At 56.5% G+C, this 138,301-nt stretch overlaps 5 protein-coding genes across 11 annotated transcripts in view; 1 reads left to right on the top strand and 4 right to left on the bottom strand.

Moving 5' to 3' along the window:
- Positions 1–4,983, bottom strand: part of AIP (AHR interacting HSP90 co-chaperone) — a 7,418-nt gene extending 2,435 nt beyond the window's left edge. Inside the window, exons 1-6 of one of the 2 annotated variants that reach the window (XM_074998159.1) lie at positions 4,664–4,983; positions 3,152–3,331; positions 2,252–2,440; positions 1,610–1,786; positions 845–978; positions 1–672 (exon numbers count right to left, since the gene is read on the bottom strand). The exon at positions 1–672 is cut by the window's left edge and continues 2,435 nt beyond it. In XM_074998159.1, the coding sequence (XP_074854260.1) occupies positions 504–672; positions 845–978; positions 1,610–1,786; positions 2,252–2,440; positions 3,152–3,331; positions 4,664–4,816 (1,002 nt within the window). In that variant the 5' untranslated portion in view covers positions 4,817–4,983 and the 3' untranslated portion in view covers positions 1–503. Of the gene's footprint in view, positions 673–836; positions 979–1,609; positions 1,787–2,251; positions 2,441–3,151; positions 3,332–4,663 lie in introns of both variants that reach the window. The other variant, XM_074998158.1, reaches the window with a different exon arrangement.
- A 10,780-nt stretch (positions 4,984–15,763) lies between these two features.
- Positions 15,764–33,358, top strand: GLYATL3 (glycine-N-acyltransferase like 3). The gene is made up of 7 exons (XM_074998160.1): positions 15,764–15,839; positions 16,111–16,121; positions 17,443–17,550; positions 29,649–29,756; positions 30,186–30,312; positions 30,587–30,707; positions 32,695–33,358. The coding sequence occupies exons 1-7, from the start codon at positions 15,764–15,766 to the stop codon at positions 33,185–33,187; spliced, it is 1,044 nt and encodes a 347-aa protein (XP_074854261.1). The 3' UTR covers positions 33,188–33,358.
- A 28,187-nt stretch (positions 33,359–61,545) lies between these two features.
- On the bottom strand, positions 61,546–71,973 carry MTCH2 (mitochondrial carrier 2). 2 transcript variants are annotated; one of them, XM_074998155.1, is made up of 13 exons: positions 71,774–71,973; positions 69,386–69,470; positions 68,431–68,537; positions 68,016–68,042; positions 67,576–67,632; positions 65,699–65,756; positions 65,394–65,445; positions 65,162–65,221; positions 64,605–64,698; positions 64,270–64,317; positions 63,519–63,586; positions 61,968–62,043; positions 61,546–61,729 (listed from the first exon to the last, which is right to left on the bottom strand). In XM_074998155.1, the coding sequence occupies exons 1-13, from the start codon at positions 71,858–71,860 to the stop codon at positions 61,643–61,645; spliced, it is 906 nt and encodes a 301-aa protein (XP_074854256.1). In that variant the 5' UTR covers positions 71,861–71,973; the 3' UTR covers positions 61,546–61,642. The 2 variants fall into 2 exon arrangements, with proteins under 2 accessions (XP_074854256.1, XP_074854257.1); XM_074998156.1 differs by having other exon boundaries at positions 71,796–71,815.
- Positions 71,974–72,599: 626 nt separating this feature from the next.
- AGBL2 (AGBL carboxypeptidase 2) lies at positions 72,600–110,409 on the bottom strand. Its single transcript, XM_074998592.1, has 17 exons — positions 110,401–110,409; positions 107,553–107,612; positions 107,254–107,317; positions 105,189–105,335; positions 103,155–103,343; positions 101,563–101,670; positions 99,660–99,810; positions 96,976–97,755; positions 89,399–89,558; positions 86,087–86,213; positions 84,236–84,336; positions 82,673–82,803; positions 82,016–82,082; positions 81,044–81,151; positions 80,648–80,786; positions 78,269–78,320; positions 72,600–74,415 (listed from the first exon to the last, which is right to left on the bottom strand). Exons 1-17 carry the CDS (start codon positions 110,407–110,409, stop codon positions 74,190–74,192), a joined length of 2,619 nt encoding a protein of 872 aa, XP_074854693.1. The 3' UTR covers positions 72,600–74,189.
- Positions 110,410–111,735: 1,326 nt separating this feature from the next.
- Positions 111,736–136,088, bottom strand: FNBP4 (formin binding protein 4). Of its 5 annotated transcripts, none has more exons than XM_074998150.1 (16): positions 135,941–136,088; positions 131,395–131,487; positions 128,430–128,566; positions 127,593–127,782; positions 127,075–127,222; positions 125,863–125,983; positions 124,575–124,907; positions 123,355–123,565; positions 120,782–120,900; positions 120,196–120,300; positions 119,105–119,238; positions 118,007–118,185; positions 117,304–117,617; positions 115,797–116,309; positions 114,946–115,103; positions 111,736–112,746 (listed from the first exon to the last, which is right to left on the bottom strand). In XM_074998150.1, the coding sequence occupies exons 1-16, from the start codon at positions 136,059–136,061 to the stop codon at positions 112,656–112,658; spliced, it is 2,967 nt and encodes a 988-aa protein (XP_074854251.1). In that variant the 5' UTR covers positions 136,062–136,088; the 3' UTR covers positions 111,736–112,655. The 5 variants fall into 5 exon arrangements, with proteins under 5 accessions (XP_074854251.1, XP_074854253.1, XP_074854252.1 ...); XM_074998152.1 differs by having other exon boundaries at positions 120,196–120,294; XM_074998151.1 differs by having other exon boundaries at positions 120,782–120,897.
- Between the last annotated feature and the right edge of the window lie 2,213 nt (positions 136,089–138,301).

Here is a 138,301-nt window from a genome sequence, read left to right as displayed (position 1 = left end):
GCAGCCACCCCGGCACCAAACTTGGCCCACGCCGGCCCTGGCAGCCGTCGGCCAAGGCAGTGCCAGGCTGAGAGCTGCAGTGGGAGCTGGGGGAAGAGGGACCTGCAGCTGAACAAACAACAAGGCACCAAACCCAGCTCAGGCACCCGCGGAAGGGGCGCGAGGTGCCCAGGACACCGGCCCCTGCTCTGAGGGGAAGCCGAGGAGGGGACATGGGAGCGGCTCTGGCCCCCTTGGCCTGGCTTGGGGGCGGGCAGAGCCCAGGGATAAATCTCAAGTCTCCTGGCGACTGCAGTGGGGGGAGCTGTGGCCAAGCACAGAAGGACAGACGGATGGGGGCTGCCAGCTTGCTCCAGCCTCAGCCCCGGGAGTGCGCGGTGGTGCTGGGGCTCAGCACAACCCCTCTTCCTGTGCAGCCTCCTGCTGCTCCCACTGCCCCCCTCCGGCCGCAGGGCTGCTCCAGCCGCTACTGGGAGAAGATGCCCTTGAAGCGGATCTTGTCCTCACTGTCCTTCTGGCGCAGGCGCGCCTCCAGGCTGCGCAGCTCCTTGGCCACCACGGGGCCCAGCGAGGGGTCGAGCGCCAGCACCTTGGCGAAGTCGGCCTGGGCCTCGGCGGTGTTCCACACGGCAGCGTGCGCCTTCCCCCGCTTGAAATAGGCCTTGATGTTGTCTGCGGAGAGAGAGCCTGGGGTGGTGCCCTGCAGCCCTGACTCCTCCCTCTGCCCTCCCAGCCCTGAGCCCCCGGCGAGGGACCCGCAGCCTGTGCTCCCCCGCCAGCTCTGCCTGCTCCCCGCCGGCCCGGCTCTCCCAGCTGCGCCCCTGGCAGCGCCGTACCTTCGTACTTGTTGAGGATGGAGGAGCAGTGGTCCAGCACCTCGTAGTAGTCCTCACACAGCAGCTTGCACTGACAGTAGTTCAGCAGCAAGGGTGTGATCTTCAGGTCCAGCTGGATCCAGTCTGGGGAGCCCGGCTGCTCCTGCGAGGGGGAGGGAAGCAGGCCTAGGCACTGAGGCAGGAGGGGAAAGGCAGGGAGGGCCTGGGGCTGGAGCCTGGCAAAGCAGTGGGCTCGGTGCTGCCGCTGAGGCAGAGGTGCCTGTGGTTGGGGACTATGGATGTAATGTCACGAACCAAGCGTGCGCCTCAGTTTCCCCAGGGGGCAAAGGGGTTAATCCCCCTTGGGCCAGAGGCAGCTGGGAGTCCCCTGGCCCGTGCAGCTCCCTGAACTGGTACTCAGGCCCCGGCAAGAGCCCGGCATGGCCAAGTGCGGACCCAAGGGCCGTCCCGAGCAGGGACGGAGCCAGCAGAAGGCTGGGCGAGGCTCCAGGTTGATCCCAGGCCAGGGAGGACCAGAGAGAGGGGCTGCAGTTTGGTCCCTCTGGACGTGCTGTGGGCCTGGCGGGCACAAGATCCCTCCGGGGGGCAGGAGAGTCTGAGCTCAGTGGGGCCAAGGGCCCCAAACTGGGGAGCCGCAGCGCTCGCTTTGGTGCCAGCGAACGCGGGCTCTGCGTTAACAGCCCGTGGAAGAGGGTGCAAACGCTGCACCACGTCGGTCCCCTGCTCAGGATCAGCCTCTGGGGCAGCAGCGCCCAGGCAGGGCAGTCGCTCACCTTCATCTGCAGGTTCTTGAGGCAGGCGATGGCGTCGTAGTACTTGGCGGCCGCCTCGGTGACTTTCCCCTCGCGATAGAGCTTGTTGCCCTCCTCGTGGATCAGCGGCACGGCCTGCAGCTTCTCCTCGTCCGTCATGGCCCAGGGGTCCTGCTGATAGGAGCCTGGTGCTTCCACCTGCAACAGCGCATTGTTGGGGGAGAGCCCCACCAGAGAGAGCCTGGTCCTGCCCCTGCCCCTGCCCCTGCCCCAGCCCCAGCCCCAGCCCCAGGGGGACTCGCCCATCCAGAGAGAGCCCCGCCCAGCCTCAGGGGGTTTCACCCATCCAGAGAGAGCCCCGCCCAGCCCCAGGGGGACACGCCCATCCAGAGAGAGCCCCACCCAGCCTCAGGGGGTTTCACCCATCCAGAGAGCGCCCCACCCAGCCCCAGGGGGACACGCCCATCCAGAGAGAGCCCCGCCCAGCCTAGGGGGACACGCCCATCCAGAGAGAGCCTGGGTCACTAATCTGTCACCCCACCTCCATCTCTCAGGTGCATCCCAAGTCCCGGGCCTGTCAATAGGATGGCCCTAGCCCACTCCAACCTCTGGCCCCGCTGCCCCTCCCCCCATTCCAGCTCAGGATTCCCAGGCCCCCCTCACCTTCAGCATGTCGATGGCGAAGATCAGGGGCTGGGGATTCTGCTGCAGGTCGTCCAGGTCGGGGTAGCCCAGGGAGTGGTGCTCATGCATCTGGGCGATGCCACAGCAATGCCGCTGTCCCTCCAGGGGGTCCTTCCCCGCCGCGATGTTCCGCAGGCTCTTGGCCACCAGCGGGTACAGCACCACGTGCTGGCAGGGGGACAGGGCATCGGCATCACGCAGCGGGGCAAGGGGGGGGAACCGTTCTCCTCCCTGGGGCCAGGAGTTCGTCACTGGGCCAGCTGGGTTGGAATCAGACCCATTAGCAGCGAGGGGCGGGGACCACCACCCACACACGGAGACCCAGCAGCCCAGTGACTCAACCACCGCCCAGGCAGGAGCTGGGCCCAGGCAGGAGTTCAGAGCTACAGGCCTGTCTGCACTTCAAGGCTCAGCCAGCTACGAGGATGAGAAAGTCAGCGTGCGAACGGCAGTGCCGCGCTGGCAGAACCCTGGGAAGGCGCCACGGGGCCCAGGAGAGAGCTCCCGGCAGCAGAGCGCGCAGCGTTGAGGGGGGAGGGGAGTTACAGCAGCACAGCTGTGCCAGTGGGGCTAGACCGGCACTCTCCAGCACAAGGCCTGGCGGGTCTAGCCAGGCTCAGTGCGTGTGTGGGTCCCCACAGGGCTCAACGCCACCCACAGCTCTCAGCTGGCCTGTCCGCATGAGCCGACAGCCAGAGACCACGTGGCTGCCCTACTGAAAAGCTCTGCCCAGAGCCCAGAGCTGCGGCCAGGAGACGCTGTCTCCAGGCTGGGCTTGCAGCACATGGGGCCAAAATCCCTGGCAGGGGACCCTGGTGTCACGCAGGAACTTGATTGGTACCAAGGGAGTTGTGGGGCCAGCAGGGGGGTAGGGGCTACCTTGGTGTCACACAGGAACTCAGCCTGCTCCCCCTCCCGCATGGTGCTCACGATGGTCTCCCACACAGGCAGCTTGAATTTCTTGCCAACAATGAGCTCCATAGGCTTTCCGCAGGCCCGGCTGTCATCCAGCACGCGGTGCTCCCCGTCAGCCAGCATGGTGCGGTAGTGGAAAGTGGCCTGGGTAGTAGATCAAACATAGATGAGGATGCATCACACCCCACCCCCACACCAGCAAGCCCAATGGGGGTGCCACAGGCCAGGGACTGCTAGGCCAGACCCATTGGCCGTGACGGGGCAGGAGGCTCGTGTTGGAAGTAGGCCATGCTGGCATTCAGATTCTCAGATCCAGCCACCTTTGACAGCCCCCAGGCCCAGCCCATGAGACAGCAGCTGGGCCTCGGCAAAAAACAGCAGAGTCATGCAGAGCATCCATGTTCCCCCTAAGTTTTAACAGCCATGTGCAGAATAAATTTTGTTGTGTGCACTGAGGCACGTGTGGATGTGCACCAGCAAAAGAAATACTGCGCTGGGGTGGCAGTTGAGTCTCTCCTGGGTAGCCACCCCAGCGCTCAGCTACCCAGGAGAGATTCAGGTGCCGCCCAGCTGATTAGCAGAGCGCCCACAATAACCCTCAAAGGGCAGCCTGTGTTTCTACCAGTAGTGCACATCTGCACAGGCCTCAGGGCACATAAAATGTATTCCACCCATGGATGGAAAAAGTACAAGAGAACATGGCAGAGCTGCCGTGTGCCCAGTTTGTGGGCATGTATTAGGGACAGGCCCCAGCTATGTACCACACCAGCCCCCTTCAGACATAGGCCCATGGCATGGTCCTGCCTTCCCAGGCAAGCATCACCAGGACAGTGGCCTGGAGAACTCCCCTGCTGGTCTATCCTGTCCCTATGAGCCTGGGCACAAGCCAACCCTGGGGCAGGAGGACACCCAGAACCGCTGTGGTGGGCCCAGCTGGGCCAGAGGTGACTAGCTGGGCTGACAGATGGAATCATACTGCCCCCAAGGATCTGGCCGCTGTTCACCCCCACGGTGCCAGGCCCTTGGGAATGTAAACACAGAGCGACCCTACCAAAATACCCCACCCTGTGGCAGCTCGGGCCACGCCCCCTGCCGGACACAGAGCCTCACAGCCCCGACGGCCCCGCCCCCTGGTTGGCCAATCACAGCACTGCTCCGAAAGCCGCTGGCCAATCACAACACCGCTCTGAGGACGTGAGACAAGCTAAAAAAACGCTTCTGAGTGCCCCGCCCATTTACCTTGTCTGGCCAATCACCGCGCACAAGCAGTTGCATGTCACTGGCAGGCGCACCAATAGAATGCTGGTGCCGAAAGGGAGGCAGACGCATGCGTAGTCACGACTCTCACGTGAGGAGTTGCTCGCCGTTAACGAAGGTGGCGTCAGTTCCCTCTGAATGGTGTGTCCCCGGCGCGCATGCGCGCCAGAGCCCGAGTCCGGGCCCGCTGTGTCCCGTGGGGCAGGGGCGGCCGCTTACCTTGGTGCCGTCGCGGTAGTCGGACATTGGGCCCCGACCCTCCTGCACCAGCCGCTTGGCGATGCCGTCGGCCCGCAGCCGCGCGATCTGATCCGCCATGATGGCTCCCTCAGCGGTTTCTGCGCCGTGCCGGCTCGGCCAGTTCCGGGGCATCCCGAATGTGCTCGGCTACTTCCGGGAGCACTCGGCTACTTCCGGAGCCAATCGGCTATTGCCGGAGCCGTTCGGCTGCAGCGGGCGGGTGCTCGGTTATTTCCGGAGCAGCTGCCCTGCCGGCTGGAGTTGGAACAGCGGGCGAGGCACCCGGTGTTGTTCACTCTGAATCCTACTGATGGCGGCGCCCCATCCCAGCCTGGCCCACGTGTCTCTGCTTACCAAGCCTGCTGTCCTGCTGGGGGTAGGAGTCACAGCCGAGGTGGGTAGCAGGGGTGGAGCCTGCCAGCTAAAGGAGTGGGTGGATTGGAGCCCTGACCTGGGAGCAGTTGTGCGTAGTGGGGGAGGAGAATGTAAGAACAGCCATACTGGGTCAGACCATAGGTCCATCGAGCCCAGGGCACTCGGCCCTCATTAAATGAGTACTTTATTTACAGGTACTCACTTAAAAGAGGGACACATATACTTCCTTTAACTCACTCAATGAGGAAACTCCCCCCACTAATATGAGCCTAACCCCCTCCCTGCAGCTTCAACCCCTGTAGTCTGACCCACACCCTAGCCAGCCCCAGAGCCCCAACCCTCTGCAGCCTGAACCCCATACCAGCCCCACGGCCAGACCCCCCTGCCAGCCCTGCTGGTCCCACGGCCCCATACCATGGCAGCCTGATGCCCCGGCAGCCCAACACCCCCCGCTGGCCTCATGTCCCCAAACCACAGCAGCCAGACCCTCTTGCTGCCCCACAGCCAGACCCCCCTCCCCGCTGCCTGTACCCATGCGGCCCTGCAGCCTGACACCTTCCTTCCTTGTGGCCCCAAACTGTGGCAGCCTGAACCCCCACCCCACGGACCCAACCCGTCACCAGAATTTAATCCTCTCTCCTGCTCATGGCCCCAGACTGCTCCCAGCCTTTGACCCTCCCCAACCCAAGGTTCACTTTACCTTTCAAAAGCAGCACCACCTGCTGCCGCTCCTTCCCCAAGTTGGGAGCCCTAGGAACCAATTGGAGATTTCTATGTGTATTTTAATAGGAATTTAAGTGTCCCTCTTACTAGTTCTCGCCTATGAGCAGAAAGTTGGGAACCAATTGCGCTTGTATAGTGAGGGATGAGTGTATCATGTCTTCCGACAGTGGCCAATGCCCGGTGGAGAGGAGTTTGTATTCAGGGCATCGTGAAGTCACTACAGAGCCAGCTTGAGACACTGACACCCCACTATGTGTCTGTGGGTTCCCCAGCACTGATAGGACTCTACTGCTTTGTCCGCGCTGCAGTTGGACGCCTGTGACCACCATGTTGAGATTGTTCCCGGCAAACAGCAAAGAATGGAGCAGATAATCAAAAACTGGTGGTTCTCTCCGTTATTTTAGATTCCCCTAGAAGCCAAAAGATGCAGTTCCCTTAAAGCAGGGGTGGGAAACCCCCAGCCAAGGGTCTGGAGCTGGACTGCAGCTCGCTTGGCTCCAGACCGCAAGGCTCAGGACTCCCCTCCCCAGCATCCAACCCAGGGATGGTTTGGAGCCCTGAGCATTGCAGGTCAGATCCAGCCCCTGGGCTCTACCTGGCAAGGGCAGGAAGCGGCTCGGCTGCTGCCACTGCTCCTTCTCCTCCCTTTTCCCCTGCTGGGGAAACAGCAAAGGCCCAGTTTCAGATTCGTTCAGCTTCGAAGTCGGGCGCTATTCCCATCCCCTCATGGGGTTAGCGGCTTCGACGTCTCGCCGCCTAACGTCGATGTTAACGTCGAAATAGCGCCCAGCACGTGTAGCCGCGACGGGCGCTATTTCGAAGTTAGTGCCGCTACTTTGAAGTGGCGTGCACGTGTAGACGCGGCTAAAGTGAGTAGATACTGATACAGATACACTCCCTCTCGGGGTGGCCTCGTTTGTATATCAGATATTTTGAAGCATAAGCTTTCGTGGGCAAAGGCCGCTTTGTCAGATGCATGAGTGGGGGCGGGGGTGGTTTCAGAGGGGTATTTAAAGAGGTGGGGGTCCCAATAAAAGGGAGGGCCAGAGCTGACAAGGTCTATTCAGTCAGGGTGGAAATGGCCCATTGTCAGTAGAATGTATCAAAAGAGTGAAAAACAAGTCAGAGGGGATGTGGCCCATTGTCAGAATCTAGTGTGGAGGTGTTAACACCCAAAGCAGAGAAGCTGCTTTTGTAATGGGGCCAGCCACTCCCAGTCTCTGTTTAATCCTTGCTTGATGGAGTCAAATTTGCAAATAAATTACAGCTTAGAGATTTCTCTTTCCATTTGATTTTTGGAATTTCTTTGTTTTAGGACTGCTACTTTTACATCTGTGACTGAGTGTCCAGGGGGATGGAAGTGCTCTCCTACAGGTTTTTGTACATTACCAATTCTGATGTCTGATTTATGTCCATTTATTCTTTTGTGTAGAGACGGTCCAGTTTGGCCAATGTAAATTACAGTGGGGCATTGCTGGCACATGATGGCGTATATTATATTAGACGTGCAGGTAAAGGAGCCCCTGATGGTATGGTTGATAAGCCCTGTGCTGACATTGCCGATGTAGATATGTGAGCAGAGGTGGCAGCGAGGTTTGTTGCAGGGATTGCTTCCAGGTTAAGAGTTGCTGTGTTGTGATCTATAGTTGCTGGTGAAAATTTGCTTAAGGTTGGCAGGCTGATTGTAGGTGAGAACAGGCCTGCCTCCCAAGATCTGTGAGAGTGAAGGATCATTGCCCAGGATGGGTTGCAGATCACTGATGATGTGTTGGAGAGGCCTTAGTTAGGGGCAGTATGTGATGGCCAGTGGTGTTCTCTTGTGTTCCTTGCAAGGTCTGTCTTGTAGCAGGTGGCCCCACTCTTTAAATACCCCTCTGAACCCAACCCCCGCAACTCATGCATCTGATGAAGCGGGTCTTTGCCCACTAAAGCTTATGCTCCAAAATATCTGTTAGCCTATAGGGAGCCGCAGGACTTCTTTTTGTTCTCGAAGCTACAGACTAACACGGCTCCCTCTCTGATACTCTTAAATGGCCCACAGAAACAATCCTGTTTTCCTAATTTCCTGGGGACCTTCAGAGCTTGAAGTGTTCCCATTTGGGTTAATGAGTGCAGGAGCCACCTTTCAAAAGGCTCTGAATCAGGTGGCTGGGTAAGGGGACTTTGCTCTAGCCTCTGTCATGTGCTACAATCATTGGCACTTCCTTGCTGGATTGAGAAGGATGCTGAAGAGTCTGAGAGCTTAAAGGGGGCAAAGTGCAAGATGGGCAGCCCACGTCCCTTACTTCAGCTGCTTTGAGGGGCGGGGCAGATCTGGAAAGTGGAACCCTTTGTTCCTTGGTCCATTCCTCAAGCCAAAAGGCAAGTTCGGATGTTTGCAGAGTTGGGTAATCTTTACCATAGGTTTCCCCTCCTGGCTGGCTGGCTGGTTGTAGGTAGATTCACATGAGACTATTCACACACGCGCACGCGCATGCGCGCACCAGCACATTGCCCTGGGGCAGCAGCCCTGGTCGCTCAGACTGGCAGTGCCTGCATAGATATTAACAGCAACGAAGGGTCCTGTGGCACCTTATAGACTAACAGAAAAGTTTTGAGCATGAGCTTTCGTGAGCACAGACTCACGTCATCAGATGCATCTGATGAAGTGAGTCTGTGCTCACGAAAGCTCATGCTCAAAACTTTTCTGTTAGTCTATAAGGTGCCACAGGATCCTTCGTTGCTGTTACAGATCCAGACTAACACGGCTACCCCTCCGATACTTGCATAGATATTGTTTGTGAATGAAAAGGTGTTGCTGTGGCTATGAAAAGGTGTTGCTGTGGCTATCAAAAGGCTGCTTTTTGAATGAAAAGGTGTTGATGCCGCTATAAAAAGAGTTCTTCACTGACAGTCGTGCTTGTTGGTTCTTTTAAAAAAAAAAAAAAAAAAGGTCACTGCATGATGATTGGGTACCTGCATGTTCAGAATACTGGCTTGCACAACTGTTAGTGAGAGGGGAGATGAAAGCTGTGAGTCACTAAGGACTTTCGGAAATGGTAGTTGAGTAAAAAGTAAGATGTTTTCTTTAAAAACTACTTGAGTAAAAGTGCAAGCATTGCAAAAATAGGTGACTTGGATAACATGCAAGTGCCGGGAAAATGGACTTGAGTAGCATAACAAAGCATTTCTACTTAGTTACTTTCCACTTCTGCATGATTTTGTTACATGTCCTTGTGTGATTTGCTGAGCCAGTGCATAGCGTAACTGCCCATTTGCTGGCGAGGATAGGCCTCTTCTATGGCCCATTGCGAGCTGTGGTCTTTGGTGGGTGATTCAGTTTCACCACATGCTGGCTAAACATTTTGGCTACCTCTACACTAGCACACTACGTCGAAATAGCCTATTTCGAAGTAAGGACATTGAAATAGGCTACTTTGACGCATATCGTTTACATGTCCTCCAGGGCTGGTGCCATCGACGTTCAACATCGAAGTAGCGATGGGGAACATCGAAAGGAGCCACCCCGGAAGGAAGTGTGGAGTGTCCACACATACACACAAGCACTCCCTGTCGAAATAAGGGATCAGCAAAGCCCCAAAGCGCTCCCTTAAAGGGCCCCTCCCAGACACACTTGCCCTGCATAGCACAAGATCCACAGAGCCGACAACCGGTTGCAGACCCTGTACATGCAGCATGGAGCCCCAGCTGCGGCAGCCAGAAGCCCTGGGCTAAGGGCTGCTGCATGTGGTGACCATAGAGCCCCGTGGGGGCTGGACAGAAGGTCTCTCAACCCCTCAGCTGATGGCCGCCATGGAGGACCCCCCTATTTTGAAATAGCGGGACGCGGATCGTCTACACATGCCCTACTTCAACGTTGAACGTCGAAGTAGGGCGCTATTCCTGTCTTCAGATGGGAATAGCAATTTCGACGTCTCACCGCCTAACGTCGATTTCAACGTCGAAATAGCACACGGCGCGTGTAGACACGACGTGTGCTATTTCGACATTGTGCCAGCTATTTCGAAGTAGCTGGCTAGTGTAGACGCACCCTTTGTGAGTGTTAACCCAGGAGAAAACCGTTTGAAATACAGTCACAGGATCAATATGCATAACTTCAGATGCAAAAGTAATACCTGCGTGCAGGTAGGATAATTATATTTCACAAACTGTAACTTTTCTGCAGACACCTTCCACAATACATGCATTTGTACAAGGATTGTTGTGATTGTATAACGCTGGTAGCAGCCACCATTTGCATGGGTGTATGTTAAGTAAGTAATGTCACAGCATTCCACTGCATTTCTAAGTGAAAAACTGACACCGAGTGAATGGAACAATTTGTTATAGAACGTTCACCCTGGGCAGCCTGAGTGGGTGGAGGGTCATCTGATAGTTAAGACCGAGCCTGTTCAACCAGAGGTGCTGGAGACTGACTGACTGCCCCCTTTTACCATACTTCCACAGAGCAAAAGGCATCAACTCTCAGTTGGCACGCTAGAATATGGTCCTCCGAGGTAAATAATCTCGGAGGGTAGCTATCAAAACAAAAAGCAGTCAAGTAGCACTTTAAAGACTAGCAAAATAGTTTATTAGGTGATGAGCTTTCGTGGGACAGACCTACTTCTTCAGACCATAGCCAGACCAGAACAGACTCAATATTTAAGGCGCAGAGAACCAAAAACAGTAATCAAGGAGGGCAAATTAGAAAAAAATGATCAAGATGAGCAAATTAGAGAGTGGCGAGGTGTGGGGGGAAGGTCAAGAATTAGATTAAGCCAGGTATGCAGACGAGCCCCTATAGTGACTCAGAAAGTTCCCATCTGGGTTCAAACCATGTGTTAATGGGCCGAATTTGAATATAAAAGCCAGCTCGGCCATTTCTCTTTGAAGAACAGTGCGAAAGTTTTTTTTCAGTAACACACATACCTTTAGGTCATTAATAGAATGCCCCAATCCATTAAAATGTTGACTAACTGGATTGTGGATCTGGAGTGTTTTGATGTCTGTTTTGTGCCCATTGACCCTTTGTCTAAGGGAGTTAGAAGTCTGTCCAATATACAAAGCATCTGGGCATTGTTGGCACACGATGGCATATATGATGTTAGTAGAGGAGCATGAGAATGTGCCCGTGATTCTGTGAATAACCTGGTTAGGTCCAGTGATGGTATTTCCAGAGAAGATATGTGGACAAAGCTGGCAGCGGGCTTTGTTGCAAGGAAAGGTTCCAGGACTGGTATTCCTGGGGTATAGACGGTGGCTGTTAGTGAGGATCCTCATCAGGTTGGTAGGTTGTCTGTAGGAGAGAACAGGCCTGTCACCTTGGGCCTTCTGGGGTGTGGCATCCTGATTAAGGATAGGTTGTAGGTCTCTAATAATTCGTTGCAGTGGTTTGAGTTGGGTGCTGTAGGTGATGACCGGTGGTGTTCTGTTCCTGGCTTTTTTGGGCCTATCTTGGAGTAGCTGGTCTCTGGGTATTCATCTGGCCCTGTTGATTTGTTTTTTTACTTCTCCTGGTGGGTAATTCAGGTTTATAAATATTTGGTAAAGATCTTGTAGTTTTTGGTCTCTGTCAGTTGGATCAGAGCAAATGCGATTGTACCTAAGGGCTTGACTGTAAACAATGGATCTCGTTGTGTGTGCAGGATGGAAGCTGCATCAGAGGGTAGCTGTGTTAGCCTGTAGCTTCACAAAAGAAACCCCAAGGAGTCCTGTGTCACGTTGAGCTGGAGGCGTGTATGTCAGAGTAGTGGTCAGTGGGTTTCTGTTATAGCATGGTATTAATTTGACCACTATTGATTTGTACTGTGATGTTCAGGAAATGGATCTCTTGTGTGGAGTGATCAAGGTTGAGATTGATGATGGGATGCAAATTGTTGCAATTCCTGTGGAATCCTTCAAGGGTTTCCTCACCTTTCCTTCACGTGCCGAAGACATCATCTAGGTCGTGTCAGTCAAGGAGGGGTGCTAAGGGACAGGAGCTGAGGAAACATTGTTCTAGGTCAGCCATAAAAATGTTGCATCTTGTGGGGCCGTGTGGGTGCCCCTAGCAGCGCCACTGACTTGGAGGTATAAATTTTCCCCACATTGGGAATGGCTGTGGATGAGGACAAAGTCACATAGCTCAGCTACCAGATGTGCTGTAGCTCATCTACACTGATATTCCACATGAAGATGGACTACAAACCACCAGGATTACCATCCCTGATGATGCCACGGCACAGCTGGTGGCTGAGCTGTGAGACTTTGTCCTTCTCCCTCCCCCTGACCCCACTATATAAGCCTTAGATTCTTATTTTTGCTCCAGACCCGATGAAGTGGGTCTTACCCATCAAAGCTCATTATCCGATAAATAAAATTGTTAGTCTTTAAGGTACTACAGGCCTGCTTGTTGAGGGCTTGTTTTTGTTTTTTTTGTAATGCCCTTCAAGGGTATGAGATTGAAACCAAACCTGCCAGGACATCAGATGGACTATCCAGGCAAGAGAACCCAGGGCAGGTGCATTCAGAATACTCAGGGGCTAGGCTTAGTGCATCAGAGTCAGGAGGAGATGGGACACAGATGTGCCCAAACATGAGCAGGCAGCTGTGTTGTGTGTCAATCCATTTTCTCACTCTTACAGTGACGGGGGTTGTATGGGATTGTGACATTCCCCAGGGTGCGACCTGGACCAATGGACAGATATGTTCCATCAGCACCTGCGGTGCCTTTTACGCTGCATCCCTGCAAGAACGATCGTGCCTGGTCTGCTCTCACATGCCAAATCACTCCCAGCAGAAGAGATGAGTGCTTCTAGCCAGCCACTCCTGAATTGTATTGCAGAGTGATGCCACCAAACTTGTCTCCAGAAGTGTGCCTCGTGTTGCCCAGCTCTCTCCTTCTGGTCGTCACAAGCTCATAGTAAGTCGGGCATTTCATTAATAGAAAATGATATGCACAAATCTTACCTTCACCAATAGAACCTGCAAAGAAAATGCAAAAGAGGAAGACCTTGGACAAGGTGGAGAAGACCTACTGAGACTGAAAGGTGACAGCTGGCTGTTCCTGGTGTCTGCTAGAAGTTTTGTCCTGAGGCAGAGTGAAATGGAGGAGACTTTTATAGATGACCTATGCTCATTGTGGGGCAGCACCCTGCTGTATACGGGGAAACCGCAGGCATGAAACTGTGCTGTCAGCATCCCCACTATGGGACATACGTCGTGCTGTCCCTGATACTCTGGGAAGATGTATGCTTGTATCAGGGCAGCCAGAGGGTCAGCGAGGCATCAGGAGATGGGGTGCACCTCAGGGTCCAGCAAGCAGGCACTGGGGAAATCACAGACCAGGTGATCGTACTTCAGCTGTCCACAGTGGACAGGGCAGCTGAGATGTAGGCCCATGGAGAGTGGTTGCATTGAGGACACTAGCTCAGGGATCCACCCATGGGGCAATGGAATTTGTGTGGAGATGGGGACACAGACCCTTCATCCCAGGGGAGGAGACCGAGGGGGAATGTTCTGGCATCTCTTTGATGCCGGTGTGCCTCAGTTTCCCCCTGTAATGGGTGTTAAAGGGTGAAAAAGCAGCTTCTCAGCCAATGCAGGTGGGGGTTGTGTCAAAGGGCTGAGGGAACAGGGACAAGTACTGGTTGCAGGATCAAAACAAACCAAATTATTGGAGGTGCCGTAGGGGTGGGATGTTTACCCCAAGCAACCTAGAGCTGAGAGGGAGAAGCTCTCCGCTGCTCCACCCTTTGCTACCCCAGGCAGTCAGGCTCCAGGCCCCACCTCAGGAGCAAAGAGCCCAAGGGTGCCAGGAGAGCATCTGTCTCTTGGTGGAATTCCCTTCTTTACCTTCACTTCTCTGCTGCCCCACGAATATCACAAAGTGGGCTCCAGGGGACCAGTAAACTCTGTGCTTTGTGGAAGAGGTTGAGGCATCTCACTTTCAAGTCGGGCTGGGGTATCAGTGCCCCTAAAGAGGGGCCAGTCTCTGTCTCAGTGGGGCACAATGGGCAGTGCCGATGGGGTGCAACAGGAGTGCTGGGCCTACGTTGGTGGCCCTGGGAAGAGGGAGACCCCTGATGGAGGGCTAACCCATCGTAACCATACTCTGGGAAATATGCAGGATGTAGCAGACAGCTTTGCTGCCTTTGGATTCCCTAACTGTGATGCAGCCGTAGCAGCAATGCCCATCCCCATCCTGGCACCCGACCACCAAGCCTCAGAGTCCATAACCAGAAGGGTTACTTCTCCGTGGTGTTGCAGGTGTTGTGGATCACACAGATCGTTTCTCTAACATCTGCGGGGGGTGGTCAGAAAAGGTGCATGGTGCACTTATCTTTAGAAATTCTGGTCTGTTCAGAAAGCTCCAGAATGGGACTTCCTTCTTCGACGAGAAGATCACCACTGGAGTTGTGGAGATGCCCACAGTGATCCTCAGCAGCCCTGCTTACACTCTGCTGCCTTGACTCACGAAGCCATACACAGGCCCCCTGGACCTCAGCAAGGAGCACTTCAGCTACAGGATGAGCAAGTGCAGAATGGTGGTAGAATGTACCTTTGGCCATTTAAAAGCCAGGTTCGAGTGTGTTTTCACCTCTGTGACCTGGTGGATTCTTGCTGTGTACTTCATAACCTTTGTGAGGTAAAGGGTGAAAAGTTCATGCCAGGTTGAATGGCAGATGCAGATGCTCTGGCTAGTATTTATGAACAGCTGCTTTGACAAACAGTGGTATGAAAGATCAGACAGCCACATGAATCTTCTGCTTTTACATAGTTTGTCCACCCCACCAATGATGTCTTCTTACCCTTTATGAAACTACCACCATGAAGCTCCCTGGGACACAAACTGTCTCACCTGCGAACTGTGCCAGCAGCTGAAGGGTTGTCTCTGCCTCTGGGCAGGGGTAAGAAACTGGAGCAGCCCCTGAAGAACAGATAGACAGGAACCAAGAAGCTCCATGCACGCCCAAGCCCCCTGGTACTGCTCCTTCCCATGGCATAGAGTCACTCCCAGGTGAGTGGGAGTGCTAGGGCCACTCTAGCCCTGTGCAGACACCCCATGGCCCTACAGCAGACTCGTTATTGTAGGGTCATTCCAAATCCTGAGGGCATCACTAAGACTTGAGTGATACAGTATCTGGTAAGCTGAACGGCTACGCACATACTGGTGAGTTATTTCAGGGTCTCTGGTGTGCTGGAGATGCTGGTGTCCAGAAGCCAGGTCCAGACAGCCCAGCAATCACATGGTGCCAGAGAGGCGGGGGAACTGGAGATCCCTCAGTGGAATGGAGGGATGGGGACCCAAAGACCCTGCCAGCTGCATGGAGGAGTAGTGACCCGGAGAACCTGCCAGCCACGAAGGGGGTGGAAACCTGGAGAACCTGCCAGCAATGGAGAAAGAGGAGCCAGAGATCCCGCCAGCCACTTGGCGCGGTGGGGCCATCCTGGGAAATGTAAATATACTTTAAACCCTGGGAAGAGTGTGATAATGTGAAGGGGGGACAGGCAGCCTCAGCTCTCACTCCTTTCCCTGAAGGACGGACAGGTAGGAACCAGCCCCACCAGTACAGCTCCTTCCCGTGACACAGAACCACCCCCAGGGGAGTGGGAGTGCTGGGAGCACTCAAGCCCTGTGCGGACAGCCCTGGTCCCCATGGCCCTGCAGTAGCCCCCCGATTCAAGGGTGCCTGGTAAGTGATACAGTATCTGGAAAGCTCGAGGGCTACGCACACACTGGTGAGTTACTGCAGGGTCTCTGGTGAGCTCAGGGACCGCACATGCTGGTGAGTTACTGCAGGGTCTCTGGTGAGCAGGAAGGGTGTGTAAAGCCTGGTGAACTAGTGCACGGTCTCTGTTGACCTGTGGGACTGTGCACAGGCTGGTGAGTTACTGCAGAGGCCACACAATGTATTTGCTATTTTTGGCGGCTTGTCTCTGGCCATGGGGGCCAGTCCCAGGAAACTGATGCGTCTCCCTTCCCCAGGAGCCCCTCACACTGCCCCATCCCCCTGGCCAGCGATGCTGATCCTCAGATGTTCCTCCAAACTGCGGCTGCTGGAGACGATGCTACAGCGGGACCTGCCTGACACTGCCGGTGACCAGGACTTACCCTCCTTCCCAGGGTCCAAAGCTCAGACCCCCTGGGCTGGGAAGAGAACAGGAGAAGGCCCCTCGTGGTCCCTGAGTGATGGGGCACATGTTGGGCTGTGGTGCAGACCCTTTCTTGGGGGAGGGCAGGTGTCTTTGCCTGGCTGGGGCAGCAGTATGGCGTCAGGCGTCTTCTCCAGGGTGGGGGAAGCCGGGAAGGCACACTTGGACGCACAGGGACTGGGCTGTGCTCCAGGCTGTGTGCAGTCCCCTGGGAGTGACCCTCCCAGTGCTTGAGGCACAGGCTGCACACTTCTCCGCAAGGGGGGGCCTGTACCCTGCACCACAGGGCCTTTGATACCAGGCTCTCAGTGTCTCTGTAAGTTCCCGCAGTGAAGGCAGGCAGGACAGACTTTGGGGGGCAGCTTGGGCAAGGCCCTTCCTGCAATGCCTCAGTGTGTGTTGGCAGAGACACCAGCAGCCTTTGCAAGAATGGCAGCTGTTTGCTCATGAACACTTAAAAGTCCCCATCAGCACAGAGTGGCAGGGCTTGGGCACAGCTCAGTCTGGGCAAGCCAGTGCAATGGGCTGATGAAGATGTCATGGGCCCCACGGACAGCACCTGAGACCCTGCGCCACCAGAGGCTGCATTTCCGAGGGGCCAGGGAGTCCAATCAGCAACATTATCTGAGTTTTCATCCATCAAACTCAGTGGTAGTTTTTCTCTGGCTAAGAAGGTTGCTGCTTTAGTTCCCATTCTGTGAGCATTCCCTGGTGATTAGTTGCTGTTTTCTTTACTTTAGCAAGGAAGTTCAGAATTCCAGGGCGAGGTCTCCTTGCAGATGTTATGGTTTGGTGGTTACCACATGCAGCACAGCTCCGAACATCTTGTGCTCCACTATACTGAGCACCTTTGTACACCAAATGCGTTTGGCTCTCTGCTTGTTTTCACTAACTGTTCAAATCTAATCTTTGAACTGACCCTCCGCTAGCCATTTGCACAAAAACACCCATGTTCTTCTTTTTGATTTCTCAGTAACAGGCTCTTCATCAGGCGACAATTGCCCTGAGTCATCAGACTCGTTATTCTCTTAGGCACATTCCATTCTCCTCATAGATTTTGACATTGTAAACAATATTAAATTACTTAAATACCTGGTCTGCCGACGGTAACTCAGTGGACTAATATAGAGGATAACATCACGGAGATCATGTGATTCACATTAGGTCACCTCGACCATTGAGGTACGTAAAGATGTGTAATGTCCAGTTTCCACTTCTCTGCTGTTAAATGACTGCAGCAGCACAGAAGAAATGTCATTGCGATAGAATGATTACTGGCTTTTGATATGTTCTTACACCTTTATGAAATTTACAGGCACCTAATTTTTTCATGGCGTTTACGAGCATGTCCAATATCAGGTAACTTTTTGCGGACTGTCCGTAAGGACGTTGATGGCTGGCAATGCTGCTGTCCCTGGGGGAGCAGGGGGCTGACCCTGTGGGGACTGGCACTCCAGGACTCCTCCAAGGGACGATATAAAAGCTGGGCCCACACATCAACCGCGGGAGCTGGGACACCCCCAAGTCTGACTCCCATGTCTGGGCAGGTCTGTGGCACTGTGATGCTTGTGAATCATGGGAACCCAGCCAGCAAGGAGGTGCTGGTGGATTCGTGGCCTGAGTTCAGAATGATCCTCACCCGGACACAGAGAGAGGTGAGGCCTGTGCTGGGCTCTTCCCCCTCCCTTCTGTCTTCTCCCCTCCCCCAGCGGCAGCCCCCTCTGTCCTGCTCCCCACCCCAGCTGTGGCCACCTCCGTCTCACTCCCCCCCCCCCCCCCGAGGCCATGTGCACCCCACTCCCCTCCCACGCCTGATGCCCCTTTGCCCCCTCCACTCCCACACCTGAGGCCACCACTGTCCCAGGCCCCTTCCCTCCCTCACACCATCTCTGCCCTATTCCCGTGCCCCTTCTGATCTCATCTCCACCCACCTCCCCTTATCTTCTCTTCTGCTTCCCAGCCCCTCCTGTTCCAGTCTGTCCTGAGCCCCAGGGTCTGTTCAGGGGGCCCCTTCATCCTTCCTCAGTCTCCACCTATGGGCTCACTCTGACCCACCTCCTCGATGCTGCACCTGAGGGACATGGGGGGGTCAGAGGCTGCTCACCCTGGGCAGTGTCTCCTCAGCAGGCAGCTCGTGACCCAAGCGATGTTGGCATCAACTTGTACACGGCCTTCTAGCAGGGACAAGAGCGCCTGCCAGGAGGTGCTGGAGAACAGCGATGCCATAGACTGGGACCAGGCTTTCCAGATACAGGGTGAGCCCCTATAGCCCTGCTCCACCCTCCATCCACTGCTTGTGGGGCAGGACTGCTGGGCCTCTTACTGCAGCACAGTAGCCCTGAGGAGCTCACGTGGACCTTCTCCAGCCAGCGCCAGGATTCACAATGAGCCAAGCTTGGGACCCCAGATGGGTTCTGCTGCATCCCAGTGGCCATTGGCCTCTCTGGTACTCTTCCAGAACAGTACGAGTCCCCCATGTCCCTAGGTACCATTAGGGGCCCTGCACACTGTGCACGGCTGTCTCTGCAGGGCTGCAGCCTGCGGTGCAAGAGGCCATCAGCAACATCGCCCAGGCCAGGGGGCTAGAGCTGGAGCTGTGTCCGTACCTCCCGGTGATACACCCAGACCCAGCTGCCACGTTCCAGCACCGGTAGGTGCCCCCCATTGCAGTAGGCAGAAGCAGCCTGAGCTGGATGAAGAGGGTGGGAATGCGAGCCGGGAAGGAGCCCTGGGCTCCAGCCAGAGGCCTACATCTGTTGGCAATTAGTTCCCAAGGGTAATGGTGCTGATGGAGTTGGGGGCCTCAACACAATGCCGTGTGCAGCCTCAGGCCGTGGCTGCATCCTGACAAAGATTTGCCATCATGCTCGGGGGCAGGGTTGAGTCTGCTCTCCTGCTTCCCTGGGGGCATAAGGGCACCTCAGCCTTGTAAGGGAACCTCCTTGGTCTCCGCTCCAACCAGGATAGGGAGAGCAGGAGCAGGGCCACCCGAAACCCTTCAGCATTCAGAGAACTGGGTGTTCTGGCCCTGGCTGTCCCCAGAGCCAGCCCCATGTGAGACAGGAACTCCAAGCACAGCTCCTCCTTCCCTGCCACGTTCCCAGGCAGGGTGTTCGCTGCCTGCTGAACCCTGGTGCTTCGATGGCGATGGCGGGTTATGGGGAGCAGAGTCACAGTCACTCTAACTCAGGGACCCATCCATGCAACAAGCCTCGTTGCCAGCTCTGCCCACATATCTACACCAGCAACCCCATTACAGGACCTAACCAGATCAGCCACACCACCGTGGGGTCATTCAGCTGCACATCTCCAATATAATTTATGCCAGCAATGCCCCCCTGCTATACACATCGAACAAACTGGACAGCGTCTACGTAAAAGAATAAACGCACACAAGTCAGATATCAGAAATGGCAATATACAAAAACCCGCAGGACAGCACTTCAATCTCCCAGGCCACACAGTAGCAGACTTAAAAGTAGCTATCCTACAGCAAAGAAATTTCAGGACCAGACTCCAAAGAGAAATTTCTGAGCTACAATTCATTTGCAAATTTGATGCCCTCAGCTCAGGCTTAAACAAAGACTGTGAATGGCTGGCTAAATACAAAAGCAGCTGCCCCTCCCTTGGTGTTCACACCTCCAGATCAACTGCTGGTAGTAAGCCTCACCCTTCCTGACTGAGCTAACCTTGTTATCCCCACCCTTGCTCTGGCTTATTTATACCTGGCCCTGCAGATTTCCAAGACCAGCATCTGATGAAGTGAGTCTGTGCTCACGAAAGCTCATGCTCAAAACTTTTCTGTTAGTCTATAAGGTGCCACAGGACCCTTTGTTATTGTTTGACAAGGTTTATCAACCCCGGGGTGAAGCACTGAAGCCCTGCGCAGGAGATGCTGGTGTCCAGGATCCAGGTTCAGGCAGCCCAGCGATCACATGGTGCCGGGGGTGAGGGAACTGCAGAACCCGCAGTGGACTGGAGGTGTGGGGACCCAAAGACCGTGCCAGCTGCGTGGAGGAGTAGTGACCCGGAGAACCTGCCAGCCACGTAGGGGGTGGAAACCGGGACAGGTGGCCAGCCATGGAGAAAGGGGAGCCAGAGATCTCACCAGCCACGTGGCGCGGTGGGGACCTCCTGGGAAGTGTAAGTAAACTTTAAACCCTGGGAAGAGTGTGATAATGTGAAGGGGAGACAAGCAGCCTCTGCTGTCACTCCTTTGCCTGAAGGACGGACAGGTAGGAACCAGCCCCACCAGTACAGCTCCTTCCCGTGGCACGGAACCACTCCCAGGGGAGTGGGAGTGCTGGGACCACTCTAGCCTTGTGCGGTCAGCCCTGGTCCCCATGGCCCTGCAGCAGTCCCCCCATTGTAGGGTCCCTGGTAAGTGATACAATATCTGGTAAGCTCGAGGGCTACGCACACGCTGGTGAGTTACTGCAGGGTCTCTGGTGAGCTTCGGGAGGCGCACACGCTGGTGAGTTACTGCAGGTCTCTGGGGAGCAGGAAGGGTGTGCAAAGCCTGGTGAATTAGTGAAGGGTCTGTGGTGAGCCGGGTGGCTGTGCACAGGCTGGTGAGTTACTGCAGGGTCTCTGGTGAGCAGGAAGGGCATGCAAAGCCTGGTGAGTTAGTGCAGGGTCTGTGGTGAGCCAGGTGGCTATGCACAGGCTGGTGAGTTACTGCAGGGTCCCTGGGGAGCTCGGGGAGGCACACACGCTGGTGTGTTACTGCAGGGTCTCTGGTGAGCTTGAGGAGGTGCATATGCTGGTGAGTTACTGCAGGTCTCTGGGGAACAGAAAGGGTGTGCAAAGCCTGGTGAGTTAGTGCAGGGTCTTCGGTGAGCCGGGTGGCTGTGCACAGGCTGGTGAGTTACTGCAGGGTCCCTGGGGAGCTCGGGGAGGCACACACGCTGGTGTGTTACTGCAGGGTCTCTGGTGAGCTTGAGGAGGTGCATATGCTGGTGAGTTACTGCAGGTCTCTGGGGAACAGAAAGGGTGTGCAAAGCCTGGTGAGTTAGTGCAGGGTCTTCGGTGAGCCGGGTGGCTGTGCACAGGCTGGTGAGTTACTGCAGGGGCTGCACAATGCATTTCCTATTTTTGCGGGGTAGGGGCTGGCAGCTCATCTCTGGCCATGGGGGCCAGTCCCAGGAACCTGATGTGTTTTCCTTCCACAGGAGCCCCTCACACTGCCCCTCTTGAAGCTGTGGAGGCTCCTCCTGCCCAACGATGCTGATCCTCACATGTTCCTCCAAACTGCGGCTGCTGGAGACGATGCTACAGCGGGGCCTGCGTGACACACTGCCGGTGACCAGGACTTACCCTCCTTCCCAGGGCCCAAAGCTCTGACCCCTGGGGTTGGGAAGAGAACAGGAGAAGGGCCCTTAGGGTCCCTGAGTGATGGGACACGTTGGGCTGTGGTGCAGACCCTTTCTTGAGGGAGGGCGCAGGGAGGGCAGGTCCCTCTACCTGGCTGGGAGAGCAGTAGGGGTCGGGCGTCCTCTCCTGGGTGGCGGCAGCCAGGAAGGTGCACTTGGACGCAGAGGGACTGGGTCGTGCGCCAGACTATGTTTAGTCCCCTGGGAGTGACCCTCCCAGTGCTTGGGCCCCAGGCTGCACACTCCTGAAAAAGGGGAGGCCCATAGCCTGCACCACAGGGCCTTTGATACCAGCCCCTCGATGTCTCTCTGGGTTCCCGCAGTGAACGCAGCCAAGAGAGATGCCTGGCTGTGTAATTCATATTACGTCACCTCAACCACTGAGGTAAATAAACAACTGAAACGTCCAATTTCTGCTTCTCTGCAGTAAAATGACTGCAGCAGCACAGCAGAAATTTAATTGCCATCGATTAATTGCTGTTTTTTGAAATTTAATGCACGTTTTTGAAATTTACGGACACCTAATTATTCTACTGACTTTACAGACCTGTCCAATAGTGGGTAATTTTTTATGGACTGTCCGTAAGCATGCCGATGGGGACAGCTTGGGCAGGCCCTTCCTGCAATGCCTCAGTGTGTGTTGTCAGAGACACCAGCAGCCTTTCCAAGAATGGCAGCTGTTTGCTCAAGGATACCCAAAACTCTGCAGAGGGAGGCAGGGCTCAGGCGCAGCTCAGTCTTGCTAAGCCAGTGGCACAGGCCAACCAAGATGTCACAGGCCCCCAGCCGTCTCCTGTTTCCCCTTGAGCTTATGCCCAGGTGACAGCAGCTGAGACCCTGCACCACCAGAGGTTGCATTTCCGAGGGGCTAAGGCCTGGCCCTCCTCAGAAATTTAATTTACTGTCAAAATGGGGAAAATGTACTGACGGAGAAATTTTTTATGGGATAACTTTTATACTATATTAAGCTAATGTTAATGGGCAAAAGTGAAAATGAATCATTGTCATTTGTATATCACAAGAACAATGTGCTATTTAACTCACTTTCATTCAGTCAATCATGGTCCTGGAATTTTTCCTTTTCATAATCGTACATCCGAACTGTGACGCTCTTACCCTTCGCTGAAGTAATTGTCCCAGATCCATTTCTGACAGTTTGTAATCCTTCAAACAGAGGACAGGAGAGTTTATTTCTGAAATTTGTTTTGATGAGATGAACAGCTGACAAAATGCAGTCCAAGGCTGCAGTTCCATGTGGAAGTGCTGAGACTGTTTTTCCAAATCATGGAAATCGACGTTGCTTGTCATGCCTAGTAATTTTACTAAGTCAATGCCACAAACGCGACAGCGCTGAATTTCGAGTACCCAACATAACACTGGCTTCGTCATTCCCCAGTGCGATTACATTAGCAATTGGTATTTCATCATCAACAAGATACGCCTTGATGGCATCAAACATAGCTTCTGTATTTGTCTGCTTCAAAGTGAGCCATTGTCTCACTGGTAGATATATCAGCTGACTCATCAACCAACCACGTAAAATGGCAAGATTTCACCTTAGTACGCAATTCCTCCTTGGTCTCTTAGGCTGCAATATTTTTAATCATCATGGATGCTTTAGTTCTTCTGCAAGGGAAATCTTTTGTTATTTTGGAATCAGGAGACCAACCAGCAACATTATCCGAGATTTAGTCCATCAAACTCACTGGTAGTTTTTCTCTGGCTAAGGAGGTTGCTATCTTTAGTTCCCATTCTGTGACCATTCCCTGGGGATTAGTTGCTGTTGCATTTACTTTAGCAATGAAACTCATAATTCCAGGGCGAGATCTCCTTGCAGACCTTATGCTTTCATGGTTACCACATGCAGCACGGCTATGAACATTTCGTGCTCCACCAGAAGCTAGACTGAACAACTTTGGACACCAAATGCATTTGGCCCTGTGTTTGTTTTCAATGTCGATGCAAATCCAATCTTTGAACTCACTGTCTGCTAGCGATTTGGGTGGAAATAAGCATGCTCTTCATCTGGTGATAATTCCCCTGATTGATCAGACTCATTGTTCTCTTTGGTACAATCCTTTCTTCTCCTAGATTTTGACATTGCTGACGATGTGCCGACCTACTCCGGGTCCCATGGGTGCGCGTGGGGTGTGATACAGCGGAGGGAGTCAGGTGGCCCGTACCAACCACCCCACCTTTATAGCAGCCTGATATAGTGTAGCAGCAATATGTGATTCAGTGTATTCACTTTAAAACCTAGGTTTCCACAGTATTATGAGTACCAGGAACAATAACACTCCGATTGTGAACACCACAATGCCCTGTGGCTGTTCTAAGTCCCAATAATTCTCTATACAGATCCAGCTAGACCAGCTAGTGGTATTTACCGATAGTGATTTATTCATTTATTCGTAACTACAATTACTTAACACTTGTTATATATATGTTTATTTATTTGGCATAAGCTAAATACTAGGTTACATATAACTGTATATAGTTACATGTGACTTACCAATAACATCCAATGCTCCCACATCTCACCAATAACTACGTTACAGCGGCCTTCAAGTCAGAGATACGGCTTGGTTGGGACCTTTCGTGGTGGTGACGTCCGGGTGATCAGGCCGGGGTCTGCTGTCTGGACTGGAAGTTGCTAGCCTCCGCCTTGTGTCCAGGAGCCCACACCCTTATTCCTGCTAAATCACCTTTTATACTGTTTCTTACTTGGGGGTTCAATACCTGGGCAATTAAAGCGTTTGTTACCTAATTTAGACTTTCTATCTTCCCGGCCTGTCAGAGCATGTTACAAGATTTCCTCTGTTCTTGGTCATTTTCCGAACCTCCCCCCAGACCCCTCTGGTGTTGCACAATCAAGATGTTCTCTTTGGGGGGCTTCCAGCTACTAGCCCCAGCTGTTCTCTTTGGGGGCTTACTATGTGCTTGTCAGGATGTTCTCTTTGGGGACTCTCCAACTACTTGTCAACTTTCTGATTTCTTTCTCCTGGCCTGACTTCAGACCTTCCCGCCGCTGTATGATAGCGTTCCAAGATGGAGTGTATGGTCATTCTGCCTTGCGAGTGAGGCCTGGCCAGCAGGTGCTCGTGCTCCCACATGCCCCTTTGGCCGTGGCCGAGCGAGCAGGACCTATACCTCCACACCACTACCGCTATCAGCAGCTAACAATGGCTGAGTATCTGCGTGGAGGGCGAGAGAGTTGACCTGAGTCCCTATTGAGGTTATCCTGCGTATAAGTTGACACCCCAAAGAAACAACAAGTAATAATGCTATGAGTATTATGCAAATAGACCAAAATAATTGTTTTAACCCTCGCAATCCAAATATGGATGGGATACCACCAAACCATTTGTCCCACCAAGATGCCGCCTCTCTGGCCTGTTGACCGATTTGTTCTATATCCTGGATTATATCACTTACATTTTGCTTGATTGACTTAATTTCAAAACAACATTGTCCATTAAATTGTGGATACTTGTTACCTAGCCATTCACAAAACCCATTTTCTTTAGCAAGTAAATAATCTAATGCCAAGCGATTTTGCATAACATAGGTACGAATTTCTTCCATTTTATCATTTGTTAACCCTAATGCTTCTGCAGTTCTATTCCCTAAATGTTCTGTACTTACGCCTAAAGCTAATATTTGCTCTTGCATAACTAGGTTACCTAATGGATTAAAGCTAACATAGCTTGGGCTGTTTTTGATACCCAAGTTTTAAAAGCAACCCAACCATCCGATGTCCAACCTCGCTTTTTCCGGCCTATAAATCGTGATTCGGAATTCTTTCTGGTATAAATGGTGCCACCAGAAATTGCTAGTTTTCCTATAGTACAGCGACCAATAGGGTACTTCGGCAACGTTGAATGAGCCTGACTCCCACAAATCCAAAACCAGGCTGGGGGTAAGCTGTTTTGTTTTATCCACTTATGTGTCAATAAGTGGTCGGGAACTTTGGCCTGTGGCCGTGTATTATTAAACCTGTGCCACCATGGGCATCCGCCCAGCACACCCTGATTTTGCATATTTTTGGCCTTACTTTTGGGTGAGTGACCCAAACACGTCATGGGGTTTATGATGGTAGCATTACAGTGCTTAGTGGAGTATTTGGTAATATTACACCCCCGTTCAACCATATCCAATTGCTGAAAAACCCCGTTGGCTGCAAAAAAATGCTGGATGCAACTTATCATTATTACACACATCTGCAAGCGATAACCAATGGGTATTATTCTTGCTAACAAAATTATCGGTTACATTTATATTTGAATGATTATATAACTCAAACAGCGAAAGCGTCAAATTACAGTTTTGTTGAAACCCAACAAAAATTGGCTTGTAATCTTCTCGCTGTTCTCCAATACATTGATATATTGTCTCATGTAAATGCGGAAAGTCCCAACAAAAAGTTCCTTCTGGGGCACGGGTATCTGTTATAGCCAATGTTATGAGTGTACTTGCTCTGGAATTTCTTTCTTGATAATCGGGGAAATATCCGAGGTTAGTAGAACTGAAATTAGAACTGTTCATAAACACAGGGTCCAATCGAAATGGAGCCTCATTAGCAGAGGGTACTTTTTTAGTACAAACTACACATTCAGTGGCATTGGCTAAAACCGCAAATGCAGCTGCCCATAATTCAACAGTATTGGTGGAGTTTCGTGCTGCCGATTTCCATACGGGATTGCCACTCCCAACATGAATTAGGCTGACCTGTAATAAAACACATTAGGCTCAGAAAATTATCCTGGCCATATGGTTAGATTATATGTTACAAATTATCTTCTGCTAAGCCAATTGTGATGCACCAGCACTTCCCCTTTGTGCTGTAAGCGAGTTACCCAATAAGTATTAGGGTATTGGGCCTGTGTTGTTAGTTGTGCCCAGGTGCGCAGGGTCCCGGAAAAATCCGGGGCAGGGCAGTCCGGTGTAATCCATTTTAACGCAGTTATTAAAGGAGCTTCTATAATTCCTACGTGCCCCTTTGACCAGAATTGCAAGTGTGCAAGTCCCAACAACAGCTTCCCTAACGGCCCATAGTTTCGTTCTGATCCATTTATGCTCCATTGCTCCAAATGTATTATCTTGCCCCTTTGAGTTATCCTGGTTAAAAAATGGTCTGCGGTCCATGCCAGCCATATAGTTATGGGAATCTCCTGTTCCACCCTGGATAGAATTAACGGCTGGTTACTAACTTCAATAAGTTTCGTCAACGCCTCTGAATCCTCTGTGGTCCAATAAAATGGGTGTTTCTTAGTGACTTTTTTCTGCAATAGCCTAATTGCCCAATTAATTTCTAGGGGGAGAAACTGTCGAATGTAGTTTAATTCTCCTAAGATTTGTTGTACTTGTTGTTTATTCTCAGGATGCTTATTTTCCCACTCCTTTAATCGTCTGTCTTTTCCTTCCCTTGGTCTAATGCCATCAGAGTCTATTTGCAGGCTCAGGAAAGAGAACTCTGTTTGCATGACCTTGGACGACTTATCTTCACTGACCTGCCATCCATTCAGTTTTAACTGTTGATATACCTTATTTAGAAGCCTTTGTGTGGTTTCCCTCTCCTCTCTGGCAACTAAAATGTCATCTACATAATTTAACACAACTGTTCCCGGTTCCTCCTTTATCTTACTTAAAGTCTCCGTCAACTTTAAACTGCACACTGCTGGAGAGTTAACATAGCCTTGAGGGCAAACTTTCCATTTATGTATTTTCCCTAACACTGAAAAGTTTAAGATGCCCTGATCGTCCCTTAGGGGGACTTGAAAAAACATGTCCTTAAGATCAATACTCGCCCCATATCTCAGTTTCTTAGACTGTAACATCTTCCAGAGTTCCAGTAAGGTGTATGGTGTTGTAAATTACACCCTTTCTACTTGTGTTTTAGCCTGTCTGTAATCCACCACCAGCCAGCACCCGTCTCCGGTCGGCTTCCTTATTCCCCACCCGGGAGACAGAAACCTTGACTCTGGTACTAACTCTATTTTTTGTTCTGACAGCAATTTCTTTAATAAAGTTCTTATATGCCCTTTCCCTTCCTCTGGGGTAGGAATTGGTTTGAACTTCCATGGACTCCCGTTAACTACTTTTGGACTATGCACTGAAGCACTTTCTAATTTTACCGGTAAGGCCTCCTATATTAATGTCTTCAGGCCCAGTCGTCGAATCTCATTTACCCCTAGTAAATTTTCATGCCCTATAATAGCTTTAATCTTATAAAATTTATTACCCCTTTTAACCTTAACCATAGCCATTTTTGCAGCTTTTACTTCGTGCAATCCCTGGACCCATAATTTTTTCCCTAATTTAGTGTGTGGGACAGATGGCTTAATTACTGAAACCTGTGCACCCGTGTCTAACAAAAATCTGATTACTTCCCCTTCTATATGTGTTTTAGTGTAGGGCCTTGTGTCTCGATTAAGCTCAGTTACGGCCCTGTCTGAAGCAACCCCTAATCGTTTTTTTCCTTGTCTTTTCTTTTGTAGCTCTCTCTACACATCCTAAAAACACTTTATAAGCATGCATCTGATTCTGCTTGGGATCCAGCGGTTTCTGTATCCCTTCCAACTGCAACTGCTTCTTTTCCTCCCTGGGATAAAACCTCGACCCTGGGTGTTTTCTTAAGACACAAGCCAGTCCCTCAACTGACACTCTCATAGTATACTTCCTGTCATCCCCCTTATCAAACAGACATACATCAAGTCCCTCTTCTCCGCCCTGCTCGGTTTCCAATTTATGGAACTGAGCATGATAAAATAACTCCTCAGGCTTTGACTCCCTCCCTGTTGACTCCCACGGGCATCCACATCCCAAGGGATAAGACCCTTGACCTCCTGTCCTTGACGCCATGACGATGTGCCAACCTCTTCCGGGTCCTGTGGGTGCGCGTGGGGTGTGATACAGCGGGGGGGAGTCGGGTGGCCCGTACCAACCACCCCACCTTTATAGCAGCCTGATATAGTGTAGCAGCAATATGTGATTCAGTGTATTCACTTTAAAACCTAGGTTTCCACAGTATTATGAGTACCAGGAACAATAACACTCCGATTGTGAACACCACAATGCCCTGTGGCTGTTCTAAGTCCCAATAATTCTCTATACAGATCCAGCTAGACCAGCTAGTGGTATTTACTGATAGTGATTTATTCATTTATTCGTAACTACAATTACTTAACACTTGTTATATATATATATATATATATAGTTATTTATTTGGCATAAGCTAAATACTAGGTTACATATAACTGTATATAATTACATGTGACTTACTAATAACATCCAATGCTCCCACATCTCACCAATAACTATGTTACAGCGGCCCTTCAAGTCAGAGATACGGCTTGGTTGGGACCTTTCGTGGTGGTGACGTCCGGGTGATCAGGCCGGGGTCTGCTGTCTGGACTGGAAGTTGCTAGCCTCCGCCTTGTGTCCAGGAGCCCACCCCCTTCTTCCTGCTAAATCACCTTTTATACTGTTTCTTACTTGGGGGTTCAATACCTGGCCAATTAAAGCGTTTGTTACCTAATTTGGGCTTTCTATCCTCCCGGCCTGTCAGAGCATGTTACAAGATTTCCTCTGTCCTTGGTCATTTTCCAAACCTCCCCCCAGACCCCTCTGGTGTTGCACAATCAAGATGTTCTCTTTGGGGGGCTTCCAGCTACTTGCCCCAGCTGTTCTCTTTGGGGACTTACTATGTGCTTGTCAGGATGTTCTCTTTGGGGACTCTCCAACTACTTGTCAACTTTCTGATTTCTTTCTCCTGGCCTGACTTCAGACCTTCCCGCCGTTGTATGATAGCGTTCCAAGATGGAGTGTATGGTCATTCTGCCTTGCGAGTGAGGCCCGGCCACCAGGTGCTCGTGCTCCCACAATTGCAAACTGTAACATTAAAATATATCCAATTCTGTAAATTGACCAATCTGCTGAGACTAAGTCAACACGATAATGTAGCCGAGAACATCACTTGGATCACGTAATTCACATTACGTCACCTCAACCACTGAGGTAAATACACAACTGAAATGTCCAATTTCCACTTCTGGGCAGTAAAATGAGTGCAGCAGCACAGGAGAAATGTAATTGCGGTAGATTAATTGCTGTTTTTTGAAATTTTTTTGCGCATTTACTAAATTTGCAGACACCTAATTTTTTTAGGGACTTTATGGAGACGTCCAATTTCGGTTAACTTTTTCTGGCCTGTCCATAAGCACACTGATGGCCGGAGGCCCTGCTGCCTCTGGAGGAGCAAGTGGGTCCTCTGTGGGGACTGGCGGTCCAGGAGCTACTCCAAACGATGATGTAAAATTTGGGGCCATGAACCAAGTGGGGAATCTGGGACATCCTGAACTCTGACTCCCATGTCTGGGCAGGTCTACGGCACTGTAATGCATGTGAACCGTGGGAACCCAGCCAGCAAGGAGGTGCTGGTGGATTCGTGGCCTGAGTTCAGAATGATCCTCACCCGGACACAGAGAGAGGTGAGGGCTGTGCTGGGCTCTTCCCCCTCTCCCCTGCCTCCTCCCCTCCCCCAGCTGTGGCCCCCTCCTCATCGCTCCCTTCCCTCACCTAATGCCATGTCCACCCCGCTTCCCTCCCACGCCTGATGTCCCTTTTCCTGCTCCCCTCCCACACCTGGGGCCGCCACTGTCCCAGGCCCCTTCCCTCCCTCAGACCATCTCTGCCCTATTCGCCTGCCCCTTCTGATCTCATCTCCACCCACCTCCCCTCATCTCCCTTTCCTGCTGCCCAGCCCCTCCTGTTCCAGTCTGCCCTGAGCCCCAGGGTCTGTTCAGGGGCCCCTTCAACCTTCCTCAGTCTCTGCCTATGGGCTCACTTCCCCAGTGCTGCCCCTGAGGGACATGGGGGGTCAGAGGCTGCTCTCACCCCGGGCAGTGTCTCCTCAGCAGGCAGCTCATGATCCAAGCGATGTTGGCACCAACTTGTACACAGCCTTCTACCGGGACGAGAGCGCCTGCCGGGAGCTGCTGGAGAACAGCGATGCCATAGACTGGGACCAGGCTTTCCAGATACAGGGTGAGCCCCTGTAGCCCTGCTGCACCCTCCACCCACTGCTTGTGGGGCAGGACTGCTGGGCCTCCTACTGCAGCGCAGTAGCCCTGAGGAGCTCACGTGGACCTTCTCCAGCCAGCCCCAGGATTCACAATGAGCCAAGTTTGGGACCCCAGATGGGTTCTGCTGCATCCCAATGGCCATTGGCCTCTCTGGTACTCTTCCAGAACAGTACGAGTCCCCCATGTCCCTAGGTACCATTAGGGGCCCTGCTCACTGTGCGCGGCTGTCTCTGCAGGGCTGCAGCCTGCGGTGCAAGAGGCCATCAGCAACATCGCCCAGGCCAGGGGGCTAGAGCTGGAGCTGTGTCCGTACCTCCCGGTGATACACCCAGACCCAACTGCCATGTTCCAGCACCGGTAGGTGCCCCCCATTGCAATAGACAGAAGCAGCCAGAGCTCGGTGAAGCGTGTGGGGATACAGGTAGGGAGGGAGCCCTGGATGTCTTGGCAGTTAGTTCCCAAGGGTAATGGTGCTGATAGGACTGGGGGCACCATGAGAACCATGCAGCCTCAGGCCACGGCTGCATCCTGACAAAGATTTGCCATCGTGCTCAGGGGCAGGGCTGAGTCTGCTCTCGTGCTTCCCTGTGGGGACAAGGGCAGCTCAGCCTGGAGGGAAACCTTCTTGATCTCTGCCCCATGGAGGACAGGGAGAGCAGGGGCAGGGCCAGCCTGTAACCCTTCAGCATTCAGGGAACCAGGTGTTGTGCTTCTGCCTGTCTCCAGAGTCAGCCCCACGAGGGACGGGAGCTCCAAGCAGAGACCCCCCCTTCCCTGTGAGGTGGCCAGGCAGGGTGTTCGCTGCCTGCTGAGCCCTGGTGCTCTGATGTGGGGTGTTGCAGGGATCTGAGATTTGCCAGGCTGCATGGTCAGAGATAACTCTGCTGGGACTGGACTGAGACTTGTCAGAAAGTCAGGGGCAGGGATGTGCGGCCATCCTCTGCCCCCAGGTCTGTCTCCAGCCATGTGCTGGGCCTGGAGTGTGTGTCTATGCTTCCCCTCCCCCTCTGTGCAATGTCTGGGCTCTGCGGCCGTCCATCCCTTGATGCCTCCTGCCTCCTTCTGGCCCCATGTGCCAGGGCTCAGGTTGCTTCCCTCCCCCCCGGCTCCTCCTCCCCTATGGCAGGTGTAGCTGCAGTCACAGACTTCCACCCTCCCTGTGCCAGATTGATCCCACTCCAGCCCACTCCTTGGTGGCAATGGGTGTGGTGGGGGCCATCACCTCCCTTCCAGCACAAAGACCAAATGAGCCTCTATAATACCAGGGCATCCGTGCACAGCTCTGCCTTCAGTGCTGGGTAGTACAACCCCCTTTTTTCTCTGTCTGGCCCACCTCAAAACACCCACAGGGAAGAGGCTGGTGCCACCCATCACTGCGGCCTCCCTAGGCCGTGTCGTGCCGGCTCATTTCCCCTCCTCAGGCTCACTCACCCAGGACCAGGTCAACACTCCCTTTCCCCTAAACCCGGTCACTCTCCCTCCACCCATGGCTGGTGACGCCCTTTCCCCCCCGTGCTGGCTGTAACCAGCGTGAAAATAACGTACATATCCTACAGACACTGTTGTGTCACTGTCCCTCCTTTGTTGAGGAGCTGAGGGGGGGAGGGGTTGCCGTAAGACAGTAGCTTTAAAAAGTGGGGGGTGAAGTGTAGGGGGTGCAGGGTAAGGAGTCGGGGGGGTGGGCTAGCTCAGAGCACAGAGTTGGAAGGGAAGGGGGTTGTGTTCAGAAGCTTTGTTTGCTTATCTTTGCCTCTTGTACTGACTGGATGAGTTTGTGTGTGTGTGTGTGTGTGTGTGTGTGTGTGTAAGTGCAAGTGCTTGGGAAAGGAACTTGTGTTATTTGCTTTAACGGTAAGGATTCCCAAATAGTTTTACTGTAACCCAACACGCCCATGGGAAGAGACTGCGTGATAGCTACAAAGCTACTGAAGTGCCTTGAGATGTTGAAAATGAGGCTCAGGGTAGAGGGAACACTGAATATCCTTAGACACCCACCCGGATGCCCCGAGTCCTCGGTAGCCAGGCACGAAGCTGCTGACATGCCATGACACCAAGCTGACTCCCCTTTACCTCTGTAGCCAGATGAGAACCTGGCCATGTTCCCAGCCTGGCTCCCTCTCCCTGGAAAAAGGCTCACCTGCCGCCTGCCAGAGCCAGAGTAGGAACTGCAGCCGTCCCACCCTGAGAAAAAAGCTGAATCCCAGCCAAACAGCTGATTGAGGGCTTTGTTCCAAAGAGCTGATTGGCTACAGCACTTACAACCCCACCTCCCTTCAGTGACCCCTCCTTATTCCAGGTCAATCCCCCATGCGCTCCACATCTCTCACCTGTCCCTGTGTTGCAGACGCAGCAAAAGGCTCAGGATTGTCCCAGTCTCTCCTGCCCATACCAAGCTGGTAAGCGACGCCTGGCTGTTTGGGAGGAGCAGCTGGAGCATGCGCTACATAGGCCACCTGATCCGTGATTTCCCCAGCGCCTGCCTGCTGGACCCCAAGGGGCACCCCATCTCCTGGTGCCTCTCCGACTCCATGGCTGCAATGACTCACGCTTACACCCTCCCAGAGCATCGGGGACAGCACCTCATATGTTCCGTAGTGGAGAGGGTGGCAGCACAGCTCCATGCTCGCGGCTTCCCTTTGTACAGCAGGGTGCTGCCCGACAATGTGGCTTCCTTGCGATTCCAGAAACATCTCGGTTTTCAGACCCTGCCGGGGATGTTCTACTGTCTGATTGTGAAGCCGAGATACATGAAGTCCCAGTCAGCCACTGCTCTGGACTTTGACCAGGGCACAGCACTCACCTCTGTCGGGGAGGCATCACATCTCCCCAGAGTGTAGCACGGAACAGAGCTGGGAACCCAGCCCAGGCCCCTACGCCCAGCTTTGGGTTGCGGCTCTGTTCCTTCAGCAGCTAACCTCAGGGGAGGGGAGGAGAAGGGGCCCAGCCTCAGGCCTGCACTCAGTTTGAGAGTTGCCACACGGTCACAGCATATATGATACGGGGGTTGGGGGAGGACATGATCCAGGGTTCTGTGCATGGCTCTGTGGGAAGCGGGGCTGCGCTCAGGGAGCATGTAACATTGTGGGAGGGGAGTAGGACAGGTCCTGGCTTGGGGGCCTACGCACAGCCCAGGGATGGGTACATACTACACGTACCACTAGGGCAGAGGGCCACAGGCATTTCCTGAAATAGCCTCTGGCCCAGCCTCGTGGGTGGGAATCCCCTGGTGGGGTGGACTGCGTGGGAGGGGCCCAGGAGCTTTGCTTTCCTGCTGGATTTGGTAGTACGATTGGCAGGTGAGAGTTTCCCCTGCCTCCCGCGCAGCAAAAGGCCAGGGCCATGCTGGCTCCCTCCAGCCCATTTGCCCTGGGCACAGCAAGGAGCTGCTGTGGGCTGGGCTCTTTGGAACTGGCCACCCCTCTCTGACACTGAGCCCTGCCCAGGGTCCTCCTGCTCCACCACGTGGAAGAAGGGGCCGCAGCACAGTGGAGAGCGGAGCTGCGATGCAGGGCTGTGTGAAGTAGCCTGGGCCAGGAGATGAGCTCAGACATCCAGACATGGGGCAGTGGCATTTGCAGGGAGACAGACACCTGCGCCCTTCTGCCTGGGAGATGGAACCAAAGAAGAATTTTTTGTCATATATTTGATTCCCATGTGCCTCAGTTTCCCTCTGTAACATATTAAAGGGTTAAAAAGCTGCTCCTAAGCCAAAGCAGATTGTGGGGTGGACTTTCTGTGACATGACTGGGGGCAGTGGGACAAGCACTGGTCGCAGGATCAAAATCCACCAGATTAATGGAGGTGCCACAGGGATGACAGGTTCACCCCAAGCACACAGAGCTGATCAGAAGGGGCCCTCCATTCCCTTCCACCCCGGTCAACCCCAGCTCGGGAACAAAGAGCCTGAGGGCACCAGGAAAGACCCTGGGTCTTAGCTGTCAGGGATTTTTACCACCCCCGGGGCATAATCATCCCCATGGGCCAGGGGATACAGGCCTTTGGCCACATAAAATCAGTGCAGACACATGAGAAATCTAAATTGTCATAGGCTGCCATTTGGCTGCAGCACCAATGGTCACTTTGGGTCAGTTGGTTCCCCCGGTAACCTGAAGCCATGAATAATTCATAAGCACATATTTGAATAAGGGCTCCTGATTGGGTGGAGTTCCAGTTTTCTGGAAGCTTCCAGACCCAGTCGGACCTGATTGAAAACTGTACCTGAGAATCATGAATATTTAAATTAGCTCATGAATAATGCATGGAGACTGTCTATAAAAGTAAGGATTGCCCCTGCATTCTTTGGCCTTGGGAGCTCGCTGTCCTAACAGCAGCACTGCATAGGGGAGCGTTGGTTGCTACGGCAATGTCCGCTGACCCTTAGGCCAGCTCATTGAGCGAAGGCTTTGCGAAGAGCTCCTGAGGGACCACTGGCGGCGCCCAGCTGCTGCCGCAGTGCCAGCACCGCCTGACATCCTTGTGCTTGCGTCAAGGGAGCAGCAAGCGGGCCCTGTGGTGGAGCGGCCAGGTGGTGAACTGGCCCCGCCTTTGTGGCGGGGTACTGCGTACCTGGCTGCAAAGCCCAGGGTCCACCGCCTAGCGGCACCGGCGCTCCTGCCGCCAGTGCCATCTTGCGGCGTCGACGCCTCCACTGCTTCTGCACACCTGACTGGACGACGCACTCAAACGCGACTTAATTTACCGGACTGGACCAGCACTTCAGGACACGTAACATACCCTATTCATTGGACCAAACAACAAAGACAAACGCCATTGTCTGGGTTTCGGGGCCTCCAGTGGGGGAGTAGGGGGTTGCGTCCCTTGCTCGGCGTAGCAGCCTGACGAGGCCCCGTCAGACCCAAGGACCTGACCATTTCAAGGCCAGGCCTTTGCCCAGGCAACTGGCACATTTAATTATAATAATAGTATTTTAGCAGTGCTAGTGTTTTTTCTTCTGTTTAGTAATTTATAGTGACAGGCCTAAGATCAGTTTAGATAAATATACATCATATATATATTGCATGGCAAGGTGAAGGCTAACGCCTCCCTCGCCCTCTAGCCTCTTCATCCCTCACTCCCTCATCCTGCTATTACTCAGGGGGAGCTTCTCTATTGCGCCCCTCGCTTATCCCCTATTATCGAGGTACCCTATTAATACAGGGTCTCCTCGCTGCGGCCAACCTGTGCAGGATCACAGGCGGTGGCGCTTACCTCCCATTCCTTTTTTCCCTTTTATTACCTCATTTCCCTTTCCCATCATATTCAGCTAACCAATTACCTTGCTTTGCGGCAAAATAAAGAACTGCAAGAGGACTTTTAGCAAAGCACCATGAGTGTATCAAACATAACAGTAAGTTAAATATACACATACTGTCACATACCATATAAGGTGTTCTTTGTTACTCCTTTGTTATGTTTATTTGTTAATCTTGTTACATGTTTAATGAACACTTAGTTAGTTGGTAACTTATCCTTGGGTCTCAGGCTTCTCTGCCTGCTTCCTCTCGCCAAGTGGGTTCAGGGAAGGTCATAGCTCCATTAGTACACCTAGGGGTAAACACGCTCTTGACTCATTGGGTTTGGGGCGGTCCGCGACTGGGTCCTTGGGACTGGGAGGCGCTCAGCCCCTCCCCGGTGTGACACAGACCTTTGGGTCGAGGTGGGGGAAGCCTGTCCTGTTGTCTTTAAATAACAACTTGTCGCAACATTAGCAAGACTCAGGAGCTCCCAGCTGGGACTGAAAGAGTTGGAGACGGCACTAAAACTGGAGCCTGGAAAAGCTTGGGTGGTCCTGGACCTGACCTGTGTCTTCACCTTAATTTCTCTGCTGCCCCAAAGAACCCCCAAGCCGGGCTCTGAGAGACCAATAAACCCTGTGCTGTGTGAAGCAAGCTGCAGCATGTTCCTTCTGTGTCAGGCTGGGGTATCAGAGCCCCTGAAGAGGGGCCAGGTGTTGGGCGCAGTTGGCAGACCTTGGAGGGTGAAGCAGGAGGGCTGGAGCCATGTGGGCAGCCCTGAGAAGAGGGCGACCCCCTGATGGAGCTGGCCCATCTCAGGGTTCCTTCCAGTTTGGGTTTACAAGTGGGGGCCCAGCACTGATCCTGACAGCAGCACCGGGGTCCACAGGGGCACAGCTGGAAGTGACAGCCGAGAAAGGCGGGCACATCTGCGGGCAGATTTGGGTCCCTAGGGTACAGCCAGCCCCACACCCAGCCAGCGCGTTCTCAGCCAGGACGAATGCCCGAGCCAGAGAGCTGCCCAGCCGCCAGTCCCACCCAGGGCCCAGTGTCCCCGCAAATCTCCGGCTCACGTTTACTGTCCTCCAATTTCCCAGCCACTGCTCAGTGGAACCACATCCCCTCCCACATACAGGATTAACAGGGGTGGGGGGCTGGTGCCAAACGTGTGTGTCCCCCCGGAGAGTTGCGATGGCCCCTTTTGAGTGTGGGCCTGGCGCAGCAGCGCTAGCGTGTCCCTGGTGCTGAGTGTTGGAGGCATTTTTCATTTCCATCACACACCTCCTTGCGACTGTGTGTCTGCCACACACAGCTGCCACAGCCCCCGGATCTTCTCCTTCAGCCGGGTGGGTTTGCCAGTGTCCACAGTGAGCAGAAATTTCACACTGATCGGGGGAAGCGTCCCACAGATTTAGCTCCAGCCTTACCCAGGCATTGTACAGCTGCATCTGTAGCGCCCCCCCCGCCCGCCCCATCTTTCATCAGCCACCATGTGGGATCCAGGTCTCAGCACGATAAGGTTCTACAGCCAGCAGCTACCTGATTAGTTCTGATAAATGCCTGTCCCGGCCCCCAGTAAGGTGGAACAACATTTTGACTGGGTGTTACCTGGATCCATACATTAATACCATCCCACACAATGAGACAAACCTAAGATACATTTGGTGTTCTTGTTCCACTCTGTTTCTGTGGGGAAATCTCTGAGGTAACGTTACTGTCTCCTTTTGAAAGAAAATAACTCAAAAGCAAAACTGCAGACGGTGGTTAAAATAGTACCTCCAGTCGCAGTGAGCAGTGGGAAGACGCCGGCATCGGTTGCTGAATTTGAGCCTACTTTTTTCACAACCAACTGCAGCGGCTCAGGAGCTGGTCTGGGATTAATGAGGGAGCAGCCGCCCAGTTTTCACTGGCGCACTCCTGTTCCTAGCTGGATGGTAGGTGGTCGGGTGCCTTTCTGAGTATTATATAACCAAGGGAACAGCCCATTTCTGCTCCCATGGCTGAAACAGAGACAAACTCTCCTGTGTGCCGGCTAAACCTGAAGCTGCCCATGCGCTCTGGCAGAGCCTTCCTCCCTTACAGAGCGTATGAACCTCTCCTGATGGGCTCCACATGCCTCCCATGCTGGGCTCCAGAGGTGCATTGTCCACTCCACTCCTCCTTTGGGGGGCAGCAAACCACTAGCCCCCTAATCCAGTCTGGGGACAGCTTCTGAGGGTGAGCTCCGAAGCCACTCCCCTCCCATGCACACACATATCAAAGCAGCTCCCCACTCTGACTCTCTGAGTGCAGAAAGTGGGGATCTGCAAGAGACCTTAGAAATCCCTTTTCTTTCCAGGCTGCTGCTTAATAGCTTCCCAAGGTGACAGGTTTCCTGACCCTGGGAGGTAGCTGCCACCACCCGAGTGAGTCACCCCCCGCCTTAAAACCTCAGCCAGACACACGGGATGTCTCCCTGTGGGCTAACTCCAACCAATCAACCTTCCCTACAGCAAGAGTGCGTACGGTGCAATGGTAAATCCACCTCTTCGCCCTACACCTTCCCCACAGGCACTTTCTGGGAAGACAGATGGTTCCCTTGGCTTGTGGATAATGGAGTCTAAAATTCCATTTTAGCACTAATGTTGGATAATGATTCAGCCGTGTGTATTTGCTTGGATGAGAAGGCAATAGCAGCGCACACTGGATCTCAGAGCAATATTGCGAAAGAGTGATGACATTGCGGCTATTGTCTCTGCGCGCATGAAAGCTCCCTGGCGTGGGCATGAGGACTTCAGGTATGATTGGACCGCAGACGTCAGAGAGATACTGTCACAGAGGATGGTGAGTATCTGTTCAGACAAACTCGCCGTTCTGGGTGAATGCTGATACTGTCCCTGTGCTAACTTCACCCCCTCTCTTCTTCCCTGGGGTGTGAGCAAGGACTGTCCGGGGGATGTGCAAGACCACCACCAGATGGTCTAGAGCAGGACCAGGACAGACGCCTGGATGGTTGCACCACCTCATTAAAACATGAGACGTGGGCATATCGATGACTCTGGAGGAAGAAGCAGGCGGCTATCAATGAGGAGAAGGTTGCACTGGTCAAAACCAGCAGGCCAGGACAATAGTAAAGAGAGGAGAAGGACAACTTGAGAAAAATGTTCTGAAAACAAGCACTTTCAGATGGGTGCAAAATCTACCAAACCCAGTGAAAGAAAACGTCGATAAGGGAGCTGCTCTGCCTCAGACTTTGGGTTCATCTGCCACTTCCATTGGGATCTCAGCCCGGGCTGGAGGAACCTGGTTCCGACCCAGCCTCATATTTCGTTAGCTTGGCCAACTAATTGAAAGCGAGCGACAGACTGGTACCAATGACCTCAGCTGCCAAGACAGTGTTTGTGTGTGTGAGATCATATCTGAACTGCTTTTCTACTGTACTCTCAATAAATACAGCGTATTGCCTTTTCCCTTGAGAAAGATCCCATGTGCTTCTTATAAGTGTTGAGGCAATTATGTGAAATGGTAAATTGGTAGCCGAATTGAATGCCTGGCATACTATTCTAGGAGAGCGGGCTCGGCTAACCTTGGCCTGGCCTGAATAGCCCAGATATAATGTGCACGTAAGTCCAGCCAAACCCTGATTCAATTTGTACCTGTGCCCAGGGGATTGAGATACAATGAGGAGTGTGGGGACAATGTTTAATTGGAACTAATCAAAAACAGTTTATTATTTCACATACAACAGCAAAATACAAACACACAGCAACAACAGTAACAAATACAAGATATGAAACTCATTGTTTTAACTTACTGTCAGTAACAGAGTGGATAATTTGGTTGTCACAGGTCCCAGTAATCTGCTGTCAGGAATAACTGAAAGGTTGGTTAGTATGTATCTGGTTAGGATTGGCTGGAGCACTTTGCACCCACCAGAAATATGTAGCCTAAAAGCCTTTAAGATATTGGGCTGAGGTGCCCTAAAGCTCGGTTTGAGCCGTATTTAGGCTTTTGTGGCTGGTTTGGCCAGGGCCTATTTGTCCAGTCAGTGGGTTGCTAGGCCACTGCTGGGTAACGTAGTGCAGGGTTTCCCTGTCACTAGGTAGTTATCCTGACATAGATAAAAATTAGATTATATCAACACTATTTTCTATATCTATCTCTACCCATATTAATATTAACTAGGTTACCTCCATTAACATTATATAAACAACCATAATAAACAATTATAAAGAGCAATAACAATTCTAAATAACAGTTTAAAGGACATGGTCTTCGGCTTCTGGAGAGCCTGAAAAGCCTGGCACGAGGCCTTTATTGTACAGCGAGTGGCTGAGAGGCCGGCCGCAGGGCGCCGCATCACGCAAGGCCCTCTGTGGAAGCAGCAATTGATGGCCGCAGGTCGAGGCGACGCCGGCCAGGAGAGGATGGTCAGCGCTGGCCGGAGGGTGTGCGCTGAGGTGTTGAGTGCGCCAAAACGGCGGTTGCTGACTCCGCAGTTCCCCCTCTAATGCTGGCTCTCAGGTGGTGAATGGTGTGGCAGCAGACGAGGCTTCCCCCATTGGCAAATGCTGCCTAGTAGCAGCGGCGGCTCAAAAGGCCAACAGTGCAAGTGATTTCAGCTCTGTGTTCAGCTCAAGTCAGTCTCTCTCACACACACGCGTGCGCGCGTCCTCTGAGAGATCCTAAGATTCCCAGTGCTGCTGAGGTGTGTCCTTATATAGGCCATCCGCATTAGTATTCAGAGAGTTCTGGAAGGATGCCCATATTTGGTAAGGGCCGGTCCCCTCAGGTATGATGGACCTTATTGAGGACTGCACCAGGTTTGAATTTTTGAACGTAGACTGTCGGTTATGGCAGTTGGTAAGAGAGTCTTATCGGGAAGTGATTACACACAAGTTTAAGATAATTTCTGAGGTAAAATTTCAGTGATATCCGTCTCCCATGCCCACACCAAATCAGTAACCCTTTCATTTAATCCTACAGATGAGGTAAGCACACAATACGCCTAAGGATGATGAGCGTGGTTGCACCTCAGCAATACACACCCTGTTCACAATCTCTACAATAAGCGTAATGATGTGAGATGAACACACCCAGGAGCTGGCAAAGTTGCTGGGCTGTGGGAGCCCTGCAACTTGTCCTTCACCTGTTGAAGCGTCTTTGGTTTCCCTTCCTGCTTGATGACTCTTTTGCATAAATGCAAATGAACCTAAGCCCCCAGTGCATTCAGACAGGCCTGTTTGCCAGTCATGGCTTGGAACAAGTGTTAACACGATGCCAGAGAAATCTTTTCACTAACTGTGCCGCACTCTCACATGTATTTTTTCAGGGCATTACTGATGGGCACGTTGTAAATTTCCAAATGATGCCTTACAAAGATGTACAAAGGCTATTGTCATAACAGGGAGGGCGCGGACACAGTCTGGCACAATTCGCTGGCTTCCCCCTCTCAGTCCTTTGTCCTTGAGTATTTGTCTGTTAATTTGGGGTGTGCCCATTTGTTGGGGTTATTCTTAGGGGGCGGGTTGGGTGTGATTTGAGAATTCTATCAGCGTGCTGTTTGTGCTCTCATATGGAGCTTTATTTCTCCCTTCTGCTCATTCCCTCCCAATAGAGCTCTCCTGCAGGCTCTTGGCTCCCCAGGGCTGGGTTCTTGACCCCCCCTAAAAGCAGATGAACACACACACTCATTTCCAGAGCACAGATAAGAGGACCAGTTAATCAGCACTCACAAGCTGACCCAGTATTTGCAGCTGCCAGGGCTTGCTAGGGTCAGCAGAGGAGTGGTTAGGGCAGGGCAGCAGAGGCGTGGGGGCGCTGGGGCGTTCCTCCTTTTTTTAGTGTCAGTCCCCCTCTTGCAGAACATGTGCGGCTGAAATTCAGGAGAGAGTCGAAAGGGGAGGATGCTCCCTGCTGCTTTTCCCTCATCCATTGAAATGTCTTTTCTTCCCCTTCCTGGGCTTATATACCAGTGAAGCCAACCACCCATTGCATTCAGACAGGTCTAGAACCAACCTCCGTCTTGACCATGCGCTAACACCCTACAGGGAATCTTATTACTTCACATATAATGTTGTCACACGCTTTTTATCAGAGCATCACTGACCAGCTGGAGCAGGGTCCACCCGCTCTTCGACACCCTCTGCGGCCAAGAGAACTGCGCACGGTCTCGTCTGTTGTCTTCAGGGTTCTGAGGGTGGGATCTGACTAGCTGCCCCTAGGGTGCTGTCAATTCCCCTTTTAAGCTTGTGGCCCGTCTCCAGCCCCAGGGCCTGGATCTTGCCCAGTTCGAAGTTCAGCTCAGACTCGGAGCTGTCCAAAGTGCTGCTGCTCTCTTAGGCAGCGCTGTACAGAGATCTGCCTGGCTCCAGCTCCTGAGAGGCACTGCCGGGTATTAGCTCAGCATCTTCTTTTCTAGCAGCCTGCTGGGCTGTGCTTGCTGCAGCAGAGACAGCTGCTCTGTCCTGCCTGGAGGACCTCGTGTCTGCTCCTCTCGCTGGGGTGGGGTGTGGCAAGGCCTCTAGCCTCCTGTCGGGGGCTTCGGGGTGAGTCCACCCCATCACACTAGCCAATTATACCTTTACAAAGGATGTCTTGCAAGGCTGTGCTATGGTTTTTGTAATGCTGGGTAGAGTACGGACACAGGGATACATGGCGTCACCCCCACCCCCACCCCCACCCTCAGCCTCCCCCCCTCAGTCCTTTGTTCTCAAGCTGGGTTCTTTACACAGCTTCCCTTCTTGAGAAGTTCCAAGAGCTGGGACACACCAACCAGCAGCTGGGGATGGGGCGTCCAGCTCTGCTGCTCATGAAGCCCAGAGTCCTGCCAAGTGCAGATTTGCATTTTAGAGCCCCAGGATCTGGAATTGTGGGGCCTCCCCATTCCTCCTGCTCCCCCGTGGGCTCCTAGGCACTGCCCCTCCCTTTTCCCTGACCTCTGCACCTCCCTCCTGTGCGCCATCCCCTGTGCTGCACCCCTTCATTGCTACCCCCTGCATCCACTGTGCCCTCTTTGCCCGAATGCCTCCGCATCCTGTGTCCCTAACCCCTGCACTGTACCTCCTTGTCTCCTACCTCCTGCCTGCACCTCCCTCCTGTGCCCCTACCCCCTGCATCTCCCTCCTGCACCCTGGTGGGGAACTGACCCACCATGACTGCCACTTCAGGGAGGCAGCAATCCCTCTGAAGTTTCCCACGGCAACAGGGCACTCTCTCCTCAGGGCCTTTCCTCCAGCCAGAAGGGAGTGGCCTGCAGGCAGCTTTCTTTCGTTACAGCCCCCCTACCCCAGCCTCCTGCTTCACTCACCAGCGTGAAAGAAATGCAGGTCCATCAAACAGGACAAAGGGCCAAGGACTCATGCAAGCTGCTACTTGGCTCTTGGCTGGAATCAAGAGTAGCTGGGTTAGAACCAGAGCTACTAAGATCCTGGGTCCTTCCTTGGCAAGAGCAGAGCTGCAGCCCATATGCCACGGAGAACAGATTCAGCTGGATCAAGACAACAGTGCACGCAAATCTCCTCCCATCCCAGCTCCCCAGCTCCAGAGCTGGGGGCTGGGGCTGGGTCGCCTGACGTTGGTCCCTCAGCCCCACCAGCCAGTCCAGTCCAGAAGGGGCTTGTATCCGTAGCAGAAGCGGCTGTGCATGGAGTAGGGGGGACCAAGAGAGCTCAGATGGCTGATTGTCCACCCGCCCCCTGCAGCTCGGGTCTCCCTCCCTGCAGGGCTGATGCTCCCCATCCCACAACCTCTGTCAGCTCAGCTGCTCTCAGCAGAGCTGGTGGGAATCCTTATCCTGCTCATGGCTTCCCCTTTGGCAGGCCACCCTGGGTGGGGGCCATCACGGCCCACCACAAAGGCCAGCCCTGAGTGTGATCCACAGGACTGAAGCCCCAAGACTCCCTCCCTGCTGGACAGGAGCTGCCGTCTCATCACCCCATGGCACAGCAGAAGCCCTCAGCTACCCACCTGGCTGGTAGGCGAGGAATGGCAGGGGGTGGGCTCCAGGAGCTGTAACTGAATGCTAAACTTCTTCTTGGTGGTCTCTTGATAATCAGTAGGACATCTTCATGTCTCCCTCCTAGTTGTGAGCCTGTTGACGGCTGACCAGCCCAATTCTGGAGCTGCAGGTCTTATCACAGACGGAGCAGGTGTTAGGAGCTGTGGGAGGAGCGCAGGGCAGTTGTGGACACGCTTTTCTTTTTCTCCGCCCCTCCTCATCTGCACCGCAGCAGGACCTCTCAAATTATCCCTCCCCATCACGGATTACCCTTCTTCACTGGGGACGGGCGTGGACAAGGATCTCCCAAGTGTCGACACAGATACTACACTTCTTCCATGTCTGTCTTCATCCATCCATCATGTCCTTGTACTCTGAGTGGAGCACAGGTCACCTACAAGTCTCCTCCACTTCACTCTGTCTCAGGACAAAACTTCCAGCTGACTCCAGGAGTGCCCCACTTGCAGTCCTTCAAGTCTCAATAGATCTCCACGTGGTCTGAGGTCTTCCTCTTTTGCAGTTTCTTTGTGGGTTCTAATTAAGAGTTTGACGGACTCTGCTGGATGACGGTTCTGAGAGTGTGGCCCAGCCATCCCACTTTCTTCTCTTAATTTGATGTCAAGTGATTCTTGTCCTGCTCTGTTCCAAAGCTCTTCATTTATCATTCCCTCTGGCTCGCAATACTCCTCAGTTCTCACTTCAACTTGGAAAACAGAACCTGTTTTGAGAGAGGCTGATCAGACATTCGAACCATGTGACCAGTCCAACAAAGTTGTTGATGAGTGATAATGTTTTCCGCTTCTTGTGCTGTCTAGATAAAGTGCGGGAGGGGGGGCAGTTTGCTAAGGAAATGAACTTGTTTTACTTGCTTTCATAGTTTATCTATAATCCAATATGACTGTGGGAAAGTGCATAAGCTACTGAGATGGCTTGAGAAGTTTATTGTGGAGTTCAGGGTCGAAGGAAGTTAGGATTTTTCGGTCTTCATGCCAAAAATCTGCTTAGCTCCTGTGACATTACTAGATTTTTAAATTGAATATGAAAGCCATTTATGTTACCATTGTGTGTAATTGGCACCAAACCTTGTGTCAGGTGGCCCAAGTGAGGTGTCCAATGAAAGCTCATAATGCCATGAATTTGTTTATGCTACTTGTGTGTCTGTGCCATATTTGTGTACAAAGTTATAGATATTGGCTCTCTAGTGGTATTAAGAATCTTATAGTGCTGAGATTATTTTGTGGCTGCTTTGATTTGCCATAGTGAGAAGGAAATCACAGCCTGGGCTGCAAGTGGCCTGCTTTCAAGCAAAAATACCTTAGTTTGTTTTTCTTAGTTGTGCCCAGAACCCTGTCATATTACAGTGGCGTAGTCAGCACTATCCACACAACCAGATCAACTGAGCTTAGGATCAGGACCGCATGCTATTCTAAATTTGAATTTTGGGTGTGGAGAGTGTTTTGGTTAATGTGCAGTTCAATGAGTTCATAACAGTGTGAGAGGCTTGGGGGGGTTCACACGAGGGCTGAGGACAAATGGCTTTTCCTGAAACAGCCTCTGGGCCAGACCCTCGGGTGGGAATCTCCTGGTGGGGTGGACTATGGGGGGAGCCTGCAGTAGCTTGAAGGAGCCGGGCCCTGGCCTGTGTGTTGACTGTCACTTCTCTGCTGCTCCCAGAATGCCACAGGCCATGATCCAGGAGGTCGATAAACCCAGCACTGTGTGGAATGGGCTGAGGCATGTCACTGCTGCATTGGGCTGAGGTATGGGCACCCCTGGAGAGGGGCCAGGTCTGTGGCTTAGTAAGGCACACCAGGCAGAGCTCGTGAGTTGAAGCAGGTGGGCTGGAGCCTCCTAGGCAGCCCTGGGAAGAGGGAGTCCCCTTGGGGGGCTGGCCTGTCCTAGGGTTCCTCCAAAGGTGGATACACAAGTCAGGGCCCAGCACTGATCCAGGGAGTACCCCACACATCCAGAACCGACAACAGAGAAGGGAGGAACAACTGCAAGCAGAGCCAGGGTAGAGTCAAGTCTCTGGGGTACGGCCGGCCCTGCCCCCAGACAGGAGCTTTCTCAGCCAGGACACAGCGCCCCAGGCAGAAAGCTGTCCAGCCCCCAGTCCCACCCAGGGTGGAGGGTCCCTGTGACTCCTGAGCATAGCAATGGGCCTGTCATTCGACAGGCTGTCCCCAGACCAGGAAAAGGTGTTTGAGAGGATGGACCACGGGTATCTCATCGGCACTCTGCAGGCCTTCAGCTTCGCGCCCCGCTTTGTGGGCTTTCTCTGGGTGCCGTGCATCTCTGAGGACTGTTGAGTCAGGCTCAACTGGACCCTGACCCAGCCGATAGGCTTTAGGAGGGAGATACATCAGGAGTGCCCACTGTCAGGCCAGCTCCATGGCCTGGGAATCAAACCCTTCTCCTCAGTCTCCACCAGCAGAAGGTGATGGCATTGGGACTTCAGGAAGAGGAGTAGCAGCTTGTCCTGGCAGTGTGCTCCAGGATCCGTGCGAGCTGGTAGGGGGGGACCTGCTAAGCCGTCTACTTGGCAGCATCCTCTGCCCACTCTGTCATGGTGGTCAGGGAGGGGCGGCAGGCAAATTCCCTCCAACCAGCACTCCAGGCCAGCCGGTGAGGTGCGAGTCCACTGCTGTATCTCACAGTTCACCCGACCAAAAAAACCTCCCTGAGGAAGAACTGGCAGGATTTGGAGCCCAAGGTGGGTGAGCGGCTGAGGAAATGGACAGGACTGCTCTGGGGGTCTCTCCCTGTGGGCAGGGGGAGGGAGGGTGCTGGTGCTGGACCAGCTAGTGCTGTCCATGTTCTGGCCCAAGCGCCACACCCTGAAACCGGCCCCAGAACTCCTGACCAGGCTCCAGAAGCTGCTGGAGTTCTTCCGGCCAGGACTGTACAGGGTTTTTGTAGGGGTCTTGAGTCTTCCCCTGGAGGAGGGAGGCCAAGGCCTGGGCTGCATCCACAGCTTGGTCCACACCTTTCACCTTCAGCCCCTGTATGGTGCAAGTAGTCCGGCCTGGGGCGTGTTGGCGCTCGCCTTCCCCCGCTGCCTCCGAGGGCTCCGATGCGACTGGCAGCTCCTGTTTCTTCACTAAGAGGCCTTCTGAGAGACCTCTCCCAGCTGCTGGAGATCTATCCGGACCTCCTCTGGAAGCTCTTCTTGGTGACCAGGTCCATTGTGGTCACCAAGAGAGGGGACCTGCTTGCAGAGCCGCCACTACACAACCCATTCTTACACGTGCAGGGAGCAGTGTCTCCTGCGGAGTGCCGAGGGCTGGGCCAGATGGCAACCGTGCAGGTCGGAGACCTCTTGGACTACAACAGGGGACCTGGCTGAATCCCTGGGCACTTGGTCACCAAATGGGTCTCTTCACCCTTCAGCCCCCGCCCTCCCCCGCCGTGCATATTCCAGGACACGTGGATGGCATTGCTGCATCCGTCTCGTCTTCCTGCAGCAATCCCTGTGAGGGGGAAGCCCCCAAACTCACCATTGCAAGCTCACAGGCGCCTGTTCTTAGGCCCCTGGTGCATGTGGCTCCCTCCACAGCCTCCCGCCCCTTGGAATCACAGCCAGCTACACGACCTGCAGCCAGGCTCCTTCCAGACTGGGCTGAAAAGAAAACCTCTCTCCCCGGGGACACATTCACTCTCCTTCATTTCCCAGGATTGAATCATTGTTTGAAAAATGGCCCAGAAATCACTACTCTTGCCTAATGAACCCCTTTGCCTCACACACACAGGATTCAAATTTGGGGGAGGGGCTGGTGACAGACATATGTATGCCCCCCCCCCCCAGTGTCTTGATGGGCCGCTGTTGAGTGTGGGCCTGGTGCAGCAACGCTAGAGTGTCTCCAGTGCTGAGTCTCGGAAGCATTTGTCATTTCGATCTCACATCTCTGCAAGATCCTGATTACAGCCACACACAGTTGCCTCAGGACCCAGATCTCCCTGAGCTGGACAGCCAGATGGGTTTGCCAGTGTCCACAGGGACCAGAAATTCCACAGCGATCGGAGACGTGCCCCACAGATTTATCTCCATCCTTGTCCAGCCGCTTCTCCAGGACATGAGGCCCAGTGTTAAATCCGCCACTGCCACGTACGCCTTCCCCCAGGAACCGTCTAGAAAGACAGGATGTTCCCTTGGCTCACATGTAATGTCCTATAAATCTCCATTTTAGTGCTATCTAATTTAGGAGAATATAATAGTTTAGTATTGGGCAAATTATGTGTATTTGCTTGTGCCTGTCTCTGACCATAAGGTGAGAACAGGTTGATTGGAACTCAAACTGCAGAGAAATATCGTGAGGGTGAGTGAGGAGTATTTGTTTAAACTAGCACAATGCTGATACTGCCTCTACTAACAACCCCACCCCCCGTTGTGATATGTGTGTAACTCTGACAGACCCAGGTTGCTGGCCCCAGGGATAGAACCTATGAGCATAGGGGCTAAAGCCCTGCACTCTACCACATGAGCTAAAGAGCAGCTGGTGCTGAGATGAGGCTGTAGAGCAGAGACTTCAGTCACCCTAGAGGAGGTCTCAGTACCTCTGGGTACTACAGGTGCAAGACCATCACCAGATGTGGGACCAGGACAGACGCCCGGATGGTTGCACCTCCTCATTAAAATGTGAGAAGGGGGCACACTGATGACTGTGGAGGAAGAAGCAGGCAGCTATCAATGAGGACAAGATCGCTGTGATCAAAACCGGCAGGAAGGGACAATAAATAAAAAGGACAACTTAAGGGAACGTTAAGAAAACCAGCACTCTCCAAGGGATGCAAAACCCAGTGAGCCCAATGAAAGACAACTGCTGTAAGAACTGTTAGTCTGTATCTTCAAGAACAACAAGAAGTCCTGTGGCACCTTAGAGACTAACAGATCATTTGGAGCATAAGCTGCATCTGACGAAGCGGGTCTTTGCCCACGAAAGCTGATGCTCCAAAATATCTGTTCGTCTGTAAGGTGCCACAGGACTTCTTGCTGTTTCTGTCAGAAGGGAGCTGCTCTGCCACAGATTGTGGGTTCGTTCTGCCACTTTCACTGGAATCTCAGCCTGGGCTGAAAAGAACCTGGTCCTGATACATCCTTGTATTTCATTAGCTCGGCCAACTAACTGAAGGAAGGCAAAAGACTGGAAACAATCACGAGCAAGACTGTGTGCGCGGGAGAGAGCTGACACTAACTGCTTTTCTACTGTATTCTCAAGAAACATGGCCTATCGCCTTCTGCCTGGGAAAGATCCCATGTGCTTCTTAAAATGATATGAGAGGGATGCGCCCAGCAGCTGGCCAAGGCGCTGGGCTGTGGGATCCCTGCAGCTTTTCCCTCACCCGTTGAAGCTTCTTTGGTTTCCCTTCCTGCTTGATGACTCCCTTGCTTAAAGGCAAATGAAGCCGAGCCCCCCAATGTATTCAGACAGGCCCGTTCCCCAACCACAGTCTGGAACAGGCGATAATGCCCTACAGGGGAATCTTCGCATACAAGGTTGTTCACACATGTTATCAGAGCACGACTGACTGGCCAAGTGTACATGTACAAATGACGTCTTGCAAGGCTGGACTGCGGTTACTGAACTGGTGGGCAGGGTGCGGGGGCAGGGTCCGAACGCAGAGATCCCTTGGGTCACCATCCCCCAGCTTCCCCTTCTCAGTCCTTGGTTCTCAAGCAGGGGTCTTTACTCAGCTGGGGGTGGGACCCAGAGTCCTACCAAGGGCAAATTTGCATGTTGGTGCCCCTGGCTTTAGGAACGTGGTGCCTCCCATTGCTCCTGCCCCTAAGTACCCCACTTTCCCTTTTCCCAACCTCTGAACCTCCCTACAGTGCCCCATCCCTATACTGTGCCCTCTTTGCTCCTAAGGCCTGGAGCTCCCTCCCATGCCCGTCTCCTGGGCTGCATTACCAGGTGGGAGTGGGGGCTGCAGGCAGCTTTTGTTGGGTACTACCCCGCCGCCGGCTTCACTCACCAGCCTGAAAGAAATGTGGTTCATTGAGCAGAATGAAGGGCCCAAGGACTCATGCAAACTTCTGCCTGGCTCTTGACTGGAATCAGGAGCCACTAGGTTAGAGCTCCTGGTTCTCTTCTGGCCCCAGTCCGGAGGGGGGTGGTATCAGGAACAGCCGTGGGTACACATGGAGTAGGGAGAGTAGGAGCACCCCTGCTCTGCACGAGTCACCAGGCTCAAACGTCTCATTGTCCCACTGCCCCCTGCAGTTTCGTTCTCGCTGCCTGCGGTGCCGCGGCTCACCCACCTGCACCCTCCTTCGGCCCAGCTGCTCTCGGCAGAGTGGTGGGAATCCTCATCCAGCTCAGGGCGCCCCCTTTGACAGGCCATGCTGGGTGGGAGACCTCACAGACCACCCCAAAGGTCCATCCTGAGTGTGCTTCCCAGGACTCGAGCCCCAAGACCCTCTCACTGCTGGACTGAAGTGGCCGACCCATCATCCCATGGCACAGCCGAAGTCCTGAGCTTCCCCACAAGCTGGTTGTTGCAGAATAGGTGCGGGGGGCATCCCGGAACTGCACTTAGGTGGTCAAGGTCTCCTTTTTGGCAGTTCCTCAGCAACGAGTAGGACGGCTTCGTGTCACCTGCCTCTTTGTGGGTCCATCGATGGCTGACCAGCCTGATTCTGGAGCCACAGACCTTCTCACAGAAGGGGCAGGTGTCAGCACCTGTTGGAGAGGTGCAGGACAGTTTTGGATGCTCTTTTCTGCTTCTCCACCTCTCCTCATCTGCACTGTGGCTGGACCTCTCACACTGTGCCAGCCCCTCTCAGATTGCCCTTCTCCCTTGGGCACGGGCCTGGGCAAGGTTCTCCCAAGTGTTGACACTGGTACTACACTTTTTCATGTGTGTCTTCAGCATGTCCTTATTTAGCTTCCTTTGGCCCCCAGCCCTGTCCCACACTTCCTTCAACTCAGAAATCAGAATTTGTTTTGGGAGGCGCTGATCAGGCATCCATCTTGTCCACTTGCCTTGTTGTTGATGAATGATAACAGCTTCAATGCTGCTCGTGTTCGACTCTTCCAGGACGCTAGTGGTCATGTGCCTAGCCTCCCAAGAAATGGGTAGGATTCTCCTGAGGCAGGGTTGATATTGTTCAAGTGCTCTCCAATGAAACTTGTATGTTGTTCGTAGCAATGGAATAACCACTATAGTAGTAGGCATCCTTCAGTCTCCGTAGACTATGGATTGCGCCCGTTATAGTTTCAATTGAGGACTTCATTTACAGCATCTACTGTGACTATGAAGACCCACACGAGAGTGACAGTCCTTGCTGCATCTCTTGCAGATGTGGTGGGTGTCTGGCAAGTCCTTATTGTGCTTTCTGTGCGCTCGCTTCTCCTCTGCTAGCTGTCTGATCTTCAACTCGCCCTTCTGAAGGCCCTTGTGTAACCCCTGCCTCCATCTGCTGCGGTCGTCTGCTAGATCTTCCCAGTTGTCCAGCTCGATGTCTACCTCTCTGAGGTCTCTCTTGCGTGGTGTACAACAAGGAGTTTTGTGTTGGCACAGATGTCCTGGTTTTCGAAGATCCTTGGTCTCTGGCAGGCAAAAGCAGAGCTTGCAGGGCTCAGACGATGCTGGATTTCTGCGTCAATGTCAACTTCGGTGGGAAGATAACGTCCAAGGTATGCGAAATGCTCTGCATTTTTCAGCAGGTCTCCGTGGACTTCAATCAGAGGTAAAGGAGACTGTCCCATCGATGAGGATTGGTGGAGCACCTTGGTCTTTTTGATGTTTATTGTGAGGCCGAGATTCTTGCATGCTTTGGTGAAGGTGCTTAAGATGGTCTGAAGGCCTCTGGGAGAAAGAGCAGCAACCCTGTTCTCACCGACGTACTGGAGCTCCAGGGTCAAGATCACGGAGGTCTTGCTTTTAGCCTTCAGTCTCCTGAGACTGACAAGCTTCCCATTCATCCCGCAGACAGTCTTCACGCCATCTGGAAGCTTGCCATCAGCGAGGGGAAGGGTCATGGTAATGAAGATGCAGACCAGTCTGGGTCAATGGCGCAGCCTTATTTGTCTCCTGTTTTGACCTCAAAGGGGCCGCTTTGAGATCTGTTGTTGTTCAGTAGTGTGGCAGTCCTGTTGTCATGAAGCAACCTCAAGATGCGAAAGACATAAAGCTGGTGCACTGCATGCCTTCATTCCTAGAGGCAAACACCTTGGTTACATCGATGAAACTCACGTATAAGGGCTTGGTCTTGCTCACGAGATTTTTCATGCCATTGCCAGGGGGTAAAGATCATGTCCACTGTTCCTAGGAATGGTCGGAAGCCACATTGGGATTCTGGTATCGGAGGGGTACCCGTGTTAGTCTGGATCTGTAACAGCAACAAAGGGTTCTGTGGCACCTTATAGACTAACTGAAAAGTTTTGAGCATGAGCTTTCGTGAGCACAGACTCACTTCTTCAGATGCTGGTCTTGGAAATCTGCAGGGCCAGGTATAAATAAGCCAGAGCAAGGCTGGGGATAACAAGGTTAGCTCAGTCAGGAAGGGTGAGGCTTACGACCAGCAGTTGATCTGGAGGTGTGAACACCAAGGGAGGGGAAGCTGCTTTTGTATTTAGCCAGCCATGCACAGTCTTTGTTTAAGCCTGAGCTGAGGGCATCAAATTTGCAGATGAATCGTAGCTCAGAAATTTCTCTTTGGAGTCTGGTCCTGAAATTTCTTTGCTGTAGGATAGCTACTTTTAAGTCTGCTACTGTGTGGCCTGGGAGATTGAAGTGCTCTCCTACGGGTTTTTGTATATTGCCATTTCTGATATCTGATTTGTGTGCGTTTATTCTTTTACATAGAGACTGTCCAGTTTGACTGGGATTCTGGGATCTTTTCTTTGGAGAGTGGCAGGTGTCAGTTCACAAGGATTCAAGTTAAGACGTCCCCCGCTGTTGCCAGGAGGGAAACACCACAACAGCTTCCGCAATCTGACTTGTCGCCCTTCTTGAAGACACTGACAATCAGGGTGTCTCTGAGATCTCGTGGCATCTGCTCCCTATCCCAGATCTTGAGCATCTGGCAGCAGAATTGTTTGTGGAGCTCTGACCCACCTTCTTGGAAGACTTCGGTGGGGATTCCATCTAGTACAGTTGCCTTGTTGCATTTCATCACTTTGATTGAAGCTTGGACCTCACTCAGGATAGCAAGTGTTGCAAAATCATCCCTAGGCAGCTGCTGAGGGATTTGGTCAAGGGATTCTAAGACCACAGTGGAGGGGTGGTTCAAGATCTCATTATAGTGCTCCTTCCAGCAGGACACAATTGCTTCATTGTCTTTCAAGAGTTGGGTACCATCCTTTGATCTCAGGGGATTGAGTGCATTGTTTCTCAGTCCATAAACAGCTTTGGTGGCACTGAAAAACCTTCTTGTGTCATTGATAGCTGCGAGATGCTGGAGTTCTCGTGCCTTCTCCATCCACCAATAGTCTTTTAGAGTCTTTGTTTTACATTGGACTTCTGCCTTAGCCTTGGTACGTGCTTCTCTCTTCCTTGTGCAGTTGAGGACGCTTTGCCAGGCCCTAAAGGATTTCCTTTTCACCTCAGTTCATTCCATTTTCACATCATTCTCTTCAAACCAGTTCTGATGCTTCCTGGTCTGGTAGCCCATGGTTTCTTCACAAGCTCCACTGATGGCATTTTTTAATTGACACCGGTGTTCTTCCACGTGTTCAGGTTGTATTGTCAGCAGCTTCCTTTGGAGCGCTATCTGGAAGTCACTTCATCTGATGGGGTCCTGCGAGCCTTGTACGTTGATCTCTCGTCAAATAAGTTTCCTCTTAGTTCTCCACTTGGTGACAATCTTAACTGCCTGTGTGGATCAAAAATGTCAGTGATCGGTCCAGCAGTCATTGGCACGAGTCATCGCACATGTGAGAAGGACATCACACCGATCCGGAGCATGGATGATGACATAGTTTATGAGGTGCCTGTGGTTTGATGAAGGATTCAGCCATGAGGTCTTAAATTTGATTTTCTGGTGGAAGAGGTTGTTCTTGTTGACGAGCTTGTGTTCTGCACATTTCGTAAGGAGAAGCACTCCACTGGAGTTGCTGACTCCTTCTTTCCCAATGGTAGTCTGCCAAAGGTCGGCGTTTCTTCTGACCCTGGCATTGAAATCCCCCACGAGCATAATCCTGTCTTCCTTGGGAATGTCTTTCAAGACTGTGTCCAGTTGGGTGTGGAACTTCTTCACATCACCTTTGGCATCTAGAGTTAGTGGATAAGCACTCACAAGGGTTGCCTGTAGGTTTCTGACAAGTTTCAAGCAGAGAGTCGTGAGACGCTCATTGCTGCCAACAGGGACTTCAGATAGGATCACTGTCAGTTCGTTCTTGATGGCAAATCCTACTCCAAGAATTAATTGTTCTTCCTTTGGAGTTCCTTTCCAGAAAAAGGTGTGCCCTCCATCTGCTTCTGGTCTATGCATGTCTGCCAGGCCATCTATATAGATGTTGCATCACTGCAGCTCACTGGCAATAATTACTGTGCATCTTTTGGGTTGCTGACTCACTGGGTTGTCTATTACAGTCTGAACGTTTTCTGCTGCAAAGTTTACTGTTCATTTTTTGCTGTACAGAGGTGAAACCACTCGATGCGGTTATCCAATCAGGGACCGGATGAGGTGGACTAAGTTTCAGGAACCTTCTCTAGTCCCCTCCCCACATGAGATGACCGGAGCGGATCTTAAATAGGGCTGCTCAGTAGTGGATGCAGCAACTGGACTTTTCTACCACCTCAGTCCTTCAAACAGAACAACAATGCGTACCTCCACCGCCTATATGCTGGTCCGTGACTAAAAGCTTCCAGATTTCACAATCCTGCTCCCATCACCATTCGCCACTTGCTGTAGAGCTTAAGTTTAGGAGAGTCGTACATTGGAAGACATCTGTGTGTGTGACTTCTTTTAACATGGGGGGACTGTTGCACTGCAGACATCACATGATCCTTGACGGATCAAAGGCCCAGGTCCAATGGCATGGGATCCACAATTGGGAGCCTCAGGTCTGCTGCAACCTTCAGCCACCTTCACAGCAGCTGTGGCATTACCCTGGCTACCCTCTGCCTGTTCTGCCATTGAGGACTATTAGGCTTGTGCTTCGTCAGGACCCTTCCCCTCAACCTTGCAACCATGGGTGATCCTGACGGGAGTATGAGACTCCCTACGGCAATGACTTCCAGTTCACTGGAACGCAAGAGTCCACTCACCACGACAAGGTGATGATCCAGAGAGTGGGAATGGTAAAGTAGGGACAATTTGGCCACCCGTTATAGGCAATGTGTTTCCTGTTGGTGGATGGACTCTCAGGGCCTTTGGGGTCCCACTGAGCTGAGTGTGATTTGGACACTCAGTGAGCAAGCCCAGGCAAGGTGAGCAGCTTGCTGCAATTCAGGCCATTGGCCTCTGCTCTTGTCTGTGCCCTGGAATATTCTGGACATATTTGCAGTTTCATGGAGCACAGCTGATGGCTTGTCTCTGGGCCTGGGCAGGTACAGACTCGGTTAAAGCACATTCACACAGGCTATGCCTCCATTTGCATTCCTCTTTTGAAAGACGCATGCAAATGAGAGAAATCAGAAAATGCAAATGAGATGTAGATTGACATATCAGATACCTGATTTGCATATTCTTATGTCAAAAGAAGAAAACCAGTATAGACACTGCTCTTTTGAAAATAAACCCCTCTTTGACAGAATCCTTCTTCCCATAAAAAAAGGTCTGCACTGGTCTTCCTCTTTCGAAAGAAGCTATTTTGGAATAAAAATATGCAAATAAGGTGCCAGATATGTAAATCTGCACCTCATTTGCATTTTCAATTTCGTTCATTTGCATGCCTCTTTCGAAAGAGGAATGCAAGTGTAGACACAGCCACAGGCTGGATCTACACTAGAGAGTTTTGTCAACAGAAGGGCTTTCTGGTGACATAACTCAGGGAACAGCTACATGCTTCACAGACTCCTAGGGCTGAAAGGGACCTCAGGAGGTCATCTAGTCCAGCTCCCTGCTTCAAGCAGGATCACACCCCGCTCCCCCGCCCCCCAAGTCACCCCAGCCAGGACCTTGCTTAAAGCCTTCTATCGACAGAGCCGCGACAGAATGCTGCACTCACCTCGACAGTACTAACCCTCCAAAATTTGAGACATAACAATCTGTTGACCGGGTTCAGTCAACAGCAGTGCAGCACAGACCACTGCCCCTACAGACTGAGCATCCGGCTGCTGAGCGGCCCTCTTTGCAGCACTGCCGTTCCGCTTTCTGGCACCAGAGGGCAGTGCAGGCTGGCAGTTCTCTGTCGACAGAGCAAGTTGTGTGTCGATGCACTGTCGACCGAGGTTCTGTCGAGATTTCCCTGTCTGAAGTAGCTTCTGTCGACAGATGCTTCTAGTGTAGACATAGCCTCGGGATTAGGAGGCTGGAGCATCCCCGGAAGGACAAAGGCAGGAACTGAGCAGCTGCACACGTGCCCAGGCCCCCTTCGTTCTGCTCCCTCCCCAGCACAGTCCCCCAGGTGAGTGGGAGTGCTGGGGCCACTCTAGCCCTGTGCAGACAGCCCTGGCACCCCAGGGCCTTACAGCAGCCTCCCCCTTGTAGGGTCCCTTGTGACCTTGAGCACAGTGAGTGGTAAATTGCATGCTCTCCGGCAAGCTGCAAGGCTGTGCACCCAACTTACGCATTATTGTAGGTCTCCTGGTGAGCTCAGGTACTGCAGACATACTGGTGAGTTATTCCAGGATCTCTGGTGAGCACGAGGACCTTGCACACACTGGTGAGTCATTCCAGGGTCCCTAGTGAGCTCAGAGGCTGTGCACGCACTGGTAAGTCATTGCAGGGTCTCTGGTGAGGACGAGGGCTGTGCACAGGGTGGTGACGTATTGCACAGTCTCTGATGAGCTTGGAACCAGTGCCGCACTGATGAGTCATTGACGTCTCTGGCGACCACAGGGGCCGAGCACCGGCCGGTGAGTTATTGCAGGGTCTACGGATATTATTTGCTGTTTTCACAGGGTGAATGGCTGGCTGCTTGTCTCTGGGCTTGGCAGGGCCAGTCCCAGGGAACTGCTGTGTCTCCCATCCCCCAGGTGCCCCTCACACTGCCCCCACTGGAAGCTGCAAAGGCTCTTCCTGCCCAACGCTGCTGATCCTCAGCCGTTTCTCCAAGCTGCTGCTGCTGCTCCAGTGAAACCCTCCTGCCACGCTGCCAGTGACCAGCACTCACCCACCTCCGCAGGGCCCACTTCGCCCTCCCTAGGCCTGGGAAGGGAGTAAGAGAAGGGCCTCAGTGTTCCTCAGTGATGGACATATGTTGGGCTGTGGCGCAGACCATTCCCTGGGACAGGGGCACGTGGAGGGCTGGTCCCTCCCACCTGGTTGCAGTGAGAGACAGGCCCCTCCTCCAGGCTGGGGCCACCTGGGAAGATACACATGGGCATACAAGGACTGGGCCCTACTCCAGCTTATCAGCAGTCCCCTGGGGCCCAGGTTGCACATGGCTCCACCGCGGGGCCCTTGACACCAGCCCCCTCAGTGCGTCCATGGGTCCCCACAGCCAACAGAACCGGGCCAGATGCCTGCAGTAGGCTGGGGCCAGACTCTTCCCGCAATGCCTCCGGGTGCGCTGGCACAGACGCTGGCAGCAAACACTGGCAATGGCTCATTAGCACACAAAAGCACATGGGTCAGCACTGGGAGGCAGGGTTCAGGCACAACCCAGCTTGGCCAAGCTATTGCAATGGGCTGGCCAATGTATCACAGGTCCCGGGGCCGGCTTTGTTCCCGCCCTTTGCCCTTAGGCTCAGGTTACCCAGGCTGACACCCTCCGCAAGCTGATTCTTAGCGGGCCACCTGACGGCCGCAGAGACCTAGTGCCCGGCCCTGGAGGAGCAGTGGAACCCACCCCCTGCTGGTGGGGGCCTTTCGCTCTGGGAGCTCCTCCAAGGGAAGGTATTAAAAGCTGGGTCCAAGCGCCCACCAGGGCAGCCGGGACACTCAGCTCTGACTCCTGCCTGGGGGCAGGTCTATGGCACCGTGCGGCACACGAAGTGTGGGAACCCAGCCGGCCAGGAGGTGGTAGTGGGTTCAACATGGTCCTCACCTGCACAGAGATAGGGCCTGTGCCGGGCTCCTCCCCTCCCACTCGCTGCTGCCTCATGCCACCTCTGCCCGCTCCCCTCACCCACCTGACACCATCTCCGCCCTACTCTGCTCATCTGCCCTTCCAGCTGCCCAACCCCTCCTGTCCCGTCTGCCCTGAGCCCCTGGGTCTGTTCAGGGGCCCCTTCATCCTTCCTCAGTCTCTGCCTATGGGCTCATGCTGCCCCAATGCTGCCCGCGAGGCACATGGGGCGGGGTCACCAGCTGCGCTCGCCCCAGGTAGCGTCTCTCTGGCAGGCGGCGTGTGAGCCATGCAATGTTGGCACCAACTTGTACACGGCCTTCTAACGGGACAAGGGCACCTGCCGGGAGCTGCTGGGGAATGGCCATGCCGCAGTCTGGGACCAGACCTTCCGGCCCTGCGCCATCACAACCCCAGAGCCCTGGGAGCCCACCTGGGCCCTTCTCCATCCAGTCCCAGGATTCCCAATGAACCAAGCTTGGGACCCCCAGTTGCATCCTGCTGGGTCCCAAAACCCACCATCCCTTCCCTGCTGCTTTCCTGCACCAGTCTGGGCCCCCAATGTCCCTGGGCACCCTTCAGGGACCGGCTCAGTGTGTGTGGCTGTCCCTGCAGGGCTGCAGTCCAGGGTCTACAAGATCATCGGTGACATGGCCAAGGCCTGTGGGCCAGAGCCGCAGCTGCACCCAGACCCACCTGCCATGTCCCAGCACCGTTAGATGCCCCCCCCAAAAGCAATGCACAGAACAAGCCAGAGCTCGATGACGGGGTGGGGATGGGGGCAGGGGAGAACTCCAGGGTGTGGCCTCCGCTGCACCCTGCCTCTGGTGGCAATGACTTTGCGCACTGTGCTGGTAGGGTTGGGAGAATCACCACAGCCCCCGGGGACATGCAGCCTTGGACACATGTTGACAAAGATTTCCCATCTTGCTTAGGGACAGGGCTGTCTCCCCTTGCACTTTGCTGGGGCCAGGAGCAGCCCAGCCTGGCCAGGCAACCTCATTGGGTCTGCGCCCCACCCAGGATAGTGTGAGCAGGGCTGGGCCAGCCGGTAACCCCTCAGCATGCAGGGAGCCAGGTGTTCTGGCCCTGCCTGGTGCCCAAAGCCAGGCCTGTCATGGGCCCAGGTAGGGAGCTTGCTGCCTGCTGAGCCTTGGGGTTCTGATCTCCTGGCTGTGAGGAGCTGAGCTTCACCAGGGTCCATGACCAGAGGTGACTGCTGGGGCTGCAGGGAGGCTGGTCAGAGAGCATGTCCATCCCCTGCCCCCAGGGTCTCCCCTCCATGCTGAGCCTGGGATGTATCCATCTTCCACCCCAGTCTCCATCCAGCCATGTGCTGGGCCTGGGGTTTGTGTCCACCCCCTGCCATCTCTGCCTATTTGCCATGTCTGGGCTGTGTGGTCCTCCGCCCCCTGCTGCCCCAGGCTCCCTCTGGCCCCATGTGTCAGGGCCCATTTCGGTTCCCAGCCCCCAGACTTCGCCTCCCACCATCACAGGTTTAGCTGCTGTCAGACTCCTCCACCCTGCCTGTGCCAGATCAGTCCTCCTGCACTCACCTGCACTGGTAGGACAGGGGGGGACTGGGAGACCCTCAGCCCCGGCCCAGCACAAAGGCCAGATGTGCCTCTATCACACCACAGCATCTCTGCACAGTTCTGCCTTCGCAGCTAAATCGTGCAACCCCCTCCTGTTCTGTCCAGCCCATCTCAACACCCCGGGGAAGAGCCTGGGGCCATCGGCCAGTGCTGCCCCCATATCACGCCAGCTCGTTTCTCCTCCCCCGGCTCACTCACCCACTACCGGGTCGACACCCCTCTCCTCCCAGACCGGGCCGCTCTTCCCCTGCCCGGGTTCGCTCAGTCCCCTCCCCTGACCCACGCTGGCTGTAACCAGGATGACAGTGACTTCTATTTCCCACAGACACTGTCACATCACGGTCCCTGCTCCAGGGAGGCAGCTCTGGGCAGGCGGCTGGGGCGTCTGCCACAGGAGGGCACTTGTAAGAAAAGCCTGGGCTGGAGCACAGGGGAGTGAGACAAGGGGCTGGTGTGGGTGGCGCAGCGAGGGAGCTTGGAGGAGATTGTGTGCAGACGCTTTGTTTATTGCTGCCTCTTGTGGGGTCTGGGTCGTGTGTGTGCGCGTGGGGGGGGCGGGGCTGGCGCTGGTTGTACTTGCTTTAATGTCATACGATCCCCCACTAGATTAACTACAATCCAGCGCTCCTGGGAGAACAGACGATGGAAAAGCACAGAAACTACCGCGGTTCAAAAGGGGCGTCGGGAGAGGGAACCTTGGATCTGCCCCTCGGCTCCCCCCAGTCCTCTGTGGCCAGGCACGAAGCTGCTGCCACGTCCAGACTGTCTCCCTCCAACACCTGCAGCCAGACGAGAACCTGGCCATGTCCCAGCCTAGCTCCCTCTCCCTGGAAAAAGGCTCATCTGCCGCCTGCCAGAGCCAGAGCGCGACTGCAGCCACCCCACCCTGAGAAAAAAGCTGAACTCCAGCCAAACAGCTGATTGGCTTCAGTGCCTGGAAATCCCCCTCCATTGTGACCCTCCCCTGTTGCAGGTAAGTTCCCCCTGTGCTTACCCCACCCTACCCCGCACCTCTCTCACCCCTCCCTTGCGTTGCAGGCCCAGCCAGGGGCTCACACTTGTCCCGGCGCCCCCGCCCATGCCAAGCTGATCAATGATGCATGCGTGTGTGGCGGGAACAGCTGGGGCGCGCACCTCGTGGGCCACCTGATCTCTCATTTCCCCAGTGCCTGCCTGCTGAAGCCCGAGGGGCACCCCGTCTCCTGGCTCCTCACCGACCCCCTGCCTGCCCTGACACACCCCAGAGCATGGGGGTGAGCACCACACGTCGCCCATCGTGGGACGCTGGCAGCACAGCTCCATGGCTGCGGCTTCCCTGTATACGCCAGGGTGCGGCCCAACAACGAGCCTTCCCTGCGAACCCTGAAACACCTCCATTTCCAGGCCTCACCAGGGATGTTCTACCAGCTGGGGGTGAAGCCCAGATTCAACAAGTCCCAGCCCATCAGCGCCCTGGACTTGGCTCAGGGCTCTGCAGCCAGCTGTGTGGGGGGCCATCACAGACTTCCACAGTATCTCACTGGGGGTGGGGCCCAGCTCTGTGGTGTGGCCATGTTCCTCCAGCATGTAACCTCAGGGGAGGGGCGGAGAAAGGGACCCAGCCTGGGCCCCGCACTGAGTTGTGGGGGGCTGCTGCGCTCTCACAGCATGTAACATGGGGGGCGGGGAGAACAGGACAGGACCTGGGGCTCAGCACACAGCTCTGGGGGGTGGGCTTTGTGCTCAGACGGGTTGTAACACTTGGGGAGGGGAGGAAAACAGGACCCCGGGGGATGTTCACAGGAGGGCTGAGGGCAACGAGCTCTCCCTGAAACACCCTCTGGTCCAGCCCTTCAGGTGGAATCTCCTGGTGGGGTGGACAGTGGGAGAGGGGCCCAGGCACAGGGGTTGTGCCCCACACAGCAGAGAAGGGAGAGCACATCTGCAGGTAGAGTCGGGTCCCTGGGGTACAGCTGGCCCTGTGCCCAACCTGGGAGCCGCCCAGGCCCACCCAGGACACAGCCCCTCAGCCAGGGAATGGTCCCGCCAGGTGCCCCCTCCCGGCCCCAGTGCAAAGTGCCCCGACCAGGGCGCACCCTACACTGCCTCCCCTGGCCCCACCTGCAGCCAGACAGGCAGTGCCCAGAGCAGACTGTCTCCCCTTCCCCAGCCACGGAGCAGCCCTGCCAGAGCTCAGCACCCGAGCCCGGCAGCTGCCCCGCCCCCATTCCCATCCAGGGCGCAGCGCCCCGCTGGCGCTCTCAGACTCACACACGCGCCTCCACTTCCCAAGGTTGAATCATTATTTAAAAAACAGGCTAGAAATCACCACTCTCCCGTCATTCAGTGCCCCGGCCAGGCTCTGGGCCCCTTGCCCAGCCCCTGCTCAGCGGAACCGTTTCTCCTCCCACACGTACAGCTTCCCCGCCGGCACCTTCCGGAAAAACAGGCTGTTCCCTCGGCTCATGTTCCCCTGCAGCCCGGAGAGGAGAGGAGAGGAGAGAGGAGAGGACCATCAGGGAGGCCTGCCCTGCCCTGGCCAGCTTCCCTCTGCCAGCCAGACCCCAACCCGCCTCGCCGTTCCCCATCACTGCACTGCAACTGCACGCGGCTTCTCAGACCTCCTCCAACCCCCTGCCCAAGCTGTGGGCCAGGCGCAGCTGCCCACACGGCATCGCTGTGCTCTGGGGCCAGGCAAGGCTGGGACGTACCTCCTTGAGCAGCTGGCTCCAGCACTCTAACCAGGAGGAGTAGTTGGGGGCGTAGGGGGGGAGGCCGCCAGCCAACCTGCAAGAGAGATGGGGAGTGAGAGCCAAAGAGCCATACGTACAGAATGGGGAGAGGCTGTCTAGGAACGACTAACAGCAGAAAGGGATCTAGGGGTTATAGTGGACCACAAGCTACATATGAGTCAACAGTGTGATGCTGTTGCAAAAAAAAGCAAACATGATTCTAGGATGCATTAACAGGTGTGTTGTGAACAAGACACAAGAAGTCATTCTTCCGCTCTACTCTGTGCTGGTCAGGCCTCAGCTGGAGTATTGTGTCCAGTTCTGGGCACTGCAGTTCAAGAAAGATGTGGAGAAATTAGAGAGGGGCCAGAGAAGAGCGACAAGAATGATTAAAGGTCTAGAGAATGCGACCTATGAAAAAAGGTTGAAAGAATTGGGCTCGTTTAGTTTGGAAAAGAGAAGATTGAGGGGAGACATGATAGTGGTTTTCAGGTATCTAAAAGGGAGTCATAAGGAGGAAGGAGAGAACTTGTTCTTCTTGGCCTCTGAGGATAGAACAAGAGGCAATGGACTTAAACTGCAGCAAGGGAGGTTTAGGTTGGACATTAGGAAAAAGTTCCTAACTGTCAGGGTGGTCAAGCAGTGGAATAAGTTGCCAAGGGAGGTTGTGGAATCTCCGTCGCTGGAGATATTTAAGAGCAGGTTAGACAGATGTCTATCAGGGATGGTTTAGACAGTACTTGGTCCTGCCATTGGGGCAGGGGGCTGGACTCGATGGCCTCTCGAGGTCCCTTCCAGTCCTAGTGCTCTATGATTCTATGTCCCATGGACCCCACACATCCCCACCAAGCCACAAGCTTCCCGCGCCCGGGATCCTGCAAATGCTGCCCAAGCTGAGCCCGACAAGGCCCCTGGCCATCACCCCACCAGCACCAGCTGGGTCGTCCTCTGCTGGCCTGGGCATTGGTGGCAGCTGCAGCCTGTTCCCAGAGCCCCCCGACTGCCTCCCCGGCACCACTTCCTGTGTGAGCCCCGCTGGGCTACGTGGCTAGAACAGGGCCAGAGCCAGGCCCCAGCTTTGCCCGCTGTCACGTGCTCCGGCTCGGCCCGCCCATGCAGGCCAGCCTTGGGGGAGGGCGCCAGCCAGCCTGGGAGGTGCCACGCCCTCGTCTCTGGCTGGTCTTGCTCCCTCTCTCACGGGCCAGTGCCTCTCTGCACACCCGGCTCTGCCCCTGGGCAGCGTCCACCTGCGGCCTCTTGTGCTGGGGAAAAGCCACCTCTGGCCAGCTGAACGTGCCAGCCGGCAGGGGCTCCCGGAGGCTTCCCTTTCACGTTTGCCATCCCCGGAAGGGATACATTTTGCTCCGTGCCTGCAGGCATGTGCAGACGTGCGCCACCCAGGGCCACGCCCGGTGCCGCTGGCTTTCGGAGAGGTTCCCCCCCAGCCCCAAGGGCCTGGACTGTTTGACCAAGAGCTCAGGCCGGGAGGCCGGTTCCTGTTTCCCAGACCTGGGGCAGGACAACACTCACCCACAGTTGTTAATGGCCATCAGGTTGGAGACGAGCACAAAGGGGTAGGTCAGCATGCTGGCGAAGAACTGAAAGCAGAAGAGACGGGCCGCAGTCAGCAGGGCCAGGCACTGGCTCCGCAGCCCAGCCCAGCAGCACAAGGAAGGGGGTGGGGGCTGAACAGAGACCATCCAGGCAGCCTCCTCCATGCGGGGCCCTGGCCAGACAGGCGCCCGCTGGCACCCCTGGACTTACTGCTGGGCCGGGGTCTTTGTTCTCCCAGGGTGCCAGGCTGGGGGGTGTGAAGGGGGCAGTTTTTCCAAAGAGCCCATGGCCCGAACCAAGCAGGAGCAGCTGGCTCAGGAGAGGGAGGGCTGGGCAGCGGCTCAGGACACCCAAGAGAAAAGGCTGCCTGGGCAGAGCCCCAGGGATGGGGGTAGGGGCAACATGCACTGGGGGACGGGGCTCTCACGCACCTCTGGACACCAGCCCCGCTCCCCTCCCAAAACTGGTCCTCAGAGCCTGACCCCTCCCACCTCAAGGCAGCTCTGTGGGGCTGTACCCTCCCCCACGCCGGGAGACACTGCGCTGAGGGGCCGACCCCTTCCCCCACTCCGGGACACACTGCGCTGTGGGGCCGCCCCCATCCCTCCCCCACGCCAGGACACACTGCGCTGTGGGGCCGGCTCCCCTCCCCCACTCTGGGACACACTGCGCTGTGGGGCCACCCCCTGTCCCTCCCCGGAGAGGAATGGAGAAGTTACACACGCACACCAGTGACAGCCTGTGAGTAGCTCTTCATCTCGCTCATGGTGGAGACCTAGAGAGGAAGGGAAACACACTGAACAAGGAGGCCCTGTGTCCTGCCAGAGCCCAGCGCGCCCCCACCCCTGCTCAGGTACGGCCCCCGTACCCCACACCGAGCCGGCACGCCGGGCTCCGGCAAGGCCAGAAGCCCAAACAGGCGCTGGGTGGAGGGGAGCAGACCAGAGGGGGCGCCCGGCCCGGCCCGGCCCAGCAGACCGAAGACCGCCCTGGCTGGAGGTCACCCCAGCCCCTCAAGCTCCCCTCCTGGGCAGCCCCCCGGCGTGATGCGACAGGGCCTACCCCATTCTCCAGTGCATAGGTATTGATGAGGTAGGCCAGCAGGTTACAGAGCCACAGCGACAGCACGTCGCCCAGCAGCCGGGGAACAAGCCCCCTGAAAGAAACAGCAGGTGAGTGAGCGCAGGCTGGCGGGGCCCCTCCCCACCCCCAGTCCTGGGCCCCTCTCCCCCACGCAGCAGGTGCAGGGGGGATACCCCCAGTGACTGCTGGGAACCGCGGCCCAGCGACAGCGGGGACTGGCCCACGCTCACTCCAAGGGAGCCTGTGGCAGACCAAACCCTGGCCACCGAGCCACAGGCAAGCGGCGGCGGCCGGGGGGAGACTGGGGCGCCCTGTCCTCAGGCACAGGCACCACGCGGACGTCTCTGCCGGCTGCTGTGCTGAGCCGGGATTAGAACTCACGGCCCCATTCCTCAGACACCGGGAGGAGGGGGGGCACTAGACCAGCGGAGGGGCCTGAGAGAGTCCCTGTTCTCCCTGCCCTGCCCCCACTCCATTGCACCCAGCCCCCACCCACTTCCCAGGGGCTCCCACCGCCGCCCGGCCGCAGGACTCACGCAAAGAAGCCCAGGATGCCCTCCTCCCGGTAGATGGTGGCGAAAGGGCTGAAGATGCCACTGGGCCGGCGGGGGGGGAGAGGAGAGAGACGCTGGGGGTTAGCGTAGCCCAGGGTGCACTGCCCCCTGCCAGCCAGGTGCGTGCGCAACGCTCTCCCCCCACCCCACCGCAGCAGGGCCCCACAGAACAAGCCAGCGACCCGCCGCCCAGCCCCTCTGCCCGCAGCCTTACCTGTATTTGGTCTCCCTGCCGATGAACTGCACCATGCACCTCAGCGTGATAACTGCGGGCACAGCCAGACACAGCAGGGTCAGCCTGGGGCAGCCGCATCGTGCCCCCCATCCCCTGGGGTCGCACACGGCAACGCTCCCCCTCTGACCTCCAGCAGCAGCCAGCCCCTCCCGGCCACGGGCAGTGATCTGCGGGGGAAGGGATGGGCCCTGGCCTGTCCAGCCCGCTCCACCAGTGCTGGGCTTTGTGTGGGGGCTCCCAGGAGCAGGACCCCGCCGACTGCCCCCTTGGCGCTGGGTACCTACCGTGGAAGGGATGGGTGACCAGCGTCGCGGCGGAACGGGCAACCATCTCCCGGGAGGTCTGGAACAGACAGGGCCGTGAGGACTCAGCACGGCAAAGAGCCAGTGGGGAGCGCGAGGGCCATGGCAGAAGGCAGGGCGGCAGGAGGAACGTAGGAGGCAGGTGAGAATACTGGGTGCAGCCGAGCCTTAGCTTTATCCCAGGTGCCAAAGCCAGGCTCATCACAGAGCACGCGCCAATCTGTCCCAGCCAGCGCAGCCCCAGGCCTTGGCTTCTCGGCGGGGGGATGCCCAGAACAAGGGGCAGGCCTGGGCCACCGCTTGGCACACCCTAAAGTCTGCCCCGAAAGGGATTAAGCTAATCATATCGGGCCGTGGGGCAGGGCCTATGCCAAGAGGCTGCAGCCATGACAGGTGAAGGATGTATAAAGAGCACAAGGCCCCCAGGGCAGCAGGGGTCAGCTGGGCCCCTACTCAGGGGCAGAGATCGGAGGTGATGCCAGTCCCAGCAGGAAGCTCGGCCTGCAGGGCTGGGAGCTGAATGAAAGAAACTGGACAAAGCTGCAGGAAAAGGTTCCCCCTTCGGGGCTGTCTGAGCTCGGCCAAAGCCAGAGACGCCCACGGGCTGCTGCTGGGTGTGCCCAACAGGCCGGCTGAGCTGTCCGTCCTACAACCCTGTCACTCTCCGGCGGCAGGCGGCAACGCCCTGGGGCGGGTTTGCTTCCTTGAGCCCATCAAGCACGCTCAGCCCTTGTGCTGGGCTAAGGCCCCAGCAGAGCAATGGCGGCAGGGTTTGGCTACAGGCACTGTCTGAGGTGCGGGGCTGGTCCCCGAGCGCTGAGAGCTACCGGACCATGGTGCAAGCTGTGGTGTAAGTGACCAGTTAGCGCTCAGTGCACAGGGGGGACTACGGCCTATAAGACCTTCACTCCAGTCCTTGAGCTCCCCCGGCACTCCAGCTGGAGGTGGGGGTGGAAGCTCGCCCAGCTCCCGGAAGCAGGGGGCTTTGCACGCTGCTGCCAGCCCAAGGGCCGGCTCTGCAGCTCACATTGGCTGAGAAGCGTGGACAACGGGAACTGCAGGGGGACTCCTGCAGAGAGGGCAGCACACAAAACAACCAGCCCAGGCCTCCCCACCGGAGCTGGACGCGGGGGCAAGGTGCTGCTTCCAGGGATCACAGAATCATACAACCCAAGGGCTGGAGGGGACCTCAGGAGGTCATCTAGTCTGGCCCTCTGCTTCAAGCAGGATCAACCCCAACTTAATCATCCCAGCCCTTTAATTATCCCCTTTAATTATAATTAATAATAATTAAAAGTGGGGGCAGCTGGGGCTGCTCCCCTGAGCTCCTCTTGGGCCTCAACCTTCCTGCCTTCCAAACCTCTCCATCCCGACCCAGAGCCCCTTCCTAGACCCGAAACTCCTTAGCCCCAGAGCCTGCACCCCCAGCTGCACCCCTCCCCCTCCCACTGCACTGCAAGCCCCTGCCCCAGCCCAGAGCCCCACTCCTGCACTTCAGACTCCATTTCTGGCCCTTCCCCAGAGCCCACACCCCCAGCAGGAGCCTCCCCACCTCGATCCTCCGATTTGTGAGCACCCCTGGCCCTCCGCACAATTTTCATCTCAAATGTGGCCCTTGGGCCAAACCATCTGCCCATCCCGGGTGTAAGGGTCTGCCTGTAGCTAGGTGGCAAGACAGCTGCAGCCACCAGGCAACCGCGGTTGTCGCTGGCCAGGTGAAATCTAACGCCTGCTCGCACCAGCAGCCTGGGAGGGCGGCCCTGGCTCCCGCAGCCTGCTCCGAGGTTGGGCTCCCAGACCTCACTTCCCACAACGCGGCTCGCTGGCTGCCGACCTCCGCGGGCCAGGCCGTCACTCACCTCTTTGATGACCTGCTCCAGCGACGACACCGGTTCCTTGTGGCTGGCTCCAGGCTCCTGGGGAGAGGGACGGAGCCAGCCTGAGGCAGGAGAGCTCCGCTGCTCCCCGCAGGGCACTTCCGCGGCCCCACACAAGTGCAACCCCCTCCCTTGGAGCAGGCAGAGAGATCGGCACACCCTGCGCTGGCCCCTTTGAGAGTCCATATTCCCCATGCAGCAGCACCTACAGCCAGCCAGGCCAGGCCAGGTCCATCCTGCTGGGCCTATCCGCACCAGCGGCTGCCACACGTCAGGCTCTGCAGGAGAGCGCATCTCCCCATCCCCTGCACTCCTCGCAGCGCCCACTGCTACCACCTCCCCCTCCGCAGGGCAGGGCAGGGCAGGGCAGACCTCCGAGAGCCACCTGAGCGGAAGGGACTTCGAAACCAGCTCCAACATACCTCGTCCTGGTCAGCTTCCTGGTACCGCTAGGGAGCAAGGGGACAGAGTTAGCGCAGCCAGGGCACGGGGGAGCCAGAGGGGACACAAAAGCGTTCGCTGCCCCTGCTGCGGCGGCCTTGGCAGGATGCTATGGGGACCGAGAGCAAGAGGCCTTCCTGCTTGGCTAGCTCCCCTCCAGCACTGGCACAGGGGAGACAGCGCCAGGCCCCACTTGAAATCCCAGCTAGTCCTTTGAGAGGAGCCGGCAGCCGTCGGCCTCCTTTGCGCGGAGCAAGAGCACGAGGGCCACCCCCCTTGAGCCTGGCACCTGAGCAACTCCAGCTGCTCCCTGGGCATTACCACCCCCTGGATGGGCCAGCCGCAGCCATGCAAACAGCCACTCATGAGGCAGTCTGCTACCCCCCCCAGGTGTACCTGTAGCACCCTGCTGTGCACGACGGTCCCAATGGCTCCCGAGCAGAGTCTGGGGGTCAAACCTTTGAAGAGTCCGGCTCTTCCATCTATCTTCATGATGTGCTTCGCTGCGAAGGGACGCAGGCATCAGCGGCACCTCTCCAGCCCGCCAGCACCTGAGTACCCCAGCACGGGACCCCACCAGCTCAATGCAAGAGAGAGGGGCGACATGGGTAACCCCTGCGATTCCCTAACAAGCCACGCCGCAGCCGACAGATTCCAGGGGGTTGACCAGAAAGCCCGTTTTAAAGGACGTTTCCTGACCATGGGACAGCAGCAGCAAGAGTTGCTCGGTCACGTGTGACTGCCAGGCCCGTCCCCTCTCCAGGAGCCCTCAGAGAGGCGCGAGGGCTATAGGCCACATGTTGCGGCTCAGGAACCGGGGGTGCAGCGTAGAAGCTGGCAGCAGGCTAACCAAGGCGCACACGTCTGTTAGGTTTGTTCGCCCGCAGTTGGGATGGGGGAGGTGGGCTGGGACAGAGGGCCCAGGAGAGACTCTGCAAGGTTAGAGCACAAGGCTTGAGTGACAGCCCTTCCTGAAATGACTCTCTGATCAGGGCCTTTGCTAGCGAAGGAGCTGCTTGTCTGCCTGCCAGGGACAGAGTAAGGGGCTGGGAAGTGCAGGGAGCAGAGGTCAGACCCGTACGCCTGGTCCCCTGTTCAGGGCACTCTCAACAGGGCACCAGCCTCAGTGGGGGAGAATTCAGCCTCCTGCTCTTGGAACACACCAGCCATGGTGGCACCGCCCAAGGGTGGGATCCCCTCCGAAATCCAGACCACCTGCAAGGTCTGGCCTCACCCACCAGGCACAGGGGGCTCCCCCACCTTCACTCCAGTAACTACAACCCCCACCCTCTGGTGCTTCCCTTCCGGCCATGTCTCCAAATCCACGTGCCCACCACACACAGGGACTCACCGTATGCAAATAGCCCCGGCAGCTGGTAAACCTGTCGCCCAAAAATGTTCCGGCCCAGTGTCGGAGGAAGAGGCTCATATCCCACCTTCAAAACAAAACACACCCTCTGCGGCATTCTGCCCTGGTGATTTTCTCATGCCTCCTCCCAGCCTTGGACTCTCCTGAAGCTAATTGAAGGGTTCCCAAGCCAAAGCCGCTATATTTAGTGGTGGGCCCAAACGGCTCTGCAGTCTGCCAGAGGGAGGGATTCAGCTCAGCCGGGGTTTAACCCCTTGCCAGTGAGGCACAGGGAAATCGTGAGCCCTGGCCACTCTCCTTCTGCCCAGCACAGGAGAGTCACAGACACATTTAGGTATTTTCCTCCTAAAGAAAACAAAGTTCCTGGAGCTCTCACTTCTCCTCCTCGGTACCCGCACGCTCCAAACTTGGGATTAGACACAAAGCCGCTTGTCACAGGACCCGACAATCTGGCGCACGTCCCTGGCAAATGGGGTCATTTCCAGCTCTGCTGAGCCCCCAGCTGCTCCCTCCAGTTACAAATGGCTTTGGCCTTACAGTGATGTTTCCACTGCCACTCCTGTGCCCGGCAGATCTAGGGCAAGGTGCTTTCATCAGCGCTGGGAACAGAGGGGATCGCCCCCTGGTAGCTCAAGGGTTAAGTGCTCTTGTGCTATGGAAATGTTGCATCTTCCCAGCCAGCCATGGTACAAGACAGCTCTCACGCTAGACTGTGACCCAGCAGCCAGCCAGCACAGCAGGCAAAGCCAAAGGGAGCCGTGCAACCAGGCAGCTCTACGGAGCAGAGAGCAGCAGGAACCATCCCGGCCAGGCAGAAGCCTAATGAAGTTCCCTGTATGGTTTGTCCTGGTGACCCTGCTATGGCAATCTGCCCACGAGGCTCAGTGTGGCCGGCGGGGGAGACGCAGCCTTCTGGAGCTGGGGCTCACTCTGTGGTGCTACCGGCACAGGCTGCAGATCCCGCTATTCGCTCTCAACCTGTACGGGTGCTACTGTGGAAATGGGGGCTCTGGAACACCCCAAGACACAGTGGATCAGTGCTGTTTCCTCCATGACTGCTGCTACCGCCACGCCAGGGTCTCCTTAGAGTGCCGAGGGAGAGTGAAGTGGCTGCCCTATGAGTTTGCGTGCAGCCCGTCGGGGACAGAGTGCCGCTCCCAGAGCGTCTGCGGCAGGATGGCCTGCGAGTGTGACCGGCAGTTTGCAGAGTGTCTGATGGCAGCAAAGCCCAGGAAGAGGCATTTCTTCTTCAACAGGAGAGAGCTGTGCGCTGGCCCCAAGGGCACCTGCCCCACCACCTTCCCCGACAGGGCTGAAATCCTGCACTGGAGAAATGTACCTTTCTCACCTGCTCCTAGCACTGGGCTGCATGGGGAGCCACAGACAGCAACCCTGCCCCAGAACTGAATGGCTTCAGGTTTGTTGGGACATTCAGTGCTCTCCCGGTCCCTGGGCTGCCTTCTCCCCCCCCGACCCCAAGTAAATTGTTTCAACAACTGCTGGATGCTCTCACTGTGGTCTGAGCAAATGGGGGTCGGGTAGGATGAAGTCTCAGGGGGTCAGGAGCAGGGAGGGGAGCTGTTATGGACGTTTCGAGTACACAAGGATCAGCAGTCTGGTGTAACTGAGGCTCTGTATGGGAGGCAGCAGCAGGGAGCTAGATACGTGCAGACCTGTTCTCTCGTGGCAATGCCCCAGGCCGTGCTAGGCACCGCAGGCATCCTGGATGACAGGGGGAGCAGAGAACGGGGCTATTCCCTGCACTGGGATTGGGCGCGGGGGACTGAACACAGGGGAGGGAGCTCTGAAGGGACTTGGTACTTGCACACCCTGGTGGCTCTGGGGCTGCTAGGCCAGGTGCTGCCCCATCCCCCGACAGACAGGACTTTGACCCCTGTGCTGTGCGAAGCTGTCCCAGGGTAACGGGGGGGGGGTGGCGTGCGGGGGTCTCATTGCTGCTGTGCGGCCATCTGGGGCGCTGAGCACTTGGAGCACCACCAAGGGGCCTGACACAGGGCTGGACCCGGTGGGAGTTTCTCGGGGGGAGACTGAAGGGGATCATGGGGGGTCCAGTGGGTGGGGCCCAGGCCGTGAGGAGGCTCCCTGCAAGCGAGTAGGGCCATGGGGGGGGCTGGGGGGGGTCGCAGGGCGTCAAGTCCAGGGGAGGGACTGGGGGCAGAGTCACAGGGGGTCCCGACTGGTTGGGGCCGGGGTCACGTGGGGTCAAGTGGGGGGGGGTGTCCCGGCGGGGTCACGTGGGGTCAAGTGGGGGGGTGTCCCGGCGGGGTCACGTGGGGTCAAGTGGGGGGGGGTGTCCCGGTGGGGTCACGTGGGCGGCGGGGGGCACGCGGGATCCGGGCCCGCTCTCACCTGCACCAGCACCTTGACGTACATGAGCGGCTGCGAGAGCGCGGTGAGGCCGGAGCCCAGCAGCACCTGCGAGGCCGTGTCCGCCATGCCGAGCCGAGCCGAGCCGAGCCGAACCGGGCCGGGCACGTCACAGCGCCGCCCCCACGTGACCGGCACCAAACAAGGCACGAGGCGGAGTTGCCGCCGCCGGCCACTTCCGGGTGCCCTTGCACCACTTCCGGTCCCGGAGTGACTCTCCCGCCCCAACCTCATCGTCATTTCCTGCTTCATTTAACGATCCAATGGGAGCCTCCGAGGGCGGGGCGAAGGACTCTGTCGGGCAGGGGGCGTGGCCTGACTCCGCTGCTGCCCTCGCTGGGCGGGGTTGGTCCCCCGGGTGGGGGAATGCAGAGTGTGGGGAGCGGCTGGCTGCGGGGGGGGGAAGAGTGTGGGGAGGGGCCGGCTCCGGGGGGGCTGAATGGGGGGCCAGCGTGTAGGGAGGGGCCGGCTCTGGGGGGGGGGCTGAATGGGGGGGCAAAGTGTAGGGAGGGGCCGGCTCCGGGAGGGCTGAATGGGGGGGCAGAGTGTGGGGAGGGGCCGGCTCTGGGGGAGGTGGAATGGGGGGGGCAGAGTGTGGGGAGGGGCTGGGTGCACGGGAGCAGAGTGCCAGGGGAGGGGGTCAAGTATTGGAGGGGTAGCCGTGTTAGTCTGGATCTGTAACAGCATCAACAGGTCCTGTGGCACCTTATAGACCAGGCGTGTCCAACCCGCGGCCCGCATGCGGCCCTGGACAGCTAGTAATGCGGCTCCACAAGATCGTAAACTTTTAACATTATTATGTGATTTATATACATTAACTATATCATATATTTTATATGCGGCCCAAGACAATTCCTCTTCACTCAATGCGGCCCAGGCAAGTCAAAAGGTTGGACACCCATTTTATAGATGAACAGAAAAGTTTTGAGCATGAGCTTTCGTGAGCACAGACTCACTTGGTTGTTTGTGCCTTTCCCTGGTTCAGCCCCCCCGCCCCCGAAGCTTTGTGCTCAGCTGTGTGGTTCCCATAGCTTCTCCCTGCGCCCAGGGCCCCTGCAGTGGCTACTTCCACTTCATCCCATTTGTCTGCCCTTCCCCCTCGGGCTAACAGCATGGCCTGGTTCCCATGTGTCTCCTCCTAGTGCGGGAGGGGAGGGGCCTGGAAGCCCCCTTCCTGGGGGGCGCAGACCCTCACCTGGGCACTGACCATGCAGAATCCTGTGCAATCCCTCCACTGCCTCTGAAAACCAAGCCCCCGGACACCCCCATTTCTGCACTCAGCCCAGCAGCGGGCAGGGCTGCCAGCAGGCTGTGTGCTCGGTATGGCCCACCGTGAGGTGCCCATGCTGGGTGCAGCTTCTGCATTGCACCTGCATCGCCTCAGCCGTGGCGGTTTTGTCTGGACCCTTCCCTGGGCTTGGAATGGCTGGGATGTGGACTATCCCCTGGCTAGGGCCTGTGGGCAGGGAAAGCCTCGTTCCTGTGCTGCTTCACAGCTGCAGGCGTGGACCTTGGCTGAGTTCAGAGAGGCAGCTTTCTGGGTGTGCTCCCCTGGCCTCTGCCTGAGGAGGGGTACAGCCCTGTTTGCCCCTTGTGGGCCTTGCAGTGCTTCTTCCACAGCCAGCCAGCGGCTGGGGGGCCCCATCGGTGCACATTCAGAGCAGTTTGCTGATTGTCTGCCCCTCCTCCCCGCAGCCAGGAGACGGGCCAGCAGGAGGCCCTCTGCAAAAGACGACCAACCTGCACTGCGCCAGGTCACACGCTGAGCCCTTGTCTTGGCTGCGGGGAGGAGGGACAGGAAAGCCTCTGTGGACATGCCTCAGGAGCACCGGCCACCAGGCATACCCTGGACCTGCTGCAATAACACCCTCTAGGGAGGTTCTCACTTTGACCCAAGCTGCCTTGCAGCATTCTCCCTTACCCGACGCACGGGCGATATTTTTAATCAACAGGTTTGTCTGCTGGCGCCAGGCCATGGGCTGCTTTGGCGGCACCGAACGGTGCCTGGGAGTGGAGAGGGAGGGCTGGGAGCTGGATGCCTGGCCCTGGAGGGGACCAAGAAAAAGGGGAGATGAGGGAATGGGACACCAAGGGCAGAGCGCTCCCGGGCTGCGGCTGCAGGATCTGTGCCACCTGCCACGCAGTGATTGGCTGGCGTTATGTGCCAGCCTGAGGAAAGGCCGTGGCGTGTGGCTCACGGAGCAGACAGCCTGCCCTCTGACCGCAGGGTGGGACGGCAGCCCACCAGCCATCGCTCTCGGGCCAGGCTGGTCAGATGGGTTCCCGTCCCCCTCCACTCTTGGCCACCCCTTTCGGGGAGGAAGCCTGGGTGGCTGTTGCAGGGCCCTTTAATGAGCCTGCCAGTGCCAGCTCAGGAAGGGGGATCTGGCCCAGCCCCTTACTGGGGGCGGGAGGGGCTCCTGCGTCTCTCTGGTTGCACGTGGAGAGGCTGGATGTCCAGGAGGCTGCACGTTGCTCGTCGGGGAGGCAGAAGGTGCTGTGATTGGCTCCGGTGTAGCCTGGGCCTGAGGGCTGCTCGCGGGCCGGGGAACTGGGGTTTCGGGAAGAGATTTCTGCTCAGCAGTAGAGTCACCGGCGGTTGCTCAGGCCCCCACCACACAGTCCTAGGGGACAGACACAGCTGGGCTGGTTTGGGGCTCGGAGCTGCCTCACTGCCGGGTCTGGGCCCATCTGCTCCGCCATATCCCCCTCCTCCGCCCCATCAACCTCCTACCTCCCGCCCCCACAAAGGCTGCTCCCCTCCAGTCCCTTGTGCCCCACCAGGGCGCTCACACTGGGGCCCTCCCCCACTCTGTCGTCTTCATCTTGCCCCTATTCCCTTCCCCTACGGAGTGCTGTCCCCATCCCCTGGGGCTTCCCTTGGCCCTCCATCCCCCACCCCCACTTCCCAGCTCCCTCTCCCACTCTCTTGATACCCTGGGTCCCATCATGTCTCCTCCCCCTCGTGCCGCTCGTCCCACAGCCCTATGGCCAGCGACCTCCCCCGCCACCAGGTCAGTGTCACCGTTACACGCCCCAGCTCTGCAGTGGCCCGTCCCAGCCGTGTCCAGTTGTACTGGGCAATGCCATGAGCCAGAGGGGAGGGGCTCTGTGGGCAGCGTCCCATCCCCTGCAGGGGAGAGGTTCTCAGTGAGCAACCCCTGGAGCAGGAAACTGAGGTGCAAAGCGGTGACGCCTCGCTCCAGGCCACCGCGGTGCCTTGCGATGCAGCTCCATGGGGCAATGGAAGTGCTGGTGTAATGGAGTGCGGGGGGGGGGGTGTGCATGTCAGAGAGTCGGGCTGGATGTGTGTGTGACAAGCAGAGCAGCTCCCAGCGGCTAAGGACGGACCCGCTGGGGCTGTAACCTAAGCTGGCAGGTAACACCTCTGACCTGACCAAAGAGCAGGGAGCCAAGCTGGGTTTGAATTGAAGGCGGGAGTTAGAAGCGGGGAGAGAGAGTTGGAAGGAGCCGGCCTGGCTGGGGGGGAAGCTACACCCCAGATGGGGCACCCCTCGGGCTCCTCTCCCCAGGATGGGTTGGAATGACTGTCTCTGCCTGCTGTACCCACACCTCTGTGCTGAGCTGTGCCTCTGTCAACTAATAAACTTCCCATTCCACCTGCTGAGTGAGAGCCACTCTGGCCTGCGGACGGGGTGCAGAGCCTGGGGACCCCGGAACCCCATCACAGCTGGTCTGTGCTGATACCATTACTGCCTCTTTGCCCCCCCCTACACAGGTGCATGGGATGGGGCAATCTCTGCTCCCAGGCCCCCTCATCCATACTGTGTGCTGCAAGGGGATGAGGCAGATGGGAGCATCTGTCACAGTGGAAGGGCCCAACCCCTCTTCCTGAGCTCCACAGACTAACAGCAGACTGAGGCTGCCCCAGACAGGCCTCCCCCCACTAGTTTCACCAGCTCAGCCAGTGGTGCAGCACGCTCACCCTCAACCGTCAGCACAACCTGGAGGAGTCGCTGGGACTCCCCCGCTTACAGCCAGCTGTGAAAATCCCTGCTCAGTCACACGGGGGCTTCAGCTGTCCTCGAAGCGGCTGTGCCTGCTGGGGCCTGGCATACGGTTAGTGCTGCGAGTTTCGGATCGCTTGGCCCAGGGACGCCTGGGCACCAGCACCCACAAGCAACCTCCTTTACTAGGCTCATGTTTTTGCATGTGACCAGGGAAAACCAAACCCTGTATCCATGGCACTCTGATCCCTCTCTTGGCCCCTGCTGGCTTACAGGCAAAATGGGTCCTAACCAATGGGGCCTCTCATTATTTTCCAGCCATGTGCAGAATAGATACTTGCACCGAGGCGTGTGAGAATGTGCACCACCAGGAGAAACACAACCCAGCCGCGGGTGCTTTGCTAACCCCCTGAATGGCACCTGAATCTCTCCCCATTGGCTGCATGAGCGCACAGCGTGCAGGAAAACCCGGCGCAAGCCCGCGCTGTAACCATGGGTGGATGCAGATGTGGATTTCACTTGACAGTGCATGCCCAGAGAACCGAGGCCAAAAACTATTGTGTAGCCGCGCCCTTGGGGTGGCTCACACATCTTCCTGCCCCTTCCTGTCCCGTCAGTTCTTTCCCGGTGGGATGTGTTTGTCTGGAGACTCAGCTGCAGGGGGCAGGTCGTACGTAGCATATCTGTCTGCAGCCATGTCTCAAAGGCAAGTTACCGCAACTGTACGTGACCGCTTCCTCTTGTGGTTGCAGATGTGCAGTCTGCTCTGGGGACAAGCCAACAGTACCGGCTCCACATCTCTTTAACGTGTGACTGCGGAATGCTCTTCTACTGTCCTCCCCCAACCCCAGCAGTCTTCAAAGGGTCAGGTTTGCTAAATCCGGGCACAGCAGCAGCCCTGCATATCCCTAATATGAGAACAGCCCTGAGAAATGCCACTAAGGCAGCTCACGCCTTTGCCAAGGGAGCCCAGAGCCTGCATGGAGGAGGCTGGTGTTTGCTACGCCGTACGCTGGCACCGCGCAGGTGATCCGCCTGGGAACAGTCTGCGCTGAAACTGCCTGACTCTTCTTCTGGTCTGCACAAGACATGGGACACAGAGGAGACAATCGAACGGTTTAGTCCCGTCCCGTAGAACAGCCGGTTCGTCTGCCACCCCGCACACACCAGTGCTACTCCTGTGGCTGGAGCGCAGCTTCGGAAAAATAGAGGCAAGTCTATTGTTTGGTTAAAACCACGTTAGACAAGAAATTTGGCTGCAGCCTTAAGGCCCCTCGGTCTTTCAATAGCTGAGTAGGCTGCCATTAGCGCCGGAGTCTGCTTACAGGACAGGGCTGAAAACTCACTGAAGGCAAAGTCAGGCTTATTGACTAACCACTCATTAAACCTAACTAGCTGAAGGGGCTAAAACCAGGCCTTTTCTTCTGCTGGTGCTAAGTACTGGCACTTCAGCAGCCCCAGCTGCAGGACTGGCTGGTGGAGTGAAGGTGGCAGGGAGCTGGCTGAGCACTGGCTTTTTTTTTTTCTTTTTAACAAAAAAGGCCCTGGCTAAAGCTATGTACAAAGTACCCTGAATAATCTCACCCTGGTGTGTAAATTGGGGGAGGGATGGCTCAGTGGTTTGACTGTTGGCCTGCTAAACGCAGCATTGTGAGCTCAATCCTTGAGGAGGCCATTTAGGGATGGGGGCAAATAGATGTCAGGGATGGTGCTTGGTCCTGCCAAGAGGGCAGCAGACTGGACTAGCTGACCTCCCAAGGTCCCTTCCAGCTCATGTGTATCTCCAATTACATCATGTTTTCAAACCCCTGAGGAGCTCTGAGTTAGGCTGGGGGTGGTAAGAAGGAACTGAGCATGTGTGGGGGCCTTGGCCCTTCCATAGCCTTGGGGGGCCATGAGGAGGCACAAGACAGGTGCACCACCCCACCGGGAACTGTCACACAAGAGTTCTCCAGCTTTGGTTTGCTGGGCCCCTCATGCACCCACGTGGGAATGTGCCTGAAGCCACATAAGGACTTATCTGTGGTTTTCATGCCCTGGGGGATCTGCTGCCTGGCCCCCATGAACTAAGTTCCCCTTTGCATGCCACTAGCTGTCCTTGCTGGGCCTGGATTTCCACTTTCGGAAGGCTCTCGGCCTGGCCTGACCACCAGACCTGTCCTCTCCGCTGTGCGCTCAGAGCCATGTATGCCCTTGGAGAGCCCCTGGCTGCTTCTTTCGGGTGCCTCTGTGCTAGGCTCTGAGTGGCTCTGGTCCCACCTCCTCGGCTGGGGAGCAGAAGGAGCCCCTCTGGAGCTGGGTGCCTGCCGAGTGAAATAGACCAGGGGTGCTCCCTAGGGTGGGGGATGCTGGGGGCGGCAGTGGGCTCATGGCATGTGCTCAGCAATCAAACCCCTCAAGACCACACTGGGATCCACCTCAGCTACCCCATCCCCTCTATTCTGCACATGCACAGCACCAGGGGAGAGAGCCCAGGCTGCAGCAGGGGGCTTGGGCCCCAGCACGGTACCTGCAGGGGCTGGCTCCAGCCGTGAATGCAGAGTGTGCCGAGGTTGAGCTACCTAGGGCGGGAGAGGAGACAAAGGTCAGAGCACTAGGAAGCAACTGGATCCAGCCACACCTGCTCTGCCTCAGTGCAGCTCCATGGGAACAGGGCCTCCGGGTGGGGCAGGGCAGGGCAGGGCAGGGGGGAATGAAGCACCCCCACCCCCAGGCTCCTCCAGGCTACAGCCATGCCTGGAGAGCTTCCTCTCCCCTTCCCCGTCACAGATCAGTTCCCTCCCTAAGGGGAGGGCCACTCTGCTTGCAGCCACTGCTCCCCAGCCTGTGGGACTCAGGCTGATCCATAAGGGGTGAGGTTCCAGCAGGGCTGGGGCAGTGGAACAATTATAATGGAGGTGCTAAGAGTCACTGAACCCAGCTGTAAGCCCTGCCCCTGATGGAAACCACTCTGAGCTGGGGGTGCGGCAACACCCCTAGTTCCAGTGCCTCCAGATGGGGCCTGAATACCACCATCTTCATGGTGGGGTGAGGGGCGGGAAGGAATTTCCCTGAAACAGCCCAGCTCTGAGGGAGGAAGCAATTTTTCTGGAACAGCCCAGCTCTGACATGCTCGAGGGGAGTGGACAGTAATTTCCCTGGAACAGCCCAGCTCTACCAGGCTTGGGAGGGAGGATCAATTTCCCTGAAACAGCCCAGCTCTGCCAGGCTGGGGCATGGGAGGGAGCAATTTCGCTGGAACAGCCCAGCTCTGCCAGGCTTGGAGGGCGGTGGACAATTTCCCTGGAACAGCCCAGATCTGCCAGGCTTGGAGGGTGGCGGACGATTTCCCTGGAACAGCCGAGATCTGCCAGGCTTGGAGGGCGGCGGACGATTTCCCTGGAACAGCCGAGATCTGCCAGGCTTGCGGGGTAGCAATTTCCCTGGAACAGCCCAGCTGTGCCAGGCTGGGGAGGTGTAGCAATTTCCCTGGAACAGCCCAGCTGTGCCAGGCTGGGGGGTGTGGCAATTTCCCTGGAACAGCCCAGCTCTGGTGGTCACTGGGGTGGGAAGGTGGCCCAGCCTGCCCCATGGCCCTGAGCACGCCGCCCCCAGCAGACGGGTGGAAACCCCCCGGTGGCAGCACCCCACAGCGCTCCCTGCCCTCACCTGCGTGCTGCGTGCCCTGGGGCTGCCCATCGAGCGGCGCCTGGCAGGGCGGGGGGCGCTTTCTGCTGGGTGATGTGCCGGCGGGTGGCTGGGGCTGCGGCCAAGACAGCGTGGTGATAACCAGGGGCTGGGGCTGCCGGGCCCTCTGCAGGCGCTCAGGCCCAGGGCTGTGCTGGCGGCAGAGTTTGCCCTCCCTCAGGCGCTGTTCTGGAGCAAACAGCAGGGCAGCGGGTCTGAGCCAGGGCCACCGCCTGGGCCTGGGAGCTGTGAAAGGCCCGCTCTGGCAGGGGTGGTCACTGGCCACCCATTTACCCCGCCTTCCATCCCCCTAGTCTCAGCAAGCCACAGCGGGGGCTGGACCAAGAGCTGCCCAGTCCTGGAGGGCCCCTGTGGGCTGGCCTCATGAGGGACGCTACAGTTCCTAGCAGTCAGGGCATGGGGCGTGTGCCCTGCAGCACTGGGGAGCCGGGCGATTGGCCTAAAGCTGGGAAGCCACAGGGGCCGGCCTGCGGGGGGCTCAGGGGGCTCTGAGGGTCTGCTGCTCCCCCCCCCCGACTCGCCAGCCTCCAGCTCCCCTTCACACTGTCTCTCTAAGAGCCCCAGGGAATGGGGAAGCATGTTCTCTTCTGCCCCGGCTCATCTCCCCAGCCCCACCTGGAATCAGTGGGAAAGCTGGATCAGCATATGGTCAAGAAACCAGAGCCCTGACCAGCTTAGCTCTGCCGATCAGACCCCAGCGTACACTCTGCCGTGGTCGTGCGGGGCGCTGGAGTAGGCTGCATCTATGCGCAGGAGCTATGCCAATAGGGTCTCCATTGTGTAAGCTTATCGTGGGTTCCTAAGGTCTCCAAACGGCATCTGGTGCCCTCCAAGCCAACGGGAGTTGGATCAGGCCCTAAATGCTTCTTAAGGGGACTGGACTGAATGACCGCGGGGCTGGGTAGACACCACATCTCAGCTACGAAGGACAAAGCAGCACCCGAAGAGGTTTGGGGTCTGTGTGCGACACCAGTTTGGAGCGTTTATAGTTATGTAGCAGGCTGGGCAAGTCACTTCCACAATGGCAGAGAAATTTGGTTTTGCCCCAGCAGTAGCCTACGAGCCTGCAGCTCCTTTGGCTTGCAGATTTTAGGTGAGGTGACAAAACTGGTTTATAACGGCAGCTTGCTAGCAACTGTAACTATAGCCCAGCTCCTGTTACGTGGTAATGATGGGCACGCACTCAGTCCCCTATACCTACCCACGCAGCCACACGCAGCTTTTGTACCACGTGACATGTGCCAAGACCGTTTTGCACCCAGACCCGATAGTTCCTCCTGGCTGGCATTGGGCTCTCTCCTCTGCAGATCTGGAACCAGGCTGGCTTCCGGAGTCCTGCCCTGCCCGGGGAAATATCGAACCCTTCAGCTTGTCTCCATGCAGCTCCTGCCAGGGCTCTAAACGGCACCCCGCCCCTCACTCCCCCCAGGGACATACCCAGAACTCCTCCCCTCACACCCTCCAACCAGCCAGAGAGCCCCCCAAAGCCACGTCATTGTGCCAGCCACCCCCAAGGGGGCCTCGTCCACTGGGGGTCCCCGGCAGGCCCTGGCTTTGCTGTCCCAGGGAGGAGGTGGCCCCATTGCAAACCCCTTACTGGGGCCTTGTCTTGGCACGTCAGCCCCTGGTGTGAGATGTACTTCTGCCGCCGCTCGTTCCGCTCCTTCCTCGTCCGCAGCCGCTTCTTCTTCTTCTTCTGGTGGAGCTGGGGGGAGAGCCAGGGGCCCACACTCAGCTCTGCTCCCCTGGAAGCCCCCCGCTGGGCCGCCCTGGAGCCCGGGGACGGTGCCGTCACCCCCCAACTGGCCCATGCTCAAGGGCACCGCTTCGGAGGGAGGGGGCAGTAGGCGTGTGTGCTGCTTGCTCTTCTTCCCGGTCCCCTGACTGTCAGGGGGCAAGGGGAAAGTACACAGCCTTTGTGCAGGCCTCTGGCTCCTAGCCAGTGCAGGGAGGGGGCCAGAGAAGTCATTCGCACGAGCTGTGCACTTTCCCCTCGCTCCCTGACAGTCAAGGGAGGGGAAGAAGAGCAAGGGCATCCCAGGTCCCATGGCTGCACCCCACTGTCCCTGCCCTGCTGAAACGGTGCCCTTGCCCATCCTGCTGCCGCATCTGCCTGAGGCCCGGCCAGGGAGCGCCCAGCCCGCTGTCAGTGCTCCCGCCCCACGCAGCCCTCCAGCACTCCCCGACAGCAGCAGACCCGAGCCGCAGCCCTCCCAGCAGGGCACTGCAGTGGGTTTCCTCTCGCTGGGAAGGGCGGGTCGGGCAGCCCAGCCAGCCAACGCTGGGCCACCATTTCCAGTGTGCCACCAACGTTTGCACCCGCCTCCCCCCCATGTGCTCCAGCCCTCCCCTGCAGAGGGCATCACGCCGCCAACCTCCAGGCACCGCACGGCCCCACCGCAGCCCCCGCTAGGAGTGGCAGATGAGCCAGAAGAGGAGCTTGGAGCTGGCAGGAGAATGGCCACCCCCCCATGCGGCTCACCTAAGCGGTCTGGGCACTGGGGCAGGGAGGGGCGTGCCCCTGGGTGCTGCCCATTGTGAGTCCCTCCCACAGCCGTGTGGCTCTCACCTTCGCCGCCACGCTGAGCAGGTGTGCAGGGAGCCCGTCGGACTGGGAGCTGTTGGAGCCGCTGGTGCTGTGCCCGGCAGAGAAAGGCCCTTAGCTGCTAGGGCCGATTCCCGGCTTCCACCCTGCAGAAAAGTCAGCTTCCCCCAGCCCTGCCTGCAGCCAGTCCGGAGCCCTCGGCCGACCCAGGGCTGGACTTCCAAGGGGTGGGAACTCGCCCCAGCCCAGGCCAGCTGTTCCTGCCCCCGTCCCCCACCGCTAAACATGGCCCCTCCTCTTTTCTCCGGACCTACCCTTTCAGCTCCCAGCTGCTGGGTCTCACTCAGCCAGTAGCTGCTCACACCGAGCCCTGGCCAGCCCCACTGCCCTGAACCGGGGGCACCAGCTGAGCTCAGCCTGGCTGGCAGGTCCCAAAATGCTGGGTGCAGCCAAGGCCCCCGGGGTTCAGAGACACTGAGATGGAGGCAGCTGTCGCTTGGGGGCCAGGACTACAGCGTGGGGGTCGCTGAACTCAGAGGGGTGGGGGGCCAGGTGCCAAGAAGGTTTCCTGGGACCAGCCAGCTGTTGGGCTCAGCACCGCTCTGTGCCCCCAGAGCTGGGTGTCCCTGGGGCGGCAGGGCTCAGGAGGGTGCTCCTCGGAGGGTCCCACAGCGGCAGTACCTGGATTCGATGTCCGACAGGGAGATGTCGCTCCAGGCGCCATCAGAGTCCTGCCCACGCCCCAGTTCCTGGAGTTTTTGGTGGATTTGCTGCTGCAGCAGGTCCTGCAGCTCAGCCAGACACTGCAGGAACTGAGGGCAGAGGTTAGAGCTCGGATACCTACACGCTGGACTCCGACTGGCCAAGCCCGCCCTGCAGCACAGGCAGGCTAAGGGAGGGAGCAGATAAGCCCCTTCGTGGAGAGAGAAAGGAGAGCCAGTGCCCAAGGCAACGGGCCAGGGCATTGCACCAGCAGCACCAGCATCCCTGGAACGCACAGCAGTTCCAGAGCATGGCGAGGAGCACAGATAGCAAACATATGTTAAGCAGCCATCTCTTCTCCTCCGCCTGTGTCCCTACACCCGGTGTGCCCATGGCTGGTCCAACACTGCTCCTCCGCCTGTGTCCTACACCTGCTGTACCCACGGCTGGTCCAACACTGCTCCTCCGCCTGTGTCCCTAGACCCGCTGTGCCCACGGCCGGTACAACACTGCTCCTCCACCTGTGTCCTACACCCGCTGTGCCCACGGCTGGTACAACACTGCTCCTCTGCCTGTGTCCCAACACCCGGTGTGCCCATTGCCGGTACAACACTGCTCCTCCGCCTGTGTCCTACACCCGGTGTGCCCACGGTGGGTATAACACTGCTCCTCTGCCTGTGTCCTACACCCGGTGTGCCCACGGCTGGTACAACACTGCTCCTCCGCCTGTGTCCTACACGCGGTGTGCCCACGGCTGGTACAACACTGCTCCTCTGCCTGTGTCCTACACCCAGTATGCCCATGGCTGGTACAACACTGCTGCTCTGCCTGTGTCCTACACCCGGTGTGCCCACGGCGGGTACAACACTGCTCCTCTGCCTGTGTCCTACACCCGGTGTGCCCACGGCGGGTACAACACTGCTCCTCTGCCTGTGTCCTACACCCGGTGTGCCCACGGCGGGTACAACACTGCTCCTCTGCCTGTGTCCTACACCCGGTGTGCCCACGGCGGGTACAACACTGCTCCTCTGCCTGTGTCCTACACCCGGTGTGCCCACAGCTGGTACAACACTGTTTCTCTGCCTGTGTCCTACACCCGGTGTGCTCATGGCTGGTATAACACTGGGGGGAGGGGGCTGGTAACTGCCAGGCGCAGAGGTGCTGAGGTGGGGCAGGGGGCTGGGAACTGCCAGGCCCAGCGGTGCAGGGGTTGTGGGGATGGGAGCTGGGAACTGCCAGGCCCAGTGGTGCAGGGGTTGGGAGCAGGGAGCTGGGAACTGCAAGGCCCAGGGGTGCTGAGGTGGGGCAGGGGGCTGGGAACTGCCAGGCCCAGAGGTGCTGGGGTTGGGAGCAGGGGGCTGGGAACTGCCAGGCCCAGAGGTGCTGGGATGCGGGGAGGGGGTTGGGAACTGCCAGGCCCAGGGGTGCTGAGGCTCAGCCCTGGCTCAATGAAGCCCCAAGCAGCCTGCATTCACCCCCGGACTGGCCCGGCCCAGCCCGGCCCGGCCCATGCCAGCCAGGCTGTGTGGAGCCAGCCCTCACCTTGGAGCGGTCGGGGTCACAGAAATCCAGTAGCGTGTCACAGACGTGATAGCCCAGAGATTTGAGGTCCTCCGAGGAGAAGTGGGAGTCACTCCTCCTGCCTGAGAGTGGGGCAGAGGCACAGGTTGTGGGTCCTGGATTCACAATATGCCAGTCGGATTCTGGTACCCTACCTTCACCCCAGCACATTTCACCCCAGCAGAGGCATGTCTGATGGCCTCTTGCCCGCTCTACTCAGCTGCTCTGCCTGCGGTCTGGCCTGGGCTCCACAGCGCTTTCCATCTCAAAGCAGCCTCGTGGCACAGTGGGGATTTTCACTGATGTTTTGCGGGAATGCGTGTGCCTCAGTTTCCCCATACGCATGGTTAACTCGGGGGAGGGAAAAGGCGGCTGACTCTTGGCCAGGCTATGACAAAGGTGTGAGTGGGGCTGGCTGGCTCAGATCTGGGGCCCAGGTCATTGGAGAGTCCACAAAGACAACAGGAAAGCAGATTGGCAACTCTAACAACCCTGGACCGTGGGTGGTCCCGCTAGGTGCTGGGAGCAGGGGTACTGGGGGCCTGGAAGAGGTCTCCGGTAGGTAAAGGGGTTTTGGTGTGGCTCAGTGGCTGTCAGCACCCCACTGTATAAATTCTTCCAGTGCCCCGGATGGCCCCACCACGCTGGAGGCAGCCAATCGGGGCTGAGCAGCCGGGGAACAAAGGAAGGAGCAGTGGGGACTTCAGACAAGGGGCACATGAGGGGAGCCGAGGGGTGGCGCTGCGTGGCTGGGGCGCTGGCCGGCCAGATTGGACCCAGCTGTAACGTCACTTTCTCTGGGCTAACCAAGGCCTCTCCTGCCGGTCCCAGGGGCGACTGGCTCTGCCGCTTGCACCCAACTAGCCGAGGGCCGGCCCCTGCCCAGCTTCCTAAGTGAATCTGGGCAGTCTGCTGCCCCCGCCCCTCCTGGTCACTGGCCCAGAGGCTGCTTGCTGGCTCTCCATCCCTAGCCCCGCTGCCCCCTCGCCACCATCCGCCCCGCCTGGCTCAGCTCCCTGGGACCTGGCCCCCTCTGGCCCTCTCCACTCGGCTCCCACATGCCTCAGGCTGAGCTACAGCCTCCCCCTGCCCCAGTGCCACTCCCCCCCGACCTGTCTTGCCCCACAGGCGGTTCCACCTCTGCCCTCTCAGCTCTCTCCCTCTGCTGGCTCCCCTGCCTGCAGGAAGTGTGTGTGTGTGTTTGTGTGTGTCACCTGCCTGCAGGAAGTGTGTGTGTTTGTGTGTCTCCCCTGCCTATAGAAAGTGTGTGTGTGTGTGTGTGTGTGTGTGTGTGTGTGTGTCCCCTGCCTATAGGAAATGTGTGTGTTTTTCTGTGTGTTTGTCTGTGTGTCTCCCCTGCCTATAGGAGGTGGGTGTGTTTTTGTGTGTTTGTGTCTCCCCTGCCTATAGGAGGTGAGTATGTTTTTTGTGTGTTTGTGTGTCCCCTGCCTATAGGAAGTGTGTGTGTGTGTGTGTGTGTGTGTGTGTGTGTGTGTGCGCGTGCATAAGAGCAGGGCAGGAGGCAGACAGCTGCTCCAGGGAGCCCAGCCCCAGGAGTGGCAGACCCCGGGAAGACGGGCACCTGACTGCCAGGCAGGGCCCAGCTGCAGCCGCTGTGGGAAGCAGCCCTAGGAAAGGAGAGGTTTTGCTGGGGGCAGGGACGGCAGGCAAAGCTCTGCCCCACCCCCAGGCACGGGCAGCCGAATTAAAAGCCTTGGTGGACCCCACCCAGCCCCAGGGCTGTATCCGCCCCCTCCACCCCCCCACCCGGCCTTTCACTCTTGTGTCCCATCCGCTCAGGTCCCTCCCGGCCCGGCCGCACGCTGCCCTTACCCAGGGTGGAGCCGCTGAAGGTGGACTCCATGGTGTAGCTGTAGGGGATTCCCATCCTCCACATCACAACCCGTCCGGTCCCTTCTTTGCTCTTCTGCACCTTAAACTTACAGCTGCGGAAAGAAAACTGCAGCGCCCGGGTGGGTCAGGGCAGTGATGGGACAGCAGGAGAGCCTGGCTGCCCCCCAACGCCGGATGGCTCCCAACAGATGACCCCATCCCCCAGGGCTCCCCCATGTCCCAACAGGGGGCTGTTCCCCTTTCCTTGGGGGATGCCATTCCACAGGCTACCAGCCCGCTCGGCCTCCCCTTGGCTTATTCAGCACCATCCTGAGCCCTTTGGTCGTCCGACACTGGCAGGCTGGTAAGATTGATGGTCACCCCCCGCCAGCGCTAGCCTCTTTGAACATAAGAACATAAAAGTGGCCATAGTGGGTCAGACCAAAGGTCCATCCAGCCCAGTATCCTGTCTGCTGACAGTGTCCAGTGCCAGGTGCCCCAGAGAGGGGCGGACCGAAGACAATGATCAAGCGATTTGTCTCCTGCCATCCATCTCCAGCTTCTGACAATCAGAGGCCAGGGACACCGTTCCTACCCTTGGCTAATAGCCTTTTATGGACCCAACCTCCGTGAATTTATCTAGCTCTTTCTTAAATTCTGCTACAGTCCTGGCCTTCACAGTCTCCTCTGGCGAGGAGTTCCACAGGTTAACTAGGCGCTGAGTGAAGAAGAACTTGCTTTTATTAGTTTTAAACTTGCTACCCATTAATTTCATCGGGTGCTCTTAGCACCGCGTTGTCCCTCTTCTTGGGACTTGCTGAAGAATTTTTGCTGAAACCTCCCAAACCATTCAGCTCCAGATGGAGGACAGACAGGCTAAGCGCCTGCCTCGACAGCCAGCATCCAGAAGAATTAAACCCAGCCTTGCCTATACACACTAACCCGGGCCCGTACACCAGGTTTTCTGTGGGAGAGGGGTGCTTTTTTTGGTAAATGTGGGCTCCAATTTTTTTTTAAATGGAAAAGTGTTCAAAATAGTTGTGTAATGAGTGTGCAAGAGAGAGGCTAGTGAAAAAGGGGAGTGCAAACAGCAAGTGGAAAAATGATTTTGTTGAAACTCTTTCGCATCCAGCAGCTCTGGGACCAGGAGGCTGCTGGATATTCAAATATCATGGATAATAGAGAGGAACACCTAGCAGTGCAGGAGGTTAGAGAAAAACAAGATTAGCTCCTAAGACACAACCAAAAATGGATGCAGAGAACTTTATGTACCAGCGGCAGCAGTATTATAGACTGCAGACTTATGCTTAGATGCGCTGTATTTATTTCCATTTACGTTCGCTATATGTACGTATGGAACACACCGCTAAAATTGACTTATGGTTACTATGTCGGTTATCTGAGAGTTCCAGATGACATAAGGTGACCACGTGTCCCGTAGGAGGCAGGACGGTCCCATATTTGGGATGCCAAAAAGGCACCTCTACTTATTTTTTAAAAAGGGACTAATTGTCCTGTGTTTGGCCTGTCCCCCTCAACCCCGGCTGACCTTCTCTGCCAGCAGCTGTGTAAGTGCAGCTGCTGGCAGGAGCCACTTCCCCAAGCCCCGGGGAAGCAGGGGGAGCACAGGCAGCTGCCATGTCCCCGCCGCTTCCCTGGGGAGGGCTGGCGGCTGCCACCTCCTTCCCGGCTCCCTGGGGCTTGGCTGAGCCGGGAGCAGCTGCCCATCCCCCACACATCTCCCTGTCTCATATTTGGGACAGGGCAATACAGTCGGCCTAGGATGAGAGAATGCTGGAGATGAAAGGGTTCATCGTTATATTCTAAAAAAGCTACGCAATAAAAGAAGTTACCTCCTGGGGTCTTGCTGTCATATTGTAAATAAAAACAATATCCCCTCCTTCCCCTCCCTTCCCTGTTGCTAGTAGCCAAGGGCAAGCTGGGAAATGTAGTCCCTTCCCTGCTCCAGGGCCACTTCTCTAGGCAGGGTGCTGGCCAAGGTACTACAGCTCCCAGAGTGTTTTGGGTTCCCCCATCATGCCCTGTGGGGTCCCCCTGAACAATGCAGCAGGGAGGAAGGGAGAGAAACCAGTCACAGGGGTTGCACGGGCACCTTTCGACCCTTGCCCCGTCCGTGAACAGGCCTGGAACCTGCCTCATTTACATTCAGGAGAGGATTTAAAAGTAGCTGCCCTTCTACTGGAAAGCACCAAAACTCAATTGCAAAGGAAACAGCTGAATTGGAGCTCAGTTGCAAATTCCAAACTATGCAATGAGGCCTCAATAAGGGTCTAAATTGTTTAACACTCTGCAGAGGCAATTTCCCCTCAATGGATGTCTATGGCTCCCCATCAACTCCGCTGAAGGCCCACAGTCACCCAGACTGATCACCCGAATTTGCAATGGATAGCAACTTCTTCCTTTTGCCCTCATTTTCCAACCTAAATACCCAGTAGAGATGCACAATTCCCTTGAATTAGTTAACTGATTAAATGGGGAGGCTGGCAAGGGGGCCACGGGCTGCAGCTGTTCCCCCATCATGGATGGGAGCTGTTCTGGCCGTGCTGGAGTGCGTCTCCCCCATGGCACTCCCGGGCCAGGCCTGCAACAGGTGAGGGCTGCTCCGGCTGCCCTGGAGAGCCCCCTGCCACTCTCCACCAGACAACTGTAACCAGAAAGCCTCATCTGTTTAGGGTTAACTGTTAAGCTCCCTAATACCTGCCTGTCTGTTTCCACTCCAGTTCATCTGCTGAAGTGGCTTTTACCCCGAAAGCTTAGGCAACAACAAATCCAACAAATCCTTTCGTCTCTGAGGCGCTACAGGATTCCTCGTTGCTTATGCCTCATAAAGAAATCCTAGAGGGGGATCCCGGTGCTGGAAAACAGATGTGAACAGACCCAGGACACTCCGTGCTCACAGCTGCTTTTGGGTTGTAGCTCTCAGGGTAGGAAATCCTGGAGTTCAGGGGGACTGGGCCTCCTTTGCTGAGCCCCGGGGTGCCGATTCAGTCCCTGGCTGTACATCAGGCGGTAACTGGGTGATCCCACCCTGAGTTTTCCACAGCAGCCCTGTCCCCGAGCCATGCTCTGCCGGAAGCTGCCTGGCTCCATGATGTGACTTTGCCCCCTCTGCCACTGGTGTGTGGGCAGCTGGCCCAGGGAGACTCCAAGCAAATCTGTCGGATCCATGCAGAGATGCCCAGGCCTCATGCCCAGCCAGCGAGGGCCTCCGAGAACCGAGAGGATGCTGGGTGCACGCAGAGATGGGCTGCCAGGAGCCCCTCCCTTCCCAGGGGCTGCTCCGACACCCACCTTGTCAGGCGCGTTCTTGCTGAGCATGAGGGGGAAGACGCGCTCGAGCAGGTGCCTGCCTGGGGCGCTCTTGCTGTTGCAGCCGTACATGAAGACGTTGTTCTTGCGGCTGTGCCCGTGGAAGTCGCAGTACAGCAGCACCTCCCGCTCCTCCAGCACTCTGCGCCAAGGGAGAAATCCCGAGCCGGTCACGCCCGTGTATGAACGCACGTGTGTCACTGCGGAGGCCCTAATAGCACACGGAGGTACAGGACTTCTGTCCCATGGGAGCGCCGCTTCTCAGGCCTGGGCTCTGCCCAGCCACTGATTATTCTGGCAAACTTTGCACCCACGTCACTACAAAGGGCTCCAGCCCGGGCCCCGTCCCGAGGGGGGGTGGTTCTGTGTCCCGTGCCGTGGCACCTAAGCCACATACGCAGAGAGAAAGAAGTCTCCTGTACAGCTGCAGCTGAGAGCCAGATGGGGTGAAGCTCAGACTGCAGTGTAGAGGCTCCTGCACTAGGCTCCAGGGCTCCCAGGTACCACAGTCAGCTTTGAGCTGCAGAACCGTGGGGAGGGGACTGTCCTGTTTCAGGAGTCCCTCTGAGGACATCTACACTGCAGCTCGACCGCCGGGAGTGGCTTGTGCCAGCTCCCTCAGCGCGCACGGCTTGGGCTAAGGGGCGGTGAAATGCAGCACAGGCGTTCCACAGCGGCGACTGGCAGCCAGGAGTAGTGGGTGGGCTGCATGAGTGGCCCTCCTTCGCCTCAGTGGGCTTCAGCCGCCTGAACCCGCTGGGATTCCACTTGCGGCTCCGCAGCCGCCCTGCATGGCTCCCTTCCCATTGCCTCCTGGGCACCGGAGCCCCATATTCAACAGCTTCTCCCGTTCCCTCCCAGAGCTGGAATGCCACGAGCAGCTGATTCGCAGGGTTCTGGATCTGAGAGGTGGTGGGGAGGAGCACGGCTGGGGTACAAATCAGGTGATTTGCAGAGCTCTAAAAGCGCTGGGAGGGTGCAGGGAGGCGTAGGAAATGCAGAGCTCTGGGGCTTCAGTGCGTGACAGGCGCATGGGGGAAGGGGGCAGCCAGGGGTCCGTGGGCCGCAGGTGCAGCCCCACTGGGCCACAGGTTGCCCACCCCTGTTATATAGTAACGGAGAGGGAGTCGTGCTCGTCTACACACTATCAAAACAAAAAGCAGTCAAGTATCACTTGAAAGACTAGCAGAATAATTCATTAGGTGATGAGCTTTCGTGGGACAGACCCACTTCTTCAGCCCAGAGCCAGACCAGACCAGAACATTAACACATGGTTTAAATCGTGATGGGAACTTTCTAAGTCACTATAGGGGCTCGTCTGCATACTTGGCTCAGTCTAATTCTTGACCTTCCCCCCCACCCCTCCACTCTCTGATTTGCTCACCTTGATCATTTTTTTTTCTGATTTGTCCACCTTGATTACTGTTTTTGGTTCTCTGTGCCTTAAATATTGAGTCTGTTCTGGTCTGGTTATGGGCTGAAGAAGTGGGTCTGTCCCACGAAAGCTCACCTAATAAACTATTTTGCTAGTCTTTAAAGTGCTACTTGATTGCTTTTTGTTTTGATGCTGTTATATAGTAGTGCATACTCATGAACCTCAATCAGAGACTGACACTGATCATTGCAAATTATCTGCCCAAACTGCTGCAGAAGCAGCTATCTCACTGAATGAATCTGAAGCGGCCGCCTCCCACTCTCAGTTAGGCTGGATAAGAACCATTCATTCTCTGCTAGCGCAGCTCAGCCTAATTACCTACTTCAGATCAGAAACACGAGAGGCTAAAAGCTAATAAGCTGAAAATCAACATCTGCTTTTGCTCGCTTCAGTCCGTTTTGGTTGGGAGACCAGAGGCAGTCCGGGAATCGCCCATCGCCGTCAGTTGGGCTGACCTTACCAAGAGGTATTTCATGTTTTGAAGGAAATTAGCCAAGGTGGCTCCATTAATAAAAATGGATGAATAGGTGCAAAAGGGAACGAGATGCCCCTCTGTAAATTCAGGGGTGGGAGGGAAACTTCAGCAGTAGGTAGGGGACTGTAGGAAGAGAAAAAAGCCACATCTCCCTGGCAGGGCAAGCCACTTTCACCACCATTTTTGCAGGTGATCATTAAGTGTCTGTTCTCCGTTTTCTAATTGTGCCAATGGGGACTCGCAAGGGCCAGTGTTTTAGCATGCCGACCGCTCTGGCTACCAATTTTTAACTGAATTCTACTTTTTAGAATGGCTGCCTACTGGCTAAAGCACTGGGCTGGGACTCGGGATACCAGTGAGATCTACCCCTGGCTCTGCCCCTGGCCTGCTGAATGGTCTCTGACATCTTTGCGCCTCAGTTCCCCCTCTTGATAAAAATGAAGTTAATGAAACTAGCTTGCTTTCGCTCCAACAAGCAGTCCTTTGGCACCTTGGAGACTAACAAATATATTAGGTCATGAGCTTTGGTGGGTAAAACCTGCATCAGATGAGTTGAAATGGAAATTACAGACTCATGGGTCTATACAGCAGCCAATTACAAAAGAAGTTACTTGTGACAAGGAGGACCAGTTAACAAAGCAAATTAAGTCGGATGTGTCTCAGTCATAGCATGCAGTGTAGAAACGCAAATATCAAAGGCCCCAGCTCACCACCCCCTGCCCCTCCTGCAGCCCTGACCCACCCCAGGCTTAACCCTCCCCAACTGCCCCCTCAACCCTAGGACTTCCCTTTCAAAAGGAGTTGCAGGTGCTTCTGCTCCTTCCCTGGGTGCAGAACGGGCATTTCACTGGGGAAAAAGCTGCCCCCCAACTTACACAAAATTCGAGTGAGGCGATGGTGCATGGGAATACAACCCTCACGTAACTGGAGGGACTACTGTATATGGCAGAGGGGAAAGGCTGGCACTTGGATTTTTGGATAAGAAGTGTTGGATAAAAGCTCGACATGATTATTAATTATTGTATTTCCCAGAGTCCTCTCTAAGCCCAGAGTTCCTCTCGTCAGCAGCTCTGCGAGGATTCTCAAAGAGTAACCCTTTGCTTTTGCACGACGTGCGATCTCTGCTAAAGTTTCCCTCCCATCCCGGAATTTACAGAGGGGCATCCTTTCTTCTTCTTGTAGGCAATGGAAGTTCACATGGTCAGGTTGCCTGTTGTGGCATTCTATATTAATAAAATAAAATAAAATACAGGGGCTACACATCTCATAGAGCTGGAAGGGACCTTCAGAGGTCATTAAGTCCAGTTCCCTGACCTCTTGGCATGACCAAGCACCATGTATTTTCTAATTTATTTACCCCAGATCCCTAAATGGCCTCCTCAAGGATTAAACTCACAGCCCTGTATTTAGCAGGCCCATGCTCAAACTACTGAGCCATCATGCTCCCCACCCTCACTGGAACAGCCAGACTAGGTGAGATCAAAGGTCCACCTAGCCCAGTCTCCTGTCTTCTGACAGAGGCCCATACCAGATGCCCCAGAGGGAGTGAACAGAACAGATAATCATCAAACTGATCCCTCTCCTGTCATCCATTTCCAGCCCCTGACAGACGGGCTAGCAGCACCATTCCAACACATCCTGGCTAAGAGCCACAGATGGTCCTAACCTCCATGAATTTATCAAGTTATTTTTTGAACCCTGTTATAGTCCTGGCTTTCACGGCCTCCTCTGGCAAGGTGTTCCACAGGCCTACTATGTGTTACATGAAGAAAAACTTCCTTTTGTTAGTTTTCAACCTGCTACCCATCAATTTCATTTGGCGGCCCCTAGTTCTTATGGTATGGGAACAAATACATCACTTTTCCTTATTCACTTTTCCCCCCAGTCGAGATTCTATAGACCCCTGACACATCCCCCTCCCGGCCAGTTTCTTCTTTCCTAAGCTGCAGTCTCTGTCTTTTTAATCTCTCCTCATCGGGCAGCTGTTCCAAATCCCTCATCATTTCTGTTCTCCTTTTCTAAACCTTTTCCGTTACCAACATATTTTTACTGAGATGAGGTGACCACACCTGTAGGGAGTATTCAAGATGTGGGTGTCCCATGGATTTCTACAGAGGCAGTCAGAAAGTCTCATTCTTATTTGCTATGTCTTTTTTAATGATTCCTAACATTTGCTTTTCTGACTGCTGCTGTACCCTGGGTGGGTGTTTTCTGAGAAATACTCATGATAACTTCAAGATCTATCTTTGGAGTGGTTAGAGCTAAACTAGTCCCCATTCATCTAGAGAAGTGGGTTTTACTCAGGAAAGCTCATCACCTAATGAACGTGTTCGTGTTCGTCTCTAAGGCGCTACAGGACTGCTTGTAGACATGAACGTAGTCCTCGGGTCACTTTCATAGCTGAAATGATGAGCTTTAGCGTTGCAAAAAGTTCTTTCAGGATTAGTCCCTTGGTTAGAGTCCAATATCGGGGTGATCCAGCTAGGACTGAGAAGCTCAGTCTTGTGACTCAAACTTCCCTGGTGAAGCTAAAGCAGGCCTGGAAGGATCAGGGCTCAAGAGTTTGTAAAGATCCCTGAGAGATTACCGCCAGCCTGTTGATAGCAGGTGTTCTGGGGCAAAGCATCCCTTGTAATCAGCTACCTGGATTAGCATAAGGCAACTGCCCATCTCCTGCTATTTGCACGTAACAAAAAAAAACAAAACCAACAAGCTGTATTGTAGCACCTTAAAGACTAATACATTTCTTTATTAGGTAATCAGGCCCAGTGCCCACAAAGGCTCACTACGTAATACATACATGTGTAAGTCTTTAAAGTGCTACAGGACTGCTTGGTTTTTGTGACGCTACAGACTAACGGAGTTACCCCTCTGAGACCATTTGCAGGTAGTGCACTGAACACTGCAGAGATCAATACGAGGCCAGGCTATCAGCCCATGTCACTGCATTCACCCCTTATCTAAATGTCAGCTCCTCCTTTTAATGTCCCGGTCAACAATCCAGGGAGAGACTGGAATTGTGTGGTTAGGTTGGCAACCTCTAACAAGACCTAGCTAAACACACAAGCCCCACAGCCATTATCTACTCAGAGGTCTCTGGAGGTTGCAGCTGGGTCAATTTTCCCCTGAGCTGCTTAACCCTTTTCTGGCTGCCACTAATTAGAGACAGTGTTGCCTAATGGTGGAGCACTGGACTGAGATTTGAGACCTGGGCTCTGTTCCTCTTTCTGTCATTAGCCTGTTGGATAGCCTTGAGCAAGTCACACTCTCACTGTGCCTCAGTTTGCCCATATGTAAAATGGGGGTGATGATTCTGGCCTCCTGGGCTAAGTACTTTGAGATTTACAGATGGTAAGTGAGAGAGATTATTATATATGTATACAGAGAGAGAGCGGTAATCTCTCAGGGATCTTTACAGACTCTTGAGCCCTGATCCTTCCAGGCCTGCTTTAGCTTCACCAGGGAAGTTTGAGTCACAAGACTGAGCTTCTCAGTCCTAGCTGGATCACCCCGATATTGGACTCTAACCAAGGGACTAATTCTGAAAGAACTTTTTGCAACTCTAAACCTCATCATTTCAGCTATGAAAGTGACCCGAGGACTATGTTCATGTCTACAAGCAGTCCTGTAGCGCCTTAGAGACAAACACGAACACATTTATTAGTTGATGAGCTTTCCTGAGTAAAACCCACTTCGTAAGATGCATGGGGACTAGTTTAGCTCTAACCACTCCAAAGAGAGATCTTGGAGTTATCATGAGTATTTCTCAGAAAACACCCACCCAGGGTACAGCAGCAGTCAGAAAAGCAAATGTTAGGAATCATTAAAAAAGACATAGCAAATAAGAATGAGACTCTCTGACTGCCTCTGTAGAAATCCATGGGACACCCACATCTTGAATACTCCCTACAGGTGTGGTCACCTCATCTCAGTAAAAATATGTTGGTAACGGAAAAGGTTTAGAAAAGGAGAACAGAAATGATGAGGGATTTGGAACGGCTGCCCGATCAGGAGAGATTAAAAAGACAGAGACTGCAGCTTAGAAAAGAAGAAACTGGCCGGGAGGGGGATGTGTCAGGGGTCTATAAAATCTCGACTGGGGGGAAAAGTGAATAAGGAAAAGTGATGTATTTGTTCCCATACCATAAGAACTAGGGGCCGCCAAATGAAATTGATGGGTAGCAGGTTGAAAACTAACAAAAGGAAGTTTTTCTTCATGCAACACATAGTAGGCCTGTGGAACTCCTTGCCAGAGGAGGCCGTGAAAGCCAGGACTATAACAGGGCTCAAAAAAGAACTTGATAAATTCATGGAGGTTAGGACCATCTGTGGCTCTTAGCCAGGATGTGTTGGAATGGTGCTGCTAGCCTCTGTCTGTCAGAGGCTGGAAATGGATGACAGGAGAGGGATCAGTTTGATGATTATCTGTTCTGTTCACTCCCTCTGGGGCATCTGGTATGGGCCTCTGTCAGAAGACAGGAGACTGAGCTAGGTGGACCTTTGATCTGGCCTAGTGTGGCTGTTCTACTGAGGATGGGGAGCATAATGGCTCAGTGGTTTGAGCATTGGCCTGCTAAATACAGGGCTGTGAGTTTAATCCTTGAGGAGGCCATTTAGGGATCTGGGGTAAATAAATTAGAAAAAGGATGGTGCTTGGTCATGCCAAGAAGGCAGGGAACTGGACTCAACGATCTCTAGAGGTTACTTCCAGCTCTATGAGATGTGAATCCCATGTATTTTTTTTTTATTATAGAATGGCACAACAGGCAACCTGACCATGTGAGCCTCCACTGCCTACAAGAAGAAGAAAGGGGTTTTTCCACCACGTGGCAAGTCTATAAAGATGTCCCTGGCAGTGACCGTTCTGTTCTTCAGTCTTCATGGACTAAGCCTGCATGGACCAATCCCTCACCAGGTGTATTTTCAGAGACTCTCAAGAATAGAAGTTTGTATCATTGGCTGTGGTCTCCATCAATAGCTTCGACTGATGGATGTAATTTACCACTTTAACAATTTTTCTCTCACACTCTGTTCTTTCTTTCTTCATTAATAAACCTCTAGATTCTAAAGGATTGGCCCCACGTGATGTTTTGGGTAAGGTCTACAAATCTATTGACCTGGGAACGTGGCTGGTCCTTTTGGGGGCTGGAAGAACCTGTGTGGATTTGGTGAAATAGGTTTTCATTGCCCCTCACCTGAGTACAGAGGGGCACTGGTTGGGCGTTAGGAGCGGCTGGAGGATCGTTGGATTTGCTTGTGTAACTTCTGGCTGGCCAGAGGGGCTGGCAGAGGAACTTTTGGGGCTGACTTGGTTTGCCTTATTTATAAGGAGACCCCAGCCTGGGCTGTAAGTGGCCCAGTTTTAAATAACATGCCTAGGGTGGGTTCTCTCAGCTTGGCCCAGAACCCTGCATAATATTACAGGAGGGATACTGATTTAGGCACAAGGGAAGCTGGAGAGCCTGAGGGATTTGCTTGTGTAACTTCTGGCTGGCCAGAGAGGTGGCAGAGGTGCTCTATGTAACCGTTTAGCTTTGTGGTATGCGAGCAAACTCCAGGGAGGGCCGGAACTGGCTCAGTTTTAAGCAATTTGCCCAGGTTTGGCTCGACCAGCACTGCCCAGGAACTCTCTATGTATTACATCCTCACCTCTGGACCATGCTCCGGGTATGCCAGATGCAGGGGAAGGACTCCTTCAGGACGGTCCTGTAGTTGCGGTTGAGATCTCGACCAGCCAGGGAGCAGCGGTAGTTCCCCACAATCACCCCGTCTGGGTTAAGCATGGGCACCACCTTGAATATGAAGAGCTCACGGAGAAGCTGGGCATCGGGGGCGTTGCTCAGGATGAAGTCCAGGAAGCCCCTCATCACCCATGAGCCATTGGTCTCCCCAGGGTGCACCCGGGCGCTCAGCACCACGGCCTTCTTGGCAGCGGCCGCGGCAGGGCTTCGGGAGGGGCTGGTGATGGTGAGGAGGTAGACGGTGTTGCCAGCCAGGCTGCTGCAGAGGACCCGCAGCTTGCAGTACTGCGTGTGGGCTGGGTCGCTGGTCACTGCCAGCAGGTAGCGCTGCAGGTCCGAGAAGGTGTAGGGGTAAAAGTGGGCGAAGTAGCAGGTGTCGTGGTCGTGGGGGAAGAGCACCGTCCATGTCAGGCAATACAAGGGCTGGCCTTCCTCGGGGCTGCACCTGTAGTACCGGATGTCACTGCCCTCTCGTCGCCAGCCCACCCCGCTCGTCTGCGCCTCCCGCTGCGAGTACAGCAGCGGCTTCATCCCCAGGCTGTACAGGCTCTTGGCCTTCGTCAGGTTGACGATGGAGAAGCGATAGGCAATGCCTTTGCGGGTGTTCCTGACCTGGAAGTAGAACCACTGGGTGTGCTTGCTGGTGTACAGGTCCGGGCGCAGCGTCAGCTCGTACTCGTAAGGGCCTCTGCAGGGAGGAGAGAGACGCTCAGACGCTCACAGCAGCAACATCCTGCACCAGGACCCATGTGGCCAACAGGACAGACCTGCTCAGTGCACATCAGCAGCTGGACTACCGGGCTCTTCCAGGGGGGCGTTAGATACTTTGGCTCACACAGGATTCCCTCGCTAGGTCTCTGGTGGAGTGAAAAGGCTAGCGGCAGATTGGGTTGCACTAGGAAGAGCATTTCCAGAAGATCTAGAGACTTTGTTATTCCCCTTTATTCAGCACTGGTGAGGCCACATGTGGAATATCTCGTCCAGTTCTGAGCCCCCCAGTATAGAAAGGATGTGGGCACACTGGAGAGGGTCCAGCGGAGGGCAAGGAAAATGATTAGGGGGTGAAGCACATGACCTAAGAGGAGAGGCTGAGAGATTTGGGCTTATTTAGTTTGCAGAAGAGAAGCGTGAGGGGCGATTTCATAGAAGCCTTCAACTTCCTGAGGGGGGCTCTAAAGAGGATGGAGAGAGGCTGTTCTCAGTAGTGGGGACGGCAGAACAAGGAGCAGTGGCCTCAAGTTACAGCGGGGGGAGGTCTAGGCTGGATATTAGGAAAAACTCTTTCCCCAGGAGGGTGGTGAGGTACTCGAATGTGTTACTGGGATAGGGGGTGGAATCTCCATCCCTAAAGGTTTTTAAGTCCCGGCTTGACAAAGCCCTGGCTGGGATGATTTAGTTGGGGTTGATCCTGCTTTGGGCAGGGAGCTGGACTCGATGACCTCCTGAGGTTCCTTCCAGCCCTAGGATTCTATGAGTCCATGAGAACTGTGTTACCATGATGGGTTACTATGCTGTATTTCAGGGAGATGCCTGACCCTGTTGCAGGCTAATGGACAGCACAAGGAAGCGTACAATGTGGCACTCAGAGATCCAGCCTACAGTAAGGAAAAGGAGATGATCTCTCTGCCTAGGGAGCAGCCTGTTTCGTCTCTCTCTGCTTCTGTGTGCTAAGGCTCTAGATCCTAGGAACAAAACCATGTTAATGTTGCAACCTTCTAACAAGAGGACAGACGTTTGTAACCAGCTTCTCTTTGTGCAGGCTGGGAACAAAGACCGAGATTCCCCTCTTCTCTCCTAGCGTGCTGGTCAGCGCTGGGGAACAGGCCTTTGTTCCTATCATTTGGTACACGCAATAACATGCAAAGAGCATAGTTATAAGGATGCGCTTTAAATGGCAAATCCAGCATTTGACAAGAGCATGAGGAAATTGAAGCTTCACACGTGCCCGGGCAATTGGACATCCACCCCCTTGTGAGTACGCATCAGGGGACAGCCTGTAAAGACTCAGGCTCCTGCTGGTTTTCCTCCTAAGCCTTCCTTCCCACAGGACACGGGGGCAGAGGTATGGGAACATCGCTGGCCAGCACAAAGTAGAGCAGCTCCCGGGCTGCTCTAGCCTGGGCTGGGGCAGAGAGTCCAGCAGCCATCACAGCGCAGTCTCTGTTCTTTCCCCCTTCGGACAGGCTGGGGGAGATCCTCAGGCCTGGCTTGTCCTGCTGCACTTTCCTCAGCCCCCTCCCCAGAGATGCAGCAGGCAACCACTGCGGGGAGCTGCACAGAGAAGGGACAGGTAATGCTCAGGGCACTGCCAGCCCCCAACAGGGCTGCTCTGGGGCTTCTGGGGGAGGCAGTGCCTCCTCGTGGCTCCCTGGGACGGGGCTGATGCAAACACTTTGGGGACATCGTCACAGACAGACACTTCATAAGTTCATCTCCTAATGCCCCGGCCACCCCCAGGGCCAGCTTGGCTTCCCCCTTAGCCTGCCCTCCACAGACGGCCTGGCCCAGGCAGCTGGGCTTAGCTGGAACGCTCCCTCTCCCCGGCCTGCCTCGTGCCGCCCCACCGCCTCGGCCCACTGCCCTCGTACTCACACTTGGACGGCCTTCTGGAGGTTCCCACTCTCGAACCTAGATTCAAAGAGCAGGGTGGTGTCCTCGGGGCCTTGCAAGCTGACGGCGGGTGACGTGAGGGGCCCCCGCGCCCCTCTAACGCGGGAGCAGGTGAAGTAGGAGCCTTTGGCCACTGCCGGGAGAGGAGATGCCCTTGTCACTCCCGCAGCCTGTGCCGGAGCCAGCTCCCTGCTCCTCCAGGCCTGGCTCTTGGGTGGAGCTCTCCCAAGGCAGGGCGCAGCCACTCAGGCTCTGCCTCAGTCTGAGCACAAAGCAACCGCTGCTGCCTGGCAAGTAGGACGCTGCAGCTGGTCCTGTCGCTCCCCGCATGCCTGCTTCATCTCCCCTCGCCCTCAGGCACTGCTCCCCCTCCTCCATGAGGCAGCCCCCTCGCTGCCTTGGGGGGCCCGTGTGCCCATCACCAAGCCACAGTTCGGGAGAGTCAGTAAGAGTCACGGAGGGGGAACTGAGGCACTGGGCTGTGCCATGATTTGCCCAAGGCTCCCAGCAGGGCTGTGAACAAAACCCCGGCCTCCTGCGCCGAGATGCTGCCTGTCCTGCTGGGGCTTGCGGCTGGGATGGCAGTGCGCCCACGTAACCTGCACACCTGGGGGTGGTTCGTAGTCCCATGTGGTGGCACCTAAACCAGTGACCCAGAGGGAAAGAACGTGTCCCTTCTACAGCCTGAGCTGAGAGCCAGCTGACTTTCAGCTCAGCCTGTAGAGGCTCCGGCACAGCGGTCCCAGGTTCGAGTGCGCCTGTGGGCAGTTACACCGCTATCACCCCTGCCACCCTTCAGGCCTGGAGAGAGTGCAGCTGGGTGCAGATGGAGCCTGGGCCTGCAGCAGTGCCCACCTCCTCTGCTTGGGCACAAGAGGGGTATGGAGAGTTCACTGGCAGGGCTGGGTGGCTTCACTGGAACAGGAATTCACGAGCAGAGGCGATAAAGAACAGCCCAGTGCCCTCGGGAGCCACCCTGGGGACCCCTGACTGCCACCCAATCTCAGCCTCTTCCCAGGGGATGGTCAGAAATCCAGGAGAGCCTTGGGCCCACTTCCCAGCAGGCCGCTTGGGGCAGAGACCTCCGCCAACTGCCTCCTGCTGCAGGAAAACAGGTCAGACTTCAGCGCCACCTCCCATCAGGCTGGGGGGTCACTCCTCCAGCAGAGGGAGAGCCTCCACCACCTGGGACACGGACAGCTAGGGACTGGGCAGGCTCCTACGATGGGGCCTCTGAGTCCTTCCTGCTCCGGGGGTGACTTGCTCCAGAGAAGCCAGCTTTCAGTCACACGCGCAGCCCTCAGCCTGGAGCACCAGCCCACTCAAGTGCTGCGGTTCGAACGACGATTTCCCAGGCAACCCCGGACTGGGCGTTGGATCTGGCCCCAGGTGATTTTCATGTCTCAGGAGATGGAGATGGAGCCGGGAGGTTTGCCGACGCCCCACTCGAAGCGGTCAGGACACCCAAGGACAGGTGCTGACTCAGCACATGCTCCAGGGCTCAGACACCCACGGGAAAAAGAAGGGGCTCAGCTTCCAGCAGCTGCCGCTGTTCCGGGCCCCAATCGGCTGTTTGGTCCGGCCCTGGAGCTGGCAGGGGGTGCTCAGATGCAGAAGGGCGCCTGGGGGAAGGGGCAGGAGAGAGGGCGGAGTCTCCCAGCAGAGGGGAGGAGCATCCCCGGGCCAAAGAAAAGGCAGCTCCTGCACCACCGGGCGTTTGGCATGCCAGCAGGGAGCTCTCGTCCCACTCGGGGGCGGACGGTGTCCCCACAGACCTGCCAGGCGTGTCTCTGCCCCCTCCCCTCCCAGAGCGGCCTGCCGGAGGCTGTGCTGTCTCCCACGCTCCACGCCCAGGCAGCGCGAGGGCCCCCCGCAGGACACATACCTGGGTTAATGCGAAAGACCACGGTCCCTTTCTCCTCCCCCACCACTGGCGGGGCCGGCTCGTGGCCAGTCGGCTGATAGAACGGCTCCGGCTCGGGCGGCACCCACTCTGAGGAGACAGGAACCGGCCCTGTGATGTAGTGGGGGATAGGAGGGGGGCTCACAGAGGATGTGGGGCTCATGCTGAGGGTGACCGAGGCCACCAGGTAAGGCCTCTGGACTGCAGACAAAGGGGAAGTTGGAGCCGGAGGGGTTTGAATTGGCACTGGGAGTTGGGAAGCAGTTAGTCTGGGCTGGGAGAGAGAGAGACAAAGGAGAGGGCAAGGCCCCGGCTCTGGGGGCCTCCTCTCCCCAGCATGGATTCAACTGGCTGTCTCTGCCTGCTGTGCTGACTCTTCTGTAAGATGCTGTGTCCCTGTCGGCTACTAAACCCGCTGTTCTCCCGCTGAGCGAGAGTCACTCCTGCCTGCGGACAAGGTGCAGAGCATGGGGCCCCCGAACCCCATTACAGCCTCCTGTCAGCGCTGCTGGGTGTCAGCTGGGAACCCAACCCACTGGGTAGAGAACAGCTCTGCCCTGATACCAGCTCTCCACCCTCCATGTCCTGCAGTAGCAGAAAAGCAGGGCCCTCCCCAGCCAGTGTCCTCGCCTCTAGCCAGCCCAGGTGGGGCTGAGCCCAGTGCGGGTCTGTGTTGGGAAGGTGTTTGACCGGGTGGAGCGGCTCTGCTTCGTGGAGGAAGCAGCTGTGCAGTGGCAGAACAGCCTGGTCTGAGGGCAGCCAGGGGTTTAATGCAACCTCACGGCATTTAGGGGGCAGCCCCTCCACCCTGCCCATCCTGCATGGCGTTCCCCAGTCTTGCCTGTGGGAAATGCCCGGTTCCAGTCTCCCAAGGGCCCACACAAGGCTGGGAAGCTGTGTGCAGAGGGCTGCTGCGGGGGCAGAGGATTCTGGGTAACACTGGGGCTTGGCCACGTCTCCCCCGAGTGCTCCCCAGCCGCCCCCTGCCACAGAGCCCAGCAGCGGGGAGGGGCACTCTGGCTTCTAGCACCGTAATAAGTGTACTAGGGCCCGCTGGCTGGCTGGGAAGCAGGCCCAACACTCTGAGCACTGGGCACCACATTCCCAGCAGGGAGTGGAGCCCAGAGGGGCCTACAGGAGAGCTGAGCAATGCCAAAGGGTGGGCAGCATTCTGGCTACAAGCCGCTGCTGGAGTCCCCATCCTGGAAGGAGGGGGATTCTGCAGAAGAGGGGCGATGACACACAAGGGGCTCCAGTTGACTGACGCCCAGACGGGCCGGGAGATCCCGCAGCCCCACACAGTACGGGGGCAATGACACACACAGGGCTCCAGTCCACCAATACCCTGATGAGCTGGGAGCTCCCCCAGCCCCACATGGTACGGGGGGCAATGACACACACAGGGCTCTGGTTACTGATGCCCAGATGGGCTGGGAGCTCCCCCAGCACACCCCCCCATGCGGTATGGGGGCAATGACACACACAGGGCTCTGGTTACTGATGCCCAGAAGGGCTGGGAGCTCCCCCAGCCCCACACGGTATGGGGGCAATGACACAGGCTGAGTACCAGTTACCAATGTGCTGGATCTGCTCCTCGATGACTTCGCACTCCACGGGCCAGCGCGGGGCCTGCAGGGGGTCTCTCGAGGTGGGCACTGCAAAAAGCCCCCGCGGTTCTCGCAGGCGTAGGACCCTGGGGCCCTCCCGCCGATTGTACAGGAGCTGTTTAGTCTTGAGTAGGGCCGCCTCCAGCATGAGAGAATCTGCCGAGAGCAGGAGCAGGTGCTGGAGATGCCTTCGCAGCCCAGCGTGTGGCCTGACGGCCCCATTTCCTCATGCACGCACACAGCCGAGCCAAGGCTCTGGCACAGCTAGGAGCACCCCACCACTACCCCCGCATCTCAGCCTCGGCCAATGTGACAGAGCTACAGTACCTGCCCCAGCCAGGGGGCTGTCGGAATAACCACAGTGCAGCACCCCAGGTACACGCTGCTTAGGGTGTCATAACTACTGGGCTAGAACAACTACCAGCTGCTCTTCTGTGGAAGTAGTGGAGGGGCCAAGGTACAGCTCTGGGATTTGGGGCCACTTGGGCACAGCACACACCCGCACGGGGATGCCTCAAGCCCATACACTTGCAGAATGCCATCAAGTCATTCTCCTGCTCTACTAAGAGCTCATTAGGCCTCAGTTGGAGTATTGCGTCCAGTTCTGGGCACCACATCTCAAGAAAGAGGCAGAGAAATTGGAGAAGGTCCAGAGATGAGCAACAAGAGTGATCAAAGGTCTAGAGAACGTGAGCTCTGAGGGACGACTGAAAGAACTGGGCTTGTTTCATTTAGACAAGAGATTTAGAGGCGACTTGATAGGGGTTTTCAAGTACCTCAAAGGGGGTTACAAGGAGGAGGGAGAAGAATTGTTCTCCTGGGCCTCTGAGGACAGGACAAGGAGCAATGGGCTTAAACTGCTGCAAGGGAGGTTTAGGTTGGACATTAGGAAAAGCTCCCTGACTGTCAGGGTGGTTAGACACTGGAATAAGGCACCTAGGGAGGTTGTGGAATCCCCATTGCAGGAGATATTTAAGAGCAGGTTAGACAGACACCTCTCAGGGATGATCTAGAGGGTGTTTGGCCCTGCCAAGAGGGCAGGGAACTGGACTCGATCACCTCTTGAGGTCCCTTCCAGTTCTAGTGTTCTATGATTCTATAAGGAGTGTATCCCGAGAGAGGATCAGGCCCACTGGAGCATCCTCTGCCATGCCTCCTTCCACAGCCTGCCCTTGCTAGGGATGCCCTCCTCCCTTCCCAGGCTTTGCAGGAGCCCGCTGGGGTGGCAGCCAAGCCCCTGCCCCTGTGGACCATCCCAACCTACACGCGAGCTGGCCATGTTCAACTTGCTCAGATAACCTTAACTCTGCCCCTTCTAGCTGGGAAGCTTTGCTCACTGCTGTCTTCCCACGGGTTGGTGTGTCCCTCCCAATAAGTGCACTATCTTCAGCTGGCTTGGGAAGGGTCCCCCCAGTAAGCTCGATGCCCCAGACAGCGCCCCACAGAACAGTCCCGTGCCACAGAGCCGTGCTGGCACCCCACGGCACTGCAGGCTCTGTGCTTAGCACCCTGCTGTGGGCGCAGGAGCCTACAGCAGCGCCTGAACTGTGTATCAGCTGTCGAGTGCGTAACGAACTTTCTGGGAGCGGGATCTCCAAAGCAGCTTTGGCTTTGGCTTTAAGCCAGACACCCCTTCCCCAGGGCTGGCTGCTGGGCAGCTCTCGCTGGCAGCGAGAGGCAGGAACGAGCAGGGGACAGTGACACTGTTATGGGCCGAAAGGCAACAGGTTCAAATCATGCCAGGAGAGTGGTGAGGCCTTGCCAGCCAGAGAGCCAGAGCAGAGAGCAGGAGGCCGTTTTACTTGGCTCCATCCCCAGCAGTGTGGTCTACAAAGTGAGGCTCAGGACCTTGGGGAGAGGGGCCCACATCCCCCAGCTGGCCAACTGCGCCCACGCCTCCCCCGTCCGGCTGTCTCCTCCCGCCCTACAGCAGCCCCTGAAGCTCAGGCTGAACCGAAGCTCTGCCAGTCGTGGGCCTGGGCCCGGCGGTGCCTCACTCACAGATAAGCTTCTTCCTGCTGTCCTGAAGGGACTCGCAGTCTGAGGTGCTGCTCTCCGGGCGGGCTCCCGGCTCCAGCAGAGAGTTCGAGCTCAGCGGCCCGCACGCCTGTGGCACGAGGGGGCTGCTCTGCACGATTCGCTCCTCGTCTAGGGAAGGGTGCTGCTGTCAGGGCTGGGGAAGCAACGTTTCTTGGGCCATTTAAAGCCAGCCAGGCCAGCGGTGGCACAGGGAGTGATCTAACACTGCCCTTGGGTAAAGCAGGCCACATGCAGCAGGCAAAGCTGCCTCAGCAGTCCTGTGGACGGGACTTGCAGGGCCCAGGCGCAGCATGGTTGCAGGGCTCAGGGCCCTGTGCTCCTTGTGGGGGCAGGAGCTCAAGTGACCTAGCAGCCTGTCCTACGCCGCCCGCTGCCCTGTGCTTCACTGAGGTGGTCCAGCTCGTGGCAAGGGGCTTTGTGCAAGGGGTACAGTGGGGCAGAAGGGGGTGCGGTGGGGGTGCAGCAGAGGCAGGGGGGTGCCCTGGGCCCCACGCCTCGGGCACTGCAGGGGTGATGCCAAGGCCCTCCCTAGGAACAGCTCTGCCTGCAGGTGTCCCAACCTCCAGCCACTCTGCCCCTGAGCCAGAGGCGGAGCAGGGCAGGGGGTGGAGTTCCCTCCCGGGGGATCTCAGTGATTCCCATGAGAACGAGCTGGGCACACTGGAGGAGTCGCTGTGCCCCGCTGAGAAGGCTCCAGATGGGCCCAGAGCCTGCGGCTCCTGCTGCTGGGATTCTGGCCAAGGCTCTTTGCGGCTGTGCAGGAGTGGAGGGAGGGTCCGGATCCTGCCAGGGCACAGACGGCCCTGAGCCGCCAGCCCTGGAGCGAGTCTCTGCAGGGACATGGCGCACTGGCCGGCTGCTCCAGCCCCGGCCCACCCAAGGCTACAGCAGAAAGGGCCGCCCTGCCCTGACTGGCCTCTCGTTGGGGGGCAGGGAAGCTGCCCCAGGGCCCAGCTATTTAAAAGGCTTCACCGCCTGGGGGCTTGTGGAAGCGGCAGGAGCCCTGGGCAGCACAAGTGGTGCTGAAGGACTGGCAGGCGTCCAGCCCTGTGGCCAAGGCCCAGGATCTTCTGGGGCCTGGCTCCCTGGCCTGGCAGTTCTGCTGCCAGCCCTGCGCTCTGCCCAGCCACTGCCACTCACTGCAGCCCTAGGGCCCCTGACTCACACCCCCCCGCCCCACACCCCCTTGCTGGCACTCACCCTCACCGGGATGGGGTGTAGGATGAGGCTTTGGGCCAAGCCCAAGGCAGGAGATTGGGGTGCAGGAGGGGATGGAGGTGCGGGGGGGTCAGGGCTGGGTCGGCTGCAGGAGTTTGGAGTGTGGGAACTGGGAGGAGACTCAGGGCTGGAGCAGGGAGTTGGGGTGTGGCCTCTGGCCAGGCAGCACTTACCTGGGGCAGCCCCGAGTCCCAGTCAGGAGCCCAGCGGGGCTAAGGCAGGTTTGCTGCCTGCCCTGGTCCCATGTTGCTCCCAGCTGTGATCAGCACATCCCGCCTTGCGGCCCCTCAAAAGGAGGCCCAGATGGCTCCATGTGCTGCCCCACCTCCAAGCACCACACCAGCAACTCCCATTGGCCACCGTATGCAGCCAGTGAGAGCTGTGGTGTCCTGGCTAGAGGCAGAGACCCCCAACACCTCTACACCAAGGGAGGAACCTGCCAGTTGCTTCGGCTGGACGTTTAGGGGCCAATCTCCCAGTTTGGCTTCAGGGGCTTTTGGGAGATGGAGCCTGATCCCAGGAGACTCCCAGCAAAAGCCGGAGGCTTGGCAACCCCCTGCGGCCCTGGCACTCAGCCAGCGGCTGTTCTCCGGGGCAGGGGTGGTCCATACAGCAGCAGGCCAGGGAAAACACTTGGAAACAGAGGAAATGTCACTGTGAAAACCCTTTGCAAACTGCCTCGCTCTCCAGCTGGCAGCAAACCCCTTCCCCAGCGGCCCGGCTGTCGGGAGGGAAGATCAAGAGACACCCAGAGGGCTTGGAGTGACTGCTGCCCAGCCGGTGGCAGCCAGCAGCTGGGTGCTCTTACCTCTGAAGTAGCCATAGTACTGGAGGTGGTGGTGCATGAAGCTCTCATAGGGGTCTGTGAGCAGCTGGGGGAGGAAGGGAAAGGTGAGAGCCAGGTGTCCCCCCTGCTGCCTTGGGATACCAGCACATGGGAGTCTAAGGAACAAACAGGTCAGAGCACACAGGACCAACTGCTCTTGCTACAGTCTCCCCCAGTGCCAGCCCCTTTGCCTGGGCCCAGCCAACCCTGACACCAGCCACTGCTCCCCTCCCCAGAGACTGCTGGATCCCACTGGCCCCAGGCATGGGCTCTGCACTCACCTCCAGAGGTGGCTCCTGGGCCGGACACATGACAGGCAGCGGTGATGGCTCTGCCACGTGCTGGGGGGAAGCAGAGGGACCAGTCATGTGGCAGGGATGGGACTGGACCTGACACCCTCCTGCCCCTGTCTAAACACAAACCAGGCTGCCTAGCTGGGTGCACACCCCACATCCGGCTCCCTCTCAGCATCCAGGGCAGATTACTCAGCGTGGAGGCAGCTTCCCAGGCAGGGGGAACCTGCCAGGTTATCAAGAAACAGTCCAACCGCAATGCACTGCCCCACACGGCTGCTCACAGCCATCACCTGCCCCATGGGCTGCGCGGTCCAGGGGCTGCAGCACCTCGGCTCTGCATCCCCTGTGCCGCCCATCACGACCTTTGCCAGCCTCCAGAGCTACCCAATCCCAGTGTCTGCTCCAAGAGTGGAGCCGGGGCTAAGCTAGAATCGCAGCTCACAGGGTCCTGGGGCAGTCAGATAGCCTGTGGAATAGCACGTGCAGCTCCTGGTCGCACTGTAGGGACCGACCCTTGTGTCCTGCAGCCCAGACCCCACCTGAGCTACCCCTGCTTCAACCTAGACACCCCTCTGAGCTCCCACAGTTCCAGACCACAGATCCCCCCAAGCACCCTTTGGTTCTGAGCCCAGACACCCCCCAGAGCTCCCCACACTCCGGAGCCCAGATCCCCCCAGTTCCCCAAACTCCAGAGCCCAGACACCCCCAAGCTCCCCACACTCGAGCCCAGACAACCCCCAAGTTCCCTGAACTCCAGAGCGCAGACACCCCCCCAAGCTCCCCTCACTTCAGAGCCCAGATCCCCCCCATTCCCTGAACTCCAGAGCGCAGATTCCCCCCCAAGCTCCCCACACTCCAGAGCCCAGACACCCCCGAGCTCCCCACACTCCAGGGCCCAGACACCCCCCCGAGCTCCCCACACTCCAGGGCCCAGACACCCCCCCAGTTCCCCACACTCCAGAGCCAAGATCCCTCCCATTCCCTGAACTCCAGAGCCCAGACACACCCCCGAGCTCCCCACACTCCAGGGTCCAGACACCCCCCCGAGCTCCCCACACTCCAGGGCCAAGCTGCCCCCCAGTTCCCCACACTCCAGGGCCCAGACACCCCCCCCGAGCTCCCCCACACTCCAGAGCCCAGACACCCCCCGAGCTCCCCACACTCCAGGGCCCAGACACCCCCCTGATATCCCCCACACTCCAGAGCCCAGACACCCCCCCGAGCTCCCCACACTCCAGGGCCCAGACACCCCCCCAGTTCCCCACACTCCAGAGCCAAGATCCCTCCCATTCCCTGAACTCCAGAGCCCAGACACACCCCCGAGCTCCCCACACTCCAGGGTCCAGACACCCCCCCGAGCTCCCCACACTCCAGGGCCAAGCTGCCCCCCAGTTCCCCACACTCCAGGGCCCAGACACCCCCCCCGAGCTCCCCCACACTCCAGAGCCCAGACACCCCCCGAGCTCCCCACACTCCAGGGCCCAGACACCCCCCTGATATCCCCCACACTCCAGAGCCCAGACACCCCCCGAGCTCCCCACACTCCAGGGCCCAGACACCCCCCGAGATCCCCCACACTCCAGAGCCCAGACACCCCCCGAGCTCCCCACACTCCAGGGCCCAGACACCCCCCTGAGCTCCCCACACTCCAGGGCCCAGACACCCACCGAGCTCCCCACACTCCAGGGCCCAGACACCCCCCCGAGCTCCCCTCCTCCAGGGCCAAGCTGCCCCCCAGTTCCCCACACTCCAGGGCCCAGACACCCCCCCGAGCTCCCCTCCTCCAGGGCCAAGCTGCCCCCCAGTTCCCCACACTCCAGAGCCCAGACACTCCCCTGAGATCCCCCACACTCCAGAGCCCAGACACCCCCCGAGCTCCCCACACTCCAGAGCCCAGATCCCCCCCAGTTCCCCACACTCCAGGGCCCAGACACCCCCCCGAGCTCCCCACACCCGACACCCCCCTGAGCTCCCCCACACTCCAGGGACCAGACCCCCCCGAGCCCCTCACCGCAGCCCCGCGCCCCACACAAGGCCTCGTCTCATGCCGGGACGCGGTAGCCCAGCAACCAGCAGTGGGCGTGGCTCCGCGGCGGAGCTCCCTCCTCATTGGTCTCTCCGGGTGGAGCGGCGCTGCTTGAAGCTGTAGTCGGCACAGGCCCCAGTAGGAGGCCTCAGGCCTGAACCCAAGGAATGGTCGCGGCTCTGCTCACAGAAAGCAAAGTGCAGCTGTGAGCTAAAGGCGCGCGCGGCTCACAGCAGCTGGCAAGAAGAGGGCTGTGTTCTGGGGCAGCACGCAGAGGGCACACGCGCATGCGCACGCACACACGCGCATGCACACGCACACGCACACACACGCGCATGCACACGCACACACGTGCATGCGCACGCGCACGCGCATGCACACGCACGCAGCCGAGCGACACCAGCGTGGTCAGACACCGCCAGCGCCATGCTCTGCTCTCCAGTGCTGGTACCAGGCGGCTGCGTGCGTGTGCTCCCTGTGCGCTGCCCCAGCTCTGCAGATAGCTGACACAGCAGACCTGAGGAGAACCCCCAGCGCCGAGTAAGGCGCGTCGGCCAGGTTTATTGCCGTATTGGACGCAATAGGAGTTCGCTGTAGACTTCTCAGTCTGAGTCAGGGCATACTACAAATATGCACCCACGGTCAATGGACTCGGCTCAGTCAGTGGCAGGACTTTCCACTGCCCCCTCGGCCGGACCCGGCCCACACCCCAGGAGAACATTCTTATACACAGGCACGAACAATTTACACATCACACCTGACATATTGAGCTACAACCCTTCTACGTGGTCAGGTGCTGCCTCTTACCTTGTACATATTGGTTCGAACAAAACAACTATCCATCATATTACCCTTTTGCCCCTGTCATTGGGATGGGTCGGCCTGTTCCTTGTCGTCTGTGGGATGTTCCAGGGTAGGGAGTTCTGGTACCATGTACCTACTTCAATATGCCAGGTAGATGTTTATGCAACATCAACCCTCTTCTTCCCAACGTCTGTGAGCAATGCATTCCTTTAGCTCACAGCTGCACTTTGCTTTCTGTTAGCAGAGCCGCGACCATTCCTTGGGTTCAGGCCTAAGGCCTCATATTGGGCCTGCACTTACTACAGAAGCCAATGGCAGAGCCGGAGGAAACTAAAGCCCGCCCTGCACACTGTGGGCTCCCACCCTCCTGGGCAGGGGCTGAGCAGGAGGGGATACCAGTCCCCCTAGACTTGGTTGTGAATGGACCAGGCCCTAAAGCCCCATAACCCAGCAGCTACAGCCAGGTCCTACTGCCCCCTAGCCTCAGGGGCCTCCCCACCTGTGCTTGGACCAGCTCCTACTGCCCCATAGCCCAGCATAGCTACAGTTGGGCCCCACTGCCCCATAGCCTCAGGGGCCTCCCCACTTGTGCATGGACCAGATCCTACCGCCTCATGGCCACAGTTGGGCCCTACTGCCCCATAGCCTTGGAGGCCTCCCTACCTGTGTAAGGACCAGCTCCTACTGCTCCCTAGCCAGGCATAGCTAAAGCCAGGCCCTACTGCCCCATAACCCCAGGGGCCTCCCCACCTCCATCTGGATGCTGCACACTATACACAGCAGGCTTTACTGCCCCATAGCCTGGCCCATATTGCAATTGGCTTCTACTGCCCTATGGCCCTGCACATGTAGGGAGCAAGACCTACTACCCCATAGCCTCGGGCTGGCCCTACATCCCCATAGCCCCACCCCTGCATGTAGCAAGCGGGCCCTAGCACCCTGTAGGACTTGCACCCCTTCCCAGGGAAGGGCAGGGCTTTTCCCTGCACCCCCTGACCCACAGCTCAGACCACCTGCACAATTACAGTGGTGACTCCAGGAAAGAAAAATCTACCTTTTGCCCCCCATGAGGAAGAACCGCCCCCCCCCCCGATAGTTGTTTGCCATAATCCGCATGCACTGCGTTATGGGCACCAGCCTCGCCAGTGAGACTCCCTGGCACGGCTGAGCCCAGGTCAGCTATTTTAGCGCCCCATAGGCCAAAAGCACCTGTGAATCCAAATCAGATAGCCACCCCGCCTTTGCTGGGGCAATGGCTGGAGGAGCCAGAGTCACCCAGAATACAGCTGCACCACACCCCTGCAGCCCCTGGCCAACATACAAGGACACAGGTTCTAAAGTATAAAAAGGGAATTTATTCGTGTCTATGTACAAATTTACAAAGCCAAAACTGGACAAACCCGAGCGACCTTTCCTTCCACGGGCAGTGACTTTCACCTGATTCAGAGCCAAAGAAAGAGGGGAGGAGGCTTAACGTGGACAAAACGCTACTTTTGCTGAAATTGGGAGGCTGCTGGGGAGTGAAGAGCCATGGGGCCTAGAACGGGGGAAACTACAGAGCTGACAACAATGTTTGACCATGGGCAGCTCCTGCCACATGGCTGCCCAGCCCATGGGACTTAGCAAGGGCTGACCAAAGGTTTTATGGTCCAGGCAAAGGTGACTTGCCAAGTCTCTGCCCTGGGGCCCGAACAAACATCTTGGAACCAAGAGAACAGGGAGAACCGCCCCCCCCCCGGCCCCACAGGATTTCTGGGCTACTGGCTGGCTCCAACAGGGGAGCTGAACGTACAGGTTCCTGCTTGGTGCGGGACAGGCCACAGCATCTTTAAGGCGCTGGGCACAGCCATGCCAGGAGATGCCCAAGAGAGCTACGTCTGAACGCCAAGGAAGAGCTGCTTTCTCCTTAAACTGTGAGGGGAAGAGAAGGGGGGTCAGCTCAGCTCTTCAGCTTAGCAAAGCGTCATGAGGGCGGCAGGTCCACCCAGCGCAGTCTCTGCAAGAACCCAGCCGGGAAACAGACAATCCATGCCCACCACCCCGCTGTGTCAGCAGCCAAACAGAGAGCCCAGGGCTCTGCAAGGCTGCCCCTGACCTAAGGCCTTTCACATGCCCCCCCTCTCCCCACCCAGTGCCCCCAGAGAGGTCCCAGCCCAGGGGATTGAACTGAAATGGGACGCCCCCACCAGTTACACTTTATTGACAGGAGTCGTATCAGGAAGAGGCTCTGAACTGTACACGTGTAAAAAACCAGAGCCTCATGTGCTTGAAGTGGTTTTCCGCCGCTTGAGCCGTGCTCGCCAGTCCTCTGGCAAAGCCTCGAAATTGGCGTTCCTCTCTGCCTTTCCGCTGTGGGGACAAGTGGCATGTCAGGCCCTTGAGCAGAGCACGTGCAGGCCACCCTCATGGGCAAGGGGCCCCATCACACCCTGAGTGCTCAGCTGGTTGCCCCAGGACAGGACAGAGACTCAGATCTCACATAGCTACTTGGATCTGGAAACGGCACAGCAGGCATTAGAACAGCTGTAGCAGGGCCAGGGGGCTTGTGCCCTGTCTCGTCAGCCTCTGCTCTGCCAGTTGTACAGCAAGCTGGTGGGGTCCCAAGCCTGCATCGGCAGATGAAGCATGGCAGAAATTGTGCAGGTTGCTAGTGGCACAGCTCGGGGGTAGGCCGCACGCCGAGATGATGCGTGATGCCAAGCTCCCACAGCCGCCTCCAACAGAGGATGGACCAATCAACCTGCTGGAGCGCACCAGGCTGGCCAACATAGTCGACTAGCCCTTGGCCTACAATCTCCTGGGCCTGCTAAAAGGTGCAGTGCCAGGAGGCTGTCTCCTTGCTGCTGGGTATCAGTGCCCCGCATGTTCCCTGCACAACAGCTCAGCAGTGTCACTGCCCCAGCTGCAGACCCACCTCCAGCCCCAAACCTCTCACATGGACAGGCAAAGGGGAGAGGCTTCCTACACATCTTCATGGTGGGCACTGGGGCTCAGGGCCACTGGAAGGACCAGGGTGTGGAGCTCAAGCAGCCACCAAACTGGACCCTTGAGAGCTTTGCAAACAGCAGTGGGAGGGACCCAGCTGCCCCTAGCAGGCCATGCATCCAGCCGGCTCTTCTGCCTCCTCACGCCCGGCCTTCGCGCTCACCGGGCCTAGTGCTTTACTCTGTCAGGCCAAAGGCCCTGCACCGCATGGGGCTATAGAACCCCTGGCTGGGGCTGGTGGAGAACGTCAACTGGGCACAAGGGGAGTAGGCAGCCCAGCAAGACAACGCTGGCCCTGAAAGGAGGGGATGAGGGGCTCTTTACTGGCCTGTCCTGGGAAAAGAAGAGCCTCATTTCCAATTAATGGGGCAGCCCTCCTCTGGCCAAGAGGCTGATTCCAGCAGGATGCGGTAGGGTCCCCTGGAGACTGGTGGAGGGTGCCAGGAAGTGCCTCACTAAGGCCTGAGCAGTAACTGTTCACAGCCCCTGGAAAAGAATGTTCCCCCTCCCCCTGGAAACAGGTTCTCCTGGGGACCCCAGAGGGCATAACAGGGTCACACTGGCATTTCCAGGGGACCGGTTCTGAAGGCAGGAATGCCCCCACTGGGCTGACGCTGCCTCCAGGAGACTGGCTGGTGCCTGGATTTGGCTATGGAGCAGGGGGTGGGCAATAATTTTTGAGGGGAAGGCACTGCCAAGATGCCGGTAAGCAGTCAAGGGCCGCGCTCTTTTACAGAGCGGGTGCGGGGTCTGGAATGGAGGCTGGGTGCAGACTGGAGTTCAGGTGCAGGAGACAGTGGGAGGTCGGAGGGAGTTTGGATGAAGGAGAGGGTAACCAGGGGCATGGTACAGGGGTGCAGAGCAGGATTCTGGCCTGGGGGAGGGGTATAAGAAAGGGCGCAGGGTTTGGGACAGGACAGAGTTGGGGTGTGGTGCCGTGCCAGTAGTGGCTTGGGGTCAGAAGGCGCTTACCAAAGCAGCTCCTGACCAGCAGCACTTGGGCAGGCTTCCCTGCCTGCCAGAATCACCACCACCACCCACCACCACCACCAGGGGCACGCCCAACCCCAAAGGCTGTTCCACATGGCTGTGTGTGTGGGGGCAGAATTCCCTGCTCCTGCACCCAGCAAAATCTCTCAGCTCCTAGTGGCCAGAATCCAGCCAATGGGAGCTGAGAAATTGTGCGGCACTGTCCCTACCCACAACATCATCTCTCAGCTCCCATTGGTCAGTTTTGTGCACCTGGCCAATAGGAGTTGAAAAGTTTTGCTGGGGGTAGGGCAGTGCAGCTCAGTTTCTCAGCTCCCATTGGTAGGATTTCCAGCCAACAGGAGTGGAGAGAATTTCCCCAGGGACTGGGGGCAGGCTTGAAGCTCCACACCCCCCCCCCCCCCGCCCACTGCAGGCCAGATTCAGAGGCTTATGGGGGGGCAGATCCAACCCCCAGGGCCCCCCTCACTCATCCCTGCTGTAGAGGAACCTGATTACTGGCTAGTGCAGAGGCCCCCCAAGGAGCAGGCTCCAGGCCCATCTGGCTCTTCCCCGGCACCCCCAGCCTCCTACCTCATGAGCTGCTGATGCTTCCACTCCTCGATGCGCTTCTGAGAGGTGAGCTCCCGGTCCTCCTCGCTGGAGCTGGAGTTCTCCTCCTCATCCAGCTCCCGCTGGATACTCTGCCACTTCTTCACCAGCGAGGGCATCTTGGCTTTCCCCTTCTTGCCCTGCACACGCAGAAGGGGAAGGGTGGGACTCCACCTGGCAGCCCTCTCCCCCAGGAGAGAGGGGAAGGCTACCCGGACGCAGATCCGCCAACAGAGGTGGAGCACGTGTGGGAAAGCGGCCGATGCTTTCAGGGGAGCACGTCACTCTGTTCCAGGGTCTGGGTGCAGCGACCGGGGGAAATGACCAGCACTCTGAGTCAAGGGGCAGACACGAGCCCCATCCCCACTGTGCTAGGGGCTGTACATGAGGTATAATACAGTAGTGCTCACTGGCCCCCGCCAAGGTGAGCTGGCCATTCCCCCCTTAATGCTGGAGGAGCCCTAAGAATTCAGCATCTCTTGGCTACCACCAGGAAGAGAACAGGTCTTCCCCTTCTGACATGTCAGCACTGACCAGCAGTGACCCCCTCTCCCTGCCCTTAGCCCAGTGCTGGCTCCAGGCACCCCAAGGGGACAACCTGCCCCATACCAGCAGTGGGGCAGGCTGCCTACAGCATCAGCCCTTCACGCAGGGACCCCGAGGTGCCCCCGCATCAGCCGGCCTCCCTTTCACAGAGACTCAGAGAGAAGAGACCTGTCCTCATTCTGCTCTTGCAGCTCAGGCCCATGGGCACAGCCAGTAGCTCCTCACAGTTCCTCTCCCAGCCCCCTGCCTGGCCCAGCCCACATAGGCAGTGAGGATCTCATCCCTACCTTGTCCCTCCTCCCCTTGCGAGGCTTCTCAGGAAGTGGTGGTTTGATGGCAGGGGGAGGCGGAGGCTGCGGCGGCGGTGGCTGAGGTGGAGGCGGGGGAGGCGGCTGCTCCGTGACCCCCTTGGCAGGCAAGGCTCCTCGTGTGGGGGCTGGCTGTGCCATGGTGGCCGCAAAGCCAGAGGGCACAGCACACTCTGAATAGCTCATGAGGGCTGGTGCAGTCATGCCCAGGTACCTCTGCTGAAGGCTTAGTCCTGTGGGCTGCGGGCCTGCAGACACAGCGGAGAGGCGGAGGTCCGAAGGGCCCTGTCTGCCCCCTGCAGAGATCATCCTGGCCTGGCAGAGGCCCCGCCGGGGCTGGTACTCGCTGGCAGCCATGACAGGCTGGGTGTAGAGAACGGGACAGCTGCCAATGGTCACTGCTCGCTGCATCAGCCCAGCGCTCATCTCCCCAGCTTTCCTCTTCTGCGGCTTAGCGGAGACGGCAGCCGAGGCACTGCCTTCAGAGTTACTCTGCAAGTGGAAGGAGGGGGCAGTCAGGCACCTGGGCTGAAAAGGCATCTCCCTGGCCCCACTGCTGAGCCAGCCAAACCCACCGCCCCTTGGGCGGGGTGCTCTGCCATGGGGATGTGCTCACTCAAGCTGGAACTGTATTCACACCAGACAGCACTGAGTTCTGCTGATGGCAGCCTAGGCCTGTGAGACCCATTGCTAGAGGGAAGCCTGTTGCACTGCCCCATGCCTGCTGTCCCCTGCAGCTCATTCCTACAGCAGCCTGGTGCAGCTGGCACACACCACCTTCTCCCAATAGCTGGCCACAGCTCTAACACTGCCAGGGCCCACTCCTATGGCTGCCCCCACCCAGCCTTCCCGCCCCCGGCACAGCTGCTCCAGAGCACTCAGCAAGCTGCTACTGTGGAGGGATTCGGGTGTGCCATGCGGGGGGGCTGCACCAAACCAGGTCATGGGAACTTGCTTGCCTTCAGTTAGCAGGATAACAGCCCCCCCGCCCCAGGAGACGAGTGGGTTTCTCCAACTCATCTGGGGGGGAACATTTGACACTCCCAGCAGGGGAACCCTTCCATGAGACTGAAACCCTCTGGAGCAGCAGGGCCCCAGTGTGCCACCAGCAGCTCACTACCAAAGGGTTTGCCCCTTACCCACTAACACTGCTGACCCCTTTGGGCTCCTGTTCCTGGTTCAGAGTGCCCAGGGAGCTGTCTGCTCGTTAAAAACAGGCTTTCCCCAGGGCTGAGCCATGCCCTAGACCCTCCTTTCCACCACCTCTTGGGGAGGGCCTTGGCAAAGGCCTTTGGAGAGGGTGCATCGTTCAACAACCCTTCTCTCCAGGAGTGGGCAGGGAAAGGAGCTGGCCCTTGCTGCAGGAGGATCCACAACAGGGCCACCAGGAAGCATGCCCAGCTGAGGAACATGGAGCTCTCTCTCTCTCTGACACCTTTCTGCTCATCCCGGGCCCACCCGAGCAGCAGCTGTGCCGCACCCTCACCTGGCTGCTGGTCACCGCTGGGCGGAGAAGAGGTTTCAGGGGAGCATCTTCCTCTGTCCCTGGGGCTGGCGGTTCCACACTTTCTTCGTCCTCCATCTCCACCTCCTGGATCTCTCCATCTTCCCCAGGAGGCGGTGGTGGTGGGGGAGGGGGCGGTGGAGACTCAGGAGGCGGTGGGGGTGGTGGGGGCACCTCCAAGGGCAGAGGGGGCTGGAGCACTGGCACAGAGGACTGAAGCAGAGTCCAAAATGGCGTGAGCGGCACAAGGGAGGTGGCAGAAGCAGGGCCGGAGCCAGGCTCTTTGCTGACAGGACCTGAGGAGTGACAGCAATGTGAGCCCCACCCTTGCCATCACACACCTGCTCCCCCTCTGCGCCAGCCCTGTCCCCAGCTTAGCTGCTCTCCTCAGCTAACTCAACCCCGGCAGCACGTGGGGCTGCTGAGGGCCTCTTCTCTCCCTTGTTTGTTCCGGGCCCATCACCCATCCTTGTCCCCCCTTCAGCATCAGGGACTAGCCCAGTTGCAGCGTGAATCCATGGCAGAGCAGGGAACTGAGGCTGGGTCTCACCAGCGACACAGCTCAAAGCACCGGGCCATCACAGGTGACACCAGCTCTCCAGCACCTGCTGGTCACACTCACCCTGCCACCAGCTGGACCGCACACCACTCCCCCCACCCCGCCCCCAGCCCAGCCTCCCAGTACCTGTTGCACTCTCCGGGGCGGAGTCACCACCGGACTCAGCTTTCTCCTTCGGGGCCGGCTTGGGAGCGGCCTCGGCTTTGCTGTCTGGGGCCGGCCCATCCTCTTCCTCCTCCCCATCCGGGAACTCCCACTGGGACTCTCCTGTCTGCTCGTTAACATAGAAATAGCGCCTATGGTCCCTAGATCACAAGAAAGAACAGGCGGCTTTACGTTCCCTCCCCGGCAGTGACACGCTTTCCCGCGACAGCGCTGCGCTCTCACCGGGAAGCCCCTCCTCTAGCAAGGCTGCCATTCACAAAGGCAACAAACAGCTCTGAGGCATGGAGGCGGAACTGGCTGGCTCAAAGCTGTTTGCGTTGCTGGCTCTGTGAATCCAGCCCCAAGCCCTCCAAGAGGGAAAGGCTGGGAAAAGCAGGCTAATGTCGCCAGCAGGACAAGGGGGCGAGCTCTCTCTAGGCACAAAACTAGGAGCAACTGCCTCCGGAGTACAAATGGGGAGCAGCCCAATTTAAGCAAGGGCGGCTGCTCCTCCCATGGGCCGTCGAGGTCCCATGCCTGATACGCTTGGTGTCAAACACACAGTGAACGCTAGAGAGAAGGAGAGGCTCTGGGAGCTGAAAAACAAAAGCAAACATTTCAAACAACGAACAAAGTATCCAGAAAAACCAAAGAAGAAGAAATGTTTGGGTCTGACCTGCTGGTAGGAGGCAGTAATCCTGAGCTGGGTTCCAATCCGCAGACAGGGGGGGCTTCCTGAGGGTTGGTGTTGTTAGCCGGAGTAGAAATCCAGAAGTCCTGAAAAGTGCACACAGCTCTCGCATGCGCGACCCCCCGAGCCCGCCCTCCTCAGCGCCGTTACACTCGGAAGAGTAAACACCAGCTCCGTCCAATCAGCGGCCCAAAGCCATTCCAAACACTTTTTAAACAGGGACTGGCCCAAACTCTGTGAGCGCTGGAGAAGCTCTGCCTGCCCAGCACCGCTAACTGCAGCTGCTCTCAGTCTCCAGATAGGTGGCGCCGCGTCGTCAGGTGGTGATGGTCACAAACCGTGTCTGAGAGGTCAAAGGTGAAAGGTGAAAAGGGGAGAAGAGTGCGTACCTGTCCCAGTGGCAGGACCAGCCTTTAGGGGTGGCGTTTATTTCATACTGTTTTAGCTGTTCGGCTGCGTCTTGCAGTTTGCGTTTGAGGTAGTTGCCATTAAGAGCTCCTTCGCGCCAGTCCGCAATGCGAGTCTAGGGCCAGCAAGCACAGCAGCGGTCACACTTCCGCGCAAAGGGCAAGGCAGGGCAACGGGCCTCGGCAGCCTCCGCACGAGACGGGCAGCACTGGGCCGCCCGGCTGCCCTCTGCCCAGCGAGTCCCGTGAATGGTGCCAGGCCGGGACATGGAAATGTCCTGTCTGGTCAGGCCCACCGATAGCAATTCTGGGCCCCCGGGCAGACCAATGGGCCCCCAAGCCCCACCCACATGGGCACAGGACCCCTGACCTTTGGGCGGGGCTGCGCCTGTGCTGCTGATACCCAGGGAGCTGCCCGCTGCACTGCTGGATGTGCTTTTCTGGCACAGCCTTGGCTTCCGCGTGGCCAGCCAGGAGGGTTGCCGACTGCTCGGTTAAACAAACCCAGACCTTTCCTGGGGCCATGACCCTGTTCTGCCCCTTCGCAGAGGCCCCAGGCCCCCACTCGCCCCATTCTCTCACCCTGTCACTCGCTCTCCCACACCTGTACTCACATCTAGGCTGGGGCAGGGGTCAGGGAGCTGGAGGAGGCACAGGAGGAAGCTGGTGCTTACTTTAGAGGGCTCCTCTCTGGGGCAGCAGCTCCCAGGCAGGGGAGGAGAAGCGCGTAGCGCCAGCGTTGGGCTTGGGGTGGGGTAACACAAGGCAAGACACCCTCCCCCAGGGGATGGGCTAGCTCCTTCTGGGAGCAGCATGGAGAGAGGGGCAGGGAGCCTGCCTTAGTCTCCCTGAATGGCTAGCAGTGGCCAGGGGGCCCATGGGCCCTTTTAACATGCCTGGGCCCCTGGATGACTATTCCTTGCCTCTGACAGCAGGCCTGTGGGCTCAGGGATAGAGACAGATGAAGGGGATGGTGGTCCCGCTGGCTTATGGGGAGCCCCAGCACTGGTGGCAGAAGAGTGCTGGAGTCCCGGAACACATGCAGGCCACAGAGGGGCGATGGCTTCAGTTACCTCAGTCTGCAACAGCAGCATGTGGAAGTTGGACATGGATTGTCTGCTGATGCCCAGGAACTCCAGTTTACTAGTCAGAGTATTTGCTAGCTCTCCGATCTGAAACTGACGAGTGAGATGGGGCACGTGAGGGGCGAGGACTGGCCTGCAGACAGCCTGCAGGCCCTAAAACAGGACTGCCAGGGTTTGGGCAGCTATGCCCCTGCTCTCCAGGGCAGCAAAGATCAGGGGCAGGCAGAGGGATGGCCCAAGGACTGTACAGAGTGCTCAGAATCCTCCTCCCCAATCCCAGCATGCAAAGCCAAGCCAACTTCACGCTACCTGACAGGGAAGAAGCAGGGCTTGCCCTGAGCTGAGAGGCCTCTTCCCTCGCTGACTTGGAGGAGTGACACTCAAGAGGCAGGCAACCCCAGCCCTCCAATTTCCCATCTTCCCCTGGGACCAAAGTCAGTGGGCCAACCCAAAAGAGCGCTCCAACCCCTGGCTCAAGGGTGAGGAGAGGTGGTACCCTCTGACCTCCAAGATGCAGCTGAGACTCGAACGCTCTCCCATACCAACTTTGCCTGGCTCCTGCCCTCCCACCCACCTTCAGGTCCTGCTCTCCCTCCTCTGCTTTGGGCGGCGCCGATGGTTTCACTTTATCCTGGACCTCCTCTGGCGCCAGCTCTTTGTCTGACATCTCCTCAGCTGCTTCTGCACTCACTGCTGAGAGAAGCAAAACACGAGTCCTCCTTGACTGTTCCCACAGGGCACCGCATTCAGCCCCCGTGGGAGGGAATCAAATAAACGCTCTGCCCTAGTCTGGCCTACTTGAAAAGTTCGGGTCTGGCCTGGGAGTGGGCAGGGTTTTACTCAGAACATGTGAAGAGGGACAATAGATGGCACACTCTCCAGTGCCTTTATTACTTGCAATTAAGAAGCCAGGTCCGGGGTAGGCCAGAAGACCACAACCACATCTACGTGACAAACTCTGGCTTACATCGGTACACAGCCATGGATCACTCATGTGCGTTGGAGCCCGAGTATCGGTGGTTCTGTCAGAGTGGGGCATTGTGGGACAGCTCCCGAAAGCTGGATACAACTAACGTAACCAATGCAGCATCTACTACACTGACACTGTCGACCTAACCATGCTGGCTGGGACTCGGCGCTGCTCACAGGGTGCTGTTACTAAGCTGAAAAAGAGACACGCTCGCCTTGGCAGCAGCCAGCTTTAAGTGAAGACATTTTCCCAGCTAGGTTGACACACATGGGTTACATGGACATAACCCTGTAGCATACGCCAGACTTAAGACAAGCTGGTTCATTGCTACTTCACAGCAAGTCATTGATCACGGCAGGGAATGAAGGATGCCCTTCCTCAAGGAGAAGGGTAGTGTCCTGCACTTGGGCTGGAAGAATCCCAAGCATTATTACAGGCTGGGGACCAACTGGCTCAGCAGCAGTACAGCAGAAAGGGACCTAGGGGTTATGGCAGATGAAAGGCTGGATATGAGTAAACAGTGTACCCTTGCAGCCAAGAAGGCTAACAGCATAATAGGGTGCATTATGAGGAGCTCTGTGAGCAGATCTAGAGAAGAGGTTCTTCCCCTCTATTCAGCACTGATGAGGCCACATCTGGAATACTGTGTCCAGTTTTGGGCCCCTCGGTAAGAAAAGGATGTGGATGTGCTGGAGCAGGTTCAGCGGAGGGCAACAAAACTGATTACGGGGCTGGAGCACAAGACCTATGAGGAGAAGCTGAGGGATCTGGGCTTATTTAGTTTACAGAAGAGAAGACTGAGGGGTGATTTGATAGCAGCCTTCAACTTCCTGCAGGGGGCTCTAAAGAGGATAGAGAGAGACTGTTCTCAGTGGTGACAGATGGCAGAACAAGGAGCAATGGTCTGAAGTTACAGAGGGAGAGGTGCAAGTTGGATATTAGGAAAACCTCCCCAGGCGGGTGGTGAAGCACTGGAATGCGTTGCCTAGAGAGCTGGTGGATTCTCCATCCCTAGAGGTTTTTAAGTCCTGGCTTGACGTAGCCATGGCTGGGATGACTTAGTTGGGGTTAATCCTGCTTGAAGCAGGGGGCTGAACTCAATGACCTCCTGAGGTCCCTCGGATTCTATGACGCGGTCCCCCCTCAAAATATCCCACCCATGGCCCTGCTGCAGGCCATTCACTAAGAGTCACCAGTGCTGCCAGCCAACCGGAAGCCAGTGCAATACAACAAGGACTGGCATGGCCTGCTCCCGGTGGGTGAGCCTCAGGGGAGCTCCTGAGGTGTGGCCCAAGACAGTGTGCTGCACTTCTGGTCTGCCAAATAGGCTGGCTTAGCTCTCGGCAGCAAAGCCTGGGCCAGAGAGGAGCCTGCACCCTGCGACCCAACAGCACACAGAAAGAGGGCATTCGCCCAGTACACCCAAGCCACCAGCAACACCCCCGGTCTGGGAGCATCCCCCAAGCCATCTCCTCTGCAGCCTCCAGCCCCTTCCCCATTTGCAGCACCTTTTCTGTCCCCAGCCATGGCACACTCAAGTCACATCCTAGCCCAGCCAGACCCCAGGAAACCATTCACCCCATTCAGAAGTGGGACAGACAGCTGGTTTGATAACTATGCTGGCGACCCCTGGGCTCCTTATACCCATCAGAACAGAGCCTTGACCCTCCCCTCAAGACCGCTGGAGGCAAAGGGGGTGCACCCTCAGCTAGGGACGGAGCTGCTCTGTGGCAACGCTGGCCACAGTAGCCAGGATCTCCAGCGTGGCACCAACGCCACAAAAGCCAGGGCTGTCCAAAGACTCCCCACCCCCTGCTCTACGAAGCAATGCAGCGATGCCACCCTGCACCCTGGAGCCCAGCTGAGCTGCCGTAGCTATCACTCAGGCAGTCCCAAGCACCGCCCGCCCCTGCACGGATTCGGAATCTGTACCCACATCTGGTCTACGCTATGAGAAACGGTCAGTGGGGACATCTCCATTCATGGATAAAAAGCAGCAATCTGCAGATGCGCAAGGCTCTGGACTCCTAACAACACATGCACAGAGTCCCCCGGGAAAGCACCACTAATATCCCAGCCATGACCGCTGCCAGGCTTGTGAGAGGAGCAGCTCAGCCTGGTGGCAAGCCGGCCTGCGCCCTGCCCCTCCCAGACAAGGGAAGCACCTCTCCGGTTACCTGCTTCCTTGATTTCAGGAGTATCTCGGCCAGCCTTGCTAGAGCCGCGGCTGGTAGACTCTGGGCTGGCAACCCCGACGAAAAGCTTCCACTTCCCTTGCTTGGAAGCCAGCTTGGGGGCTGGGTCATGAGGTGCTGACTGGCTCCCGTCGGAGAGTGGGCTGGAACCTGAGACACTGCCATCACCCTCCTCCAAGGCTCGCAGCTCCGCCTGCCACAAGAGCAGAGGGTGAGCGCCGCCGTGGGGAGCAACCCCTGGCACTTGCAGAAGAAAACTAGAGGAAGAGAGCAACGCCCCACCAGGAGCTACACCCCCAATACACAGTGAAGGGACAGCAGGACAGCATGGCCAGGTGAAACCCGAGCGGCGCTGCGCTAGGTGGCCACGACCACAGCAGAGAGCTGGGCCCAACCCTACAGGACAGGGGACAGCGCTGAGGGCAGAGGTGCACGCATGTAACAGCAGGTCCCCGAAAATCAGACAAGGTGCTGTTGGCAGGTTGCCTTGGTGAAAAGTCTAGGAATCACTGGCCTAGATTGTCAGGGGTCCCTCTGGCCTAGGGGTCTTCTGGCAGGTGGCACATCAGCCTGGCACAGAGGGGCAGTGGTAGCAATGGGAACCCCGAGAAGCCCCTGGCAGGAGGGTGGGGAGCAGTCCCTTTTCCCAGAAGGGGGAGACCCTCTCCTGAACTTTCCATCCCAACAATCCTCTCTGCCAGGGGAACGGGAACAGGAACAGCGCGGGGCTCGGGAAACACTCCAGCCAGTGCCACTCAGGACGACATGGGCTTGGTCTACTCTTCAGCTCCACCTAGCTACAGAGGTCAGGATGCAACAAAATCCAGCCGCCTGCCCCAGCGCTGTGGCTGTGCCGACCCCACTGCCTGCGGAGATGCGAGGAGGTCGACAGAAGAAAGCTTCCGATGACCTGACCGGCATCGCTCAAGGAGGGAAGTTCCCACAGAGCTGGGCCATCCCCTTCTGTCAGTGCATGAAGTGTCTGCAGCACAGCAGGAGCACCGCAGCTGCAGGGCCTCTAGTGTAGAGAGGGCTGTCGGGCCATCCCGCTGGAGGGAGCAGCATGCTGTGTGGTGCCTCGCCTCACACTCTGCCCCAGTGCTGCTGTGGGGAAGCCCATTTACCCCCACTCAGCTGGGTGGCGAATGTGACAAGGAGCTCTTAGCACACCTGGACTGCTAACGCCAGCACCTACTGCTCACCTTCTTCCTCTCCAGCACCATCTCCAGCTCCAGCGTGTCCTGCTCCTCCTCGCTGCTCTCCCCTGACTGCACCACACTGCACAGACCCTCCTGGGAAGGGTCTTCCAGCACATCCCTGCAAGGGTCCAGCTCATCCACAGCCACTGACGCTTCCTCTGTGGCTGTCTCATCTTCTGGCACCGGCTCCACCTCCTCCTTACAGATCACCTTCCTCCTCCAGCGCTCCTCTTCCTCCTTCACCACCTCAGGCACCAGTGGAGCCAGCAGGGACGCCGCCACCCCCTTCTTATCCTCCTCACTGCTCGAGAGGGCCTGGACGCCTTCGTTCACTTCCTGCGGGACAACGAGGAGTCATGGGCTCTGTCCCGCTCCAGATGTGCCACTGCCCAAGGGCATCTCAGACGGGTACCGGGGGAACAAGATGCATTTCCCCTGCAGAGCTCCCTGCAATGAGGGTCTCTTTCCCAGCCAGTGATTTGGAGCAATTAAGGGAGAGCCACAGGGGACCAGCCCAGTGCTTCAGTCTCCCACACCAGCAAGTGCTATGGTCTTAACAGGAAGGTGCAAGACCCATGCAGTGGACAATTCTGGAGCAAGTATCTCCCCTTAGCTCCCCTGGAGAGGGGTTCAGCTGTATCCCGCCCCGTGACCACCCACAGTTATGGCCAATCCCTTCTGGACTCTTTGACACTGCTGGCGTCCGGGGTGTGCAGCAGGCCTGCAAGACCCAAACATAAACGGGGCATGGTGTACGGCAATGCTCCCGCTAATGTTTTACATGTGTACAATGAATTTTATGTGCACCAAGGCATGTGCGGATGTTCACCACCAGTAGAAACACGCTGCTGGCTGTGGGCGCTCTGCTAATCAGCTGGGCAGTATTTGAATCTTTCCGGAGCAGGGCTGCCCAAGTGCTCAGCTTTCAGGAAACACTGTTGTATGGGGACTCGCTGTTCCTAAATACAGCCTGGGAGATGAGGCTACTGAGAGCACCGGACACACCACCTCTCCCTCACCCCACAGCTGCCTTTCTAAGCTGTACAGATGCAGCCTTTACAAACTCTTCCCAGGGATATTTTTCCTACCCATCTCAGGGCACTAGACGATGACCAGAATTTTTGTATCCCAATAACATGCCCAAGCTCTGTGGCTAACTGAGGCCCTCCCAGACTCTCTCGTACCTTCCTGGACCCTCTGTTCTCTGGGAGCCCAGGAGGTGCCCAGCCTGCAGCCTCACACATCACCTCCTTGAGCCAGCCTGCAGGAAAAAGGGCTGACTTCCACTGACCTTTTTCACCTCTCGCTTGGGTAGGACAGTCCCACGGCTAATGCTGGCAGCAGCACCCCCTTTCTCCTGAGGGCACTGGTCTGCAGACACCAGGAAACTCCCATCCACACCTGCAGCAGAGCTAGGGAAAAAGCAGAAAGCTGTGACAGGCTGAAGGGAGCGGGAGTGGCAGCTCCCTGACTCAGGAGACGACGAATCCCTCTCAGCACCTTGGTGGACAGAACTGAGCCCTGCTCCCTCACCTGGTTGGAAGGCAAGGGGCAGAGCTACCAGTATAAAAACCCCAGCCCAGAGGTAGGGCCCCGGCCACTGGACAAGCCAGAGAACAGTCCTGAGCTCCCAGGCTGGGAGGAGGATCCCTTGCTCCAGGAGGCAGAGGACTGACCCAGACCACTGGTGCCCTCTGCCAGAAGACCCAGAGGAGGAAGCACTCGTTGTGGCAGAGACACCGTACCCCACCAGACCCAGAGAAGCCCAACCAGTGCTTAACCAGGTATGAGGGAGATATGGAAGTGGCCCAGAGATAACAGGGGTCAGCATGTTGTGGTGTGGATCCCCGCTGACCCTGGCCACAGACCACTGCTGCTAACAGGGCCCTGGGCCAGGTCGCAGAGAAATGGGCGGGTCTGCACGCCCCGCCTGCACCCCTAACCCATGGGTGGCAGCCTCCCCACTCTCACTGGTTTAGGGATATGCCTGGGTTGCCCAGCGCGCGCTGACTGTGAGGGCCTGGCTTACGTGTTTTCTATGGACTGCCTGCTGCCCCGCCCTGCACCAGGGCTTACTTTATATTGATTGTCACTGTTTGTTTGCTGCCCTGACCTGCACCAGGGCCAGGGCTTACTTTATATTGACTGTTTGCTGCCTCACCTTGCACCATGGCCTGAGCCCATTGACCTTATACGGTCTCCACTTGCACTGGAGCCTGGGCACATACTCTGGACTTTAGAGCAGCTGTTGTTCATTGCCTCCGCTCTGCACCAGGGCTCAGGCCCTCTGATCTGGCATTAGACTAACGGTGCTGCATGCCTGGGAGCTGACCACAGGTCCGCCGAAGCCTGCACACAGGACTGAGCCCCAGGACTGGGCTGCACAGGGAGTGGGAGTGGCCGCTCCCTGAAGCGGGTAGCCTACACAGGCACAGACCACCCAGCCGCACCCTCGCCCCCCTCCACTCCAGAGGTGCCCAGGCCCCAGCCCTGCTGGCCTCACCCAGGCTGATAGCGCTGCAGCCCCTGAACCTGGGTGGCGAGGTACTGCGGCAGTTCCCAGGTCACCTCGTTGGTCTGCGTGTTCCAGTAATAGTAGCAGCCGGTGTTCTCATCCCAGACCTCCTGCCAGTCTCCCATCTCCACGCCCACTGAGAGAAGAAAACCACAGGTCCTGAGTGAGCAGGATGCCCTCAGGCAGCACCCCAGTGCTAGGCACCATGGCCCTCTCCACATGCCTCAGACAGAGACCCCACCATCCAGCCCTGCACTCACCCCCCCGCGCCAGCCACTCACCAACAGCCCTTGGAAGACACAAACCTGTGTGTGTCGGCCACTAAGTGTCTCACTCTTGGGGCTACAGCACAACATTCATCTTCTGACATCAGAGCTAGAGAACGCGGCTGTTTCCAGTCAATGAAAGGGACTGGCGTGCTGCTGGGGATGGAGGCCCCCCCAGCGCCCTGGCTGGAATGGCTGCCCACAGGCCCTGGGGCAGATGAATCTGGCAACAGAGCTCACCTCCTGCCAAGGAGCACTGGGTGTCATACTGCCACTCCGCCGGCTGGGCAGAGCCCGGGCCGTTCGCCGTAGCCGAGGGATGGCTCGAGGCAGACTCCTTGGGCTCTGGGCGCGGCGGAGTCGGCGGGGGTGCGGCAGAGGCAGCCGTGGATCCAGCAGGCTGGGGCGGAGCCGTAATGGCATCGATCTCCTTAAAAAGCAAAAAACGGTTAGGGGGGGGCAGAAGCTGCAAGTTTGGGCGTAAAAGCGTATCCCCTACACTGGGGGTGGGCAGCTAAGAATGAGGGAGGCCCCCACAGGAGTAGCCCTGCTTTGCCTCAGGGGGCTTCTGCAGCCCAGTGGGGTTTCACCCGCCACCCTTCCCTGCACCTCTCTCCCATAAGCCGCTGGCGCACCAGAGCCCCTCGCTTGCCGGCTCCTCCTCCGGCCTTCCAGGGCTGGAGCACCACAAACAGCTGATTTGGAGGGACGGGGAGGAGGGCAAATCAGGGGATTCATGGCACTCGGAAAGCGCTGGGAGGGAGAGACTTAGGAAGCGTAGGGTTCCAGTGCCCAGCTCCACAAGAGGCGCATGGGGGAGGGGAGCAACGTGGGGTCTGCAGGTGGCACCCAGGGTGCCCACCACTGGCCTACACATAGACAAGCAGCCTCTACCCCAGGCAAGCCCTCCAACCTCCACAGCTGAGGAACCCCATCCCCACCCACCAGCTCCATCCTCCGCCCCAGTGAAAGCATCTTTGTCCACAAGCACACTCAGGCTGGTCAGATTTCCCCATTCAACCCCAGAGCCCTGTCAGTCATCCCCACACTGAGACACAGGGTGGAATTTCTACTCACCGCCAGGAAGTTTGCCAGCGTGCTGTCAATGTCGGCTGAATTGTTGCCGTTGGCATCTGTGGATGGCACCGATTTCTCAGGTGCCTCGCCTTCCTCATCATCACTGTCTGCATATGCACCAAGCAGACATAAGCCACCTAGGTAGAGGGGAGTTACCAGTGAGTTTCCCTCCCACCACAGGCACTTGGGATTAGAGCACAGGACAGAGAAAATACTCCAAACGTGATCCTTAAAAGCAGCCACCTGCCGGGACTCTCTGGGGAAGCTCAGAGCACCACGCAACATGCGCACAGCCCTTCTGGGGGCACAGCACTGAGCAGAGAATGCTCACCGGATTTTCAGTAACTGAACAGCATACACAACCCGTTTGCAAGCTACAGCTGTCTTGCCAGTTCTCACCTCTCAGCCCATGCACACAAGGAGAGGCCACAATCCCCAAGTACACCAGCAGCAGCGAGCCATCAACACAGGCAGCTTCTCTGCAGTGACGACTGTTATTCACTGTGGCACAGGGTTAGGGCCAGACCACGCTGGACAGACACACCAAAGACATGGTCCCTGCCCCAGAAAGTGCATGTTCTCATGGAAAACAAATTAAACTCTGCAACCATGGAAGCTAGAAGCTTGCTGTGGTGAATGTGCTATGCAGGCCCTGTACATCCTGACCAAGCCTGTGCTTTGGAGGCTGCAAGCTCACAGGGTACTTCCCCAAGCGCTTGGTGGGGGGCAGCCCAGAACGTGCCAGCGCTACAAGATTTAAAGCTTATCGAGGGAACTGCTGTGAGCCACACTACAAATCAGGACAGCCAGCTGCCGACCCGAGAGTTACAGGAGTTCCAACTCCTGAATAAATCTGAACAAGTAAAGCAGATTTAACAGCCTGCAGATCACTGGAGCTCAGGAAACTAAATCAGGTTATAAGCATGGGACCACTGTAAATGTAAAAAGCTCTCTGCCAGAAACCTCTCCCCCTCCCGGAGACAGCTGCACCAAGATGAAACCGTCCCCTGTAGGTGCCATCTGAGCACATGGCTCCTGATCCCAGACTGGGATAGTTTGTCTGGTGGTACCACAAATTCCAAAAAGCAGCTCCCCAGTGGGCCGTAAAGGCAAGCAAAGAGGGTGGGGGAGGGCACCGCTGTCCCCCACCTCTTGCTTTGTATACTGGAAAAGTGTGACAAGTGGGGTTCCACAGGGGTCTCTGTTAGGACCGGTTCTGTTCGATATCTTCATCAACGATTTAGATATTGGCATAGAAAGTACGCTTATTATGCTTGCAGATGATACCAAGCTGGGAGGGGTTGCAACTGCTTTGGAGGATAGGGTCATAATTCAAAATGATCTGGATAAATTGGAGAAATGGTCTGAGGTAAACAGGATGAAGTTTAATAAAGACAAATGCAAAGTGCTCCACTTAGGAAGGAACAATCAGTTTCACACAAAGAATGGGGAGAGACTGTCTAGGAATGACTATAGCAGAAAGGGATCTAAGGGTTATAGTGGACCACAAGCTAAATATGAGTTGCAAAAAAAGCAAACGTGACTGTGGGATGTATTAACAGGTGTGTTACGAGCAAGACACAAGAAGTCATTCTTCTGCTCTACTCTGCGCTGGTTAGGCCTCAGCTGGAGTATTATGCCCAGTTCTGGGCACTGCCGTTCAAGAAAGATGCAGAGAAATTAGAGGGGGTCCAGAATAGAGCAACAAGAATGATTAAAGGTCTAGAAAATGTGACCTATGAAGAAAGGCTGAAAGAATTGGGCTTGTTTAGTTTGGAAAAAAGAAGATTAAGAAGAGGACATGACAGCAGTTTTCAAGTATCTAAAAGGGTCTCATAAGGAGGAGGAAGAAAACTTGTTCTTCTTGGCCTCTGAGGATAGAGCAAGAGGCAATGGGCTTAAACTGCAGCAAGGGAGGTTCAGGTTGGACATTAGGGAAAAGTTTGTAACTGTCAGTGGTCAAGTAGAGGAATAAATTGCCAAGGGAGGTTGTGGAACCTCCATCACTGGAGATATTTAAGAACAGGTTAGATAGATGTCTATGAGGGATGGTTTAGACAGTACTTGGTCTTGCCATTGGGGCAGGGGCTGGACTCGATGGCCTCTCGAGGTCCCTTCCAGTCCTAGTATTCTATGATTCTATGAGTCATCATTGGCACTAACAAGGGGCCTAAAGAGTTTCTTCCACCCTCTCTTCATGTTACAAATCCAGGTTCCTGGAAAAACCAGTTAAACGGAAAAGTCCATGAGGACTAGGGAGCTTAGTGCTTGAATCTAACTGAGACCTAGTCTGCGTTAGAATTGCGTATCAGTGGAGCTGTGCGGTGTGAAAAATTCAGACCCGAGATGCATCTTAGCTGATCTAACTCCTGGTGTACAGAGAGCAAAGTCAACAGCAGAATTATTCCATCAACCTACCTAGCACTTCTCTGGTAGGTGGGTGACCTAGGGTGCTGGGAGAATCCTTCCCATTGCTGTGGGTTCTGTCCATGCTGCCATGTGCCACTGGAAGCACAGGCACACCCTGACTGAGGTGGGGAGGGGGTTTGGTTTTATTGAAGCCAGAGGAGCCTGAGCGACCAAAACAAAGCCAAAGGGTTGGAACAAACAGCCAGCCAAAGACTCAAAACCTCCACACGATCAGTTAGGGCTGAGAAAGGTCACAAGCCACAGAGTCACCTGTGAAATCCTTCAGTGGAAAACCAGACCTGACATCCCTGCGTCTTCCCAGGCAAAGCACAAGCAGGAAGCTGCTGCTCTGAAAGGATGTTTAAAGTTTCCTTCACATGCCAACAGACCAGGACACAAGCAACATGTCTGACTTTGGCAGCTGCCTTCCAGCAACAGCACTTTGCACCTAGAGCCTCTGGCACCAGCCATCAAACAGACTTGGCTGCTTGTCCTCAGTGAACGTAGGCAGAGCGAGACGCAGAGAAAGGGAAGGAAGGCGAAATGCCCCACCTACCTGTTGGCTTAACAGCAGCCGGTCCAGCAGGCGCAGTCATTTGGGGCGGGTTTGAAGCTGTTTTGGGAACTTCTCCAGCCACCTCTGGTTCATCTGGGCCAAGGAAGGAAAAGTGACCATTTCAGCAGCCCACATCGTGTGATGGGCCTCTGCCAGCAAAGGTGCTTCACTGCCAGGGTAACACGCTTCCCGCTCCACAAACAGCAGCTCCATAGACACACACACACACACACACACCCCCCCCCCGTGAAGATTGCTGCGGAGGCACTACCAGGCACCACCCAGACAGCACAGCCCCACAGTACAGCCACACCTCACACACAGCTTGCCTGACCACTGTGGGGGGAGACACTGCTTTAAGGGTTAAAAGTTTTTCATGCTAACCAGGCTTCACTCTGTAAGGGGATACTAGAGGGTCAGCTGCACTTCTTTGAAGTCCCTACCTTGCCGCCTAGAGACGATTTATCCTGTAGGCTCCCGTGTCTGGGTTATCACGGACCTTTGTAGTGTAAACAGGCCTCAAGCTCAACTGGTGCTTACAGAAACATCTCAGGGCAATTCTGCTGAGACTTTCATATGTTAAAAGGAAACAACTAACAACTAAACTGTCTAAACAAACTATGTCAAAAGCCCTTGAAACTGTTTCTCAGGGCTCCCACTTCTCTGTAAGGTGGCAGCCTGCACGCATGCATAATAAAGTTTCCTTTTAGATCTAACTCTTGCCTCACCGCTTTGACCTCCAGCCTCGGACTACTGGGACCCCAGGGGAATGGGGATCCCCAACACCACACTGAGCAGAGGGAAGGGAGGAGGGTAATGAAAATAACCAGCAGCTACACACAGCAGCAGGAGGCTGTGTACACAAGTGAGGGGACTTCCTGCCTCGTTCTCTTCCATAAATAAGATCAGCGCTGCCCAAGAACTGCTTAAGCCCAGCCACCATAGGCCGGTGGGTGGCTTACAGGCAACACACCTTAAAGGGGGAAAGAGAAGGTGCACGACGTGGACAACTGTGGGCTTGACCCAAAACAGGAAAAGGGGCAGCTCTCACCCCTACTGTTGCTTCCCCAGGGGAGCCAAGAAGCCACAGGCTATTATGGAGCCAGGCAGCCCAGCAGCCTCTCCATCATGTGCCCCAGAGCATCTCCAGAGTACCCACTGCTAATCTCACCAAGGGAATTCTCCAGAGGCCATACTGCTTAGTCATCTACTAAACAGACAGCGCCAGGATTAGCAAAGAGGCAGATCCCTGCTTTGCAGAAGCCATGAACCAGTTCAAAACAGCCAGAAGGTCCAGGCCCCAGCCGCCACACTCAGTCCCCTCTGTCACAGTACGCTAGCTGCGGAGACCATCGGTGACGCATTTGTTTAATTAACTGACTTCTGAGGTCTTTATTTTCCTCTTCAAGAAACTGAAATTTCTGGTAGGGTGGCCCAATGCACAGCCAGGCACAAATCTCTTCGCTTCCCTTCCATTGGATATCAACTGGCATTCCAGTCAGGCACCAACCGGATGTGGATGGAACTAAGTGGGGGTTGCCAGTGGTGAAATAATCAGCTCATGAATGGAAACAGGGCAAGGTGCCATCACGGAAGCCACAGGGTTTACGGAGAGGGACAGTAACAGAGAGATAGCCGTATTAGTCCATAACTTAAAACAAAAGAAAAAAGTCACATAGCACTTTAAAGACTAACAATGTATTAGGTGATGAGCTTTCGTGGGGGCAGACCCACTTCAGCACTATCTCAAGATCTGAAGAAGCAGGTCTGCCCCACCAAAGCTCATTACCTAATGAGTTATTTTGTTAGTCTTTAAATGGCTACCTGACTGCTTTTTTGTTTTTTATGGAGAGGAAGGTTGTGAAGTGCAAGAGAAGACAGCCTCCAGCATGGAAAGGCAAAATGCTCTCAGAGAGGTGGATAGTGCTAGTTACTGCTTTGCCACTTGTGGGTATGGTCTGGCCCAGCTGTCCATGTACATCTAATTCTCCACGACCTGCTACATCTACCAAACACAGCTGTGTGCATGCTGTGATTAAATGTGTGCAGGGTTGCATCCCAGGTCAGATGTAAGTAATGCATCAAGCAAAAAAAAGGATATACACTCCAGGTTATAACACTGGGGACATCCTTCACAACTCTTACCTACGCAAGTTACTGAGCTCCTTGCTCCTAAACTATAACTGCTACTCATGTAGCTCAAACATGCCATGCCTGAAATATGCAAAGAATCCCAGCAGGAGCAAAGGAATATACTGCAGGGGCTGAACAGACAACTCAGGAGAGATTAATAAAACCAACTACCACAAGCACTTGCACCCCTATTCTGGAAAGGCTGAAACAGCACTTACTGCTCAAAAAACCATAACCCCAGCAATAAACCAAAGCATCAGGGAGTCATGAAGGTGTAAGAAAAAGCCTGCAATCCAATAAAGAAAACCCTGAGCAAATACAATGCAACAAAATGCTACCAGAGATGGTTCGACCTGCCCTCACAGCAGCACCCAGCTATTTCGGCTGCTGCATACCCATTGTCCTGTATGGAGGACTATAATGTACACAGAAACCAGCCAGAGCTCCTGTAACCACAGAGTACCAGTCAGGGCAACAACACATGTATAAAACTGCCCGGCAGCCCCATCCCCATCCCCCTGCCAGCAAGGACTACAATACACAAGTAGAAACCCATCCAATGGTCGTATATGCACAACAAACACGTAGAAATCAGCAAAATGAACTCACATCCACCAGTCCCATGGCACCTTATAAACTAACAGATATTCTGGAGCATAAGCTTTCATGGGCAAACACCTGCTTCATCTACTTATGCTCCAAAGTACCTGTTAGTCTCTAAAGTGCCACAGGACTTCTTGCTGTTTTTGAAGATACAGACTAACTCAGCTACCTCTCTGATACTACTCACAAGGAAACACGCCAAACAACCTGATGCCTATTGAACTGCCAGGGAAGGCTACAACACACACACACACACACACCATGCCCACTACTCTCCTAGCAAAGGCAACACCACAAACACACACACACACACACAGAGAAATTGGCAAAGAGACCACAGACCGCTTTCCTTTCACAAATTCTACCATCCACATGCAGAAAACCACTCAGCAGCCCTGTTCCCAGACCCATGCCCATGAGAGCTGCAATGCACATGTAGAAAATCCCTGAGTGACCCTGTACCTACCACCCTACCAGCTAGTGCTACAATACACATAGCAACTGAATCAAGAGACCCCGCAATCTTGCCTGCAAAGGTTCCCATTTACACGCAAAAATTTACCCAGGGGCTGCCTTCTCCCCCATCTCTGCCAGAGGGGGCTGCAATGCAATACAGAAACCTGCCCAAGCACAGGACTGGGGGAGTCACAATCACCCACTGGCACTACTTCCACCAGCAGCACTATAGAGACCAAGTATATGCCGGCTGCTGATCTACAGAGTAGGGACTTTAGCCTTCTCAAACCACTTTTGTTTTCACAGCTGCCCCACGTGCACTCAGCAACAACTGCCCAACCCCCCCCCACCCCACCAGCCCGGGGAAATCATGCACTGCCCACAAAGCCCCCAGTGCTTCTGGACAAGGCCCAGTGACCAGCACTGACTAGACCGACAGCCAGAATGAACCCAGCGGACAAGGGAGGTCACTGCTACTGCTCCCAGGAGTGACCGCAACACAAACGGCACCAGGCAGACCCCAGCCGGGTCTGTCCCGCCTAAGCACAGGAAATGGGGCGAGCTAACAAGGCAGCACCCACCCTGGGGACAGTCCCCTCTGAAGATACCCCAGCAGCTGCCTCCACCCCCACACCACCCTGCCTCAGGGACTCTCCCCCGAATGGCCCCTCCCCACCACATGCTCCCCTGTGGGCCTGCTCTCTGCTCCATCTCAGGAACCCCACCCCCCACCTTCCCCCAGCTCAGAGACCACCCATGACCTTCTCCACCCATGCTCCCCCAGCCCCACACGCTCCCCCTGCCTCAGGGACCCCGCCCCCACCTCCACACACACTCCCTCCACCTCAGGAACCCCGCCCCCCACAGTCCCTTGCCTCCACCTCAGGAACCCCGCCCCCACCCATACTCCCCCCACCCCCACACACTCCCCCTGCCCCCCCCACACTCCCCCCACCTCAGGGACCCCGGCCCCTCCCATGCTCCCCCACAGCCCCTTCCCCCCGCCTCAGGGACCCCGCCCCCACACACTCCCCCTGCCCCCCACAGTCCCTTCCCCCCATCTCAGGAACCCCGCCCATGCTCCCCCACGCACTCCCCCCCACCTCAGGGACCCCAGCCCCTCCCATGCTCCCCCGCCCCCACACACTCCCTCCGCCCCCACAGTCCCTTCCCCCCCCCGAGACCCCACCCCCACACACGCTCCCTCCATGCTCCCCCTCCCCCCGCGCGCCAGGGGCCCCGCCCTCCGCGGCCCGCTCCCGCCCTGCGCCCTTCGCCGCGCGCCGGCCAGGCCGCAGGCCGCAGGCCCAACCTCGCGTGGCGGGCGCCGCCCCGAGGCCCGCGCGGTCCCTACCCGCCTCCGAGCCCGAGCTGGCGTCGAGCGCGGCCGGCCCTTCGCGCGCGGCGCGGGGCCCGGGCGGGGAGAGCTGCAGGATGGGCCGGCGGCCCGGCGCCGCGCGACCCTTCTTCCCCATGGCGCGCGCGGGGAGGCCTGGGGCGGGGGCTGGCGTGGGGGTGGGGGGGGGCAGGCGTGCGACGGCGTGTGACGACACGAGGGGCGTGTGACGGCACAACGGGGCGGGGCTTAGTCCGAACCCGCCCCCGGCTGCCGCGAGCCGGCGGGGAGGGGGCGGTGCCTCTCCGCCGCAACGTTAGGACCGCCCCCTCGCCGCTTCGATTGGCCAAAATTGCAGCCAATCAGAGTGGCGGCGGGGAAAGCCTCCGGGGCTGCTGCTGCTGCTGCTGCTCCCTTGCAGCCCGCAAGGCGGGGTGAGCCTCGAGCCCTGGCTCCAGGCACGCGCCGGCCCGGGCCCGGCGTTGTGCCGCCCCGTAAGGCCAAGGCTGGGGTGCAAGCAGGTGGACGCATTGCATTGCATTGCACTGCACGGGGTTGGCAGGGTGGAGCGGTCCCAGGAGGCAGAGAAGCCAAAGGGCTTACCCCAGCCAATGGGGGCTGAATAGAGCAGGGGAGCTGCAGGAGAACTTTGACCCAGCTTCAGCTGTCCCAGTCTCCAGCTGTCCCTGAAGTCTCTAGAGTCCAGCTCAGCTACTTGGGTGTTTAACCCTACTCCATGCCCTGGTTGCAAGCCAGAAATCTGCTCAGGGTGCAGTTCTGCTGCTGTTGCTGCTGCCTGAGTCCATGACAGGGCCAGAGCTCTCAGAGCAGACTGTAGATAACTGGCACAGGACAGGCAGGCAGACCACATACCATGGCCGGGACTTGCCTACAGCAAACTGGTGAATGCATGTGTCATGAACGGTGCTCCTTGTAAGCTGAGCATTTGGAGAGCGCTCAGGGGAGGGAATGGTGCTGTGCAGCGGATTAGCAGAGTGCCCACGGCCAGGTTTTGTTTCTACTGGAAGTGCACATTCACGCACATAGGTGCATGTAGAAGAACTTTTGCCCGTGGATTGAAAAGAACCTACACCTAACTGCAAAAGATTAGAGGCAATGTTAGGTGCCCCAGCTCCTGTGGCAGCGGTGTTAATTTGCGCCATCTGTGTGCATCCTTCCTACCTCCCCTGTCATGGCTCTGGCTCAGCAAATCCTCCCAGAATAGCAATGGACTCTGCTTTCTAGGCACAGCAGGCTCATGTTCTCTGGGCAGCTTGGCTCAAATCCTTATACCAAGGGAGCATGTGCAACAGTGAGGTTTTTTGGTAGTATTTTGCACCAGGGGTGTGCCTGGTTTGTTTTCTCTCATGATGGTTAATTCAGTGGTGGGAGAGGGCTGTGTCCTTATTGCAAGTGTGACCGTCACTGCACTGCCTGACTCATCTCTACCCACCCAGAACTACCCCCCCCCCACTCCCTTAACGAGCCAGGCAGTTGTGACCAGCTGGAGATGAAAGGACTGAGGCAAAGCCAAGCATATTTAATGGAAGCTGCTAGAGGCAGAGAGGTAACTTGAGAGCTTTAGTTGACTAGAATATGCTGCTATTGCATCAGGAAACATACAGGACATCAGTTCTTCTGCCTCTAGCCTGAGTGGAGTCAGGCCCCGGAGGTGCTGGCATGAGTGTTACCTGCCAATCTTTATTCAGCCACCACCTGTCTGCACAGTCCAAGCAGGAGTAATGCACTTTGCTGTGCAGTGAGTGACCCAGCTCCATGGACTGAGGGAAAACCCACCTTCCCTCCCTTGCCCATCTCCGGTTCACAAGGGATACAGACTAATTTGACCCTGTGTCACCAAGCTGGACAGACCACTGAATGGCTGAGGCCCCTGGGCCGGGCCCAGCAGATGAGCAGAACAGGCCCTTACCTGTGGCTAGGCAGTCCTCCAGCTGGGTGCTCAGGAGAGGGATGGTAGCTCAGAACTCACCATTTCAAACCCTTTTGTGCTACAAATCCCAGCTGCCCAGAGCCTGACCTTGCAGACTGGCACTCCCCGTTAGGCAGGCGGGGAGCCCTTTCCTCTGAGACAGGAGCTGGCACTAACCCAGCTGCCCCCTTGCAACCACTAGCTGCAGTCTAGGAACAGGCACCATGTAAATGGAGGAAAACTATTCCTCTTTCTGGGCATCTCTGCGCTCCCGGCATCTTCCTTCCTTCTCCAGCCTCCTCTGTGGCCATGAGCACCCATGATGTGCATGTGGGGGGCGGGGGTCTAAGGGACCACATACCTGTTCCAATGCTGCAGGTGGGAGGGACACGGGGCTAGAGCCTCTGGGTAGTCTGGGGGACTAGCAGGGAAAATTGGGGTCCTCTCCC

This window comes from Carettochelys insculpta, chromosome 6, assembly GCF_033958435.1.
Source record: "Carettochelys insculpta isolate YL-2023 chromosome 6, ASM3395843v1, whole genome shotgun sequence".
Taxonomy (NCBI): Eukaryota; Metazoa; Chordata; order Testudines; family Carettochelyidae; genus Carettochelys; species Carettochelys insculpta.
This window is presented reverse-complemented; position numbering and strand designations above follow the sequence as displayed.

Coding starts and splice junctions, on each gene's coding strand:
- GLYATL3 (XM_074998160.1), top strand. CDS start 15,764: ATGCTGATCCTCAGATGTTCCTCCAAACTGCGGCTGCTGGAGACGATG. Junction 29,757..30,185: donor TCACCCGGACACAGAGAGAG/GTGAGGGCTGTG, acceptor TCTCCTCAGCAG/GCAGCTCATGATCCAAGCGA. Junction 30,708..32,694: donor ACTGCCATGTTCCAGCACCG/GTAGGTGCCCCC, acceptor CCTGTGTTGCAG/ACGCAGCAAAAGGCTCAGGA.
- MTCH2 (XM_074998155.1), bottom strand. CDS start 71,860: ATGGCGGACACGGCCTCGCAGGTGCTGCTGGGCTCCGGCCTCACCGCG. Junction 69,471..71,773: donor ACGTCAAGGTGCTGGTGCAG/GTGAGAGCGGGC, acceptor TTTGTTTTGAAG/GTGGGATATGAGCCTCTTCC. Junction 68,043..68,430: donor TGCACAGCAGGGTGCTACAG/GTACACCTGGGG, acceptor CTTGCTCCCTAG/CGGTACCAGGAAGCTGACCA.
- AGBL2 (XM_074998592.1), bottom strand. Junction 103,344..105,188: donor CAGCAGGAAGAAGCTTATCT/GTGAGTGAGGCA, acceptor TGCTCTCGGCAG/ATTCTCTCATGCTGGAGGCG. Junction 101,671..103,154: donor GGAGCAGATCCAGCACATTG/GTAACTGGTACT, acceptor CTGTCTCCTCAG/AGTGGGTGCCGCCCGAGCCG.
- FNBP4 (XM_074998150.1), bottom strand. CDS start 136,061: ATGGGGAAGAAGGGTCGCGCGGCGCCGGGCCGCCGGCCCATCCTGCAG. Junction 120,901..123,354: donor TCCTGAAATCAAGGAAGCAG/GTAACCGGAGAG, acceptor TGCTTCTCTCAG/CAGTGAGTGCAGAAGCAGCT. Junction 112,747..114,945: donor AAGCATCAGCAGCTCATGAG/GTAGGAGGCTGG, acceptor TTGTCCCCACAG/CGGAAAGGCAGAGAGGAACG.